Source organism: Podarcis liolepis (genome assembly GCF_965112155.1).
Source record: "Podarcis liolepis genome assembly, chromosome: 8".
NCBI classification, from domain to species: Eukaryota; Metazoa; Chordata; class Lepidosauria; order Squamata; family Lacertidae; genus Podarcis; species Podarcis liolepis.
The window spans coordinates 8,922,147-9,065,751 of record NC_139560.1 but is presented as its reverse complement, the minus strand read 5'-3'; the positions used below and the strand labels follow the sequence as shown (position 1 = coordinate 9,065,751).

At 43.5% G+C, this 143,605-nt stretch overlaps 5 protein-coding genes across 17 annotated transcripts in view; 2 read left to right on the top strand and 3 right to left on the bottom strand.

The window, feature by feature from the left end:
- Nucleotides 1–8,618, bottom strand: part of LOC310713088 (solute carrier family 2, facilitated glucose transporter member 5-like) — a 19,902-nt gene extending 11,284 nt beyond the window's left edge. The window contains exons 1-7 of one of the 6 annotated variants that reach the window (XM_083516829.1): nt 8,513–8,618; nt 7,650–7,729; nt 5,423–5,518; nt 2,455–2,606; nt 1,636–1,760; nt 148–300; nt 1–53 (exon numbers count right to left, since the gene is read on the bottom strand). The exon at nt 1–53 is cut by the window's left edge and continues 73 nt beyond it. In XM_083516829.1, the coding sequence (XP_083372955.1) occupies nt 1–53; nt 148–300; nt 1,636–1,760; nt 2,455–2,606; nt 5,423–5,518; nt 7,650–7,694 (624 nt within the window). In that variant the 5' untranslated portion in view covers nt 7,695–7,729; nt 8,513–8,618. Of the gene's footprint in view, nt 54–147; nt 301–1,635; nt 1,761–2,454; nt 2,607–5,422; nt 5,519–7,566; nt 7,836–8,323; nt 8,343–8,449 lie in introns of those variants that run through there. The other 5 variants (XM_083516828.1, XM_083516833.1, XM_083516830.1 and 2 more) reach the window with 5 other exon arrangements.
- Nucleotides 8,619–20,030: 11,412 nt separating this feature from the next.
- Nucleotides 20,031–41,559, bottom strand: LOC310713060 (solute carrier family 2, facilitated glucose transporter member 5-like). Of its 5 annotated transcripts, none has more exons than XM_083516758.1 (13): nt 41,115–41,559; nt 40,291–40,640; nt 38,532–38,627; nt 36,744–36,901; nt 35,041–35,165; nt 33,728–33,880; nt 33,508–33,633; nt 31,967–32,154; nt 28,285–28,395; nt 25,181–25,282; nt 22,929–23,004; nt 21,937–22,064; nt 20,031–20,290 (listed from the first exon to the last, which is right to left on the bottom strand). In XM_083516758.1, the coding sequence occupies exons 2-13, from the start codon at nt 40,603–40,605 to the stop codon at nt 20,117–20,119; spliced, it is 1,752 nt and encodes a 583-aa protein (XP_083372884.1). In that variant the 5' UTR covers nt 40,606–40,640; nt 41,115–41,559; the 3' UTR covers nt 20,031–20,116. The 5 variants fall into 5 exon arrangements, with proteins under 5 accessions (XP_083372884.1, XP_083372886.1, XP_083372888.1 ...); XM_083516760.1 differs by having other exon boundaries at nt 40,321–40,640; XM_083516762.1 differs by having other exon boundaries at nt 40,411–40,640.
- A 7,201-nt stretch (nt 41,560–48,760) lies between these two features.
- Nucleotides 48,761–74,409, bottom strand: LOC310713076 (solute carrier family 2, facilitated glucose transporter member 5-like). 2 transcript variants are annotated; one of them, XM_083516804.1, is made up of 14 exons: nt 74,197–74,409; nt 70,511–70,644; nt 66,448–66,613; nt 65,134–65,229; nt 64,442–64,584; nt 63,545–63,669; nt 61,693–61,845; nt 61,062–61,187; nt 58,534–58,721; nt 54,956–55,066; nt 53,275–53,376; nt 51,572–51,647; nt 49,233–49,360; nt 48,761–49,012 (listed from the first exon to the last, which is right to left on the bottom strand). In XM_083516804.1, the coding sequence occupies exons 3-14, from the start codon at nt 66,577–66,579 to the stop codon at nt 48,839–48,841; spliced, it is 1,554 nt and encodes a 517-aa protein (XP_083372930.1). In that variant the 5' UTR covers nt 66,580–66,613; nt 70,511–70,644; nt 74,197–74,409; the 3' UTR covers nt 48,761–48,838. The 2 variants fall into 2 exon arrangements, with proteins under 2 accessions (XP_083372930.1, XP_083372929.1); XM_083516803.1 differs by lacking the exons at nt 70,511–70,644; nt 74,197–74,409 and adding an exon at nt 69,285–69,432.
- On the top strand, nt 69,428–91,839 carry LOC310713055 (solute carrier family 2, facilitated glucose transporter member 5-like). 2 transcript variants are annotated; one of them, XM_083516747.1, is made up of 14 exons: nt 69,428–69,481; nt 74,397–74,530; nt 76,112–76,343; nt 78,658–78,753; nt 79,626–79,777; nt 80,679–80,803; nt 81,681–81,833; nt 81,922–82,047; nt 83,181–83,368; nt 86,399–86,509; nt 88,560–88,661; nt 89,177–89,252; nt 89,376–89,503; nt 91,613–91,839. In XM_083516747.1, the coding sequence occupies exons 1-14, from the start codon at nt 69,479–69,481 to the stop codon at nt 91,784–91,786; spliced, it is 1,800 nt and encodes a 599-aa protein (XP_083372873.1). In that variant the 5' UTR covers nt 69,428–69,478; the 3' UTR covers nt 91,787–91,839. The 2 variants fall into 2 exon arrangements, with proteins under 2 accessions (XP_083372873.1, XP_083372874.1); XM_083516748.1 differs by lacking the exon at nt 81,681–81,833.
- A 936-nt stretch (nt 91,840–92,775) lies between these two features.
- Nucleotides 92,776–116,615, top strand: LOC310713070 (solute carrier family 2, facilitated glucose transporter member 5-like). Of its 2 annotated transcripts, XM_083516790.1 has the most exons (14): nt 92,776–92,916; nt 96,676–96,797; nt 97,709–97,958; nt 100,105–100,200; nt 101,221–101,372; nt 103,386–103,510; nt 104,657–104,809; nt 104,902–105,027; nt 108,074–108,261; nt 110,908–111,018; nt 112,998–113,099; nt 113,614–113,689; nt 113,813–113,940; nt 116,373–116,615. In XM_083516790.1, the coding sequence occupies exons 3-14, from the start codon at nt 97,743–97,745 to the stop codon at nt 116,544–116,546; spliced, it is 1,647 nt and encodes a 548-aa protein (XP_083372916.1). In that variant the 5' UTR covers nt 92,776–92,916; nt 96,676–96,797; nt 97,709–97,742; the 3' UTR covers nt 116,547–116,615. The 2 variants fall into 2 exon arrangements, with proteins under 2 accessions (XP_083372916.1, XP_083372917.1); XM_083516791.1 differs by lacking the exon at nt 96,676–96,797 and having other exon boundaries at nt 92,785–92,916.
- Nucleotides 116,616–143,605: the final 26,990 nt, after the last annotated feature.

Here is a 143,605-nt window from a genome sequence, read left to right as displayed (position 1 = left end):
AAAACTCTGAAGTACTGGCATGATTACAGGAAAGGTTGCCAGAATTGGGTGACCTAAGCAAGGAGATAGTGTGGTGATAATGCGGGGGAGAACTGTGCTGGAACATTTTATATGCTGTAAGCCAAAATATTAATTCTTTTGAATTACCTCGTGGGGCCCCAAGAAGTTGCTGAAGAGCAAGTATCTCAAACAACAGATAACCGAGAGAAGAAAACAGATGGTGCATCATGGTTATGCCTCCCCTCAGGCTTTTAGGGGAAATCTCAAGAAGATACAGAGGGACAACACCGAAGATTATTCCTGGTTCGATGATAAATTAAAGCACAATTCACAATGAGTGTGTGGCATAATGTGCAGAAATGTATAAACAAGTGTATGATTTCAAGGGATACTTCACAATATGCACATGATGTGATGTGCAGAAATGCATAGGCATGTCTGCATGGCACAGCGAGTCACATTTTTGCTGCATAAGATGCACCTGACCATAAGACGCACCTATTTTTTAGAGGGGGAATGCAAGGGGAAAAAATTCTTTAAAGAGAGCACTGAGCAGAGCCTGTAGGCATCCCAGGCTCTGCTCGGCGCTTCCTTTCACGAGCCGCGTGGAGCGTGTGTGCGGCGCTTGCAAGCTTTTCCCCAAGGAGGGAGGAGGGCAGCCCATCACTGACGGGCTGCCCTTCTCCCTCCTCAGGGAAAAGCCCCCAAGAGCCACGCTGCACAGTGATCCCTCTCGTTGTTCTGGCTTCTGGGATAGCAGCGCAGACTGCATTCGCTGCATAAGACGCACACACATTTCCCCTTACTTTTTAGGAGAGAAAAGTGCATCTTATAGAGCGAAAAATACAGTAGGTAGATTCCTGTGATGTCATGATGTCCCCTGTGGGCTTCTGCAAAATGCCATTCTGTCCTTCACAACTTGTATGCATGGCCAGTGGGTCAAACTGCAAGGTGAGATGGCATTTGACACCATAGATATGAAGATTTTGCCCACTTGTAAGCAAAATTGAGCACAGAAAGTCAGGGTCCTGAATAAACACAGAAAGGTGTTCTCAGCTGCTGCCTCTCAACTTTGAAAATTTCTTTCCCATGCTCCTTGCCAAAGCCAGAGCATTTGACACCATAAATATGATGATACATTTAAGCCAGCTCCACTGAACACGCTCAGCGCAGTTGGCAGAAGGGCCAAAGGAAGAAGAAGACCAAAGACTGAAGATCATGGATGGAGCCCTGTCTCATTGGACTGGTTGCCAAAACCCTGAAATGGGTTCAACCTTCCTGCAGGAGGCTGGAACGGACATACAGTATGCCCAATGCCTGAGCCAAAGTTCCACCTACATCTGTAGCCAATAAAGTTGTGGCCATTTTTAAACTAGATCATTGTCTGAGTTCATCTTATCACTCCTTAATAAACAACTATATGACATCTAGAAGACATCTGAAGGCAGCCCTTTTTAGGGAAGTTTTTAATGACTGATGTTTTAATGTATTTTTAACCTTCTGTTGGAAGCCGCCCAGAGTGTCTGGGGAAACCCACCCAGATAGATTGGGTAGAAATAACCACCTTGCAACGGGCCTTCTTTTTCTTTTCTTTTTTTAAAAAAGCAAGATGTTGAATCCAGGACCCTGACTCACCTGAACATATTCCACTATAGAAGAAGGTGAAGAGGATGCCTCCATAGAATCTAAACTTGCGCGAAAAAAGCAATACCACAGAAGAGGTAATGCATAAAAAGTTAGTTATCACTAACGCACCTTTCCTGTAAAGACAGTAAAAGGAGATTGGGGGTGCGATACCAGGGAATGTAAAGTACAATCAAAAGACCAGACAATTGAGAAAAACTATGGAATTGTAATACAGTCAATAATGTTTGGGCAATAATTTCTTTTCGTTTTGCTAGTTTTGAAAACAGACAAAAAGTACCCAAGGCACTGAAGTTCCCACTGCCAAGCCTGGTAAAATTGCCCAGGAACCCTCCCCGCCCCCACCTACAGATTTCAGGAGACATTGCTCAAAGTTTATATATAACTGGAGGGTGTCTTCCCACCTTCTTAAAAACAAAGTTTCATTACCTGACTAATGGTCATCAAATAGGATTTGAGGCACCTCATTAGATCATACTCTTTCTTTCCCTGCCACATCCCTCTCTGAAATGGCTAGTAATAGGGGAAGGTGATCTGACATCACTTAATTTCCCTCCTGAGTTTCCCTTTACATGTGGTTGAATGTCCTGGGCACGGGGAATGAAACCAGCAATATTGATGACATTGTATCTTTTATTTGATGTTACGGGGGGGGGGGCATGTAGGTCAGCAGCACCACCACCACCATGACAATCATAGAATCATAGAATTGCAGAGTTTGAAGGGACCCCGAAGTCATCTAGTCCAACCCCCTGCAAAGCAGGAAAGCAGGACTAGTGTAGTTTACCTGTCACGTGTTTATTTTTATACCTGCCATATCTCTCCACCAACCAGCCAACAACAAGGGCCCCAGCAATGTTTCCAAAGAACATGAACGTCATTTCAGTTGCGACCAGGCTTATCTCAGAAATTTCGACCTGCACCTCAGTATATCCTGTTAAGTTAAAAAACTCCCGAATGTCCTGTGAGAGAAACACATAACGTTCAGGATTAGGACCCCTCTAACAGATTACGTGACAGGAAAAGCTAAGAGCACCAGAGCTGTAGGAAACCCTCAAGAGCACGGCCAGTCAGCCAAGCCCACATTCCCAGCACGTTCACACTCTTGTCTCAGCAACATCTATGCTGACTTAGTTCTGTCCACAGAATGGGAGATGGAAGAATCCCGAAGGACAAGCTCTAAGGGGAGCTAGTTTTATCTTGTATGTTTACAGGTATGCCCTGAGATCTACAAATGAAGGGAAGTATACTACTACTAATAATAATAATAATTATGATAATGGGGCGGGTGGGTGTGGGGGATTCCTTGGTCCTGAATGGGGTAACTGTGCCCCTAAAGGACCAGGTGTGTAGCCTGGGAGTCATTTTGGACTCACAGCTGTCCATGGAGGTGCAGGTTAATTCTGTGTCCATGGTGGCTGTCTACCAACTCCACCTGGTATGCACGCTAAGACCCTACCTGCCCGCGGACTGTCTCGCCAGAGTGGTTCGTGCTCTAGCTATCTCCCGCTTGGACTACTGCAATGCATTCTACGTGGGGCTACCTTTGAAGGTGACCCGGAAACTGCAATTAATCCAGAATGCAGCAGCTAGACTGGTAACTAGGAGTGGCCGCCGGGGCCACATAACACCGGACCTGAGAGATCTGCATTGGCTCCCAGTACGCTTCCGAGCACAAGTCAAAGTGTTGGTGCTGACCTTTAAAGCCCTAAATGGCCTTGGTCCTGAAGGAGAATCTGAAGGAGAATCTCCACCCCCATCGTACAGGCCAGACACTGAGATACAGGGCCGAGGGCCTTCTGGCGGTTCCCTCATTGCGAGAAGTGAGGTTACAGGGAACCAGCGGGCCTTCTCGGTAGTGGCGCCCACCCTGTGGAACACCCTCCCTTCAGATGTCAAGGAAATAAGCAGCTATCCTATCTTTAAAAGACATCTGAAGGCAGCCTTGTTCAGGGAAGTTTTTAATATTTAATGCTGTACTGTTTTTAACATTTGATTGGGAGCCGCCCAGAGTGGCTGGGGAAGCTCAGCCAGATGGGTGGGGTATAAATAATAAATTATTATTATTATTATTATTATTATTATTATTATTATTATGCTCTGCAGTCCTTGTTTGTTCATTTATTCAGAAACATCCTGCTCCTGATGCGGGTTGCATTCATAACTTGACCATAATGGTCCCTCAATTTTTTATACAGAATATTTTTTTTAAGGCTCAGACTAAAAATCGACGTAGCTTACAAATTATAGGTCGCCTACCACACAGGCGAATCCAGTGGTGGTGGTTTGAATTACAGTGGAGCAGTTGGAAGGGATATGGGGTGAAATGGAATGGAAGCCGTGCATTTTCACTGTGCATCCATGTACGTGAAGATTCGCATGCATGTGCAGCCGGGGCCAGATGAAACCCCCACCCTAGTCAGAGATTGAGGTCTTCTAGAGCAGGGGTCGGGACCTTTATCATCCCATAAGATGCATCCTGCAATAAGCAGCCTTTCAGGGGCCGCATTCTGGCAGTCAGATTTTATCATGCTTTGTGTTAAAGTTTCATTTGATTGCTCTAAGAGAAGAAGAAGAGGAGGAGGAGGAGGAGGAGGAGGAGGAGGAGGAGGAGGAGTAGTAGTAGTAGTAGTTTGGATTTGATATCCTGCCTTTCACTCCCCTTCAGGAGTCTCAAAGCGGCTAACATTCTCCTTTCCCTTCCTCCCCCACAACAAACACTCTGTGAGGTGAGTGGGGCTGAGAGACTTCAAAGAAGTGTGACTGGCCCAAGGTCACCCAGCAGCTGCATGTGGAAGAGCGGAGACGCGAACCCGGTTCCCCAGATTACGAGACTACCGCTCTTAACCACTACACCACACTGGCTCTCAGTGTGATTATCCATTCTAGCAAGCAAGGAGGTATTGCAACAGTTCCAGCCTGGCAAAAGGAAATGTGAGGCAGGACTGATGAGAGGATTCACCTAGTGACTTCCCAAGGGCCAGAGAGAAAGAGGTTTTGGTGGCATGAAGTTCCCATCTTGTTGAGCTCATATATACCCATGAAGCTTTAGAAAAGATCAATACCCACCCTCTCTCTGCAAAAACAAATTTATGGTCAAGTAACAGAGTAAACCCCTTCATGAATCACTGGCTTGTCATGGTGAAGGGGCTTGAATAACTCAGAGAAGCTATGAACTATGCTGTGCAGGGCCACCCAAGACGGACAGGTCATAGCCGAGAGTTTAGACTAAATGTGATCCACCTGGAGAAGGAACTGGCAATCCACTCCAGTATTTTGACAAGAAAGCTCCAAGGACATAAAAAAGGAGAAGCTTTGAGAAGAAAGTGAGAGTTTCCAAGGCATACTCTGGTTCATGGGGTCATGGAGAGTTGAACGACTATGACAACTAAACAACAACAAAAACAGAGTAAAAGTGTGCATAAAATGAATCCACTATTAAATGTAACAGTCAAAAAATGGATTATATTAAGGAGAAATTGCTTGCACAAATCTATACAGTAGTCAAAACGTAAGACAAAAAATGAGAAAGATTATTAGAAAAAATATTAAAGAGTTTTCTTTTCACACAAAAAATCAGCATCTCTCTGCAGAAAGGTGGGAGACTAAATCTAAGATTGGGAAAATGAGAAACTCTTGAAACTGAAACTGGAAGATCCTTTCACCCCGACCATCAAATTACCCTGGACAAAATGTGGCCCTCAACAGCGCAAAAAAAGCCCCCAGCCCTACTGTAAACCCTGTATTAAAAAGCCATCTCCACTGCATGCCACCTTACCATAGATGAAGAGAAGAGTACCCCCATACTGAAACCGTCATGATGTGATAGGAGGCAGGAAGCCAATGAAACCCAAATAAGCATCTTTGACAAGTCCTACAGAAAGGAGCAGCATATACTGTGAGGAGAATGTACAGGTCAAAATACATGTGGACAGCTTCTGACATAGAACAGGGGTCAGCAAACCTTTTCAGCAGGAGGCCGGTCCACTGTCCCTCAGACTTTGTGGGAGGCTGGACTATATTTTTTTGGGTGGGGGGGATGAACCAATTCCTATGCCCCACAAATAACCCAGAGATGCATTTTAAATGAAATCACACATTCTACTCATGTAAAAACACCAGGCAGGCCCCACAAATAACCCAGAGATGCATTTTAAATAAAAGGACACATTCTACTTGTGTAACAACACGCTGATTCCCGGACCATCCACGGTCCGGATTTAGAAGGCGATTGGGCCAGATCCGGCCCCTGGGCCTTAGTTTGCCTACCCATGATATAGAAGTTCTATAAGCTTGTGGGTGTACTTTCTGCGCCATTGGGTTTTCTCATTGTGTGGATCCCATGTTTCAGATGTCAACACTCCGTGTGGACAGCAGGAGCACAGGGATAGATGTAGCACTGGGGGAAGAGGCAGAGAGCTACTCCCTGATGCACCTGGGATTGTCCTACAACTATTTAACAACACATGAATAGGGCTAGTGTCTACCACACTGTTCCTCTGCATCCTGACACTGAGAGCACATTGTTTCTGGCATCTTTCTGGAAGCACCCAAGTCACAATTGGCATATTACTAGTTTATTTCTCATGTTTCTCCCCACTTGGACCATCAAGGTCCATTGCAACTCCCATCACGTCCCCAGGAAGCATGGATGTTCCTGGAAATATTCCTAAATACACTGTAAATACTGGAAATATGACATCCAGATTCCAAAAGGGACCACATTTAGTTGGAAATGAGAAGCCACATGTTCTTTGTCTCCACCCCATCTTACCCTACCCACTTGTTCAAATTTTTCAAATTTCTCAATTTGTCTTCTCTGTTTCTCGATCTGCAAAAATTGCTACCTGGAATCGATTTATATTCAATTAGCAACATTTTTTAAAGGGCTTCCCATGTTCACTCAAGCTCCAAAATACTGGGAAATTGAAACTGTTCAGGTTCACACCCTGAGCAGATGTGTGGTCTGTGCAATATGGATCTGGTATGGCGTCCTACCTTTTGGTTAGTTCAAGCTTCACCACTACCTTGGAGCTGGGTGACTTTGTACAACAGAGCCGATACAACAGAAGCTGCCAATACAACTCTGCTGCCAACCAAAACCATCCATAGAGATAGAGCTGAACGTGATCATCATCCAGTCCAACCCCCTGCTTGGGGGGTAAGATAGGCACAGGTGAAAGACTGGAATGAGGCAGATGTTTATTAAGGGAAAAGGCTTCTCTTTGTTGGCACTTTGCTGATCAAATTCTCTCCCCAGCTATCCCAGGACCCACTCTGATGTTTGCTCAGCATGCAGTAAATCCCCCCCCCCACACACACCCTGCCACAGCTGTTAGCTGTACATCTATTCTGCTGCTCTGTTGTTTATTGGTTATGACATTCCTACGAAATCGCTTAGCTCAGGATTTTGATTTTGTAAATTATAACTTACATAATGGAGGTTAACATGGAAACATATTAAATAACACATTGCATTACATTGCATGAATAAAATGATGATATGAATTGATTACTATTAATAGTAATACATAGGTATAATGCTATTATACCGTAATATACTGTCTTATCAGTTCTTTGTTATACTATATCAACATATTAAATAATCATAGAAATGTAATATATAAATTGCCTTGGATCCATGCATAGAGAAAGCACAATGAAAGCTGTTCATTGGTACTACAGTACTACAATATTCTAAGAACGACAAATTCTGAACCGAAGCTGGATGAGTTGAGGTTGGTTTAAATTGAATGAATGAGTGATTGAATGAATGAATGAATGCATTCTGGGGGTATGGTGAGGGCAGGACCAGAATGGGGAGACTTTGTATGGCTCTTAAGCCCATTCAGCTAACATCAAGTTATTGTTTGCACCCTTAGAACGACAAATTCTGCATCAAACCCAAAGTACTATGGGTACCTTTTGGAAGTCTGGAAAAGATTTATGCATCAACTTAGATTCCCCATAAACCTCATTGTTTGGACAAAGTCCTCCAAGCTCACCCGTCTCCTTAATGCTGCATTGACGAGCTTCTTATTTTTAATCATGTTTTCTTCTGTAGCAGTCAGAAAATAAGGCTCACCTGTTGGGGAACAAGATAGTGTTTCCGATTTGCTCCAAGCACTAGATTGATACAGCAGGAGTAATTATGACACGTGTTGGATGCATTAGGATAACTGATGGACCTTCCTTGCTCTGCCTGGTGAATGTGCTGGTAAAGCTTGTGACATTAGCTTAGAGGAAGTTGGACTATGGAAAATAATCAAGTAAATGCTTGGTTTTTACTTGATCTTTGATGGGGTTTCTTCTTCTTCACACTAGCTGCTTAAATTTTAACACTACTTTGCAATATTGTTTGCACTTCTAATTAAAAGCTAAAAGTTGCATTTCCTTTGGCTGAAGATCTTTTGATAAAGCTTATTGTTGCATAGTAGTTGAAGGCTCACAGGAGTACAGCCATGCAGATCCGAGTAGATTGAGCATTGCTGCCTGACTTTTTGAATTCTCCTTGGGGATACAGGGAAGGATCTGCCATGATGAATTAGTATTAATATTATTCATTTATTAAATTTGTATTTCACGACTTCATAGATTATCAGAGCACAACTGGCCATCACCATATCATTGGCAGCTAGATAATCATGGCAGGGAACCATGTTAGTCCTCTTGCACTGACCCTTTTAATATTTGCTGAAAATCCTGAAGGATCTAGTACAGGAGCTATTGAGCCCAGTGCCATTAATTGTATAAATAACCACAGAACTGGCTACAGATGGAATCTGTCTATAGGCAGCCTCCCCACCTGGCTGTGAGGAGTATTAAGCAGATTAGTGTTTGATGAGTAGGCAAGAGTTTACAAACTTACAGTAGCTTTCTCTTAATTGTGAGGAGAGAGGAACTGAGCCAAGTCTTCCTTTATATTGGAACAAAGCATTCAGAACTATGGCAGTGTGGTGAGAGCCAATCAGAGGATGGATGTCTGAAGGTTCCAGGAAGCTGTTGACAGTTGAGATGATGAAATATCTCTGCTTGCAGTGGAGAATGGTTTAGGGTTGCATTCTGACGATAAATTAATGTGGGTTATTTGGTGGGACAATAGGTCTAGAATACCAAATCTGGGAAATGATTGAGCTATGAATCTGGAAGTCCTCATCTGGCATGCATGATTGCATAGGTGGCCCTAGACAGACTACATCCTGTCTCCACCTCCAAGATGGATTTAATCATAGTGACCTACCTTCCAGAGTGGTACTGAGGACCGCAATATGATGTCCTGGAAGGGATGGTAAATTGCTTTTTTACAAATGCTACATCTCATGTAGCTTCCAATGTTTCACGTTTCATAATAGGGAGCTGTTTTTTGGGAACATGTCAGTTCTCATGCTGGATATCCATGTTCTAACCACTGCCTTTCCCTGCCAATCCTGTCCTTCTCAACTGGAGGCTCTTTTACCAGCTAGCATATTGTGCAACTCTATATTAGCCACTCCTCAATTGATAGGGCTGGCCCAATACGTTTTGACATCTGAAGTGAACCACAAAATCCACCACCTCTTCCCCAGCTAGGAAGAAGGGGTGGGTGAAGAACTACATCAGGAACAAGAGGACTATCTATCTATCTATCTATCTATCTATCTATCATCTATTGCGGTCCATAGACCCATAAAACAGTTTCAAAACAAGATACAGTTAAGACAACCAAACAACAGGCGAAAGAGACTGAGGTAGTGATATGTCTAGAGCATGATGGTCTCTGTTTCTTGCGACCTCTGAAAGAAACTTTGCCATGGTCACTGCAATATCATTTGACCTATCCTTCAGAAGGTATTTAATATGGGAGGCTTCAGATTCCCCCCACAAATTTGCTAGTAAGGGTTTGACCAGTTGATCCCTTGCTCGCTCATACTGCCCACAATGCAGTAGGATATGGTTTATGCAGTCAACATCATGAGAACATAAACAAAGCCTATTCTGATAGGGGATGCCGCTCAGTCTACCATTTAGAACTTCCAATGGAAATACATTTAATCTAGCTTTGGTAAATAAACGCTGATAGGTGGGTACGGACAAATTCCTAAGATATGAGGCCAACTGGAAGTCATGCCCTTATTGGATTCCAGCTGCAATCGGGCCACAGATTACATTGGATCTGGATCGCAGGTCGCTATGTGAGATGTCCCAAAGCTTTTGCCTCAGGGATACAAGGGTGGTGGCGTAGCCCAGTTGATACAAAAGGGATGGTGACAATCCAATTGAGGTGGCTTTTCTGGCCATAGTTTTCAGCCATGGACTGATAAACTAAGACAGGACTCAGCAAACTTTTTCAGCAGGGGGCTGGTCCACTGTTCGTCAGATCTTGGGGGGGGGGGGGACGACTATATTGGGTGTGTGTGAATGAATTTTTATGCCCCACAAATAACCCAGAGATGCATTTTAAATAAAAGGACACATTCTACTCATGTAAAAGCATACTGATTCCTGGACTATCCGCGGGCTGGACTTACAAGGCGATTCGGCCGGATCCGGCCCCCGGGTCTTAGTTTGCCTACCCATGAACTACGTAAGTGGAGGATAAAGATCGGCATCGGAAGCTGCTCCTCCGGTGGGTCATGCCACATGAGGAGGTTGCCTTACCTTGCCTGATGGGTGGAATGGCCCTGTCCATTGATATGGAAGGCAAGATTATGCTTTAAAAACAATTGGGGGAGGGGGGAGAATCATCTTAAAATATGTGCTATTTAACCTTTCAACTTTTGATGATTATATTTTTATAAACAAAACAATTTGCTACCAAGTGAGTGGAATGCAAGCCATAATCTAATTTTCATTACAACTCTCTATTCTCTGCAGCCATACTTCTGAATTAGAACATGTTCCTTTCCTAGGAATATTCTTTCCAATATATGCAACTTTCATAATAAATTTGTTGTAAATCAGCAATAGATAGATAGAGATAGAGATAGAGATAGAGATAGAGATAGAGATAGAGATAGAGATAGAGATAGAGATAGAGATAGAGATAGAGATAGAGATAGAGATAGAGATAGAGATAGAGATAGAGATAGAGATAGAGATAGAGATAGAGATATGGTACCCTTAGGTAAGAACACTGACAATTTGTGGACAAATGGGCCCAGAGTTTTTGTTTGTTTGTTGTGCTAGACACCTTTGAGATGAAATGGATTTGGCAGCTGATTTACAGACCTCCAGTCAGCAATGGCTGCACCCCTGTAGCTATTCTCTGGAATTCTGGCAAGATTCATTGCCATCAAAAGGGAAAAACTTGCTTGCAAATTTCTTCACCTGTTTTTTGTTTTTGTTTTTAAATGTTTCTACCTTGAAATCTAAATGTAAGGGTGTCCAAGACAAGAGTCGCTGGACCTATTGGTTTAAAACCAGTATATAATTGTTACCATGTCTGAATAGTTTGTTCACTTCTCTTAGAAAGCCATTTTTAGGAACTTCCAAATAGTAAAACAAAAACAAAAACAGAAAATGCAAGTGATCCCCAAACCATACTGGTTACCCTTGTGGGAAAATTGATGCAGGTATCTTTCTGAAATTTTGCTTTTAGAAGCAAAATTTAGTACCCTTAATAAACAAATTGTATATATGGTTTGTCCCTAGGTATTAGTTAAGTACATAATAGTTAAGAGCATAAAATAAGAAATTATAAGCCTCTGCATTAGATTTTTATTCACATTTCATACATTCATATAGATACCATTTTCCTGTAACACGGAAGCACAAAAAGTACATTGCAGTCAAAACCAAGTGCTGAGAGCACATTTTGTACTTTAAAAAGAGGGGCAGAAGATACCTGATGGAACATTTCATGGTTAGGAAAGTTGCAATGTACTGTTTCAAGGCTTCGTGATTGAATAAAATTAAAGAAAACAGGATGAAGTGTTGAAGATCTTTTTGTAAAAAAGCCACACCTGTTTTATAATCTTTTATCAGTCTAGGAATTAGAAATGTTATTAGCCAATTATACAACCTTTGCTTGCTACCATCCCTTGAATAATCAGTGCAAACCAGTGTGAATCCTGTGTTGCTGAAATTTGGACAGGGTATGGTCCTTCATCGATGGAGATATTTGCTTTTCTATTTAGCTTTTGCATTTGGAAGCCTATAAACTTTTGCTTTGCTATGATGGGGTGTGATCATTCTTTGTTTTCTTGTTTATGCAGCAATGTTCTTTTATTGCTATGGACAATGTCTGATGCAAATAAAGTTTCATTCATTCATTCATTCTGCTGCCATTAAATAAAAGATTGTACCGTGTGTGTGTGTGTGTTTGTGTGCGGCCACCATGATGAGCAGCAACAATGATGGGCAGTTAGTCCATTGTAAAAAAAGAGAAATGATTTACCTCAGTACAGTGGTGCCTCACGTTAAGTACTTAATTCGTTCCAGAGGTCCGTTCTTAACCTGAAACTGTTCTTAACCGGAAGCACCACTTTAGCTAATGGGGCCTCCTGCTGCCGCCGCGCCGCCGGAGCACGATTTCTGTTCTCATCCTGAAGCAAAGTTCTTAACCTGAAGCACTATTTCTGGGTTAGCGGAGTCTGTAACCGAAAGCGTATGTAACCTGAAGAGTATGTAACCCGAGGTACCACTGTACAGTTGGGATACCTCCTTTTCTGAAAGGCTCTACACCGTTGAGAAGGGACGCGAGTGGTGCTGTGGTCTAAACCACTGAGCCTCTTGGGCTTGCTGATCGGAAGGTCAGCGATTCGAATCCCCGTGACGGGGTGAGCTCCCGTTGCCCTGTACCAGCTCCTGCCAACTTAGCAGTTTGAAAACACAGCAGGGCAAGTCGATAAATAGGTACTGCTGTGGCAGGAAGGTAAACAGCGTTTCCATGCACTCTGGCACTCGTCACGGTCCTCCGTGCTCCAGTAGTGGTTTAGTCATGCTGGCCACATGACCCGGAAAACTGTCTGTGGACAAACACTGGCACCCTCGGCCTGAAAGGGAAAGGGAAACCTCATAGTCGACTTTGACTGGACTTCACCATCCAGGGGTCCTTTACCTTTTTTTACCTTACAACCTTGAGAACAGTTGATGTTTCCCTAAAAAAATTAAAACGTGTTTCTAAAAACTATAATTTCCTTGTCTGGTTACGTTATGTTATGTTATGTTATGTTATGTTATGTTACGTTATGTTATGTTATGTTATGTTACGTCACGTTATGTTATGTTATGTTATGTTATAGTGGACCTGTGGATTTCATTTTCCTGAATGATTGGCTGTGGAAGCCATTTTGAGAAGGTTGCTGTGGAGCTGAGGCAAAATCAACACAGACTACTTTTCTTTGGTGGCCGTGATTTTTTGTTGTTGTTTATGTAAATTGTATCATTGAGGTAGAATCCATATAAATGCATACATACATATATATCTGTAAAAACCATTAGGACAGAACAGTGTTATTTCTTGATGTTTGAGAATTCTCAGTGTAGTTTGCTACTGTACAAGACCTTCCCTGTGAGACCCTGTGAATTGTATTAGTCGTTTTGATGAATGATTTTTGATATTTTCTGATATTTCAAATGACTACGACTTTATTCATCATTTTGATTACTGTTATCATAAAAGGTCTGCCTTGGATTCGTATTGAGATCATTCTGTCATTTTTGAGATTGCATCCCAGTACAGCTTTCGCCACTCTTTTGTTGACTATGAGGGCCACTCCATTTCTTTTACGGGATTCTTGCCCACAGTAGTAGATATGATGTTCATCTGAACTGAATTCGCCCATTCCCATCCATTTTAGTTCACTGGTGCCCAGGATGTCAATATTTATACTTGCCATCTCATTTTTTACCAGATCCAGCTTACCAAGGTTCATGGTTCTTACATTCCAGGTTCCTAAGCAATGTTTTTCTTTACAGCATTGGACTTTCCTTTCACTTCCAGGCATATCCACAACTAAGCGACTGTCAGGGGTTCAGAGACAGAGACACAGGTGAGGGAGGAGACGGAGAGCGACGAGGAAGAATCCCAGGACAGTGAGGAAGAGGATGACAATGACTTGAGATCTTCCATGAGTCTCTCAAGTGAATCGGAGGATTCTCAGGAGGGGGCGCCCCTAGTCAGGACAAGGGGGGTCACAGGGGGGACCTGCCAGGAGCAGGGAAGCAGCAGGGAAACCCCGAGCGGGAGTGGGAGATCGGGGCCGGCTTCCCAGCAGGAACGAAGGGAAGAGAGGGGGGTTCCCAGTGTGACACACGGAGCGGAGCAGGAAAGAGACAGGGGAAGGAGATCTGGGGAGAACGTCCTGCCGGAAGAGGGGGAGAGTAGTACAGGGAGTAGTGTCAGTGTCAAAAGGAAGGTCAGGGGTAGCGAGCGAGCGCCAAGTTCAAATGTGGAGGCGCGCGGAAATGAAGAAAGCCCGGAGGAGGAGCCCAGCCCCAAAGCACGAAGGAGGGGGGAACAGGCATCTCAGGAATCCGCTTCGGGAGAGAGCAGGAGGGAAGGAACCCAGGGGGGCAGAAAGACCCTGCGGAAAAGGAAAGACAGGAAGAGGTGGTCTAGCACAAGCCTCTTAAGTTGGTGCAGGGGGGGGAGCGAGTCAGAGGGGACTTCAAACGTCTGACGTTAAAGACACGGGGCTGCACGCCTCGGTTGTGGAATCTATAATGAACTGCAATAAACATTCCTGTATATAAGAAGAGCTTGGCGTTGGTCCTTTGTGAGCTGAGACCTGAGGCAGCCCCTGACAGCGACCTTTTGGCTTTGGCCCAGCCGCTTCATCAGCTCTGAATCTACTTGTACTTGTCCTCCGCTCTTCCTCAGTAGCATGTTGGATGCCTTCCGACCTGAGGGGCTCATCTTCTAGCATCATAACTTTTATATGCCTGTTGTCTTTCTCCATGGAGTTTTCTTGGCAGGGATACTGGAGTGGCTTGCCAGTTCCTCCTCCAGGTGGATCACGTTTAGTCAAAACTCTCCACTATGACCTGTCTGTCTTGGGTGCCCTGCTAGGCTTAGTTCATAGCTTCTCTGAGTTATTCAAGCCCCTTCTCCATGACAAGGCAGTGATCCACGAAGGAGCTAAACCTTAGCGATATCATATAGACATTTCCAACAAAAAATAAAGACCCAAAACTACATCCCTGATAGTTTGATAAAATAATGATGTTACAGTCTCAGCCATAAGCAAAACAAAATGAAAATGAAAAACAACAGCAAGCCTCAGAAACTGCATTGATATCAGTAACAAGTATTGCACTAGTTCTCCAGGAGAGGCAAAAAAAAAAAGGTTCAGTTCAGTTGAATGTTAAAATCAAAACTAACTTTTTTCTCACTTAGGAAGCACATCTATTTAAATTAACCTAAGTTCATGTGCATAATTTAGAAACAGAAAAGGAAAAGAAATAAATGGTGTGTGGTAGCTACAGCCAGCTTTTCTATGGACTTTGGAGCTGTTACCTACCGTAGTACATATTATGGGTTGGATGGCAGGGAGAGGGAGAACAAGGTCAAAGTCATTCTCAACTCCAAATGCCATCAATCACAAACCTGCAGTTCCAGGGTCATGGTTAACAGAACAGTGAAAATGTTGCAGATCGCAAAGTCAGTGAGCAGAAGAAACCTGTGCCCTTTAGAATCAGCGATAAGCATCTAGAGAAAACAAAGATAAGGCTGGGAGATCTGATGAATTACTCACTGGCTGACTTATGTTTCTTCGTGGACAGCTAATGAAATTTATTTTTATAAATAAATAAATAAATAAATAAATAAATAATAAAAAGATTACCAAGCATGCAGATGAACAAATCTTGCTGAAGTGGTATCAGCTTGCTTTCACAATATGTAATTCCTTCTGATCGGATGTGGTGATGACAATGACAATGACGATGTGTCAGTATAAAGCAAGTATAAATGATGCATACTGGGGCAATTTCCCCATCTAATTTAATATAAAACTCAGAGCTTCCCAAACATGGTTCTCCAGCTGTTTTTGGACTACAATCTCCACCCCCATCGTTCAGGGCCTTCTGGTGGTTCCCTCATTGCGAGAAGTGAAGTTACAGGGAACCAGAGAGAGGGCCTTCTCGGTAGTGGTGCCCGCCCTGTGGAACACCCTCCCTTCAGATGTCAAGCAAATAAGCAGCTATCCTATCTTTAAAAGACATCTGAAGGCAGCCCTGTTTAGGGAAGTCTTTAATATTTAATGCTGTACTGTTTTTAACATTTGATTGGGAGCCGCGCAGAGTGGCTGGGGAAACTCGGACAGATGGGCGGGGTACAAATAAATTATTATTATTATTATTATTATTATTATTATTATTATTATTATTATATTATCTTCCCTGACCCCTGGTCCTGCTAGGTAGGGTTGGTGGGAGTTGTAGTCCAAAAACAGCTAGAGACCCAAGTTTGTACACTAACAGGGGCTGAACTCATCAGAGTCTGTAACTGACCATGGAAAAGCACTTGGGGCCATTGTGGACAGCTCAATGAAAATGCTGTCCCAACATGTGGCAGTTGTAGAAAAGGTGAATTCTCTCTGTTAGGGATTACCAGGAAGGGATTGACATTAAAACTGCCAATAATATCATAAGGCCATTAGACAAACCTGTGGAGCAAGCAAACTTGCAATACCATGTACAGACCTGGCCACCACAGCATGAAAACAATATTGTAGAGTCAGAAATGGTGCAGAAAAGGCCAGCCACAATGAAACAGCTGCCAAAGTAACTGCTCCAAAAGGAAACAGCTCAATACTGGAGCAGGGGATTAATTTGGAGAAAAGGCAAGTAAGGAACCAACCAACGGGAGAGTGAATTGACTTGGCAAAGTCATACACTTGACCTCTGCTCTGTTGCTATGGTAACCCCGTGCACCTGGCCTCTTATCTCAGAACATCCAGCTGTGTGAAGAGATGTGCTAACTAAAAAATGAGCCCAAGCACTGTGCAATTTAACCCAATGTTCACATTACACTGATGCTCCAAAGTTCTTCAAAAGATAACAGGCAGTGTTTTAAGCTGCCTCACTTTGTAAGGTCTTTGCATCTGGTTGTCTATGTTTCTTATATGTAACGTAATGGCTTGTGAGTTGTGCATTTTAAACCATCAATTTTTGGTACGACAAGGCAAAAATTCATAAAATGTTCAAAAACCATATTGTCAGAAGAGCAATATTTATGGTCTGGACAAAATATAAAGACTTATTAGAAGGTAAGACCCCGAGGTGGCTATCACCAGCAGAGGCCAAGGCCTGGAAAAAACCCAATATGGAGGTTGGTTGGCCGAAATATGGGGAAATTATAGAAAAAGTTGGAGAAAATTGGAGGCTGCAGAGTTATGAAAAACTAAAGAACAAGGTGCAAGATTGGTTTCATTATGCTCAAATACAAGAGGTTTTTAAGTTGGATAAAAAAACAGGTTTCCAGGTGGGAAAATCGAAACTAGAGACAGAATTGTTAGAACCAAAGACTAAGGTACTTTCGAGAATGTATAATTTGCTGCTTAAATGGAACACTCAGGATGAGACAGTCAAATCTGCTATGATAAAATGGGTTCAGGACATTGGGTACAACATCATGTTCGAGGACTGGGAAAGGTTATGGACCACTGGTATGAAATTCACGGCATGTAATGCCTTGAAAGAGAATATTATGAAAATGATATACAGGTGGTACATGACCCCAGTCAAGCTTGCTAAGATATATCATTTGTCTGATAATAAATGTTGGAAATGTAAGGAGGCTGAAGGGACATTCTTTCACCTCTGGTGGACCTGCCCAAAAGTGAAGGTCTTCTGGGAAATGATTTATAATGAGTTAAAAAAAGGTGTTTAAGTACACCTTTCCCAAGAAACCAGAGGCTTTTCTCCTGGGCATCATCGGCCAGAAGGTATTAAAGAAGGACAGAACTTTTTATATGTATGCAACAACAGCAGCAAGAATACTTATTGCAAAATACTGGAAGACACAAGATTTGCCCACACTGGAAGAGTGGCAGACACAATTGATGGACTATATGGAATTGGCTGAAATGACTGGCAGAATCCGAGATTTGGGAGAAGCAGCAATGGAAGAGGACTGGAAAAAATTCAAAGACTATTTACAAAAATACTATAAGTTATATGAATGTTAAAAATTTGCATGACTTGGAAATTCTAGCTTCAGCAATAGGATTCGGTGATATGGGAAATTAAGTTATAATTATGAAAGGACTAATGTTTAAAGTAATATTATATTTATTTGAAGGCAAAGTAATCAGACAATAAGTATTTTAAACATAAAATATAACCATTTGAAAGTACAAAGGAATGCAGGAAACAAGGTAATAATTTGCTGATATCTTTATTGTAAAGAATGCAGGGTGTGGGAGATGTGGGGAAGTCCGGTTGGTCATGAGAGAATATTTTGGAAAGATGGTTTTTTTTTCTTTTTTCTTCTTTTCTTTTCTTTTTACTGTTATTTCTTCATATATCTGACTTAACATTTGTATCTGAAAAAAGCAATAAAAATATTTTTTTAAAAAAATAAACCATCAATTTTTATTGCACTGTTTATTTGTTGTTTTAAATCGTACACTGTGTGTGTGTGGTTACATACTGGTCTATCTGCCCGATAACAAATGTTGGAAATGTAAAGAAACTGAAGGTACATTCTTTCACCTTTGATGGACGTGCCCAAGGATTAAGGCTTTCTGGGAGATGATCTATAGTGAATTGAAAAAAGTATTTAAATATACCTCCTTGAAGAAACCAGAGGCCTTTCTCCTGGGCATAGTCGGCCAATTGGTGGCAAAGAAGGATAGAACTTTTTTTATGTATGCCACAACAGCAGCAAGAATACTCATCGCAAAGTATTGTAAGACACAAGATTTACCCACTCTGGAAGAAAGGCAGATGAAGGTGATTGACTATATGGAACTGGCGGAAATGGCAGGGGGTTGGACTCGATGGCCCTTGTGGTCTCTTCCAACTCTATGATTCTATGATTCTATGATTCTATGACTGGCAGAATCCGAGACCAGGGAGAAGAGTTGGTGGAAGAAGATTGGAAGAAATTTAAAGACTATTTACAGAAATATTGTAAAATTAATGAATGTTAGAATGATGTTGGATATAAACTAAGTGCTTTTTTGCTGCAATATTACAAGGGAATATGAAAAATGGATTATTAATAGGTAAAGATTTAATGCTACAATATTTTAAGATTAAAGATTAGGATAAATAAAGAGGAGAAGGATTTGCTGAACCAACAAACTGAATTGGAATACAAAAAAGGGAGGCGTGAGGAGGTCCGGGAAACAAGTAAATGAAAGGTAAAGATACAGAAATATTGGATGTGTGTTTTTAAATGTTTTTGTCTTCTGTTGTTGTTGTTGTTTTGTTGTATTGTCTTTTGTTTTTGTTTTTGTTTTTGATGTATTGTAAGGTAATGTTTTGTTTTGTTTAACTTTTATTGTTTCTTTCTTTTTTCTGTAATCATTAAATCTCTAATAAATATCATTTAAAAAAAACATACTGGTCTATAAAAGATGGTCTTTTGAAGGAGAATGGTTTTTCAAAACTTAGGTGAAAGAGGAAAAGGTGGAGGAGACTTACTGCCAATGCAGTTGTAGAGCAATAAATAATGGTAAAGTAAAGGTAAAGGGACCCCTGACCATTAGGTCCAGTCGTGACCAACTCTGGGGTTGCCGTGCTCATCTCGGTTTATTGGCCGAGGGAGCCGGCATACAGCTTCTGGGTCATGTGGCCAGCATGACTAATCTACTTCTGGCGAACCAGAGCAGTACATGGAAACGCTGTTTACCTTCCTGCCGGAGCAGTACCTATTTATCTACTTGCACTTTGACGTGCTTTTGAACTGCTAGGTTGGCAGGAGCTGGGACCGAGCAATGGGAGCTCACCCCATCATGGGGATTCAAACTGCCGACCTTCTGATCAGCAAGTCCTAGGCTCTGTGGTTTAACCCACAGCACCACCAGTGTCCCATAAATAACGGTAGAGCTTATCAAACCCATCTGAACTATCTCCACTTTCAGCCCTGTCAACCAATAGAGTCTCTCCATATAATAGCAGCCTGAAATCAGACAAACATAGTAAAAATTATTAGACGAATTGAAGAACTGGCAGGGTTCTGAGCCCCTGAAGAGTCTGGTCAGTTCTCCTTCCACTTTTAAGTTCTGCACTTAATCTTGGATGTCAGCTGCTCTCCGTCTAGAAAATATTTACCTTTAGTTTCACCTCTATAATTGTCTAAACACTTTAAGCAGTGAGTCCTGCATCTCAGAACTGTCTTCTCATTTCCCCCACCACCTTGACTAAATTTTTCTTTAAATAAAGCACTGACTACCATCATCATTATTTATCAAAATGATTACAGTTTTAGACAGTGGAAGAATAACAGTAACAGCTCTTTGAATAATTTCATTTATTTAAAAAAGCTATTTAATATATACACAAACAACAAAATAAACTGCATAGGATTCTTCCTGAGTTTTTACTTGATGTTCCTCTTCTTGGTACGTTTCTTCCTGGGCTTCGGGATCAGCATGGATCTCCTGATCTGTACAAAGGCCTTCATTTTTGTTTCTGGTATAATCCTGAAGATAACGAAAAAGGTAGCTACAGAGACAGGCCAGAAGAGAAGGAAAATATAGGCTCCCATACTTGCCTAGAGATGGAACAAAAAAGGGGCAGTAGGAAGGAAGGAAGGAGAGAAACAGAATCTTGGTTATTTATTTGTCACACACACATATTCTTTTGGAGTTTACCCTTCAAGGAGCTCAAGACCAGACTTCCAGATATTTGCCACAAGTGGTGGCAGTGGTGCATTTTGGACCAGCTCCCCGCCCACCTAACCCAGGTTGACCTATCTCTATTTTGCTCTACGTTATTGTGCACATTCAGGGTTGGCTCCTTCCTGCTTGCTTGCTACGAGTCCACCGGCAATTCCACCCAAAGAAGCCAGCTATGGCTTTCTTGCCTTAGGAGGCACCATGGGCTCTGTCCAGGGCACTGAAAGAGCGCATGGAAGAGTTTGACTGTGTGGGTCAATAATGCAGGCAGAGATTACAGACAGGTCCTCCTCTGGAGAGGCATCTGCAGAGTTGTTCTCCTTAAATAAATAATTTTATTTATTATAAGGTCAATTCTGTATCCAGGGCAGCTGTCTACCAACTCCACCTGGTACGCAGGCTGAGACCCTACCTGCCCGCGGACTGTCTTGCCAGAGTGGTGCATGCTCTGGTTATCTCCCGCTTGGACTACTGCAATGCGCTATACGTGGGGCTACCTTTGAAGGTGACTCGGAAACTACAATTAATCCAGAATGCGGCAGCTAGACTGGTGACTGGGAGCAGCCGCCGAGACCACATAACACCGGTCTTGAAAGACCTATATTGGCTCCCAGTACGTTTCTGAGCACAATTCAAAGTGTTGGTGCTGACCTTTAAAGCCCTAAATGGCCTTGGTCCACTGTATCTGAAGGAGCGTCTCCACCCCCATCGTTCTGCCCGGACGCTGAGGTCCAGCGCCGAGGGCCTTCTGGCGGTTCCCTCATTGTGAGAAGCAAAGCTACAGGGAACCAGGCAGAGGGCCTTCTCGGTAGTGGCGCCCGCCCTGTGGAACGCCCTCCCACCAGATGTCAAAGCGATAAATAACTACCTGACATTTAGAAGACATCTTAAGGCAGCCCTGTTCAGGGAAGTTTTTAATCTGTGATATTTTACTGTATTTTTGGTTTCTATGGAAGCTGCCCAGAGTGGCTGGGGAAACCCAGCCAGATGGGCGGGGTACAAATAATAAATTATTATTATATTATTATATTATTTATACCCCACCTATCTGGGTTTCCCCAGCCACTCTGTGCCACTTCCAGCAGAATATATCTCTTTTCTCTTACTAAACAATTCGTGGCAGAGTGGAAGGTGCTGGTGTTCGCATGGATATTATTATTAATTCAATTTATATACCAGCCACCCAGAGTGGCTGGGGCAACCCATTCAGATGGGCAGGGGATGATGATGATGATCTCAGGATGGTGTACCCAGGGATGTTGGGAGGTGCAGTCCAGCAACATCTGGAAGGGCAGAGTTTCCCCATCACTGCACTGAACCTGATTGGAAAATATGCAGATTCCTGAGATGATTTAACATTCAACTTTAACAAAACACACTGGCTGGATTGGGGGAAGGGTAGAAATAATGGCAAATAAATAACTTCAAGGGTATGGCTTCATTTGTGGGTTTGGGGAAACAATAATGGTGCGATAAGGGGTTTACCGCACTTACGACCAAACGGAAATTCAAAACGACTCACCTCAATGTAAAAGAATATGAATTCTATAAGAAACCTACTGAGCCAATGCACAAATCCTGCAATCGCAAATGCTGAGGCCCGGGATGACTGAAGGAACAGCTCAACCACAATTACAGATGAAATAGAACCTTGGTAGACAGAAATGATTTAGGGCATTCAATACCACTTTTATTTTATTTTATTTGACTCACTAGATTATCTGCTGCATTCATATCTTTCATATCATCTAAAGAACACAATGCAAAGACCATAAATAAGCAAAACTGTCCTTCTAGCACAGCAAGCGCCATATCTGCATTTACAGCATTGTTAGTCACTTAGCACTTTTGTCTCCTGACCGAATGCTTTCCCTGGATTGCACAGGTTTTGAAACAACTTGTTCATGGAACTATGTATAACCTGCATTTTTCAGCTCTTGCAGTAATATTCAGTGTACAAAGCCTCCATGCATTCCTGAGCTTTGAACTTAAAAATATAAGTAACCTATGTTGGAAAACTGAAAGCGGAAATGTTTCTTGAAGAATGATACCCAAGTTCTAGTTTCCAGGAAAAAAACATTCAATGAGGCCTTTGGCTGATTAACATCCTATAGCCTTTTAAACATATGTTGTGCATATTATGTTTTTATCTTGGATTTTTATGTTGTGAACCACCTTGAGATCTATGGATGAAGGGTGGTGTAATAATAATAATAATAATGATGATGATGATGATGATGATGATGATAATTTTGGCCACCTCATGAGAAGAGAAGACTCCCTGGAAAAGACCCTGATGTTGGGAAAGATGGAGGGCACAAGGAGAAGGGGATGACAGAGGACAAGATGGTTGGATAGTGTTCTCGAAGCTACCAGCATGAGTTTGACCCAACTGCGGGAGGCAGTGGAAGACACGAGTGCCTGGTGTTCTCTGGTCCATGGGGTCACGAAGAGTCAGACACAACTAAACGACTAAACAACAACAAATAATAATAATATCATCTAAGCACTTACCTGATCCTATACCATGTCCAAAGATGAATATGTTTTCCAAAACTTTTCTTACATGCACCATTTGCGGGATAAATTTCTGTTGGAGAAAGCAGGTCATGTTTATTGTCCACAGCTGAGTTTAATGTGCATTTGAAATGTTTGTGTTCCAATTAAGGTAGGATTGTCCACCAGCTCATTTCCCATGAATTTCCTCCCTGAACATCTGGATTCCCTCCCCCCTCACCCACCAATTCAAGGTGAATCGAATAAGTTTTGAAAAATGCAGCTCCACTCAAGATAGTGGGCACATTGCCTCTCTTCCCCCCCCCCCCATGAGATGAAGCATCCATTCTGACTACTATCCTTTCCATGCACCTTGCACCATCATGGTGCCAGTTTTTCTTTGGGTAGTACCTATTTTTGAAAATCTCTGCAGCAGTATATTTTTGTCTTCTTATGTTTTAAAATGACAACAACAATTTCACTGCTAGTGAAATTTGCAGGTGTAGTCCTCATGGTGTCCTCCATATTTTGTTGGACCACAATTCGCAAAGCCAATTCCCCTCACAGGGAGTTGACTTTGCGAGCAGATCATGAGCCTGACCTATGAAGACAGGGCTTAGCTAGCTCCGTGTCACAGGGAGTTCCTGGCAGCGTCATTTCATATCGGCCAGTCCGATCGGCCAAGGAGGGCATGGCTTAGCCCATTTAAACAAGCCGCGGCCAGGCTCTTGCTCTCTTTTACCTTGCTCCCGCTTGTGCAGTTCTCCCTCCTTCCCTAAGGCTAGGTCCTTATCCTTTGACCTTGCTATGGACCTCAGTTGGTTGCCTGTTGAAGGGGCCTGGTAGGAATTTTTTCCACTTGGCAAATTGGCACCAGCCACTTGGCTTTTCGCCTACCTCATAGCAAATCCTCACAACTTTGTAAGATTTGGTGGTTAGGCATTGGAGTATTTGGTGGGAGGTGGCGGCCATCACCTACCCCTCCTATTTCAAGGGTATTCCATTGAAGGAATCTGGGGGGGGGGGAGGGTGTCCTCTGTCCGAAGCCCAGATGGGGGCCAGGGCCATAGCACGACCCCTATCGACCCCTATCGGTGACCCTGGGGGAATTCCTAGCTGATGTGCATCAATAGGGCTCCCCCTATTGGTGGTTAACTCTCAGGTTCCAATGCCTAAGCTAATACCACTCACATTCTGTAACCCATAAAGTTGTGGCCCTTTTCAGCCCATTAACCTAAATTCTGGTGTCAAGTGTCTTTATTCTACAATGGGGTAGGGTTCAGGACCTTGCCACGCAACATTCCTAACTATTGGCCATGCTTGATTGAGACTGATGGGAATAGGAATGCAGCAACATCTGAAGGATTGTCACACATACTACTTCCCACATACCCCCCCCCCCCACATTTTGGGAGGGCAATTTGGGACACATACAGACCTGCACCATTCTGCCACCTGCCACTGCCACCTGCTGCCCGCTTGCATACTGGCAGTGCCGGGGGGGGGGGACAGCCAGTGAAGGTGTGGAACCAAAAGAATGTGCAACCAAAGGATATGTCCCTTTTGATTTTGCACTCTTTGGGTCCCTGTTGGGTTAAATCCAAGAAGTGTGGCACCAGCTTCCATAAGTACATCAGCCATTCTGTTCTTTTGTCCCACACTCTGCTGGGAGTCAACTGACGCGCACCACAGTGTGGGACCAAAAAAACCTATGTCTTTGGGTCCCACGTTCTGGTGAAACTAGAGTATGGGGAGCTAAAATGAGACATCCAGGATTCAGATCAGAAGCCAAACAGGCTTCTGTCAATCTGGGATGTCTCATTCGAAATGGGACATTTGTGAGGTAAGCTTCCATATTTCCAGTTGCCACTGTTTGTTCCATAGAACTGTTGACCCATAGAATGAAGGAGGCCTCTCTTGCCTCTGAATCTAACATTTGTGTAACTTTCAGAGGAAACATCTGTCAATGGGAAACTATGTTCTTATTCATTCACTTAAAGACCTCGTACAAAATTCAGCTGAAGGTTAAAAATCCAATGCAACCTTTCTCTCAAGTCTCCTTTTACAGATGTACCAATCAGAAGTATGCCCATGCCTCCGTTCGTATGCCTTGTTTTTATTCTTCTTAAAGAAATGTCCTGTCACATCTACAGCCATCTTAAACATTGGCTTTGGAGCTTTTGCATGATACAGATTAAAGATGGAGGGGGGACAGGGCCAAACGACAAGCTATTTAATGATTCTCAGCTCGAAATCTACCAACTACAAACCAATAAATCCAGTGACATGGTTAGCATGATACAGGTCACGATGCAGATCCCAGAGCCAGTGAGAAGCAGAAACTTGTGCCCCTTAGAATCAGCCAGATACATCTAGAGAATATAGAGACAAGAAAGAGGGACCCTAGGCGTTACAACAGTACATTAAAACAGTGTTTCCCAAACTAGGGCCTCCAGTTGTTTTGGGACCACTGGTCCTGCTAGCTAGTGATGATGGGAGCTGTAGTCGAAAAACAGGCTTCATTCACTCTGGAGGGGCTCCTGTTCCATAAATTTTCATAATTTTGGTCAAAAGAGGAAAATTGGCATCTGATTTTTTTTTTTTTTGTTCCCTGTTATAGCAAATGGGTAATGGGAGAGCTTTGTTTTGGACAGTTTTGCCCAGAACCTGAATTACAGATCAAAGCAGAGAGAGCATAGGGCAAAACAGTAAACAATTGTTTTGGGTTTTTTTAAAGACAGAGTTACAAGGGACATCTTGGGGCTTATTCACACCCTTCATTGAGAAGGAATGCATATATGAATAGCAGATTTTGAAGCATGGCATACTGAATTTGTGTCTAGACAACCACAGTCGGGGGTCAAGGCTCTTAAATGAAAAAGGACCTGAAGCTAAGACTTACAATGCAATCCTCTACATATCCACTCAGAGATAAGCCCTTCTGATCCCAGGTAAGCATATGTAGCATGTTTGGCCAACAAAATACCTTTCATGTGTAGTGAGATTACAACTCCCATCGACCCTAGCTATCGGGGCCAATAGTAAGGAATGGTGTAAGTTGTCTTCAGGGCTTTTTTTGAGGCTGTACGTACCACCTCTTCACCCACCATCCTGCTGCCACCACTTCCCAATGTGAGACCCTTTTACAGTTATAATCATAGAATCACAGAATCTACGAGTTGGAAGGGACCCCGAGGTCATCCAGTCCAACCCCCTGCAATGCAGGAATCTCAGCTAAAGCATCCTTGGCAGGTGACCAGTCAACCTCTGCTTAAAAACCTCCAAGGAAGGAGAGTCCACAACCTCCTGAGGGAGACTGATCCACTATCAAACAGGAAAAAAATAATTGTTTGTCTAGTTGGAATCTCCTTTCCTGCAACTTTAAGCCATTGGTTTGAGTCCTACCTTCCAAAGTAGGTGGAAACAAGCTTGCGCCATCCTTCCAATACTTGAAGATAGCTATCATATCTCCCTTCAGTCTCCTCTTTTCCAGGCTATACATACCCAGCTCCTTCAACCGTTCCTCACAAGGCTTGGCTTCTAGACCCTTGACCATCCTAGTTGCCCTCCTCTGCACATGTTCCAGCTCGTCAACATCTTTCTTAAATTGTGATGCCTGGAACTGGACACAGTATTCCAGGTGTGGCCTGACTAAAGTTGAATAGTTGCCAAAATGCCTTTGAGGAAGGTGCCTGGCAATCGTAAGAAGGTCTCACCATAGCAGAGGCGCTTTGGCGCAACATTTTTATGATTGCCAGGTACGCTTTGATGATCGTAAAAGTGGTCGCGCCAAAGTGCCACTGTGGGAAGCGGTGAAGTAGGAGGACAAAGTGCCTCTGGGAGGCTGTGCCTGCCACTGCAGGAAGTGGTGACAGTGGCTGTGGCAGAAGCAGTCTCAGGCAAAGGGGGAGGGAGCAAGCAGGTGGGCATGCAAATGGCAGCCAGGTGGAGGTGGGGAGATAGGGGATATGGTGTGTACCGACACCTTTTTCATAGAAATAAATCACTTGTTGTATTCCAACAGCATCTAGAGAGCAGCTTGTTGGCTACTCCAGAGGTATAGGGATGTAGCCACATGGATACATCTGTATCACAGACTTAAACTGGTCTAATATTAATTCCCTTTTCCAGAGGACTTTTAGGAATCGTAGTTCTATGATAGTAAGATAGGGGTGATATATCAAAACCAAAAAAGGTTTTGACCTTTAAAGCCCTTCACAGCCTAGGACCCTTGTACCTACGGGACCGCCTCTCCCGGTATGCCCCATGGAGAGCCTCAAATAACAACACCCTAGTGGTCCCAGGCCCTAAGGAAGTTAGATTAGCTTCAACCAGACCCAGGGCCTTTTCAACACTGGCTCCAGCCTGGTGGAACACTCTGCCTCATGAGACCAGGGCCCTGCAGGATCTGATTTCTTTCCGCAGGGCCTTTAGGGCAGAGTTGTTCCACTTGGCCTTTGGCTTGGAGCCAATTTGATTCCCTCCCCCTCTTTCTTTTTCCTTTTTCCTTTCTCCTCCTGTGATGAGGCTGCATTTTAATATTTTAATGTTTCAATATTTTAATGTTGTATTTTAATCTTGTTTTTAAGTTGTATTCATTCAACTTGTTTTTATTATTGCTTGTTAGCCTCTCTGAGCCCGACCTTGGCTGGGGAGGGTGGGTTATAAATAAAAACTACTACTACTACTACTACTACTACTATTATTATTATTATTATTATTATTATTATTATTATTATTATTATATCTTCTCCATACAGTAGGCCATTTAGGCTAAAAAAGGCAATTCCCCTTAGAGTACATTGATGAAATAGTTAATGCAGCAGAATAAAGTACATAAAGACAGGAGCTCTTGCTTCTTCTAACACACGCACATGCAAAGTATTTTTTAAAAAACCCTTGTGACAGTTCCAAGTAAAGCATGGAGCCATGCAATCTGTTTAAATCTAAGGGCTTCTCTTAGAACTGGGGTGTCCAAACTTTTTTCAAAGAGGGCCAGATTTGATGAAGTGAAAATGCGTGAGTGACGACCAAAGGGCCAACCAAAGTTGTTGTTGACCTTTCTTTAGGATTGAAGTTGTTGAGCTTTTTTTAGGATTTTACCCCAGGAAATAAACTGCCACAGGGGCCAGATTAAACTTACCGGCGGGCCAGATTAGACCCCTGAAACAGACTTTGGACATGCCTGTCTTAGAAAGAATAGTTAGAAAACCCCATAAAACTACAATTCCCAGGTTTTTGGGAGAGTAGGATAGCTGCTGCACAGAAAATAATATGGCAGAAAAGATATAGAATGTTGCAGTGAGGATCAGTCTATTGAAGAAGAGTGATTTTCAAGACTTAGAAAGTGAGAGGAAAGGTAGAGGAGGCTTACCGATAATGCAATGGCACAGGAATAAACAGTGCTTCCGATTATCAAAAGTAGATGTATTTCTGCAATATCTGACTTTGTAGGCGAGATGATTCTCTCTTTATAATAGTATGCCTGAAATCAGACCATCACAATAAAAAGTGTTAGGTGAGGGGGAAGAAGCACATGATGGTGACCTGGGATTCTGAGAAATCCTAGAGTTCGTTTTCTGGTTATTTTGATTGCTGTTGTTCTTTTCTGGATGTCAACTGCTCTTAACCTAGAAGTCCTTTAATTTAGGTTCCTCTGTATAATTGACTCGACACTTTAAGTAGCAAGTCCTGTGCTTCAGAGTTGTTATCTTCCTCATATGCCTGCCATGCTTGACTTAATTTTAGTGACTGACAAAGATGGAAAATAATTCAACATCAAATCATAAAACTGTAGCGTTGGAAGGGACCAAAGAGAAGAGACTCATGACTTGGCTCTCCTCCTTTGCAAAATCTAAGTCTAAAGTGATGGTGTTAACTAGGTGTCTCCTGAACTGCATCATTGCCCAAAAAGCCGAGTAAAAGAAATATGTGACATAGAATCATAGAACTGTAGAGTTGGAAAGAATTTCCAGGGTCATGTAGCCCAACTGCCCGCAATGCAGGAGTCTCAACTAAAGCATTCATAACAGGTGGCCATCCAACCTCTGTTTAAAAACCTCCAAGGAAGAAGAGTCCACCATCTCCCAAGAGAGCCCATTCCACTGTCAACAGCTCTTACCATCAGAAACAACTCTTACTTGTCACTATTTTCCAGGATGATGAGGAACCATTGGTAAGCACTCTTTGGGATTAGTCTGTCAAGCAGCTACAAGTCCACCTAAAAGTGGCCTCATCCAGCCCACATTTTACCAGCTTCTCCACAAGAATATCAATAGGGACTCTGTCAAAAGCCATACTGAAATCAAGATTTACTACATCCCCAGCTTTCCACTGATCCACCAAGTTTGCAACTATCTCTGTATAAAGTATTGAGATTGTCCGGCATGCCTTCTTTTTTTTTTAGAAACCCATGCTGGGTCTTAGTCACCACAGCACCCCTTTCTAAGCATTCACACACTGGCCATTTAATTAAATGTTCTAGGGCCTTTCCTGGTATCAACCTCAAGCTGACTAGTCAGTAGTTACCTGTGTCTTATTTTTTCCCCTTTTTGAAGACGGGTACAACGTTTGTCCACCTGCAGTTTGCAAGGACCTAATCTGCTGTCCAAAAATTCTCAAAGATTGTTACATGGCATTGATGTACAGGGAACTGGAGCAATATTACTGGTTTCTGCTAATACACAGGAAGCAGAAGCAAGCAGCTGGAAAGAATTATTTGTAGATTCAGTTTTCTTTATACTAATTCACAGAGCATGGGAAAGAAAGATGAACTTGGGCTCTTAAAACAGGAGGGCAAATATGATATAATAGGCATTTATGAAACCTAATGGGATGAGACTCGTGGTTGGAATATAATAATTGAGGGGTATGAACTAATCAAACAGGAAGGAACGAGAAGTAGCATTATATGTAAAAGATATGTACACTTGTGAAGAAATCCAGGACTTGGAGCATGGAAGGCAGGTTGGGAGTATTTGGGTAAAAATACCAGAACCCAGGCATCACTCCACACATGCCCAAGGCTTCTGGACCCTCCTGACTGGCCCTTGGCCTGCGGCCCTGTCTCTTCATATTCACACAACTGGACGTGAAGCTTAATTGACCCCCTTCTGGCTGCACAAACCATGCCACCGCCCCCACCGCCCCTGGTGTTGGTGGCATGGCTACGCCAGACAGCAAAGGCCCACCCCTTGGAGCCCTGAGGTAAGCAGCTATTAGCATGAGTTATTTGTATGAGTAGCGGAAAACAAGCTTGCTCCACTTTAGATGTGACAGCCCTTTAGATATTTGAAGATAAAAGGGGGATTTTGATTAAACATGGATGCCATCTGTCATGGATTCTTTCTTTGAGATTGCAGTGTGTTGGACTAAATAACTCTGGAACCCTAACAACTCTACAGTTCTATTATTTTATTCTTAGGAAGACCTTTCTGATGGTAAGAGCTGTTTGACAGTGGAACAGTATTTCTGAAGGTGGTAGTTCCCTTCATTGGAACTTTTAAAGCAGGAATTGGGTAGTCATTTGTCAGGGACTCTTTAGCCATGACTCTTGCATTGCAGGGGGATGATGACCTTCAGAACCTCATCCAACTCCACAATTCCATAATTTTATAATTCTGTAACATAATCATGTTGATTTCCCCCTCTTCATGCTGAGAAAATGAATTGAAACAGGAAAATGCAAGACATGGTGATGTTGTGTCAAATAATGGACATATCAGTTCATTTCCCATCCATTTTAACTTCACGTGTGCTCATTAACAAATCTGTTCTGTACTATTTCTGCATTAATTTGGAAACCAGACATTTCTGCACAAATATTCCTTTTTCGATGCATATTTAAACACCTGGTACATTTTTCTGAGCTGAGAAACATATTGCAAAATTTCAACAAGTGCAGAACCTGAAAGATCATTGCATTCCAATCCATACGTTAATCTGATACGTGGGAATCATGTTATCTCACATTAGATGTCAGACCATTAACATTTCATAAACTTAAAGGAATCATTCCAATCTGTCTAACTGTGTGATGCCTCATTCTACATTACCCTGATGTCTTTAGTGTTCTGTACCTGTGAAATCTATAAACTTTTAGGCAGAGGCAGAGTTCCTCCACACCGGGTGCTGAGCTGAGGAGGGCGCTGCAGGACACTACAACTATGAAGTAGTGCATTCACAGAATGGAAAACAAGAGGCGGGTAGTGGTGGTGAATTTTGACCTTGCACAGGGCGCCACTGAAATCTGAAAGACCATAGTCTGCCTCTATCCTAGGCAATGCCATCTTCCCAGTAGATACACTGTCAGGTCATTCACAGAGCAGAGAAAGACAGTGACACACAGCTCAGCTCAGTTACAGTTAGTTTTTTAAAAAATTAAGGAAGCAGAACAGAGAACACATGGAGACTTCTGAGATTGCTACTGTCTAGTTGAAGCAGTTGCTCAGACTGGCTTGTACCTCCCACTTCACTCCCTATCCCTCTGTGTCAGGCCCCTCCCTCTGTTTTCAGTGAGCCCCAAGGGACCCTCTCTGTTTCTGCCTGGCTCTGTGCTCGGTAACATGCAATGGATGCATTGTTCTGGGATTAGGGGCACACAGGCTGTCAGCAGAAAATCTGTCAGGCTGGCTCTGCGATGAAACTCCTAAGTCTGATTCCTGTCTAAATCCTCTTCCTCTGCATTTTCCCTGGGGGGGGGGGGCTCTTGGTCAGGTGGTTTCCACCACTCCTCCTCATCCAGCCAGTCCCTGGCATGCACTAGGGTGAAGATGGAAACCTTGAGGCACCCTGTGTGTTGTCAGGATATATATCACTGGCCATGCTGTCTAGAGTTGATTGGAACTGGGATTCACCAACACCATAGATCTCCCCTTAAAGGTGGTTAGATAGTCTTGATCCCTGGAATAGAGTCTGGAAAACAGAGCAGGCCTCTGAGTGCATCAACATTCCCAGAAACAAGCAGTGACAATTGGTGCTTCTGAACCTTTTTGTGAAATACATTCTTATTTTACATGGTTGAAACTCCTAACAACTTGGGATATTGCTTTCCTTACCGCATTGAGGCCATCAAGCTGCTCTCCACCCATCAAGACGAAGATGCGGATGACATGCCATTTTAGGCTTGGGGTCATTATTAGCTTAAGTGAATCCATGTTCTTTTCGTCTTTCTCAATTATGTCCTCCAGCTGGAGCTCTTCGATCTCATCTTCCACGTCGCTAGTGTCTCGCAGCTTCTTCAGTACTGGGTGTGAACAGAGGCAGAGAGGATTAGACTTTGAAAGCGGTGACTTCTAAAATAAATAAATAAGCAGATTGATTGAAAGGAAGTTGGAAAGGGGAAGTCTGGAGGGTTTAATCTCTCTGGTATGCTTGGGAGTAATTCAGAACCATAAAGAAGCAATCTTGGGAATCTCTTAATAAAAATTTGTGGTATTTGAGGAAATTGTGTTGGGATACTTTCTGTATTTGTGATTGTTGCAACTGTTACACAACAGTTGCTATTATTTATACTTGCATAGATTTCCATCATGTGTGTAGTATTGTTTTGCTAATTTCATTGTTCCTAGAATTCCTCTTGTTTTTCATACTTCCATACATGCCACAAAGGATATTAGCTGCTTCCTTTTACATTACTGGAGACAATCAACAGCCCCCCCCAACCCCTGAACACATCCCCATGCAATTTTGAAAACTTGATTTAAAAAACAAGCAGACTATTTTTCTATTTCAGAGCCTAAACATAGTGCACTGAATCACACCAGGTAGATCATCATGTTTATAGCATCCATGACCGATGGCCATCCAGCCTCTGCTTAAAAACCTCCAAGGCAGGAGAGCCCACAACCTCTTGTGGGAGTCTGTTCCACTGCAGTACAGCTCTTGCTGTCAGAAAGTTTTTTCGAACGTTTAATTCGGAATCTCCTTTCTTGTAGCTTGAAGCCACATTCTTCCACTCATGATACTCAGCAACTTTTATTCAGAGGTATACTGACTCTGACACTATTGCCATCACTGCAAGTAGTCATTGAATGACCATTGACTCAGTCCAGTATACCTGAAGAAGCGTCTCCACCCTTATCGTTCTGCCCGGACACTGAGGTCCAGCGCCGAGGGCCTTCTGGCGGTTCCCTCGCTGCGAGAAGCCAAGTTACAGGGAACCCGGCAGAGGGCCTTCTCGGTAGTGGCACCCGCCCTATGGAACGCCCTCCCATCAGATGTCAAGGCAATAAACAATTAGTTTACTTTTAAAAGAGAACTGAAGGCAGCCCTGTTTAGGGAAGCTTTTAATGTTTGACAGACAGATGGTTGGGGTATACATAATAAATTATTATTATTATTATTATTATTATTATTATTATTATTATTATTATTATTCCCTAAATAATTGTGTGAAAGGAAAGTGCATTATATATCAGTTGTATGTGCATTGTTATGAAAGGCTGTTGATGACCCTCTATTAATGAGAGGATTATCAACATAAATGATCTGATAATCCTAGATTGAATTATGCAACAGGCCAAAGGTGCCTGAGGTCTCTTCAGCCTGAAGGGATATCACAGCTCTTTATGGTGCCCATACCTAGAGGTCCCAGTACCTTTTATTGCATTGTTTTCATCCTCCTTCTGAATGAAGAGATACCTAGGACTTTCAGGAAGTGAGGGCAGTAGAAAGACCTGAAGCAATGGCATGACCACAGAAATGCTTGTCAGAATTGGTAAACCTGTGAAAGAAAATAAGAGTGATTGATAATGTGAAAACACTGAGGTGGAACTTCTGAAAAGCTGTAAGTCAAAGGATGAATTTCTCTGAATTACCTTTTCGGGTCCCAATAATTTCTGGGAGAGAAAGTATCTGAGCCAACAGAACACCAAAAGAAGAAAACAGACTGTGCATCATCATTATGCGTCCCCTCAGGTGTGTAGGGGAGATTTCCCCAAGATATATGGAGACAACACAGAAGGTTATTCCTGGTTAGGTGATAAATCAAAATATAATTTACAATGAGCTTGTGATATGGTGTACAGAAACATATATAGAGAACTCTGTGTGGTACAGAAGGCCACAATGAGTCATGCAGTTAACTCCTTATTAATTTAAGAGGTCCCCCATAGACTTCTGCAAAATGCCATGCTGTCCTTCACAATTTGCATGAGAGGTCACTGGATCAAGCTACATGGAGAGATGATATTTGACATAGTTACAGAGCTGTTGCCCAGTTGCAGCTCCCCACCATTTCAGGCCCCATAAAGTTACAGAAAGAGGTGTTCTCAGTGACTACTTCTTAACTTTGGAGATTTCTCCCCATGGCTGGTTGCCAAAAGCCAGAGCGCTTGACGCCATAGACACCAAGATGTTGCCCAGTTGTAACTTAAACCAAACTGAGCCCCACAAAGGCTTGCAGAGAGGTCTTCTCAGCCGCTGCCTCTTAACTTAATAGATTTCTTCCCTAGCTGCTTGCCAAAGCCAGAGATTGTTCATCTTCCAGAACTGGAATTAAATATGTTCATTTAAACTAATTGTGATGGCTAGAGAAAAGTTAGAAGAGAAGTAGCCAATCTGACAAATGAGATTTTGACTACCATTCTCAACATCGTTTACTATTCCACCATGGGTGGGTGGAAAATATAAATCAACAATATTTGCCTCCCACTGGAGTAAATTAGTATAATTACCACATCCCAGATCTTTGGGATCTAATCTCTAATCTAATCCACCCCAAACATCGTTCTTCATGTCCTTGGAGACTAAGGGAGAGGGGAGTTTGTCACAGTAAGACAGGCAGACTCCCAGGATTCTTCTGCAGCCTCTTGCCTGCTCTCTGCTTCAGCATCTGAGTCTGAATTGCTCCTTGTCACAGGCTCTCCCTGCTCACTAAATCCTGTTGCCCCTACAGCATCCAACAACTCCTCCCACTCTTCTCCCTCTGACCTCTCCTCGGTGTCCCACCACCAATACCCGGTTTCTGAGACTTCCTCCTCTGGAGTTTCCCTTGGAGTTTCCCTGGCTGGTGCCCCCCCCCCCCCATCATCCATTCAGTCCCTGAAATCAGCTCAGATGAATCTTGTGCATTTCAGGATGATTTCTTTTTACAAAAAGGCAAGCCAATAAATTCAGGACTCCGACTTACCTGAACATAATCCAAAGCAGAAATCGATAAAGAGGCTGTATCCATAGGTTCTTATCAAGTGTGAGAGACCCAATAGTACAGAACAAATAATGTACAAAATGTTAGCTATCATCAAAGCACCTTTCCTGAAAAAAAAAAAGCGGGGTTGAGGGAGAAGATGCCAATGAATATAAGATGCTATCAAAAGAGGAAGAGGGGAGTTATGGTGCTTCCTACTTCAACTGTTTGGACTGAATTTGGGATGTCACATCGCTCATTCCATCTCTCAAATCGGGAGAACTCTACCGATATTTTGAGAGTAAATGACTGGGACACACGAAACATCTCCAGCATGGTTAAACAGGGTTTCCCTTCTTTTTGTATTGGACCTGGAACCATTAGAAACTACCCAAATATTAAAAGCATCATAATAAAAAGTAAGGAACATCTGGCTAACTTAAATGCTGATTAAAACATGGTCCTGATGCTAGCAGATGCTTTAGACACACCACCTTATTTACACCAGGAACTGAATGGACATAACAGGGCTAAAATAAATTAATCAAAATCAATTTTAAGGGTTTTCAACATCCCACCCAAGATTCAGATTCTAATTCCAATGATACTTATGTGTCCCACGTAGATATAAAAGCTTCCAATATTTGGAAGTTTGGGGAACCATGAGCCTAAAGAAACTATTTCTAGCGGGGCTCCTATAATCTCTGGACAGCTTTGTCCCACTGGTTAAAAATAATAATGATGAAAAGTGATTTTGAAAGGTTGTCTTCCTTTGATCTTGCCACACTGAGAAAAAATGTTTCTGTAAAAAAATATATATTGTCTGCCTAAGTTGTTACATTGCCTAAGTTGTAGCTTTTCCAAGTTCTTCCCGTAGATATATCACCCTAAATTTTGGCTGCTTGGCAAAAACTATTTGAAACATTTATATTTGAATCTAAAGAGGCTTGGGTGAAGATATTTTACCTACACAGAACAGTTTAAAAAGTGCTTGGATAAATAAAACTATATTGTGAAGCTAACCAGTCAAAAGCAGGCTATACCCCTAATATCGAGTAACACAGCAAAAGCCTAGAAACAAACTGAACAAATGCACAATACGGGAAATTCAATGGATGTTGTTCTTTTAGTGGGGATCTGGTTAAAGAATTTAGATTGGGTAACTACCCTAAAGGTGACTCTTCAGATATGCAAATCCAGGATGAAATGTTTACCCCTTCCGAAATCTCAGTTATCCAAATTGTGTGCGGTCCTTTTAATAATAAGAATACTTAAATATTGTTCTGTCTGTAGTGTTAGTGTAGTGAAAGATAAACCTACCAATGTGGTTTCAACAAATTTTGTGTCTGTAGGATTATAATGCATTTGGAGAGCATGTTCCCACCACCCTAAAACAAAGTTCATTTACCTAGCTAAAAGTGATCAGATAAGATTCCAGGACTCTGTCCCTCCCTGCCATACAACACTCCCTGAAATGTTTAGTGAAATATAAAAATTATCTGACATCATCCCCTTTGCCTTTCTCTGAAATCCCATTCCATTTGGTCGAATGCCTTGGGCAGGTGGAATGAAACTAACAGACGGCATTTTATCTTTTATTAGATGTTACTGGGGAATGTAGGTCAGCAGCAACCACCCATTCCCGCATCCCCTCAAAACTGCATGCTAGGAAATGCAGTTCACCATTTAAAGGGTTATATCGATACCTGCCAAATCTATCCATCAGCCAAGCAACAGGAAAGGACCCACAGATAGCTCCGAATGGAAATAAAGCCACAGGGATAGTGGCCAGGACCAGTTTATTAGAATCTACTCTATTTCCAAGCTCTTCCAATATAGTTGTGTTATACAAGTCATGCAGGAACTAGGAGAGAAGCACATAACATTCAACATTAGGACCTTTCTGCATAGTGTATGGCAGCAAAAGCTGAGAGGCTGAGACCTGGCTGAAACCCTGGAGAGTCATGACTAGTTAGTGTGAACACTGTTGAGGTAGATGTACCAATGGCCTGACTCACTATGAGGAAGCTTCCATCATCATCATCATCATCATCATCATCATCTTCATCAATAGCTGCCCATCTGACTGGGTTACCCCAGCCACTCTGGGCAGCATCCAACAAACTAAAGTAAACTAAGACATCAAACACTAAAAACTTCCTGATACATGCTGCCTTCAGATGTCTTCTAAAAGTTGTATAGTCCTTTATCTCCTTGTCATCTGATGGGAGGGCATTCCACAGGGAGGGCGCCTCTGCCAAGAAGGCCCTCTGCCTGGTTCCATGTAGCTTCACTTCTTGTAGTGAGGGAACTGCCAGAAGAACATCAGAGCTGAGTGATGGGGGTGGAGACGCTCCCTCAGGTATACACAGCCAAGGCCCCTGAAGGCTTTAAAGGTCAGCACCAACACTTTGAATTGTGCTTGGAAACATACTGGGAGCCAGTGTAGATTCTTTAAGACTTTTGTCCTATGTTTAAAAAACAAACAAAACAGCAAATTCTTGGCAGAGAGATGCAACCAATGCTGGATGGACAGTGGGAATGTCGGGATGAGGAATGACTCTGCCACATTCACAGTGAAAAAGCTAGTTTCTTGCACAAGGTGATCATCTGCGATGTCCCAGAAATCACAAAAGCTGTCCCCACCTTTATGTCATTCTGTCATTTATCAAACTTCTCAATAATTCAGGCATGTTTGGGGTACCTGCTTGTGAAGCAGCTTGCATTAGTAACATAACAACCCCCTTTTGCAAAACCTAAGAATTATTTTTTTAAATGCTAAGACTCAAAATGGGTGTAGTTTATGGATTATGGATCAGCTGCAACACAAACAAATTCAGTGGTGTTTATAACACAGCAAGATGGGTGGGGTATAAATGATAAAGTTGTTGTTGTTGTTGTTGTTGTTGTTACATTATGGTGGAGCAGTTAGAAAGGAAATGGGGTGAAGTGGAAGAGATGTTGTGCGTTCTCACTATTCATCCATGTGTGTGCATATTCACATGCCACATGCGTGCCCAGGAGGGTCACGACTGATATGGAAATTTTGATATTAGATTATTGCCTTAGATGTTCCATGTGTTTTTCCAATAGTAATTGCAGAAGTCTATATAGGATTATATATCAATGTGCCAATGAATAATTTGATTCTTGTGTTTCTGCATTTTTCAACTCTCATGCTACACTGTGTAAACACCAAATCATTGCATTCCATGCTTATCTGACCCTAAAAAGGCACAAATGACCAGCCTGGAAATTCATGAAGATTTTTAAACAGAAAATAAGCATCTTGCTACAGAAATGTGGGGGACCAAATTTAAGACTGGGGTGTGTGAGAAACCGAGAGAACCAAAACAGGCGGATCCTTCCATCCCTACTTCCAGTATGTGGCCCCCCCCTCAAATTACCCTAGGTGGAATGTGGCCCTCAACAGTGTAAAAGCCCTGTAATAACTGCTGCTTTAATAAGCCAGCTACACTGCAGCACCATCTTACCACAGTTGGAGAGTAGAGTAGCCACATGTTGTAACCATCACACTGTGATAGGAGGCAGGAAGCAACTGAGACCCAAATAAGAAACTTTGACGACTCCTGCAGGAAGGATAAGCAGGTACTGTGATGAAACTGCACAAGGTCAGATACATGAGAGCAGCTGCTCATGTGTAGATGTTAAACGAGATCATGAGTGAACTATCTGTGCAGTTCAGTTTCCTGACAGTGTATGTGCTTCTTTTCTGATGTCCATGCTCAGTGCATGGAAAGCAGGGTGACAGGGTGTCAAGGAGCTGTCAGGGAGCCAGGTCAACCACACGGCAGGCACACACACAGAAGACACACAGCAGAGTCCTCTGATTTGCCTTAATCCAGCAAAGACATAGCTGAAACTGACCACTAGCTCTGCCCATCCCCCTCTAACCTATCAGTCTGGATCCCTTCCAAGCACACAGAGGCTATGTAGAGAGGCTGAGCTCCTCCTCTGGGTCTGTCTGGCCTGTTGCTCAGCAATGTGCAGGACTTTCCTTGAGAGGAGTGTCAGAGTGGGAGGAGAGCCAGGACTGGGACCATCCTGCTGCTGTGGAGCAGGGTCAACCTCTGACTCCTCTATGTCCAAGTCTGCTCATACACTGTGACTTTCAGCCTCTCCCCCTGTCCTGGAAGGGCCTCCTTCTCCTGTCCTGACTCCCCTTTGATCGCTCAAACCTCCTGCTTCTAGCACCTCCCAGCTCATCCCTTCTGCAGACTGCTCTTCAGTGTCACACCACCAGGATCCAGGATCTAAGTTGTCTTCTTCTGTGCCCTCCCTGGAGGGTATCTTGGGTGGTTGGCTCCCACCACTTCCTCATCCCGCTAGTGGGCAGAGCACACTAGCCCTCCCTGCTGCAGCTGTGATGGATGTACTTCTAAATACTCCTGCCACACATTCCTTCTCCATCTTAATACGGAGAGCACATTGTTTCTGGTGCCTTGTTGGAAGTAAACCAAGTCATGATCAGCATATTAACAGTTAATTTCTAGTACCCATTTCATTCCACAACCAATCCAAGAGTCGGGAAACTGGAATCTTACAGTCCAACCAGGAGATTAAAACCCATCACAGGCACCAGCTGCAAGATATCACTGATTAGAAATGGATGGGTGCCATTAATAACTTCAGTACCAGCCTTGAAATGAGGGTTGTAAATTCCATGGGGCCCTGGAATTTCCCCCTGAACCAAGCTGCCATCTTACCAGTTTTGGCCCATCACTCTGAAACTACTCAAAGGGGGGGGGGGGAGGTTCAGTTTTGAACTTAATCCTCCCAAGAAATAAATTTATCCATCACAGGAATTTACTAAATCCGGACAACCACATTCCTGGAAATATTCATAAATACAATGCGAATAAGGGCAAGATTCAGATCTAAACTGGGCAACATTTAGGGAATAATGTTGTGCAGATGAAGCATGCGGCTGCCTAAATCTCGCAGATGGAGAATGTGCCTTTAAAACAGTATTTTGTGCTAGGGAACCAGGTCATGTAACTAAGTTTAACAGGCTTCAAACCCAGCTGGTATGCTAAATTATTTTATCAATTGTTTTTATTATACCAAACTAACATATTAATCATATAGATTTAGAACAACCCATAATATCTTTCCTTTCTACATTGGGACTACCCTAAGAATGCCTAATTCAAACCAAATGTATTATGAGTTGTTCTACCTATAAGAATCTGGGGGGGAAATTACACATCAGTTTGGATTGATAGGACTCACCTGTGTCTTGGTTGTTCCCTCGAAACTCACCCGGGTGTTGGCTGTTTCCTCTGAACTCACCAGGATGTTGGTTGTTTCATCTGAACTCACCCGGATGTTGGTTGTTTCCTCCGAACTCACCCGGGTGTTGGTTGTTTCCTCTGAACTCACCCGGATGTTGGTTGTTTCCTCCGAACTCACCCGGGTGTTGGTTGTTTCCTCTGAACTCACCCGGATGTTGGTTGTTTCATCTGAACTCACCCGGGTGTTGGTTGTTTCCTCCGAACTCACCCGGATGTTTGTTGTTTTATTGTCTACCTCTTCTTTCTCATCCATAGTTTCTTATTTAGGAGCCCAGAAAGAAGGCTCACCTGTCAAGAAGTAAGAGAGTTCTTTTCATTTGGACCTACCATCTGTTTCACAGCTACAGATCCATAAGTTTTGAGGCTCTTCCATTTAGTTAGTATGTCAAACAGTCATGCCTGGGATTTGATCCTACAGAGATCACCAGGATTGTAGGGGGACCGGAGGCACAGGGCATTGGAATTCAAGGATTTGTTTTCAGAGCAGGAGTGATTATGTCATCTGTTGGTGTGAGGCGGTAGCTAATTTGTGTGCTAGATTAGGCTAGCTAAAGTCCAAATATGGAAAATGATCAAGCAGAAGCTGGATACTTCCTTCCTTTTCTTTGATGGAATTCCATCTTCACCTTGGACTCCTAGATTGTGACACCATTTAAATAACCACTGAACTGGATAGATATGGAATCTAACTGTAGGCAGCCTCCTCATCTTATGCAGGACATGAATGGAGAGGATGAACAGGCAAAGAACACATGGACTTACTGTAGCTTTCTCTTACTGGCGAGGAATGGAGTACTGAGTCAAGCCTTCTTTTATTCTGAAGTAAAGCTCTCGGAACTCTGTGTTGTGAGAGCCAATCAGAGGAAGGAGGCCAGAAGGTTCCAGGAAGCTGTTGACAATTGGGTTCTGAGATCATCCCTGCTTACAAGGTCTGGTTTAGAATCGCATTGTCACAGCAATTTAATATGGGTTGCTTGCTGGTTGGAGCTAGAATAGCATTGTGGCGAGCTGACTGAATAGGGAAGTCCCCTGCACAGAATTTCCATAGTGTGACCACATTTTTTCGCAGCCTTACTTCTTCCTTCTGCAACGTGAGGTTAACAACATTGACCTTTCTTGCAGGGTCGTCATTTGGACTCCAATATAATTCCCAGGAAACATTTGAAAATGTTTTAGGCAAATGCTGTGTTTCATTTAGCTTCCAGCATTTCACCTTTCAAAATAGCTGTTTTTAGAATGCTTCAGTTGTCATGCCAGACAATGTTCCATATTCCATGTTTCATATTCCAGCCCCCATTTGTTGAAGGCTCTTGGAACCACTCGCATAGATTACAATGATTTACTCTACAATAGTTTCTCCTTCACTGATTTAAAAGCCAATATGGTTTGTGTGTGTTTAAAAAGAATAATTAATCTTTCAATTTTTGAATACATGAATATATCATTACAAACAAAACAATATCAAGAGTTTCCTGCCAGATTTTTTAAAAAAGTTATGTGCTTTAAATGTCCTGTAATTAGTAAAAGGCACTCCTGGCTACCGAGGGCATCTTCACCTCCAGTGACAGAGCTGGACCCAAGAACACCCAAAAGTTAAGTACCTGCTCCTCTAGGAAAACCTCAACCCCATCCAAGGCAGGCAACTTACTGTCTTTCTAGATCCCGGAACAACTCACCCACAGAGCTTCTGTCTTGCCAGACCCTATTTATCCATTCATCCAGACCACCACTGCACCCAGAGTACAGACCAGGGTCTTCCCAGTTATTCCCAATTCAGATGTTACTGAGAAAGTTGGGTATCATCAGTTTGCTGAAGACACCTTACTCCAAAACTCACAATGGCTTCATATAGATATTTGATAGCATCTGAGACAAAATAGTTCCCCACAGCACCCCATAGTTCAAGAAACAGAGGGCCAAGAAGTCATGCAACACTACCTTCTAGAATCACTGCAGAACATTGCTCCCTGATACCCACCCACCCCCTACGCAGTCCAGGAATATATAATGGTCAATGGTGTCAAAAACTGGTGAGAGATCAAGAAATAGAACAAGGGACACACTCCCCCTGTCCCACTCTCTGCAAAGGTCATCCACCAGGGCAACCAAGACAGACTTAATCCCATTCCCAGCTCTGAGCCCAGATTGGAATGGGTTTAAATAATGCTATGTAGGCCCATTTCCATTTAGGTTCAGACATGGGTTCAGGGCTGAATAGTCCTTGGTTGCCCTGATAAATGGCCTCTATCAGGAGATAGATGGGTGAGTGAAACATGTTGCTCTTTCTAGATCTTTCGTTGGCTTTGGATAACATTCACCTCAGGTGAATGAGAATTGGAGACACTGTTCCAATCCTACATTTGGGACCAAGTCCAGACAGTAGGATTGAGAAGTTGCCTTTCAGTCCTTTGGTGGCAAGGTTATCACCAATGCTATTTAATTTATATATGAAGCCGCTGGGAGCAGTCATTAGGAATTTGCAGGCAAGGTGCTGTCTGCATGCAGATGACACACAGCTCTGTTTCTCCATGACGGAATGAGGAGAGGCCGTGTAATACCTCGGGCAGTGCTTGGGTGCAGCAATGGGATGGATGAAGACGAACAAATTGAACTGGAATACTGGCAAGGCAGAGGCATTGTGGGTGAGTAGTTCTCATGTCTGAGAAATTGATCTGTTGCCTACCCTGGATGAGGTTGGACTCCCCCTGAAGGAGCAGTTTGACAGTCTGGGTGTGCTTCTGGATCCAGCTGTGTCCCTGGAGGCTCAGATAGCATTTGAGGATAGAAGGGCCTTTTATCAAGTGCAGTTGGTAGGTCAGCTGCAGGGGTTCCAACATGAATAAAATATTGCGTGGACAGGCGGAGCCCCCAGATCCCAAGCGCCCACCCCGTCATGTGGAATAAAGAGTCAAGACAATGTGCTATGGGGTTAAATTGGCCACAACTTTATTAAATTTCAAATGTGGGTAGACCTTGGCTCAAGCATTGGGCATTCTCCCTCCCCAGTCCCCAGCCGGGGACCTAGGGAGCACCAGGGTTATGCAGTGTGTGGGGGGGGGATGGGCCGGCTCTGGAGAACATATGTTCAAGCAGAGATAGCCGCCCCCGTTACGCCGCCACCGCAGGGGAGAGCAATGACGACCTTTCAGTGTACGGTCAAAGCCTCCCTTCAGAAACCCCTTTAACGGGGAACCCTGGTATCGCTGCTGCAAAGAGGAAGATTCCTCTAAAGGATTCCACCCAAGGCCTGATACCGCCAAAGTTGTGACGTTTTGCTACGGGAAAGGCGAAACCTGCCAATGCAGGGAAATTCCTTTCCGGCCCTTTAACAGCGACCTTGACGTAGCAGCGTCCGCATAGCTGTGAAGAAAAGTTAAACTACAAAACCTGTGAAGAAAAGTTAACCTGCAAAACAAGACATTAACTGAGGGTGGGTAGGGTGGGAGAAGCTCTGGAGCCAAGTGAGGATTCCCAGGTAAGATCGTCCCTCTATTGTGTGGGCAGGTAGTCCCTCCCCTACCTGGCCTGGTCTCCTTGGCAACGCTTCCCCCAGGCGGGATTGGACAGCTGACTGAGGTAGGCGGAGACCTCCTGGTATCCCACCTGAGGGAAGGCGAAGCCAAGCCTATGCTGATGGAGCCACTCCAAATCCAGGGGCTGCGCACATCCACGCAAAGGGCGCCCCCCATTTTTATGCGGGGAGCGGTCATTGGGGAAACCCAGGTAAGACCCACCCCACATAATCAATCACAAGATGTGGTGTGCACACACCATTTGAATGCCCATCAATTTGGGGGGGACTGGCCTCCTCAAATATTTTATTGGGGGAGCCAAAGGGACCTCAGCCACTAGGAGTTGGCACCTATAGCTAGCTATGACCATTCCTGAAGCAGAAAAGGTTGGCCACAGTAGTTCATATGTTGGTTACTTCCAGACTGGATTACTGCAATGTGGATTTATTTGAGACTTTATTTGACCACATCGAACATTTGGTGATGGGAATTAGACCTAGTCTGCTGTGCTCTTCCTTGTGCTCAGAGATCTGCATTGGTTGCTGATTTGCTACTGGGTGCTACTATTAGCATATAAAACCCGTAACAACTTGGGACCTGTTTATTTGTGAGACCACCTTACCCCATATATGCCCACTCAATATGTGGACAAATATAAAATGTGAAATGCCAATGGGTGTTTTAATCTCTTTTTAGTTTACTGCTGAGTTTTCTTTAAAAAAATTAATAGTTTAACTCTTTTTACTGATGCCGTTTTGCTTTATTCTATTTGTAAACTGCTTTGAGGCTTTATTTACTGTCAAGCAGTATATAAATGTCACAAAATAAACATAATAATAATAATAATAATAATAATAATAATAATAATAATAATAATTTATTATTTATACCCCGCCCATCTGGCTGGGTTTCCCCAGCCACTCTGGGCGGCTTCCAAAAGAATATTAAAATACTATGTTACATCAAACATTAAAAGCTTCCCTAAACAGGGCTGCCTTCAGATGTCTTCTAAAAGTCTGGTAGTTGTTGTTCTCTTTGACATCTGGTGGGAGGGCGTTCCACAGGGAGGGCGCCACTTAATATGAAATAAATGTATGATAATATCAACCAATTTCCTCTAGGAGTGTCTGCAGCTACGTCACCATGACCTCGTAAGTTTCATTGACATCCATCTGTCTCACAAGACAATGGAAGAGTACACCTTTTGGAGTGAAGTCCAACCACTGGAGAGTTACTGTGTCTGCTGTGGCTGTAGAGACTGATACAGGAGAGACACGTTTTATTGCACCTGGGGCAGAGGAAGGTGTACGTTTGTGCTGATGCAGGCGTACCATGGTGTTTTTTTCTTTCTGCGCTCCTCCCAGTGGTCACCTCTCCTCTGGTACTCTCACAAGTACTTGCCCATAAAATGGGATGCTGTAGTCATTAAGTGCCATCAGGTACAAGGTGGGCTTTTTGAGGAGTGGGTGCATTATCTCCTTTTTCAAGGTGTCTGCTGCCATCCCATCATGCAGAGACCTGTTCACCACACCACGAACCCACCCATTTTATGCCCCTCCTCCTGCTAGCATTACTCAGCAATGATGGACAAAGATCCCAAAAGCACATTAGTAAAGGTAAAGGGACCCCTGACCATTAGGTCCAGTCATGGCCGACTCTGGGGTTGCGGCGCTCATCTCACTTTATTGGCCGAGGGAGCTGGCGTACAGCATGGTCATGTCGCCAGCATGACTAAGCCACTTCTGGTGAACAAGAGAAATTCACAGAAACACCATTTACCTTCCTGCCGGAGCGGTACCTATTTATCAACTTGCACTTTGATGTGCTTTCGAACTGCTAGGTTGGCAGGAGCAGGGACCGAGCAAAGGGAGCTCTGTCAGCATCGCCCTTGAGCCAGTGCCACCAACAGGACTCATCCACTTCAGCCCCAACTGGGCTAGGTGAGCTGGTTAGCACTTCCAGAGACCACCTTCTGCACAGGAACAGGTCAAAGTGCTGTGGACTCACAGCTTAGAGTTGTGAGCACCGGATTCACTCTCACAAGAAGACAGTCGTTGCACAGCAGAGTATAGCAGAGTCTAGCAGAGTATATAAACAACTCGGAGAGCAGCTCTGTAGAATATCTTCTTTATTCTATCTACAACTATTATACAACTATATACAGAGCTAAATAGGTCTAAGCATAAATGAATGCTGAACCGCACTGACTGTCTGCAGCTGATCTTAGCAGCAACCTTATCTATACACACGATCTCTAACTAACACTCAGTCTCTCTCTCTCCGACACACTGACTGACTAACTCTTTGATGTGGTGCTGGCGCAGAATAAGTAGAGAGCAGAACACGCCTCCTCCTCTCTGGAGAATCAGCAGACTCCTCAGGAGATTTTTGGATATGGGAGGGGTGAAATCTCCCTGCCGGAGCGGTACCTATTTATCAACTTGCACTTTGATGTGCTTTCGAACTGCTAGGTTGGCAGGAGCAGGGACCGAGCAAAGGGAGCTCACCCCGTCATGGGGATTCGAACCGCCGACCTTCTGATTAGCAAGTCCTAGGCTCTGTGGTTTAACCCACAGCACCACCCACATCCCTAGTAAAAGCACATTATTGAGCACTTATTCACAAGCACCTTCTCAAAGTTTGAAGGGCTTTCACTCAGAAGATGGATTAAGCTTGTTTTCAGCTGTTTCAGACGGTAGAACCTTATCCAACGGATTCAAGTAACAAGAAAGGAGATTCCAACTAAACATTTAGGAAGAACTTTCTGACAGTAAGAAATATTTGACAGAGGAATGGACTAATTTGGAAGGTGGTGGGTTCTCCTTCATTGGAGGTTTTCAAGTAGATTTCAGATGCCCATCTGTCAGATAACTGTGATTCCTGCATTGCAGGGGACTAAGGCATGATGACCCTTCGGGTTGCTTCCAGTTCTAGGATCCCATGAAAGCCATAAGACTGCAAAACCTTAAACTGAACCCACAAAGCATGGCTTGATGGAGCATTGGAAGTCTCACTCTTGATGCATCTCTGTCATTACAGAAACAAATGGATTTGTCCTTAAGGTACCTAGGAGGTCTCTAAGGTATCCCAGGTTCCATCTGTCAAGATAGGTGTTTACAGCCAATGGACTGCCTTCATGAGCTGATTTCATGGAGACATGATAGAAGTAGCAATGTCACTGCTTTCACCGCCATGCAATGGGCACCATTATGGGCTCTAAACTTGTGTTGTTTCATCCCTGTAGCAATTGTTATGCTTCCTGCACCCACCCCAGCTGTTGTCTAGACTATTCCATGTAGGGTATACCAGTATACCAGGGAGTCAAATGCGCTCCACCATCCTTAAGGATTACACTCAGAAGCTATCATATCTATGGCCTTATGGTCACCATCCTATAGTGAGATGAGGGCCTAAGTTCTACCCACTGGAAAGATCATTAGATCTTCAGGGGTAGACAATCCTCATGAGTATGGGAAGGTCTGAGGGCTCCCTAACTGTTGCTGTTTCTTCTTCTTCTTCTTCTTCTTCTTCTTCTTCTTCTTCTTCTTCTTCTCCTCCTCCTCCTCCTCCTCCTCCTCCTCCTCCTCCTCCTCCTCCTCTTCCTCCTCCAAACTTTGTCCACTACCGTAATACCACAGAACCAACCCTCAATCCCTGATCACTGTCATGTAGGCTTGCCAAATACCCTCAGTAGGAATCCAACTAATGATCCAGTTTACTAGACATTTTCAATCAATATGTCCCTTTCATAGACACCTCTGCGATGATGATGGCATTCAAATTAAATTGAAAAGGAGGAAACAGGAGTTGTCTCTTACTGGTTTTCAAATGTAATTGAAGGTTCCTATGAGCAACTAGCTAGAAATGGGTCTCCCTGCCACAGCATGCATGGAAATCAATGAAATAAATCCTTCTGGGAATGACAGGTCTTAAAGACAGCATTAGCTTTCCAAGGGATTAATATGGGCATCGGGTCGTTTATGTACTGCTTCTGGAACTGGAGCTATTTCATTTGGCATACTGTGGGTGATCACCCCTTGGAGAAATATGGGAATGGGGGCATCCTACCCTAGAGGAGACTTCGGTGCTGTTAAAAGTAGCAGCTAGGTGCTGGAATGATAAACAGGCAATTTATCGCCCCAAGGTGGTGCTGTGGTGATGAACGAAGTGGTGATCATAGCCTATGTGATGGGCTGTCATTCAGGATGAATTACGGGCCTCTACAGTAAATTCAGGGTGGCGCTGTGGGTTAAACCGCAGAGCCTAGGACTTGCCAATCAGAAGGTAGGCGGTTCAAATCCCCACGACGGGGTGAGCTCCCATTGCTCGGGCCGTGCTCCTGCCAACCTAGCAGTTTGAAAGCACATCAAAGTGCAAGTAAATAAATAGGTACCGCTCCGGCGGGAAGGTAAACGGCGTTTGCATGCGCTGCTCTGGTTCGCCAGAAGTGGCTTAGTCATGCTGGCCACATGACCTGGAAGCTGTACACCGGCTCCCTCGGCCAATAAAGCAAGATGAGCGCAGCAACCCCAGAGTCGGCCACGACTGGACCTAATGGTCAGGGGTCCCTTTACCTTTACCTTTACCTTACAGTAACTTTACAGTAACTACATGTCTGTAGTAAATAAGTAAAGGCAACAAAGATGTAGCCTGTTCTGGAGTGGAATCTAATTTGGCCCAGCCAAAATACTGTTCACAAGACATTCACACACACAAAAAAATACTAAGACCTGGAAGGGGGGCAGCTGTTGAGGTATTTGTTTGTTGCCTTCCTGAAATTTGGACACTTTCATGGCACGGAAAAGCCTGAAAATGGTGTGGAGTGTTCAGACAAAAAGGAAAACTGCAACATCATCATTGTCATTATTCAGTTTAAGAGTAACCACAAGAAATCTCTTGGAATTTTTTTTTATTTCTTTTTTTTAAAACCCTATTTAATAAATGAACAAACTGCATATGCTGCTTAACAAGTTTCTACTTGGGCGATGGCATCTTGAAACGTACCCTCCTGGGATTCCGGGTGTTCACTTTCCCCCTGATTTCCACAAAGGTTCTGTTTCTGGTTTCTGGAATGAACTTGAATATATAAACAAAGATGGCGAAACCAAATGGACAGAAAAAGATTAAGCTATAGGGCCCAATATGTATCTAGAGATGGGGAAAATGGGGGCAGGGAAGGAGAGAAAGAGGCAGACATGAGTATAATGTAGAGCTCTATCTATCATCTATCTATCCATCCACCCATCCATAACACCCATATATCCTTCTTGGCTCCACCCAGCTCCCCTCATTATTTTTTGGGGGGGAATAATGGTTGTAAGGAGCAAAGTCTGCACTCCTCATCAAAATTACCTTCAAAATCACTCACCTCTATGTAAAGGAAAATCAGTCCTACGAGGAAGCTTAGGAGCCAATGCAAAAATTGTGCAATCACAATGGCTGAAGATCGTGATGACTGAAGGAAGAGCTCCACCACTAGCACAGATGGAAGTGGACCTTTGGTGGATAGAAAGGATTCCAGGAATTTAATACTCCCCCACCCTTGAAAATTGATCTTTCCTAGTTATTGTTTTACTTGATTCAGTTTATTACTGCTTCCAGTGAGACATCTCAGATCAATTTCACAGTAAAAACAGCCACAATAAAAACAACTAAAGACAATCCCGTAATTTCAAAACCAAGACAGGTGCAGATTAGGATGAAGATCTCCACTTAAAAGGCTTGGTGAAAAAGGAAGGTCTTCAAAAGGTGCCAAAAACACTACCAAGATATGGTGCCTTGCTGATGAGTGATGGGAGAGGATGTCAAAGGCAAGGTGGCACCACACTCAAGGTCAGATTCAGACATCATCATATGGAACAGACCTCCTGATGAGATGGTATTTGCAATAGGTCCCTGTGGCGTTTGCCCTCCTATGTGTGTGACAACATACTGGGTTCATAGGGAAAGAGTTAACTAATTGTAAAATGAGTAACCAATGGGAACCCAGGGGGCAGAGTTAGCTGTGTATAAGGGTTAAGCACAGAGGGTTTTTTAGAGAGTGAGTTAGAATTAGAGTTGTTGAAAAGACAGTCTGGAGTTAGGAGAAACAGAGAAGATAAGTCTGTGGGTTGGGTTGGGTTGGGCTAGTCTGGTGTGAGAGAGGGAGAGAATTTGTTAAGAGGAGTCAGTCAAACAGTTGAGATAATCAGTCAGAAGGTATTAGGAAGGTATAGACCAGTGAAGAAACTAAAGTTAAGATACTGACAGGTATATTATCTGAGAAACCATAAACTTGTTAATGTTTGTAAAATAAACTTGGGGTTTTTTTGTTCACTTTTAACAACTGACTGGACTCAGTGTTTTACCAGGGAGTAACTGGTTGGTGGCAGCAGTAAAGAGAGCACAGTGGTGGCACAGGAATCAATAGACCATTAAACGTCCAGCGACCCTGTGTGATTGCCATAGTCCCTAACTTCAGAGCACAGTCGTTAATGGGTATATAAGGAGTGAGATGATCTCTTAGGCATTCTTATCTCAAGCTGTATGGGACTTTGCACACCAGGACCAATACCTTGAACTTAGCTTTGTAGCTAAACAACAGCCATTGTAATCCCTTTAGTAGCAGTGTAACAGGGTAGTGAAAGACTGCACCAGTGACCAGTTGGGGCATTACTTATTGTGCTAGTTGTAGGTTCCAGCCCAACCTCATCGGTAAGCTGGGAAAGAAGGCATTGCAGTAATCCATCCTAGAGGTTTTCAGAAAATGGATGGCATGGCCCACAATATTTGGCAGGGTTCAAACTCAGTTTGCTGATCCTTATCCAGATCTCTACTGAGTCAAGGTGCCAGTGCAGGGTTTTGCAGACTTCTCCTGATACAGATGTTACAGAGAAATGGAAATTGGGTATCATTACTGCACTGATGACAGCTCTTCCCAAATCTGCTAATGACTATTCCCATAATGGCTTCATAGGGAAACAGCATGGAGGAAAATATGGTACCCTGCAGGATGTCAGAGCACAATTGGCAGGGGACCAAGAGGTAATCACCCAGGGCTCTGAAATAGGAGGAGTAGAACCACTGTAAAAGAATGTCTCCAATGCCCATCTCACCAAGTCACACCACCGTCAATAGTATCAAATGCTACCAAAATATCAAGTGAAAATAACCACATGCTCTTACTTTCCTCTGTGTCACTGCCTTGTCTTTACTTCTCTGGTATACCAAAGTGTAGAATGGCATCTTCTGCACTGGAGAGGGCAGGGTGGAGGGTACTATCTCCTCTGCCTGATGCCAGGTGCTGGCTCTCATGGCTAGCTCCAAGATGGATGGGTGTCCTATGAATCACAGCAACTCCTCCCTCTCCATCACCCCCCAACACCTGCAGCCTGTCTCATGCTACATCATGTATCTTGACAGGCACATCTGGATGTGATCAGGTTCTCCTAGCTCACCCACCCAGGTCTCAGCAACACATCTCACATGAACAACCTTCTCCACATTCAAGTTAGCTCTAACTCAGGTTGCCACAGCACACACAGCAGACAGGCAGCCTTGAATCTCTCTATGTGAGGAGTGCAACATTAATAGTAACTCCCTAGCCTTCTATGGTGAATTACCAACTCCCCATAGCTGTGTGTCTTTCTACCATGATCACTTACATTGATCACTTATTCATCTCTCCCCCATCATCTAAAGAGCTCAACGCATCATCTAAGCACTTACCTGGCCCAATGCCATGTGCAAAAAGGAATATGCAGATTAAGATTACGCTGAAATACCCCATATCTGAGATGACACTCTGTTGGAGAAAGTAGACTGTATTTCAGTTATGTACTTGTGATCTTGTCAGTTGCCCTTTATTTCATAAAATTTATATACTGCTTGATTGTTTTTTGATATACCTCAAGTGCATAAAAAGGTAAAAGGACCCCTGGACAGTTAAGTCCAGTCAAAGGCGACTATGGGGTGCAGCGCTCACCTCGCTTCAGGCCGAGGGAGCTGGTATTTATCCAGACAGCTTTCCAGGTCATGTGGCCAGCATGACATAGAATTATGCTGCAAGACTATAATTCACATAATCCCTAACTATTGATCATATTGGTTGGGGCTGCCGTGAGTTGGGTCCAAGAGCAAAACTCATTTTTCCATTTGCTATCCCTTATTCCTTGAAATTCTGGCCCACAGCATGCAGTGGGTAGTGCAAAACAGCAAGAACTGAGCCCCTGTGAAATCTGTCATCTTAGAATGCAGCATCCATGTACAGCGGTACCTCTGGTTACAAATGGAATCCGTTCCGGAGGTCCGTTCATAATCGGAAACCACCTGTGACATGAGGCGCACTTTCACTAATGGCGCCTCTCGCCACATGTGTCCCTCCGGTGCGCAATTTCCGCTTGCATCCTGGGGCAAAGTTCGCAACCAGGAGTGGCTACTAACGGGTTAGCAGAGCTTGTAACTCGGAGCATGCGCAACCAGAGGTATCACTGCAATGTTCACAGGGTGGAGACTATGCTCATTCTTATCCATTCATAGAAACATAGGAGGCTGAATTATACCTGCCAACATTTGAACTTGAGCCCCCATGACTGGAAGTTTTTAAGCAGAGTTGAGATGGTGAATTGTCATGGATGCTTTAGCTCAGATCCGTGCATTGCAGCGAGTTGGACTAGCTGGCCCTCGGGCTCCCTTCCGACTCTATAGTTCTATGATTCCACGATTTTACCTCCTTGCTCACTGCTAAACAACAGAGGTGTTGGAAGCACCAACCAACAGTACAGCCATTTCAAATCACCTCAGCTTTTATACATAATTTGGGGGAAAGGAAATGTTCTGATGTGTCTACTGTCAGCTTCCCCACTAGCTTTGGAGCTGTTGCCGTATTTTTCGCCCTATAGGATGCACCGTCCCATAAGGTGCACCTAGTTTTTTTGGGGGGAAATAAAGGGGGGGGAAATCCCCCCCCAGGCACAGGGCTGGGGCGGGGGAAGCCCGAGCTTCCCCCAACCCCAGCCCCAGAACAGGCAACTCTCCGCAAGCCGTGGGAGCCCAGCGCCGGGCTCCCGCGCCTTGCGGATATCTGCGCGAAGCCTGGGCGCACTGAGCTCAGCGCACCCAGCCTTCAGCATGCAGGTAACTCTTCACAAGCCGCGGGAGCCCAGCGCAGGGCTCCCACGCCTTGCGGAGAGCAGCGCGAAGTCTGGAGAGCGAGGGGGGACGGTGCGCACTGACCCCTCTTGCTCTCCAGGCTTCAGCGAATGCCTGCATTCGCCCCATAGGACGCACACACATTTCCCCTTCATTTTTGGAGGGGGAAAAGTGCGTCCTATGGGGCGGAAAATACGGTACATAGTGTGTGTTATAGGGGAAGTGGGCTAGAGGAAAGCCCATTTAGCGATTCTCAGCTCTAAATGCCACCAGTTACAAACCTGCAGTTCCATGACCACAGTTAACAGGACACAGATGAAACCGCTCACCCCAAAGCCAATGAGAAGCGAAAACCTGCGCCCCTTATAATCAGTAATAAAAATCTAAAGAATATAAAGACAAAGATAAAATTACTAAGCATATAGAGGAATAAGACATGCTGAAGATGTATCAATTTGGCTTCTCTAAAGGTACGTCCTGCTATACTAGCATTTTAGAGTTTCTTCTTATTTTTTTTAGTGAATGTCTTCCAGTAGCACCTTAGAGACCAACTAAATTTGTTATTGGTATGAGCTTTCGTGTGCATGCACACTTTTTCAGATACACTGAAACAGAAGTCACCAGACCCTTCTATATAGTGAGAGGGTGGGGAAGGGTATTACTTAGAAGCGTGGTGGGAATGGGTGATTGGCTGATAGGTGTGGTAAACCTGTTGAAGACTGTTAATGACTGCAATTGGTCTTACAGGATAAAGCAGGGGGTGAGATGGCTAAAAATAGCTTTATCTTGTATAATGAGATAAGAATCCAATGTCTCTATTCAGACCAGGTCTCTCCATGGTTTGAAGTTTGGTAATAAGTTACAATTCAGCAACTTCCCTTTCCAGTCTATTTCTGAAATTCTTTTGTAATAAGACAGCTACTTTGAGATCTTGTATAGAATGTCCTGGGAGATTGAAATGTTCTACTGGTTTCTCTGTCTTGTGATTCCTGATTCGACTACGGCAGACCAACATGGCTACCTACCTGTGATTAGTGAATGTTTGTGCAAGAAAGTTATGAATTGCAAGGGCCAGTCTGGATGATATTCTGTGCTCATTCCAAACCTATGATTCTATGATGGGGGAAGGGGAGCGGAATCAGAATTACAGATCAAAATGTAGAGAGCACGTGGCAACACAGAAACATATTGGGATATTTTTTAAAAAAACACACATACATGAGTGTCAAGGATCTTAAATAAGGAGTTGAATGAAAGCCTGCAAATACCTACTCAAAGAAATCAGAACTTAACAGTAAAGTAAGTGTACAGAGATGGTTTAGCTTCCAGATGTTGGACTACAACTCTTATCAGCCTCAGTCAGAATGTTCAGTTATTGGAAATGATGGGAGTTATAATCTAACAAATTCAGGAGAGCACCATGTTAACTATCCTGGGTGTATAGATTGCAGTCTTTTGGACATAGCTATACAAGAGTCCTAAACTGGTGTAGCACTGATTTCCTTTTTCATATTTGGAAAGTATAAATTCTGTGGTAGTAGGACAGAAATAAGGCACATTTTCCTTAGAAAACAAAAGGCACAAAGGTAAGAGTCCTTGCTCTCACCAACTCAAATTTTATTTAAACAAAAAATTCAAATTCTAAACTAATTTGAAAATTGATTTTTTAAAAAAACCCCTTCGGACAGCTTCCAAGAAGCCAGGTAGTATATGCTAATACGTAGGACTGCTCTTCAAAATAATACTCAGACAACTCATGTAAAACTATAATTCTTGTGGGGCACCTAAATTGGCACAAAATAGTTATAAAATGTTGCATGCATTTCCAAGATCTAGAAGACTTAGTTGGTCTTTAAGGTGCTACTGGAAGGAATTTTTTATTTTGACTATGGCAGACCAACACGGCTACCTATCTACTACAAGATCTAGAAGGTTAGTGAGAAAGAGGTAGAAGATGCTTACCCCAAATACCACTGAGATACATAAAAAAGTGGTGGCTGCTATTGTCGCAAATCGGGATGGATATTTCCCCATAGTTACATTTCTGAGGTTTCTCTCTGCATAAGAGTATGCCTGAAAAGAAGATGCATACCATTACAAGTCTTATCTGAATGGAAGAAAAAGAATGTTGACAAAGATACATAACCGACCCAATTCTGCAGGACTTTCTTTGTATTTTGCACTGAACCTTGGATATCAGCTGCCCCTAATCTAGCATGATCTCTATAATTGTCTCGACTCTTTAAGTAACATATCCTATGCTTCACAGCTGCAATTTTCCTGGCATCCCCCTCCATTTCCAAATTTTCCTCAGTCTGCTGGACATGTAATCTTGGCATGAAAATTCACATCTCCCTACAGCTTTTCTACACACTAGAGCAGAGCTTTCCAAACTTTCCATGTTGGTGACACACTTTTTAGCCATGCGGCTTTTTGTGACACACCAATTTCAGTTTCACTAGCAAACTGGTGGGTTGCCTGTTCCCTTTCCAGCCCCAGGAGGAGTGTGGGGCACATTGGCGCAACGCACCTACACACTGCAGCCGAAACACTAATGCATCGTGACACACAGTTTGGAAAGCTCTGCATTAGAGGATCCAAGTTGGAAATGAAGAGAGCTATTCCCTAGAAACAGGCCCTTCTAAGGTAAGGGAGAGTTGACTTGGATCTCTTCCTTGCAAAATCAGGTCCTACTGAGATTTGCCACCAGGTATACGTCTGATCAAAATTGCTGCAGAAGTTCTAATGTATGTACTTTGGCATGTGATTGATCAAACAATTTCATGTAGCTGGATTATTTTGTGGAATGCAGTTCTTGCTTTTCTCTGATAATTGAGAAAGTTTTTTGGGGGGAATCATCTCCTTCAATGTTGTTGTTGTTTAGTCGTTTAGTCGTGTCCGACTCTTCGTGACCCCATGGACCAGAGCACGCCAGGCACTTCTGTCCTCCACTGCCTCCCGCAGTTTGATCAAGCTCATGCTAGTAGCTTCAAGAACACCATCCAACCATCTCATTCTCTGTCGTCCCCTTCTCCTTGTGCCCTCCATCTTTCCCAACATCAGGGTCTTTTCCAGGGAGTCTTCTCTTCTCATGAGGTGGCCAAAGTATTGGAGCCTCAGCTTCACGATCTGTCCTTCCAGTGAGCACTCAGGGCTGATTTCCTTCAGAATGGAGAGGTTTGATCTTCTTGCAGTCCATGGGACTCTCAAGAGTCTCCTCCAGCACCATAATTCAAAAGCATCAATTCTTCGGCGATCAGCCTTCTTTATGGTCCAGCTCTCACTTCCATACATCACTACTGGGAAAACCATGGCTTTTACTATACGGACCTTTGTTGGCAAGGTGATGTCTCTGCTTTTTAAGATGTTGTCTAGGTTTGCCATCGCCTTTCTCCCAAGGAGCAGGCGTCTTTTAATTTCGTGACTGCTGTCACCATCTGCACTGATCATGGAGCCCAAGAAAGTAAAATCTCTCACTGCCTCCATTTCTTCCCCATCTATTTGCCAGGAGGTGATGGGCCCAGTGGCCATGATCTTCGTTTTTTTGATGTTGAGCTTCAGACCATATTTTGCGCTCTCCTCTTTCACCCTCATTAAAAGGTTCTTTAATTCCTCTTCACTTTCTGCCATCAAGGTTGTGTCATCTGCATATCTGAGGTTGTTGATATTTCTTCCGGCAATCTTAATTCCGGCTTGGGATTCATCCAGCCCAGCCTTTCGCATGATGAATTCTGCATATAAGTTAAATAAGCAGGGAGACAATATACAGCCTTGCCGTACTCCTTTCCCAATTTGGAACCAATCAGTTGTTCCATATCCAGTTCTAACTGTAGCTTCTTGTCCCACATAGAGATTTCGCAGGAGACAGATGAGGTGATCAGGCACTCCCATTTCTTTAAGAACTTGCCATAGTTTGCTGTGGTCAACACAGTCAAAGGCTTTTGCATAGTCAATGAAGCAGAAGTAGATGTCTTTCTGGAACTCTCTAGCTTTCTCCATAATCCAGCGCATGTTTGCAATTTGGTCTCTGGTTCCTCTGCCTCTTCTAAATCCAGCTTGCACTTCTGGGAGTTCTCGGTCCACATACTGCTTGAGCCTTCCTTGTAGAATTTTAAGCATAACCTTGCTAGCATGTGAAATGAGTGAAATTGTGCGGTAGTTGGAGCATTCTTTGGCACTGCCTTTCTTTGGGATTGGAATGTAGACTGATCTTCTCCAATCCTCTGGCCACTGCTGAGTTTTCCAAACTCTCCTTCAATGGAATAGCATAAATATCCCTTTCTTGGAGCATCTTCCCCAATTCCATTTGAGAGCATGCATGCAACCTTTTGCATGTGTCCAAGCCTTGCTGATTCAGGTAATTATTATTTAATAAGGGTATTTCAGCTCTGCATCAGTATTACAGGTTGGTAACGTTAGCTTGTAGTATGTAATGTTCTTATGCTATATATAACTATATATAACATATATAACATATATAACATATATATATATATATATATATATATATATATATATATACATATATATATATATATAACATATATAACATATATATATATAACTATATATAACATTTTTAACCTTCTCTTATTTGTATCTGCAAGCTGCCTTGAGTTTCATAAGGGAAAAAAGCAGGGTATAAATGGACACCCCCAACAAAAAATTGTTGCACCATCCAACAGATTAGCACCACCACTTGGCTTGGATTTTTGAATTATTGAAAAGTTAACGAGAATACAATTCACATTTAAGAAACAATGTCAGTCAATAACCCTGCATGACTCGCCATTCAGGATTACCCCAATGACTTCAGTGCTCTGTACTTCTGGAACCTTTAAAGGTAAAGGTTAAGGGACCCCTGACCATTAGGTCCAGTCGTGACCGACTCTGGGGTTGCGGCACTCATCTTGCTTTATTGGCCGAGGGAGCCGGTGTACGGTGTGGCCAGCATGACTAAGTCGCTTCTGGCGAACCAGAGCAGTGCACAGAAATGCCGTTTACCTTCCTGCCAGAGTGGTACCTATTTATCTACTTGCACTTTGACGTGCTTTCGAACTGCTAGGTTGGCAGGAGCAGGGACCGAGCAACGGGAGCTCACCCCGTTGTGGGGATTCGAACCGCCAACCTTCTGATCGGCAAGTCCTAGGCTCTGTGGTTTAACCCACAGCGTCCCTCTGGAACCTTTACCCCTCAGCAATGCCATCTTTCCTGTAGAGCAAGACCATTTACTTGGGCAGCAGTGGGAAATCTGCAGCCCACCATGTGTTTTTGGACAAGAACTCCCATTATCCCTGACCACTGGCCATATTGGCTTCGCCAATGAGAGCTGGAGTCCCAACAATACCCACAAGCCTACAGTTTCCCTCTCCTTGTGTTACAGAGTTTGATATTTCTAACACTTGGAGAAGCATCTGAAAAACAGAACAGGGGCAAAGAATGCGGCCATCCATAGAGACAAACAGTGGTAGCTCGTATGACAGCCTCTAAATTGTATGTACAACAGGGGCCTTCATTTTGCCTAGCTCAACCTTGCTTACCACAGTGATGCCATCGAACTGTTGTCCAACCATCAAGACAATTATGGCAATGACTTGCCTTCGCAGTTTTTTGGCATATAGCAGTTTAAGAGGTTTCATGTTCTTTTCTGACTTTTCAACAACGTCCTCCTGATGGAGCTCTTCAATCTCATCCTCCACATAATTTCTGTTCCTTAGTTTCTTCAGTGCTATGTTAAGAATAGAGGCAGAGAGGATCAGACTTCAATAGAGGTACTTTCTAAAAGAAGAAGAAAAAAGGAAGAGGCTGGTAACAAAGGAAAAGTTGGATGAAGGAAGTCAAGAGGGTGAAATCTTTCCAGAATGCTTGGGAGCCATTGAATGCCATAAATACAGAAGTCAGAATGCTCACTGCAGAGCAGTAAATATACCTCCAAGGTCAAGTGGATGCCTCTGTCGTGAATGAATACAATAAAGGAAGCATTTCAAGGTAAAAGAAAAAGGGGGGGAGTTTGTTTTGGAAAATAGAACTCATGTCCAAATAAGAAAAACAAAGCAGAGCAGAAGCTTTAGCAAAAGAAAGGCAGGGAGGCATAAACAGAATCTGAGGAGCATATTACTAAAAAAATTAAGAATGATAGAAAATTATGGGGGGAAAGAGGTCATCACTCCAAGGGACAGGAAATATATCCCTTAGAAGTGGTCCATTCCTTCATGAACTGATATGTTTTTTGCTGAATAAACACATTCATAATCCAAATACAATTAAATTGTTAGGCAACAAAGATAGCTAATGATTTGCCCACCCAGTGCAAAGGCTGCAGAAGACAGCATCTGGAATGCCTGGTAGACAGTGCTGAGGAGGGGCATTGGTCATAGTGCATGTTATCATCAAATATATTATTTCCTTTACTTGGAAACATGGGATTTGTGGCTCAACATGAGGGAGGCTTGACTGCTCTGGAGTCCTTGCTCTCTTGCTAGGTCAACAAAAATGATGAAATCTCTAGTTACCTTGAGGATTTGTCATTGTGGCCAAAAAGTTTTGGATTCCTTCATGTCTGAGTAGTGGAAATCCTCATACAAAACTTAAAACCCAGGCTAATACTGCCTTGATGACTATGTGGGTATAAAGTGCCTTTATAAAGTCCTACAAATTCCAAAGCATTCGGGCCATCACTCTAAAGGCCCCATTTCTTGCAGAAATTTTATCTTGCTCTCCATGTTGTTGGAATGTGAAAAGGAGCCAGATTTGAAAAGTGCTACATTCATTTATATTAACATAACAACATAAGTAAATCCATGATTGATCACTCCAAATGCTTATCATTATGGTTCTCTTAACACCTGTTCATAGAAGACTGGAAAGAAACATTAAATGTAAAATTATCAAGCATGTAGAAGAACAAGTTCTGCTGAAGCAGAAGCAACACGGTTTCTGCAAGGGTAAGTCCTGTCTCACCTTTTAGAGTTGTTTTACAATGTCAGCAAGCTTACAGAGATGATCATTCGGCACTGTGAACTTTTGAAGAGTTTTTGGCAAAGCACCACACCTAAGAATCCTGAATAAGCATCACAGGTGTGAGATAGAGAGGAGAGGTCCTCTTCTGGACCAGAAACTGGTTAAGAAACAGTAGCAGAAAGTAAGGATCAATGGACTCCCAATGGACAGATGTAGAAAGTGAAGTTCCCCCACTTGTTCGGCACCCAGTGCAGCAGAACCAGTTGTACTGCCCTAAATATATGATGGCCACACATATCACTGTGAGAAGGAAGAAGGAAGAAAAGTGCAATGGGGGCAGGCAAAGGATCTCAATATGATCCTTTTACATGGTTTTGTATGTTCTGCGGTATTTTATGCATTGTGATTTGCTCTTTATTGATTTATCGATTGATAATTCTTCATTGTGGTCTAAACGGTTTAATTATTATTTGTTGATGTTTAATTTTACTGATTACTATTAGATTCTGATGGATTGTTGAACACTGCTTTGTTTGATATAAGTTGTTTATTTTAAAGTTATTATGACTTTTAATATTGGATCAGATTGTTACTATTAATGTTTGATGTTTTATTGTGTTTTTATTTGTGTTAGAAGTTGCCCAGAGTAGCTTAGGCAACCCAGCCAAATGGGTGGGGTATAAATACTACTACTACTACTACTACTACTACTACTACTACTACAACAACAACAACATGGCTGGCTCCAGAGAGACTGTCCTTCTTTCCACCACCCTGGCCCAATTCTACATTTTATACCATTTATTTGCTTCGGTGTTTAAACACTGGAAACTGCCTTGAGTGCCCTGACAGAAAGGTACTAAGTATATAAATGCAATAAATAAATTTATGTATACAACAAATGAACATTTACATAACATGTTTTTCATACTTCTCATATGTAGTTCTTCTGAAATGGATGTTAGTTGGCTCTTATGACTGACCGCGTAGGAATAACAAGGATGCTAGAATGGCGAGACCTTATGTGACAAGCCAATAGTGGGTGACATTGCACAGCTATGTAGGGTGCTCACACTTAGAGGTCCCAGTGCAATTCAACATATCATACCTTTCCTTGAGCTCTCTTCATCCCTCTTCTGAATGAGTAGGTACCGAGGGCTTTCAGGTAAGAAGGGCAGTAGAGGCAACTGAAGAAATGGCATAACACCAAAAAGTTTTATCAGAGTTGGGAAGCCTGTGGAAGAAGATAGTATGAAGATAAGGTGAAGAAACAGCAGTGCTCCATCTGATGCTATCTACCATATGTTTGAGAAAGGGGCTTGTTGGTTGGTTGGTCATTCTGTTCTCTGTGGGTTTGGATGCCTTTCAAGACATAATCAGCAAACTCAGCATGAGGGTTTCAAAGTTGGGGGACCTTAGTCAACATGTGGATGCCAGATGTCATTTTGAATCAAGATGGCAGGCCAAAAAGTCTTTCCTCATTTTGGGGAAATTAATGTTGCAGTACCGGCACCTTTTCCTCCCACATGTTAAAAGTGTGGCACTTATTGTAACAACATCATGGTGAGTACCAGAAACTTACTTACTTACTCACTTAATTATTTTAAAAGCAAGCACATCCAAAAACCATTGTGGTTTTTAAATGGATAGTGTTATCTACAAAACTGGTTTCCACAAAATCCTGGGCAACACTCCCCTCCGCTATACTATAAGGCAAATAATTAATGTCACTGAATTACCTTTTCCCGTCCCCAAGACTTCTTGAAGACAAAGTATCTGAGCCACAAGGAAACCAAACAAATAAAACACTTGGTACATCATGATAATGCCTCCCCTCAGGCTTCTAGGGGAGATCTCACCAAGATAGAGAGGGCAAACACAGAAGCATATTCCTGGTTAGATAGAAATTCAAATGGTAATACACAACATGCATGTGGCATGATTTATTTATTAAGGCTTGTATTAAACAAATTACTATGCAAATCATCCAATAAGCACAATGTGCACAACTGAACATTGTCCAATTCTCCCCCCCCCCATGTTGTTGTCAACATGCAGAGGGCCAAGAGGCCAGCGGGCAAGGCCCAGCTCAGATGTCTCCTTCCATCAGCCCGTGCTCCGATGTAAATCAGTGACCCGGGCTTCAAAGCCAGGGCATGCTATCAGCAGAGAGAACTGTACACACAGAATAGGTGTGAGGCTTGTGCAAGCATACTACAACTACAGATTTATTAATCATAAATCAGGACAAAGAAACATGTCATCTCTCTCTCTCATGTCATCTCAGAGAGAATGGGAAAAGCAAAAGCTATACACAACGGAAGTTTCCAGCATACTGTGCTGGAATGTAAACAGACATGTGGCATGCAACAGTTCCACATGTCTGCTCCTTAAGGTGGAATAGAAATGTCAACAGATGCCCCGGAAAATATTTTCCTATAGTTTTTTTTCAATCCTCCAGAATAGATTTGGGAATGCTGTGTGTTGCACATAGTGGGAGGAAATTGGGGAAGGTCCCTTTGTACCCATGGGAGCGACTCTTGGAAGGAATTAAAGGGCAAAAAGGGATACTTGGAATAGTGGTAATCATCTCTTCATTGAGAAGGCATCAACTTCTTATCTTTGGTTTCAGCTAGGACTTGCTCCAGGGCAACATCTCCGAAAGGTTTAGTGCCTACAAAGGTCATAGAGGTTAAACCTGTACACAAGGAAGCATCCACCTCCCTGTCAGTTAGCCAGAGGTGTCTCCTTGTGACCATTCCAGCAGCCATTGCATGAGAGGAGGACTGGGCAGAGTCCACAGGTGAGTCAGAGATGAATGCAAGGACATGGGAAGGTTTTAGAAGTGGTTTCTGGATTCTGTCAGGGTCCTGAGTTGGATAGCCTAGAACATCTTCAATTGAAAATAGTACTGCCTTGGAAAAAACAGAGGTGGAGACTGAGGCTCTAATAGCTAATGTAGAAGCTTCATGTACACATTGGAGAGCAGAGTCAGATTGACACTGATTGGCATCTTTCATTGTATATTCCCATATCTGGAAAGTGGGGCAATCAATCGAAGAGGGCAGATACGGGTTGCTCAGCGATTGAAGGCGTAAGCACCTGAGTACCCTTGTCAAACTCTGTGGCAAAATCTGGTGAAGTTGCCTCCTTAACCTGCTGTAGCCAAGTTGAGAGCATATTGCTGTAAAAGGACTTGCTGAGAAGGAGAGAAATTATCATAGTGGGCTAAATGAATGGGATGTAAAAGGAATTGTTGCTGAGGAGAAACCAACTGGGGCACTGAAGCAGCAAACCAGGAGGGGGGCACGGTGGCCAGAAATAACTGTGCATGTGTAGGGGGCTGTCTAATGGATCCCACAGCAGTGGTACAGGCAGTCATAGACTCCTGGGAAAACTGCTTCATGAAAGAATCTCTCTCACCCACAACAGCACAGAGGGTGCAAGGACCTATTCTCCTGCTCTTTTTCAGGTGCCAAATTTCAGTGTTCCTGATCTAATCAGCTTAATGGCACAAATTGCAGGCTGACTTCTGACCAGGTGTCCTTAGTTTTTTTTTAAAAAAATATAAGGCACTAGATCCTGACTCACCTGTGCTTATTCCAGAGCAGAGACGTGAAAAGATGATGTATCCGTGATTATGTATTGAAAGTGACAATATCATCACAACAGCAAATATAATTGCTGAAAGGTTAGTTATGAAGAGTGCAACTTTCCTGAAAAGATATGAAATGGAGCAGTGAGGTAGGGAATATATCGTACCATCTAAAGAGCAAAGGAGGGGAGGTACTATGGAACTGCAAGGGAGTCCTCAGGGTTGTTGTTGTTGTTTTGGTTTTGGGTTTTTTGGGGGACAATTGCTTTTGGTTGTCATAGTTTGCAGAAGGGAGAAAGAACTACATGAGGCACCAAAACTCCTACTACCAAATCAGATATCTCAAAGATTGCAGGACACACTGAATTTCCACAAGGGCTAGAAAACTAATATTTGTCACTATGCTAGGCAAGTTTTGTTAGTTGGGGAAACTGGTGGGAGAGTTTGGGATCTTCTTAATGGAGGCATGTGCTCTACTACTGACCTGAAAAAATCTTTAGGTGCCTGCCCTAGGTACATAATTGAATGAAACCACATTGAAAGGATGATCTTGAATTCAGAAGGAATGTACCCACCTTCTAAAAACAAAGCTTCATTAGCTACCATTAGGTCTCCAGGGCCCTAACTAGATCCTATTGTGTTTCTGACTGCTACATATCCCTCCATGAAATGTCTAACAATTGTTAAATGTCATCTGACAAATACGTGTGCATTTTTCTATCTCTGAAATCCCACCCTATTGCTTGAATGAACAAGAGGAATGATAATGTTATTGTAGCTTTATAAGATGTTATAAAGGGGTTTAGAGGGGCTGTAGTCAGCAACATTCTCCCATCACCACACCCTGCCATACTAGGACATGTAGATCACAAGTCTCAAGTTTATCTCTATACCTGCCAAATCTATCTAACAACCAACCAGCAGGAATGGTTGCAAAGGAGGCTCCGAGTGGAAACATAGTCACGGTGATAGACAGAAGGGTAATCTGAAAATCTGCTTCTTCAGGTCTTGTTATGTTATAGAAGCTAGGCAGGAGCTAGGACATAAGCACATAATGATTAGAACCTCACCACAGATCGCATGGCAAAAAACCTGGAGAGCTTGGGACTTAGCTGAAATCCAGGAGGGCCATGGCCAGTCAGTGCATACAATGAGCTACATGGCCTATCTCCAACAATAATAACAATAATAGTTTTATTATTTATACCCTGCCTATCTGGTTTCCCCAGTAACTCTGAGCAGCGTCCAGCACATATAAAAACATAATAAAAAGTCAAACATTAAAAACTTCCTGATACAGGGTGACTTTAGATGTATTTTAAAAGTTGTGTAGTTCTTTATTTCCTTGACATCTGACTGGTGGGTGTTCCACAGGGAAGGTGCCACTGCCGAGAAGGCCCTTTGCCTGGCTCCCTGCAGCTTCACTTCTTGCAATGAGGGAACCACCAGAAGGACCTTGGAACTGTCTGGGCTGAACGATGGGAGTGGAGATGCTCCTTCTAGTATATTGGACTGAGACCCTTGCTTTTTGAAGGGCCAAAAGCCTTTGCTTTTTGAAGCCATCTTTGCTGTAGTGCCATCTTACCCCAACAGTGTTGTAGAGTACCCACAGATTGTAGCCATGCTGCACAGGTATGAGACAGGAAGCAACCGTTACCAGAATCAGCACCATGGACATCTCCTACAGGAAGGAGCAGCAAATACTGGGATGAGACTGCACATTGTTAATTAAGTACACTTACCACTAATAAGATCCTAAATGGAAAGACAGAATAAATATATAGGTCTGACACCTGGACATTGCTTCATAAATGCATTCTTTTTGTACCAAGTGTTAGCTGAGTTCTCTGGGTGGTTTCCAACCTCATTAAAATTCAAACTACGACAAAATTAGAAACAAAGAAAAATATTAAATCTAAACAACACAAATAGCCACAATGTAGACACCGCCTGGAGACTTTCTCTAGGGAGAACATTTCATGAAGGGGGCTCCACCTTTTAAAAAGCCCTTTCTCTCATCACTTGCCTCTGAAAGGGCCAGTTAGTATAGCAAGGAGCAGGTGGGTACCTATGGGAGTGGGAGAAGGCAGTATTATATACCAAACCTTTTCCTTTCCTTTTAATGGACGAGTTCTATTTCACCACAATGCTAAACTGAGTCCTGCTTATTTTCAATTATCAGTAGTCCTTTATTGCTAGGCACCACACGCTTAATAGATATGTTACCTATGCAATACAGATATCCGATGGTATCCTTCATTGTGATTAATTCAAGCTACACCCCTATCTTGAAGATCTATGACTTTCTATGACAGAGAAGTCGACCTAATGTCCAGAGGTGCCTATTCTTTGGAATAGATATATGGAGTCCATGCGGCTGAAGCTACCATTCTACATTAAAAATGCTCAACTGGTAATCAAAAGCACCTACATAGAAGGATAGAATTGGAAGGGATCTTGAAGATAATCTTGTCCAACCCCCCATCAGTGTTCAACTGTCATAGGCATATGACTGCATGAGGCAGGTGTGTTGAACTGTAGCTGGCTGAACTCATGCTGAAGTAAGTCCTCAAAAATGGTATTCTGGGGGTGGGGGAGGTGGAATCAGAATGGATTTGGGTTTGATCTTAAGCATGTTAAGCTTGGTCATGTGAGCTGGGAACACAGCATAGAACACTATTTTAAAGTTTTGTTTTACCTCTGCCAGGCTTAAGCAGAGCAGCACTAGCCCCACTGATTAATGGAGTCTGGTTCTGATGTAAATTTATGCTCGCTTAACTTAAATCAACTTGCTCATTGTGCATAGGATTGCTCCTTTAGTGACTGATGGATCAGTTGTATCCTTTTTATTCATGGTTTTTAGGGAGTGGATTGGACAAAGCACTCCACTCTCACTCACCCGTTTTTTGGTTGCTGCGTTGACTACATTCTTCTTGCTATTCCTGGCTTCTTGAAAAGTGGATTGGGCAAAACTCTCTGAGTTCACCTCTCTCTCCATTTCTGCACCGGCTTTCTCATCTCCTTGGTTCATGCTTTCTTGTGTAAGAGTCAGAAAACACACTTACCTGTTGGGGAATAAGAAAGTTACCCTATTGGACTTACCCTATTTCCCAGCACCTAGCTCCAGAGTGATAACTTGAAGTTCTTCCTTTGAGCCCAAATCATTAAAAGCAACAAAACAACAACAACCTAACCTAACCTAAGGGTCATCACCTGTGGTGTAATGGAGGAGGAGGACAGGGGATTGCAGCTCTGGGACTTCTTCAGAGCAGAAGTGGTTGTGTCATCTGGCAAATGCACCAGGATAACTGATGAAACCTCCTTGCTTTGTCAAGTGAATGAGGTGAAGTTTGTGATCTTAGAGAAAATCGGTATATAGAAAATAATAATGGGGAAAATTATGGAAAACTGACTTAAAATTTACAGATTGTTCCCTATTGAAGGAGAATGACATGAAGATGGTGTACAGACGGTACACAACACCAGTGCAGTTAGGGAAAATGGACAAAACTAGTTCAAATATATGTTGGAAGTGTAAGGAAAAGGAGGGGACATTTTATCATATGTGGTGGGGTTGTAAGGTAATTATTATTATTATTATTTTGAAATGATATACAATGAATTGAAGAAAATGTTCCATTTAACTTTTGTTAAAAAACCTGAAGCATTTTTATTAGGGATTGTAGGGAAAGATCTGCCAAAAAAGCTGAAAACATCTTCATGTATGCGACAATGGCTGCAAAAGTTTTAATAGCACAAGGATGGAAGACTGAAGAAACCCCAACTAAAGAATCATGGCAAGAAAAAATGATGGATTATGCAGAACTGGCAAAACTGACATACAAGGATAACTGTGACTTTAAAGATGAATGGGAACGCTTTACAAAGTATTTGAAGACACAACAAAGCGAACTGGACTCCTTGGCTGGCTTTGAATAAACATTCACAAACTTTTTATTGATAATAATCAGCTAAATAGTTTGAGGATCTATACAACTGTGTAACATGCAGAAAACAGCATTTTTAGAGAAATCAAAGACTGGAACTGAGGAAAGTTGGGGGTGGGGGTGGGTGGGTTCTGTGGGGGAGGGAGGGGAGGGAGGAAAAATGGGGGGGGAATAAGGGTGATATGTCTGGATAATATGTTTTGTTTTAATTTTGAATAAAAAGTTATTTAAAAAAGAAACAATCAAGTGGATGCAGAGTACTTTGATAAGTTTCGTCATCAGATAGCACTCTACATTTTAACACTTCTTTGCAAGCTTGTTTACATTTATAATGAAAAACTAAAATTTGCACTTTTTGTGGTTGAATGTATTTTGAATGAGCTCAGTGAGTTGTAGAAGCTGAATATCCATTGGAGTGCTATCACGCAGCTCTTAATAAATTGAGTACTGCTAGCTGCATTTTTGGAGTCTCCTTGGGGACATGTGTATGGATCTGCCATGATGAGCATCTGCGCTTCAAAATTTACCACTATACTGGTCATCATCAAATCACTTGTATTGACCATGGGAGAGAACTTCTTTAGTCCTTGAACATTTGGCTCCTTCAACATATACAGTTGTACCTTGGAAGTTGAACAGAAGTCCGTTCAACTTCCAAAACATTTCTTTGAAAACCAAGGTACGACTGTATTGACATGATCTCAGACAGAAGCTGGAGAAAGTACAAGAGCTGCCCATGTCATTGATTGTATAAACAACAAGATACAATGGAATCTCTCTATGGGCAGTCTCCCCACCCAATGCAGAGTATTCACCATGGAAGGATTAAAGGACAAACAAGCAAGAATCCACAAATGTGCATGCACAAGCATCACCAACCCACGTTGCCTGCTATGTGCAGAAAGCAAGACAACTACTTCCTTGGGTCAAATAAGGCCACAGCTTTATTGATTATTGACGTAAGAGGTTTGGCATGGGAATTGGATATAACCATTTTCATCCAGCCTACCTGCTGGATGTGTTGATTATTGGAGTCAACCCTAAAGTAGTGATGTCCTATGACTCATATCAAGTAGGAACATCCCCGTTGGATCACCATGTTGAGGATTGCCTCACCTGGGTGTCTGTATAGAAGCAGTTCTTCCTGGTTCCATTTATCAGGATACCCCTTACCCTTTGCAGGGACAGGCAGAAGATACAGCCTCCCATCAACCATGACTAAGGCTTACCCAATGCTTAAACCACTAAAGTTTTGATGATTGCTATGAGGTAGGTAAAACCCACTAGACAAGGCTAATTGGTCCAAGGGGAGATTCCTGTCCAGCCCTAAATATGGTGGTCAACAATGTCCACAACAAGGTCAAATGCACCACAATAACGACAACAACATAAAGTGTGTGTGTGAGTGAGTGAGAGATCCGACAAGGAAACTGTGTGCAGGAGCAAGGGTAGGCCATCTTAAATACTGGACAAGTGAACCCAAGTGAAACCTGCTGGCCTCAGTTGGTCCCAGGAAGAGTCCACCCCCCAGGCCTGCCTGCAATAGGCCAATTCAGCAGGCACACCTAGAATCTGACCTCCTAGCTAGCATGGAGGACCAACTGGCTCCTCAATGGCCATGAGATGCCCACATGTAGACACTCCATGCTGGATCACACCAGGCAGGGTTCTGCAGGCCCGCAAGGCCACCATACCAATGGTTGGGTTAGTGGAATTAGGTGCACAAATGTTGCGACCCCCCTGCTGCCCAATATGTGGAGAAGAAACAGACAAAACAAATAGTTCTTACCACAGTGGTCCCAGACTGGTGAGGAGGGAGGAACAGAGTCAATTCCTATTTTAATTTATTTTTTTTAAGCACTCAGAACTCTATTGGTGTTGCGAGAGCCAATCAGGGGGATGGATGTCAGAAGGTTCCAATAAGCTGTTGACAGTTGGGAGCTGAGATGACCCAAGCTTTCTCCTGACAAAGGAGACTGCTCTATGGTTGTATTCTAACAATAATTTAACTTGGAACAGTTGCTGGGGTGATAGAACTAGAATTCTGTTTCCTGCTGAATCAGAAAAAAAGTCAGTTGTTGTTGTTTTGTAGGCACTAATAGGATGGTTCTGTTCAGATCTTCTGGCTTCTGGTGTTATGATTCTAATGGTTGTAGATAAAATGGTATTACTGGTTTATTTTGGGCTGTTCTGTATTAACGTAGCTCTTCCCCAGGCCTATAGGACCCCCCATTACTGTTGTGATTCAACTTACATGTCCCTGCCTTCTCTAAGTGGTAGGCCGAGTCCATCATTATCTGGAGGGAAGAACATTCATAGTCACCCCCCCCCAAAAAAAAAGCTGTGGAGCTGTGGTTTACCCCACAGGTCTAATTTCCAGCACCCTTAAGAAACCACAGTTCCCCAGATTCTTTGGGCTCTTTTGGAGGAAAATGGATCATTTTCTCTCCTCACACTAAGAAGAAGAAGAGTTTGGATTTGATATCCCACTTTATCACTATCCGAAGGAGTCTCAAAGCGGCTAACATTCTCCTTTCCCTTCCTCCCCCACAACAAACACTCTGTGAGGTGAGTGGGGCTGAGAGACTTCAGAGAAGTGTGACTAGCCCAAGGTCACCCAGCAGCTGCATGTGGAGGAGCGGGGAATTGAACCCGGCTCCCCAGATTACGAGTCTATCGCACTTAACCACTACACCACACTGGCTCCCACTAGGGATTTATGCATATGCTTCAGTCCGAACCACTATTCTTTCACACTTTCACCTGACATTTCCTGTTATTCTGCTACTGGTTTACTTTACTCAGTTCTGTGTTCTGCTTTATCATCTACCGATGCAGAAACATTCATTTATCTTTCACGTAGCACAATATAGGCACACGTATCCACCATCAGATATTGTCAACAGGAAGGGAACATTTGGGTGAAATTCTCGTAGAGATGTTCCTACAGTTTCCTTACCTTTGAAATGGCTAAATACATTTGCAAGTGCTCTTTCATTCTACAAAATATCTCACCAGTGGTTTGCACCATGTAGCCTTCCCAGTTTGCCCATGCTTGAATTAACTCCCAGGGGAAGACATCATGAGGTAACTGCCACGTTGTCTTCTCACATCAGAAAGCTTGGGTTGAACAGCAACAATAAGGTATGCTAAAAAAGAAAGAAAAGAAAACCAAACACCCACAAAAATTCTGGATAAATGCTTACCGTATTTTTCGTCCCATAGGACGCTCCGTCCCATAGGACGCACCTAGGTTTTTTAGGGGGAAATAAAGGAAAAAAAAATTCCCTTTATTTTCCCCCCAAAAGCAGGCCGGGGAAACAGAAGCAGGTTGAGGAACAGTGGGATGGCGGCGCTGCGCCTCCCTGCTGTCCCCCGAGCTTGTGGGGCTGGCCGATGTCTGCCCCGCGCGAGGGGCGCTCTGCATCAGGGTGCCCCCCCTGTGGGGCGGCAGGCTGCTATCCACAGCGTGGGGAGCCCTGTGGGGAACTCCTGCAAGGCTCCCCATGCTGCGGATGTCTGCCTGGCGCGGGGGGCGCTCTGCTTCAGGGCGCCCCTCGCACTGGGCAGCAGGCTGCTATCCGCAGCCTAGACATCCCTGCCGGACCTCCCGTAGGGCTGCCTAGGCTGCGGATGTCTTCCTGAAGCCTGGAGAGCGAGAGGGGTCGGTGCGCACCGACCCCTCTCGCTCTCCAAGCTTCAGCAAAAGCCTGCATTCGCCCCATAGGATGCACCCAGATTTCCCCTTCATTTTTGGAGGGGAAAAAGTGCGTCCTATATGGCGAAAAATATGGTAAGTGCCATGAGAATGGAAGAAAAAATAACACTCTGGAGAAATTGGAGGACATCTTTCAAAACATAAGGCATGGCATGGGTTCCCTTTGTGGCCCCCAAAAATGTGATAGTGCAATTAAAAGGAACTTATAGGAGCCAATTGCTTTAAGAAACTGCTAAGAAACTGCTGAGAAAGCTTCTCACTTTGCAAGCAGCCCCCCCCCCATAAAAGAGAGAAGTGAAAATACACGCAGGTCCACAGCATACACAATACAAAGCGCAATAGATGCACAATAGCTTTTGCTACAAAATGTATCTAAGTTATGCTTGTGCACAGTAGATGCTGAGCTACGAATATGCTTATGTTAGAAGCACAGGCACACTAAAATGAAATGTAACTAAATAAGCTCTGGCTAACAACAGCTTGTATGCTTTTTTTTGAATGAGGTAATCGGGTGGCGCTGTGGGTTAAACCACAGAACCTAGGACTTGCTGATCAGAAGGTCGGCGGTTCGAATCCTCACAATGGGGTGAGCTCCCATTGCTCAGTCCCTGCTCCTGCCACCTAGCAGTTCGAAAGCACGTCAAAGTGCAAGTAGATAAATAGGTACCACTCCGGCAGGAAGGTAAACGGCATTTCCGTGTGCTGCTCTGGGTCGCCAGAAGCGGCTTAGTCATGCTGGCCACATGACCCAGAAGCTGTACACTGGCTCCCTCAGCCAGTAAAGCGAGATGAGCGCCGCAACCCCAGAGTTGGCCACGACTGGACCTAATGGTCAGGGGTCCCTTTACCTTTACCTAATGAGAAAGCATATGATTGGAGAAAATTGTGATGTTTTGTGGCAAAAGCTTATAAATAACCCCCATCCCTGACCTCTGAGTGGGGGTTCCAGCCTGTGTGGAGTGATCCCACTGAAACACTTTACTACAGTAAATAAACTTTCTGGATTCTCTCTTCAACCTGACTCATGAGTAGTTAATGGGACTAGTGAGACAGCAGATTTGCACTGCAACACCTTCTTTTCCTCTCATAACACCCACCAACAATTCCTAAGAAATCGCTGGCTGTTGAAGCATTGTAATTAAAGAATTTTAAGTGGACTGGTGACCTTTTCCTTCAAAATTATAGGGAGGGTTTCATATGCCAGCTTCACCATTTCCTTCATTTAGTGCAGGTATTTTAGTTTCAGTATAAACAGGACTCCGTTTTCACACCTACACACACACACACACACACACACACACACACACCACTTTTAATTGTTCTACGAGACATGGAGGGAAAGAAAGAAGAAAACTAGGACATTCCAGGGTCAAACGAAAAACTGGGATGACTTCTGTAATTCTGGGACTGTCCCTGTAAAATTGGGACATGGAGGGTATGGATCTCTTCCATGCTACCTAAGTCCCAAAGCTTATCAGTGCTGACTACTTGAGGAGATTCTTGGTGCAATGAATAACTGGAAGTTCAGAACATAGAATGAGCAGGAAGTTCTTTCCCCTTTGAATTTATAAATTTCTAGTTGCTGGCCCCATAAATCCCCAGCTCTCCCAATCTACCAGATCTATCATTTTGTTACTTATCCCTGGTAAATCATTCTCCCTGTCAGAAATGATTTCTTAGATGTGTGTTGGTGTCACCATTCTTTCAGGTTTAACTGCTTCCAAAGCGTATCTAGAAGTCAGACATGGAAGTCCCCCATGAGCATGGCTGTACAGAGATACACATGAACACTGAAACATTGTGCCATGCACATGCAGCCATTCGCACATACCACAACTGCTGAAATGTTGAGAACATTTTAAAACCATTGATGGACTCTAGCTAAACCATATAGGTAAAGGTAAATGGACCCCGAACATTAGGTCCAGTCGTGACCGACTCTGGGGTTGCGGTGCTCATCTCGCTTTATTGGCTGAGGGAGCCGGCGTACAGCTTCTGGGTCATGTGGCCAGCATGACTAAGCCGCTTCTGGCGAACTAGAGCAGTGCACAGAAATGCCATTTACCTTCCCGCCGGAGCGGTACCTATTTATCTACTTGCACTTTGATGTGCTTTAGAACTGCTAGGTTGGCAGGAGCAGGGACTGAGCAACAGGAGCTCACCCCGCCACGACCTTCTGATCTACAAGTCCTAGGCTCTGTGGTTTAACCCACAGCGCCACCCGCGTCCCCCTAGTTAAACCTAGCTAAACCTGCGTCCCCCTAGCTAAACCATATATTGCCCTCGAAATACTGAAAGGAATACAAAATGAGGGGGAAATCACAGCTCAGGACATAATATGCATACAGGAACTGGTGTTGTTATCATTGTTCTCTGTTGTTAATGAGAATTTGAAGCATAAGGACTTGATCAAAATATTATAAGAAGAATTAAGGTGGGCATTTCTAAATACTGGGATGATACAAAAGGGGATGAATCAAAAAAGGGTGGATTGAGGGATCCAATGATGGATCGAAAGAGCTTGACAAATAACTTTTATTTAGTGGAGTAACATGGGCACAAGCATAGAGAACAAAACACAAAAGATGACTTAGAAAAGTCAGGTGTATTTGTGCCAATATGGCTTCCATTTATTGAATAAGCAAATACTGATACTTCTCTGCCCAGATCCCCTTCTTCTCAATCAAAATGCAGGAATAATGCCTTGCAATAGGCAATCCTATCAATACAGATTTTCAATTAGTATTTCAAAGAAATCCATCCCAGCATAAGAACTGAACTATTCTCAAAAGAGCTCCATAGTTTTAAATGTGAAATGTTCAATGGTCCATGAGATATAGTATTTGAATACAGCACTTCCAGGTGTGTTCCTGAGATTATACTGCGAGTCTAACGATGACACTGGAAGATCAGTCATTATTATCCCCATGAAGGAGTTAAGGCAGGGGTCAGGGTGGGAAGGCTGAGTGAACATTAAGGCCACCTAGTATTATTCAGGTATAGCTCGATGAGATCTGAATGGGTGCCTTCCTTATCCATCACTCACTCATTTTGCCACTATGCTATTCTTGCTTTGTCACACCAGTAATTAATCCACATTAAATGATAGTGAGAGTACGATTCTAAACCAGTCTCCTTTGTACACAGTGATTATGCATAATCTTGGTTCTCAACTGTCAACAGTTTCTTCTAGAACCTTCCAACATCCTCCCCCAATTGGCTCCCGCAGCACTGCTAAGAGTTCCATTTGGCTTATTTCAAAAGAATTTAGGGTGTGGCTCAATTATTCTTCAACTCACTGGTAATAGAAAACAACAGTAAGTTTGAGTGTTTGTTGCCTGCTCGCTCTCAAATATTTCTATCAAACCTCCCCTGCAGAGGTTGGGGTGACTACCACCAGATTTCACTCTACCCATTTCTGTGGGTCTTTATATTTTGAAGCCTGTCCCAAGAGGTCTGGATGTAGGATATGACCAGACTGTGTGTATGTCAGCGACTGGGCAGAGGAGGAATGGTGGAGACCGCCTCCTCGTCCTGACCATTTCAGGTAGGAGGAACAGGAAGACAGTATAGATTTACAACAGGGGTTTGAGGGAGGTCGCAGCTCAGAGGCAGATGAGGGGGAAAGCTGTGAAATCATAGGAGAGCTGGAACAACACCCAACTGGCACATTGTCATTAGAAAGCATTCCAGACCCTCCATCTCCCAGAACCTGGCGAGCCTTAAAAGTAGGAGAGCAAAGAGCTCAAAGACAGAGATCATGTAGCAGCACCTGTAGAAGTGACGAATGAGGAAGTGGGATAGAGGGGTTCAACGCCATTAACCAAGATGCTGGTTTTTACAGCCTCTCTCTGTAAAGATTGAAATAAAAAAGGACGGTAAGAAACTTTTCCTTGTCTTTATGCTTTGCTGGGCCACCAGCCTTGAGCTGCGGACAGCATCCTGACAATGTAGCTTCATTATACATGGGGGAGAGGTTTTGGGTGGAAGCTATTTAAACCTACCCTTCCCACTTTCTGAACACTTTGCATTCTGGAGCATTTATTGGTATTCCCCTCCCTCCACCCCCAGTAGGCAGAAGAATGTGTCTGCCATGAATTGAGCATGGTTTCTATGTCCCCCCCCCCCTTTTTCATTTCTGCTTGGTATTTTGGATTTGCCATTTGCTAATTTGGGGTTTTCTAGGATATTTAAGATTTCTAGGATGGCATACCCTCCAACTTCTTAGGTCCCAAAATAGATTCCAGCTGTTAAGGAGGGTGCCATCCCATTTGGTGAGATGTTCAACTCTTTGAGAATACATATCCAAGATATGAAGAAAATTATGTAGAGGGGAGAATGCATAAAGGCCTTTCTTCACCCAGGCCTTTGGCTAATTAAAGAATCTACGGACGTAATCAAGAACACTGCCAATAGCAGAACATGAACTCTCTACAGCTTCGGGCTTTGTTGAAATGTTCAAATAATCAAGGACCAAAGCAATTCATTCCCACAATATTTCAACTAACAAAAGATGTGGTGGTGGCCACTGGGGTAGTGGCAAATCAGTGTGGGAGACCCCCATAACCACCCTCCTAGGCATGTCCAAAAATGTAGGCTTCTCCACTTCCCTTCCACTATACCATTGAGAGAGGGGGGTCTTGGGATTAGGAAGCTCATGGAGGAGACCAGGTCTATCAGTGACTGCTAGCCTTAATGCATAAATGGAAAAACTTTAGAGCAGGGAAATTTTGCAAGACACAAACAAAAACAGAGCCAGTCTTACACTTCCATGCCTTGATTGTAACCTTTGTGCAGATATCTCTCAGGCTGCTGCTGGAATTGCAATGCTGTACTTCTTAAGTAAGTTGAAATAGTTACTTATGTTCTGTCAACAGCACTCTCTTATTCTCTGACAGGTCAGCCATTTTCCCCGACTCTCAAAAAGAAACCATGAAGAAAAAGCAGGAGGCATCCAAAGCGTCAAGAAAGCCCAAAACACCCAGAGCACACAAAGCACACAAAACACACAAAGCACCCAATGAACCCAGTGCACCCAGTGAACCTAGTGAACCCAATGAATCCAAAGAACCCAGTGAACTCAGTGAACTCAGTGCACCCATTGCACCCATTGCACCAACCAGTCGTGAGGTGAGCTTGAAGAATCTGTGGAATCCACTGAGTTTATAAAAACTGAAAACCCATGTTGCTATGTAATTGTTTCCCAAGGTTCAGACAGGGATGTAAACCAATTGTACGATATAGCATACAGTACTTTGGGTGGCGTTCAGGCTTCTGGAGCAATCCAAAACCAAGCAGAATAGCAGTAGGGCAAGATGAAGCTGCCTAGTTCCTCCATCAATGCTGGCTGGATCAGAAGGCTGGGGGAAGGAAAAAGCCTGCTCTGCGTTACCCCACCCTCAGGGCCGGGTTTAGGTTCAGTGAGGCCCTAAGCTACTGAAGGTAATGGGGCCCTTTATATGTCCAGCTGTCCTTTGTCAACAACAAACTGCGACTGTTTTTTGTGTTGAATATATGCTATATGGTAATTTATGGACCTAATAGGTATCTAAAGCCATTTGCACATAACAAAATATGTATTTTATCCAAGTAATTGTTGAACTGAAATACAATTAAGCAGAAATATAATTATAATATTTATATATAGTATTATAGTAGTAAGTGAGGGTAATAGGGAACTGTACTAGGTAAAGGTAAAGGTACCCCTGCCCGTACGGGCCAGTCGTGACCGACTCTGGGGTTGCGCGCCCACCTCGCTTAAGAGGCCAGGGGCCAGCGCTGTCCGAAGACATTTTCGGGTCACGTGGCCAGCGTGACAAAGCTGCTCTGGCGAGCCTGCACCAGCGCAGCACACGGAAACGCCATTTACCTTCCCGCTATAAAGCGGTACCTATTTATCTACTTGCACTTAAGGGTGCTTTCAAACTGCTAGGTGGGCAGGAGCTGGGACTGAAAGACGGGAGCTCACCCCGCCGCGGGGATTCGAACCGCCGACCATACGATCGGCAAGTCCTAGGCGCTGAGGTTTTACCCACAGCGCCACCCGCGTCCCTAGGGATCTGTACTAGTAAATAATAATATAGGCCTACTAAATAATAAAGATGAATATTTTTCTAAAGTAATTTTATAATGGGATCAAAATAAATAAATAACGTATTACATGAAATCAATCAGTAGGCATAAGACTCATACCCTTAGTCTATGCTGCCAGATCATCAGTCTACAAGCACTCTTTAATATTAGATAACAGGTACAACAGCTTGATGTACATTCAACTGTGCTGCACTGCAGTCTGCAGCTGCATACTACCTGTTGCCATGCGACCAGTCCCTGCAGAATGTAGGCACCCTATACATAGACATGAGCAAACTGGTGATATTTTAGGGAGCAGGCTAGCAGGCGGGGCTTATTACTTACATCATAGGAGCTTACACAACACAAAACACTGTTGCTGTATGTCGGTTTTGTTTTATTTGTCCCCCCCCCTTATATTTTGGAAATGTACATCCAGTTGTTTTTCCCTTTACATTTTTTTTTTTGGGGGGGGGACAAAAGAGTGGGGCCCTAAGCTATAGCTTGTTTAGCTTATACATAAATCTGGCACTGCCCACCCTGGAGATAACTTGGCATTTGGGCATAGATGAGGCCAGATGCCATGAAGCGACAGCAGTAGGGCCAGCATGAGATTCAGTGGTTGCTGAACTATCTCATCCCCTTCTCACCTACACTCAGCAAGGATCCCACCAATTTTGCTTCCACCTGGAACAGTGAATGGAACGGAAAGCTGTGCAGCAGCAGGGCAAGGCTTCCAGAGATTCATTCTGGGGTATGGGGGTGGAGGGAGATGTGAGCTCCATCTGTTTCTCCACCATGGAGGACCTTGCAAGGTTGGGCTGTAGCCTTCCTCATGCTTAGAGTAATCCGATGGGTAGACTGCAAGTATAACCAAACTTTGATTCAGTTTACTATATTTAAAAGATCCTTGAGAGATAAAGGTGGTCTCTAAATGTAATAAACACAAATAAATAAAATAAAATAAAATAAAATAAAATAAAATAAAATAAAATAAAATAAATAAAATAATAAAATAAAATAAAATAAAATAAAATAAAATAAAATAAAATAAAATAAAATAAAATAAAATAAAATAAAATAAAATAAAATAAAATAAAATAGAAGATAATAACCATCATGACTAGCAGGAGATGGTGTGGCAATGATGATCATGTTCAGCTGGAGTAGCCAAAGTATACAAATGTTGCCATTATAAAATAATGTCTTAATGTTTCACTCTATCTTTCAGTCTACAAATGTTTTAGTGATAACTGTAGTTAATCAATTGTTACTTAATATAAGTATTCTGCCCTGTACATTCTCATCACGTTTCTTCTTCTTCTTCTTCTTCTTCTTCTTCTTCTTCTTCTTCTTCTTCTTCTTTCTGCAGGATGTCCCAATGAGGCTTATTTGGATTTCAATGGCTGCCTGCTTAATTAGTGTACAATATGGATACAATATGTGGTTACTCTACACCCCTTTTGTGGTAAGATAGCCCTGTGTTTCACGTGGCTTCTTAAAGCAGGGGTTATTGTTGACCTGGGAGACCTTTTCTCTGTTGAGCATCACATTTCTTTTGGGATACATTGACAGGGAACATAGGCTGGCACAGGTGTAGCCAGATCCCAAAGTAGGTAGGACACTGCTGCAAATCTCTCTCTCTCTCTCTCTCTCTCTCTCTCTCTCACACACACACACACACACACACACACACACACAGAGAGAGAGAGAGAGAGAGAGAGACTCATACAAGCTTCCTTCTTAAGTTTTCCAAAAAGAAAAGAGAGGGGATAGTCATAGTCAATTTCCCAATGTATCCTGTTTTAAAAGCCAGTATATGACAAGCTACTGCTCAGTAAATAAAAGTAGAATATAGAAGGCAAAAAGGAGAGTGCTCCTTTCTCTTTGAGTCTAGATATTTAAAAAAGGGACATATTTTCCTATTTTCACTTGTGAAAGTGTGGACAAAACTTTTGTGATATTTCCTAGCAGGGGTGTCAACTTGAATACAATACGGTGTGGCAGGTAAGTCCCACCCCACATAATTGATCACAAGATGCAGTGCACACATACTGTTTGAATGGCAATGGCTATTAACTTGCGGAGGGGGTTCTGACCACCTAAAATAGTCTATGGGAGGAGGGAAAGGGACCTCAGCTCCGAGGAGTTGGCCCCATGCCTCCCAGTTCTTAATGTGAGTGGGAGAGACATGCACATACTTTCTCTGGGCATCCCAGAATTGCCTGCAGATCCTTGGCCATCATTCAGTTGGTCCCAGGCTCTCGCATTCTGCTGCCACACAATGTCATGCCACATGAGCAGTCCTAATCTCAAGCATTTATTGTGCTTCTCCCTCAGCTCCTACATGACTTGTTCAACATAACAACCTTTGAAGAGATGGAAGATCCCGGTTCTCAGATGTATATTGTGGCTATCACCATTGCTTTATTTCCACTTGGAGCCATTTTTGGGACCATTCCTATTGGTTTTCTGGCCAATAGATTTGGCAGGTATTGAGATGAATTTGTGACTGCTGAACGACAAGGAGAGGGAGTGGCAGGGAGAGACACAGTGAGATCCATTTAGGTCCATGGAATCATACCTGAAAACCTTTTGTTATCTGATAAAGCTTTGTTTGAAGGTGGTCAGAACATGCCTACCAATTGCAAGATAATCCCACCAATGCTGTTTTGATCAAACATGCACCAGCAAATTTTCTAATATACAGCTGTGGAAGAACCCAGAAGTTAGTGGTAGAACACATGTTTACATTCAGAAGATCCCATTTTCTCTCATCATCATCCCTCAATTAAGAGATTTTATCTACCACAGCAGAAGGTTTCTAGCTCTAGTGGAAATATATGAGCAATGCCTCCTGATATTTATTAAGATAAAGAAAGTGTGTGAGTAATTTCACAGTGCTTGGGTATAGAAGTTTCAGGGCCTTCCATGGGTCCTTGTTTCCTCCCATTACAAGCAAACCCGAGGGCCTTCTGGCAGTTCCCTCATTGCGAGAAGCAAAGCTACAGGGAACTAGGCAGAGGGCCTTCTTGGTAGTGGTGCCCGCCCTGTGGAACGCCCTCCCATCAGATGTCAAAGCTATAAATAACTACCTGACATTCAGAAGACATCTTAAGGAAGCCCTGTTCAGGGAAGTTTTTAATCTGTGATATTTTAGTGTATTTTTGGTTTCTATGGAAGCCGCCCAGAGTGGCTGGGGGAACCCAGCCAGATGGGCGGGGTACAAATAATAAATTATTATTATTATTATTATTATTATTATTATTATTATTATTATTATTAGATTAGGAAATTCCTCTAATCCTATAGCTCCTCTCCCCCTTTTGCTGCTTTGATGGTATCATATATTGGCATCTTCCCACCTCACTGCCCCTTTCACTGTCTTTTCAGGAGGGGAGCTATGAAGATAACGACCTTTTTGAGTCTGATCCCTCCTGTCCTATTGGCTGTTGGTGATACCGTAGATATCCATGAATTCACAATTGCTGTACGTTTCTACACCGGGATATGCACAGGTGAGTCAAGGTCCCAGGTTTAGTAGTTTGGCATAGAATTCATGTTGTTAGTTTGAGCCGAGCAGAGACACTGAGCAATAGTTTGTTTCCACAACAGAGGGAGGGTGGGCTGCTAAAGAACCAAGTAAAGCAGCGTCAGTGTGTCTCATTTTCACAAACATCTCCCTAATTGACTTTGGAAACCAGTGTTGTGGCTCAGATAGGCCACCAAGGATGAAAAAGCTGATAGAGGTGGCCTTGAAACTCTATAGGACTGTGAGTTGGAAAATGGATTTTTGTAAAATACGAAAAGAGGAATCACTGTGCAGAATTATTATTATTTAAATATAAGTATGGGATGTCCCAAGGCCTTGGGTTAATTGGTATACTAATTATTGTATCAACAAATACACCACCATGGAGGTTGTTTGACCATAGTTTCCATCCATCGCAGCCAATAGCTATTCCATGGCAACTCGACAGAGAATTGTACATGAATTGTAGTCCACTACTATCAGTTTGGCTTGTCCTGCTACCTTAATAGTGGCCAACACTATTAGTTTGAATTAAATGATTTAATGCCATTTCTCAGAGATATACAGGCTCTGGGCAAGTTCCAACAAAAGAACATTCCCAAGTTGAGAGGCAGCTACTGAGAGCACCAGTCCGTACGCCCTTGTGGGGGCCGGGTTTGGTTCAGAGCTACAAGTGGATGGTGTTGCCATATCTATGGTGTGAGATGTGAAATGTCGGTGACATTTTGCAAAATTCTACAAAAGAACAGCTTGGCAACATGAGATATGACTTGCACGGCCTACTGGAGCCTCAGGGTTGTTCATACATTTTGCACATATCACATGTTCATTGTGATTTGTCTGCTTATTTATCAACTAAATAGGACTAATCTCTGTTGTTGTTCCTCTGTATCTTGGAGAGATCGCCCCTGGAAGCGTGAGGGCAGCTATCGTCATGATGCCCCAGCTATTTTATGCTTTGGGCATCCTTGCGGCTCAGCTAATTGTTTTTGAAGAATTATTTAAGATGCGAGAAGGTAATTAAGAGAAATTAATCCTTTGGCTTATACAAGACCAGACGCATGGCCGCAGTTTCTCCACATTGTCGTCTATCTTCTTGCACAGGTTACGTGATTGTGATGGGCATTTCTGGGGTAATGCCAATTTTTCAGATCATACTACTACGCTTCTTTCCTGAAAGTCCGAGGTATCTGCTCATTCAGAGGAAGAATGCAGAGAGTGCAAGGGAAGGTACGATACTCTGAACTGTATTGAGATTTCTAGTTGTGAGCATCATACATAGCCATGAGAACGCATCTGGCTGAAGAGACATCACCCACCATTGGCCAGAATAATGACCTCTCCCCATTCTAGCATTTTGAAATAATTGCTTATATTCCCATGTTATTAATTTAGAACCAACCACATCCATTTCATTACAATGTGCACACATATGAAATATTAGTGTAAATGATTATACACATGTTTATGGCCACTGGGCTTCCAATGGCTCCTAGTAATGACGGTGATACGTTACCTCTATTATTAGAGGCCGTTGTTTTGTTTTAGTTTTTATAGTCTTGCTGTTCAGCAGGTGGTGGATGTTTGGAAAATATACAATAAAGCTGCAATGAGACAACTAATTCATAAAATGTATCTAAAACACCAATAGAAATATTTAAGTAGGAACTGAGTAAAATACTGCTTCAATCAGCAATGTCACTGCCCACCCCCAACCCCACCTCAAAAGAAGTCTGGACAAGGAAATGGTGTCTGCATGACATACATAGCCATGAGAACCCATCAGGCTGAAGAGTTTTTTTTTTTCCCAAGTTGATGGAGTTGCAAACAGATTTTTTTCTGGAAGCAGTTGACATGGAAATGAATGCTAGCCTTCTGCTAGATATCCAGAAGAGACCTTTAAGTTGTGGGAAGGGTCACATAAATTGTGGAAATTATCAGGTAAATAAATGCCAGGAAGTGAAATAAAGAACTGTTTGAATGCAGCTGAACATTCACAATGATTGCTGACTCCTCCCCACTACTGCCTACTGGGTTCCCCCACTCTCCAAGTTTTAGTTTCATTTGTATGTGACTTCCATTTTCTGAAAAAAGTCCCTTTTTTTTTTGCTTTGAACAGCTTCCTTAACTCCGTTCATTCACCACAGTGACATCCCCTTGGCCCTGTTAGATATTATTACCAATCAGAGTTGTATATTCTAGCTGAACATTTATGCTGACCATTTTAAATAACTTCCAGACATTCTAAAGAGATTTGACCCTCTAGACTTCCCCTTTCCCACTTCCTTCTTAACAATATCCTCATTCTTCTGAGACTCTTATTCTACTGAATCCTAATCCTTTCTGCCTCTGTTCCCATGCAGAACTGAAGGTGCTGAGAGGCAAGGATGATGTGGAGAATGAAATGAACGAACTCTGTCAGGAGGACGTCTTTGAGAAAGCAGAAAAGAACATGACTGTTGCTAAACTGCTATCATCCCCAAACCTGAGAACGCAGGTCATCACCATAGTTGTCTTGACAGGTGGTGCACAGCTTGACGGCATTGGTGCGGTAAGCAAAGCATTGCCCCCCTTAAAAAAGAAGTTTGGAGGTGGAGCCAGATAATTGAGGCCTCATTGGGTTTAAAGGCTGTGGCATCAATTATCACTGCTTGTCTTTAGACACAGCCAAAGTATTTCTACTCAGGGAGCTACTCTGTGGGTTTTGTTGGGAGTTCAGTGCCCATCAGTCACAGCTAGGAGCTGCTGTCCAATAGCACCTGGAGAACCACAAGTTCTCCATCCATGCACAAGTTATAGTCAGACTCTACGGGAAATATGGCATTGCCTGGGAAAAAGATTGACACTGGGCTTAGACTTGCCAATCAGAAGGTTGGCGGTTTGAATCCCTGTGACGGGGTGAGCTCCCGTTGCTCGGTCCCAGCTCCTGTCAACCTAGCAGTTCCAGAGCATGCCCCAAAGTGCAAGTAGATTAATAGGTACCGCTCTGGCGGGAAGGGAAACGGCATTTCCGTGTGCTTCTCTGGTCTTGGTGTTTCCATTGCACCAGTAGTGATGCTGGCCAAATGACCCGGAAAAACTATCTGTGGACAAACACCGGCTCCCTCAGCCTGTAAAGTGAGATGAGCACCGGAACCCCAGAGTCGTCTGCAACTGGACTTAACTGTCAGAGGTCCTTTACCTTTACCTTCTTCTGAAATGTTGAATGCACTACATTATTTGTGTGCCAAGACCCCATGGCCTTGCAGTTCCTTAAGGGTGGTTAATCAGACAAGACAACAGTATATGGTTTTATGGGATCAAATAGGCCACAACTTTTACTGGTTACAGATGTGAGTGGTTTGACATAGGCATTGGGTGAAACCAAACTATATTATATTATATCATGCCAGCCCAACTGCTGGGAGTGTTTCTAAGGAGAAACCACCATTAGGGGAAGACCTATGACCTACATCAAACAGGGGTATCTCCCCCCCCCCCGAGTGTGGAGGAGTAGGAGTGGTGTGGCCCTAGACCTCATCTGGGCTTCAGACAGAAGCCACTCCACCTCGGCTTACCCAGAGTTCTCCTTAGCATTTACAGTTGGGGCTGAGACAAGCTTCAACCCTTACAAGCATCAACCATTCACTGTAAGCAGTAACTGAGCTCTAAGTAGACCAAGAGCTGTATATGCCAACTTTCTATGATTGGGATGTTGGAAAACTTTCCCCCTTTGGGAGAGGCTGGTCCCTCTCCCAGGCTCCCGGGGTTTGTTTGCCGGTGATCTACCCTGACTGACATCCCTGTAGTCCAGGGAGATCTTGATAGGCGACATCTCCCTGCGTAGAAGATGCACACCCCCTTCTTCCTTGCATACCATCAGGAGAAAGAAGATAGTCAGAAAGTCTATTACATCTCATTTATTTCTGACTGTACAAAAGAATAAAAAAAATGTCCGTTCTCTCAGACTCCACCAAGCAACAGACTGAGACTTTACACAAGCAACAGGAAGGTCTCATATTACACTGAAAACAAATCCCTATGAATCCGTGTGAACTGCCGTGTACATCCTGTCCCACGGTCAGACACATCATGTGATGTAAACATCCAGCTGCTTGTTTGCAGCTGCGTAGTACTCATATTCCAATATCCTCCCCCATATGAATCGACTTTAGCTGCGAAAAAGCTTTATCCAGAGAAGAAAACAAACAGTTGCCAACTATTGCATCGTGGACTGGGGCTCAGAGCTACTGTGTAGATGCCCATGTTTTGGTGCCTTCTGCAGTAGTGATGTATGGAAGTGAGAGCTGGACCATAAAGAAGGCTGATCACCAAAGAATTGATGCTTTTGAATTATGGTGTTGGAGGAGACTCTTGAGAGTCCCATGGACTGCAAGAAGATCAAACCTATCCATTCTGAAGGAAATCAGTCCTGAGTGCTCACTGGAAGGACAGATCCTGAAGCTGAGGCTCCAATACTTTGGCCACCTCATGAGAAGAGAAGACTCCCTGGAAAAGACCCTGATGTTGGGAAAGATGGAGGGCACAAGGAGAAGGGGACGACAGAGGACAAGATGGTTGGACAGTGTTCTCGAAGCTACCAGCATGAGTTTGACTAAACTGCGGGAGTCAGTGGAAGACAGGAGTGCATGGCGTGCTCTGGTCCATGAGGTCACGAAGAGTCAGACACGACTAAATGAATAAACAACAACAAAGTCCAGCATCTTGTTCCCCACATTCGCCAACCAGATGCCTAAGGAAATCTTAAACAGGATTCTTCGGTTCCTCAATATCTTGAGTCACCACCAGTTGCTCCTTCATTTCATATTAGACTATTATTTAGATATAATCTGGATGTCTGACAGTTGACAGTTAAGTCCAGTCGCGAACGAATATAGGGTTGTGGTGCTCATCTCACTTTACTGGCCAAGGGAGCCGGAGTTTGTCTGCATACAGCTGTCAGGTCATGTGAGCAGCATGACTAAGCCACTTATGGTGAAACCAGAGCAGCACTCAGAAACATTGTTTACCTGCCCACCGGAGCGGTACCTATTTATCTACTTGCACTTTGACATGCTTTCGAACTGCTAGGTTGGCAGGAGCTGAGACCAAACAACGGGAGCTCACCCCGTTGTGGGAATTCGAGCCACCAACCTTCTGATTGGCAAGCCCTAGACTCTATGATTTAGACCACAGCGCCACCCGCGTCCCTTACCATATATATACCACTGGTATATTTCTTTGGTTTTAACTTGATTGTATTATGGATTTTAATATGGTGGTAAGCTGTTCAAAGGCCCAAGTTAATGGTTGGTATGCTGATAATTTAATAATATGCTGGATCAGGCTGGTGGCCTAGCAGAGAGCCAGTGTGGTGTAGTGGTTAAGAGTGATAGACTCGTAATCTGGGGAACCGGGTTCGCGTCTCCGCTCCTCCACCTGCAGCTGCTGGGTGACCTTGGTCTAGTCACACTTCTCTGAAGTCTCTCAGCCCCACTCACCTCACAGAGTGTTTGTTGTGGGGGAGGAAGGGAAAGGAAAGGAAAGGAGTAGGGAAAGGTTGACCAAGACTAGACTATTGATTATTTTTTTCTGATTTCAGGTGTACTATTTTGTAGATATAATCTGGATGTCTGCAGGGGGGCAAGAAAAAATGCTCCGGTACCTTCGTATAGTATTAATTATTGCTGGCTTAATCGCACTCTTGATCACGGTAAGCCTTTTCCACTTCTTTGTCTCTTTCCTTTTGAATCTTAAAACTCACTGTTCTTCAAAGGAAATAAATTTAAGTTTCACAGTCTCCCCCCGTCCACAACAGCCCCATGAAAAATAAACATTTTTTTTAATTATAGTATTATGAGCGTTCTCTGAGCATTCTTTGTCAGAGAGCCATAGTTATTAACACACAGTACCTGTATTCTAGTATGCATTGGAAGTTATCCAAAGGGGTAAAAAAATCAGCTTGAACATTCTGTTTTTGCATCAAAAATAATTTTGCTTATTTGTTTCTTTCATTTTGGAGGATACATTCCTATTCACTAAGTGAAACACTTGTTTTCATTCCATTAGTGAATTTATGTGGAGGGGTAATAAGATAAAAAGTATCCAAACAACTGAATTTCAAATCTAGACTAACTGTAAGGAGAAGCCGCTACTGCAGAAGAACCAAAGTTCTCAAAATGCCCTTAAGAAAGTCCAATTAAATTTAAATTGTCTGTGGTAAAGATATACCCTATAAGCTGCAATTCTATACAACAGGGGAAACCAATCTGTTGTTCTTCAGATACTGTGACTTTTTGAACAACTGAACTTTATTACTTAATTTATTTATTACTGACTTACTGAACTTTCTCTACACCTTTTCCTCATCCAGCTGGCTGGAGCTGATGGGAGTCCTTAAGATTTAGGGAGTACCATGTTGGCTAAATGTGCAAACTCAAAGGCACACCATGCTTCAATAGCTGTTGTTTATATGTGGATTCCTCCATAGTGAAGGGTATCTTCATTCAGATATGACCGAGAACTATCATTCCTTAGGGACACACATTTTTAGCAGAATGCTTGTATCATCAGTCAACATCACACATGGCAGCAGCACAGTTTGATATCATTTACTACCACTACAAACTGCAAACAATAAACAACATTATACAGTATTACTTCAACACAAAAACACAACTATCCTGTCTTAGATGCCTACAGAAAACTTTTTATTATTATTTCAGAAAGTCTGCTTTATTTGAAAATTTTGCTGATTTTATCTGTGCTCTGTTGATCATTATTTTATATTTTTAATGTACACCATTTAGATATTTTAATTTTGATTAAGAATAATAATGTAAATTAAATTAAATTAAATTAAATACTACAGTGATTTCACTTGTGCACTTGATGAGAATTGCTCATAAAAAACGTTCTCCAAGGCAGGATTGTCCTGAGAAGTGTAGGAATAAAATACAACTGGTCCTTTTAAGTACTTGGGGTTTTCCTCTCTTCCCTTTGTCTACTTTAGTTTTGCCCCTCGCTCCTGGTTTTGTGGTCTGTTTCTACCAGAGTCCAAACCACACTGCATAACACCACTGGCTTTTAAAATTTTATTAGCATTTTTATCCCACCCTTCTTCCAAGGAGCATGGGGCATTCTCATTTTATACTCCAAAGAATCACGTCTAACACTACTTACTACACACCTCATCTGCTCTCATAATAGGGACATTGAAAGATTCTTGTTGGAGACTCTAGAAGAGAAAAAGGCCCATCTAGTCCACAATCCTGTTCTCAGAGGGTGTGAAGTTATGTTGAAAAATATCCCCCAAATGCATAATTAGGTTACACAGTGGTACGTCCGGTTACAGACGCTTCAGGTAACAGACGTGTCAGGTTACACACTCCGGTAACCCAGAAATAGTACCTCGGGTTAAGAACTTTGCTTCAGGATGACAACAGAAATTGCGCGGCGGCAGCGGGAGGCCCCATTAGCTAAAGCGGTACCTCAGGTTAAGAACGGACCTCCAGAACGAATTAAGTTTTTAACCAGAGGTACCACTGTACAGCATTAGCTTGCTTACACTGACACTATCAATGAACTCTTAAGAGGTTAGTCAGGACTTGCCTTTGGAGAAGCCACACTGATATATTCATCCATATGCTTCCTAATATTAGCTTTAATAATGCTTTCTACCAGTTTTACAGGAGACAATATAAGCTAACTTATGTTGCATTGTACTTTCCTGTATCTCCTTTCCTCCTCTTTATATTCTCTAGATGTATCTCGCTGATTCTAAGGGACATAGGTATCTGCTTCTGATTGGCTTTGCGATGTGCAGCATCGTCTGTGTTCTGTTAACCTTGGCCCTGGAACTGGAGGTTTGTAATTGAGAGTTGAGAATCACCAAATGGGCTGTCATTTAGCCCCGTTCTTGCTCCCCCTATACTCCATGCTATGTAATAGCAATAAAGTTAATGTGGAAGTTGGCTGTATATGCTGATGGGTACATCTGTAGAAGGAGACTTGAGAGAAAAGTTCTTTTGGTTTATACAATTCATTTGGATTTTGTGCAAAGGCTTGAAGGGAATGGCTGAGAATGGAGATAGTCTCCCATCTGTGAAAGTCATATGGATGTTGCAAGACAACTCAGAGAGACGGAGATCTTGGTGTTCTGTCTCACCTGCTGTTTTCAATTGGCCAGCAATTCTAGCCAAAGTGGTTGCTGTCCCATTGATGTTAAGAGTCCAACTCCCATCAGGCCCAACTAACATGGAAAGTGGTGAGGGATGATGTGAACTGTAGTCTAGCAACATTGACTACCCCGGCACTAGATAAGGGGCACCTGTCAATATTACATGTACATAACTGAAATGCAACCTACTTTCTCTAACAGGACACCATCGACGAGTTGGCGTATGTCAGCCTATTTTTAGTGCAAGTATTTATCATAGCACACTCCATTGGACCAGGTAATTGCTCACATTATGTTCTGATCCCCTTAAGTGATCTGCAAGATATTAATTGGATAGAGGAATATTTGAGTTCTATGGTGAAACAGTGATCCATGTCATGAACCCTTTCTTTCCACCAAGGTCCACTTCCAAATGTAATTGTGGTGGCAATGTTCCTTCAGTCGTCACGGGCCTCAGCCTTTGTGATTGCGGGATTTGTGCAGTGGTTCACACACCTTCTTATGATGATGGTGTTTCTTCAAATTGTGGTGAGTGATATTGATAGTCAGCTTGATGCAGGGAGCAAGGTTTGCGTCTGTGAGCTACACCCATCTCTGTTCCTCACCATTATCCACCCACCCAGCCCTCGGGTAAAACCCAAGATATGAAGCCATAACCTCAAATGGATGGATTTGTCAGCATTCTTGTCTTGTGCTTTGTTCAATGTGAATGTTAAGGCATCTTGAAGATGTGCATATTTTCTAATAAGTTCAAACAATCTGAACAATATTCAAATGCCCAGTTGGTCATGAAAACCACTGCTTAGCCTTGAGCAAATTGCTCTTGCTTTCAGGAAAGGAGCCATAGTTTTGTGTGCAGAAAGTCCCAGACCTGATCTCTGGTATCTCCTGGAAAAGACCTCTGTCTAAGGACCTGCTGCCAGGCAGTGTACTGAACTGGTCGGACAAATTGTCTGACTCCGTACAAAGCAGTTTCATGTGTTCATCTTTGTCTGCTGCCAGGTGGTCTGGGCCTTAACCAGGAACTGCTTTAGCCAAAGGGTCAGAGCTACTGTAGACTGTATGTGCTCAAGCCCACTACAGATATAGAAGGGAATAAGGAGTATGTAACTTCAGCTTCTGTCAGTGGCATAGCGTGGGTTGCTGGTGCCCAGGACGGGGCAAGTGTTGCAACTCCCTGAACTGGGCATTGGTCAGTCTCTTTGCTGGCCAGTATCTAATCAAGGGATCTAATCAATCACTCCTTGCAAAGTAGTCCCAACCTGGGAGTAGAGATAAGGCAGAGAAATGCAAAGCCAAGAGCACCGCTGTGTTGCCTTGCCCTCCTGTCCTTGGAAAAAGGTGTTCTGGGCAACAAACATGGCTCCATAATTGCTTTCCCCCCTTCCTCTTCCTCCCTCCCTCCTTGGTGGGCTCACTAAAACCGCCCTTCCTCTCTCCTTCTCGGTCAGCCCAGGGGTGGGGCATGTGGGGGTATCCCTTCACCAGCCGTGAGGAGAAGAAGACGCTGCTGTCGCCGTGCCCCATAACCCCAGCCTGGGTGTGGCTTGACTCCCCGCAGCTCCCGCCTTGAGGTGGGAGCCTGTTGTGGCAGCGCCTGGTTGCTCTCCTTCAGAAATTTGTCTGCAGGACCATGCACCACCTGCCCCCACACTATGCTACTGGCTGCTGGGATTGGTAGAATGTGTGAAGCCTCTGAGTTTACTACTCTACATAAGAAATCTTCCAGCCTACTGCACACATCTCAATCCTCTACTTCCAGTAGTTGAGTGGGTTGCAGGATACACACTTCTTATATCATCAAACCTTGTGCTTGTGTACCCTAAGCTCAAAAGAACAGCTGCTGTTGGAGGAAGTAGCAATATACAGTCATCACTTGGTTTCCCCACTCTCTAGCAGTAGTGAGGCAAGCAAGCTGACCCCTGCTGCTACGACCCATCTTACCTGTAGAAGGGCTCTTTTTGTAGAGCATGAAGAAGTAGCCAGCAGTTCACCACTGAAAACTCCTCTGGTCAAAGCTAAAGGGTTTGGGGATGGCTGTTTGTTAAATGTAGTGGAGAAGACCATCCTTGAGGAGGTACTCACTCTTAGGTATAGGTGAGATGATCACATTTAGCAGTGGTCCTGATAGGTCCTCCAAGCAAGACAGGAGCAGCATTTTGGACGGTGGCATGGGCGGGGGCTCGTGACCCCCCCCCCTGCAATATCCTCCAGCTTATCCTATGCCAGAAACTCAGGCTGAGGATAGAGAATCAGAAGGAGCCTCAATGAAGTGTCAGCAGAGCACCGTGTAGAACACGTGGTTCCCAACCTTTTTTTTGGCCGTGCCCCACCTAAGCATCTCTAAAATCCTGATGCTCCCCCCCCTTGACATATTACTCTTATTATTCTAAAAGTGCACTCATATTCACATGTTAAAATAGTTAATATCTATTCACTGTTAATAATTCATTCTAAAATTGCCCCCCCCTAAAATTCAAATTGCCTCCCTGTCGGGTGTGTGCCCCACGATGGGAACTACGAATCTAGAAGCACTTTGAGCTCCTGGGTGGGGGGAGGGTCCCAGAATGATATGTGTGTGAAATATGGATGAATACAATTCTCTATTATGCTCAAGTCTATCCTTTTCATCTCCAGGTAAAAATCGGGACCTACAGCTTCCTTATGTTCTTGCCTTTCTGTGGAGGCCTGTTTTTTTTCCTCTTCAAGAATTTCCCAGAAACCAAGAATAGGACCTTTGTGGATATTAGAAGAATCATAGCACTCCAGAAGTTTAGGAAGACCAAATTTAAGAAACCGACAGAAAAGTAGAAACTTGGGAAGCAACCAATGCAGTTTATTTATTAAATTGTGTTTAATAATGATTCAAGAGAGCCCTTCTTGCTATCCTTTACTTGTCTTAGCCCAGTTGACATACTTATAATAGCAGTTTCCCTCCTGGTTTGAAGGCACAGCCTTTATTTTAATGTTAACCCCCCCCCCCCGCATATTCAGGCTATTCTGTGAATGTAGTTAGATTTCCACAAAGCAGAAGATCTAAACCTCACTAGCTACCACCCTTCCAGGTCTTAGTAGCTGTTTGTGAACATTGTGAGAACAATATTTTGGGTGGTCTGAAGCACATACAGCTCTGGGACAGACTTCAGCTCAGTGCCTGCAATTGCAGCTTGGGAATTTGAAAGAGGCTTTGCAAGTCTGATTGGAAAACCTGTGAGGAGAGAGAGGGAGATGCTTAACTCATACTGAAGAAGCCTTAAATCAGAGATGAGGAAACAAGTGACCTTCTAGATATTATTAGACTGAAGGTCCATCATCCCGAGCCAGAAGGCCAGTGGTCATATATGATGGGACTTGGGGTCCAAAAGGCTCCCCAATCTTGGCTTAACTCAGGCTGCCCACATATACCAGGGGTGTACATCCACTTTGAATGAAGTCTCAATCTGGAGCTAAAGCAGCCTGCTTTGGGCATATTCAGACTGCTTCTAAAGTGAAGCCACTCTCTTCCTAAGCAGTCTAAAGCAAATCAGCCTGATTCCAAAACTTCAGAGCTCTGAAGAGCAGTTAGAAGCAATTGTTGTTTCACCTCTGGCAGCAAAATATTTTGAGACGGTCCTGCCTGCTGTCATTGCTGAAAAGCCTTCCCTTTACTCTTGCATTGAAACAGAAACAGTCATTTTGCCACTATGCTATTCTTGCTTTCTCACACCAGTAATTAATCCACATTAAATGATTGTGAGAGTACGATTCTAAACCAGTCTCCTTTGTACACAGTGATTATGCATCATCTTGGTTCTCAACTGTCAACAGTTTCTTCTAGAACCTTCCAACTTCCTCCCCCAATTGGCTCCTGCAACACTGCTAAGAGTTCCATTTGGCTTATTTCAAAAGAATTTAGGGTGTGGCTCAATTATTCTTCAACTTGCCGGTAATAGAAAACGACTGTAAGTTTGAGTGCTTTTTGCCTGCTCACCCTCAAATATTTCTATCAAAACTCCCCTATAGAGGTTGGGGTGGCCACCTCCTCATCCTGACCCTTCCAGGGAGGAAGAAGAGGAAGACAGTATAGATTTACAACAGGGGTTTGAGGGAGGTCGCAGCTCAGAGGTAGATGAGGGGGAAAGCTGTGAAATCATAGGAGAGCTGGAATACCACCCAGCTGACACGTCTTTAGAAAGCATCCCAGACCCTCCATCTCCCAGAACCTGGCGAGCCTTAAAAGTAGGAGAGCAAAGAGCTCAAAGACACAGGGCACGTAGCAGCACCTTTAGAGGAGATGATGAGAATGACAAATGAGGAAGTGGTAGGGGGGTGGAGATTCATTCGGGACAACGCCATTATCCAAGAAGCTGGGTTCTATAGCCTCTCTCTGTGAAGATTGAAATAAAAAAGGACGGTAAGAAATGTTTCCTTGTCTTTATAATTTCCTGGGCAACCAGCCGGGAACTGTGGACAGCATCCTGACAGTGTAGCTTCATTATCTCTGAGGGAGAGGCTTTGGGTGGAAGCTATTTAAACCTACCCTGCCCACTTTCTGAACACTTTGCATTCTGGAGCATTTATTGGTGTTTCCTGTTTTTGTCCCCCTCCCCCCAGCAGACAGAGGAGTGTGTCTGCCGTGGATTCAGCATGGTTTCTATGTCCCCCCCCTTTCATTTCCGCTTGGTATTTTGTTTTTGTTTTTAAATGATATTTATTGAGAATTTAAAATTACGGAGAGAAAAAAGGAAAAGGAAAAAAGATAGACAAAAAAAAAGGAATTAAACAATACAAGTCAATAAAAAGAAAAAAGAAAAAAACACACAATACATCAAAAACAAAAACAAAAGCAAACAAAAAATTTAAAAACAAATCCAATATTCCCAAATCTTTATCTTTTGTTAACTTGTTTCATCGACCTCCTCACACCTTTTTTTTGTATTTTAGTTATTAATTATCTCAGCAAATCCTTTCCATCTTTCACTATATTCTGTCATTAAATTACCTTAAATTATTTTAACCTTATCTTACCATAAAAAGCCCTAAAGCTTAAAACTTAAAACTTATTTATACATAATTCCTTTTAGCATTTCTACTAAAGCCAAATAGTTTCATTCCAACATTTTTCCTAACACTCATTAATTTTACAATAATTCTCTAAATGAATTTTTAAACTTTCTTCCAATCTTCATCCATCGTCTCTTCTTCCTGGTCTTGGGTTTTATCAGTCCTTTCTATTGTTGGGAATCTGCCAGGGAGATATTGTCCTTCATGGCCCCAAGCCAGCTGCCGGACGTCCATCGATCTCCCGTAGACAGGCAGATCCAGCAGTTAGCGACACGAAGCCTTTCTGGAAATAGATTGCCACATTCCAGGCTTGTGCACAATGTTTATCAGCAGCAAACGCAGCGAGAAAGCTTGCACCGCAGAAGAGCATATTTTACAGACTTTATTTAGCGTTGAATAGAACAAAAGAAAAACATGACTGTTCTTTGTCAGCGTCTCTGGCCGACTGAGAAAACGAAAGGAACATCAGAACATAAACATCCTGTGAACAGGACATGCGCAGACTCTGTAACTCTCAAAGCCTGCTCCCTTTTAAGGTGGAACGGAAATATCCTAACATCTATCCCTTCCATCTAGTCCATCAACCTGGTGACCTTCTATCCGAGGCTCTTAAGTCTTTTCCATGTCCCTTCTGCAGGCCTTCTTCATGTTTATACCTGCACTTTACTTTGTCTTCTGCTGATCTTATTCTTAATTTCCTTCCTTTCTCACTGAGGGGTAGATCTCGGGGAGACTCCAACTTGACAATATCTTTATCCCTTCTCGACAGGTCAGCCCATTCTCCATAGTCAGCACTGAAATCCAAAAGATATTTGAAGGCATGTTTCAAAGTCCCTCCAAGGTTAAGGGCCCCCACAACTCCAAATTCCTCCTGGCCCAAAACCAGATCCCAAAAGTCAAAACATCCCTGCATAGGGGGATCTATCCAACTTCCCACCTCCAAACCAAACAGTACTCCATCTCTCCAAATCTGACTTTCTCCAGGTTCAGTCATCAGAAACAACAACTTATGTTCCTGCAAGGCCGCGGCTCTCTCCATTTCTATTACTTGAGGTTCAGCAACAACCTCCTGCTTTATCTTCTGCACAACTTGCCCTGTCAAAGCAAATTCCTGGGTTGGTTCCTAAGTGGTTTCTATATAGGCATTCACTGTTTGTCCAAAATTGCTAACTGCAACAGTCATCAAATCCATCTTCTCATGTAGCTGTTCCAGTAAAGCGCTTGTCTTGCAAAAAGCAAGCACTAAGGCTTCTTCTGGGCACATTCTTGTTCAAGGTCAATGTCTGGTTCTCAAGATCTTTAATCTCTACAGCTGTAGAATTCCCCAGATCGACTCCAGCAACAGTTTCACAAGCTCCCTCTAGAGGAAACAATTTCTGTTTGTATTCGTCTTTTTAAAAGCAGATCCAGCAACAAAATTCCTTTCGTTTTTCAGATATTTTGTTCCTTTTAAATGCAAAAGGAAACATTGCAATCAATATGTTTCTCTTTTTTAACTATCTGTCAAAAAACGTTTTATTCACAGTCAATGAACTTCCCCAAAGCGTTTGTCTCTGACACCCCGTTCCCAGGTTCAAGACGGTGGAAATTTATCTTTCTTTACTCTCTCTCCTGCAGGTTTAAACAATCTAAGATTTCCCACCTCTTCTCCTGCTTCCAAGGGAGGTTTGGTAGTTTTAACTGATGGAGATTTAGTCCTTTACAGACGACTTTCCAGACTTTAGCTTGCAGTGTCTTTGCTTCAATCTATTTACAAAAGCGGAAGGTGGACTTCCTGTTTAGACCTTCCCGCTTCGGTGCCAAATTAAGATGTTTCATAGTCCAATTTTTCGTTCTACTCACGGGTAGTTGTTTAAAGTCCAATTGTCCACAGGAAAAAGTCAGCGCTCTCCGGCAACAGCAATGCGGCTTCACTCCGTGAAAAGAGCAGTTGATTCGAAGCACCGCGCCACTCACCCCATGTCGCTCCGGATCCCTGAAACCGGGTTTCCCCGCGAGTAGGGGAGGTGCAAAAGGTGCCAGCCGAATCCCACATCCATAGGCTTCTTCCGCCTGTGGTTTCTGGTGGGTCTCCGCCTCGCCGTGGCGGTCCAGACCCTAATTCCCATGAAGCGGATTCCTCCCGATCAGAGGAAATCTGCCACATTTCCGCTTGGTATTTTGGACTTGCCATTTGTTAATTTGGGGTTTTCTATGATATTTAAAATTTCTAGGATGGCATACCCTCCAACATGCTGGGTCCCAAAACTTGGGCGTGACTAGTTTGAGATCTTGGAGCCCCAAAGACATGTTTTTTTCAGGGTCGTACTCTGGCAGCACAACATGGCAGCCAGAAACCCATGTTTTGGGGCACTGCACGAGATCACGGCCCCATTTTTATTGGAGTGAGATCCCAGCGCCAAAAATGGCTGCACAAAAAAATGGGATGTGCTGGTGGGACGAGTGTGGAAAGACTAGTGTAGTCCCAGAAGTCATGGGGAAAACATGAAAAGCAGCTGACACACAGAGAGAGATGAAGAAGGACCACAGAATGTTTGGAGTCTTTGCATAGCCTCAGTAATGAAAAAGGCAGCTAGTGGAAAAACCTCAAGCTAAGAGGTCTGGGATTAATAGTGCAAAGCACCAGCTACAAGTTGAATCTTGACTTGATGTTTCAGTTCATTCAGCTGCAGCTGAACCAATAAGGTTGCCCTAGATGCAGCTGTTTCTGATGTGATACTGGTGGATACGGCACTGGAGACCCAACAGGACCTCACTGTGGCTGTGAACCCTAGTCCAGGTGAGTACACAACCTAAGCAACTACATAGTAGTGACCTGGTTGACCGCCATCACCCTGCCCAGAAGTGGGGAACAGTCAGTATAGGTCTTATGCAATACCACAAGGATTCTCCAGGTGATGAGTGGGAAATAAGAAACAATAGAGCTCCCTTTAGAGGCTACTTGTAAGTAGGTTTGGAGGAATGCCACAGGTCTGGCTGCCACGTGAACTGAGGTAGAAGACAATTCATCTGACCTTGATCCTTCAGCAGCTATTAAGGAGGGTGTCATCCCATTTGGTGAGATGTTCACTTTTTTGAGAATACATATCCAAGCTAAGAAGAAAATGATGTAGAGGGGAGAATGTATAAAGGTCTTTCTTCACCCAGGCCTTTGGCTAATTAAACAATCTACTGATGTAATCAAGAACACTGGCAATAGCAGCACATGAACTCTCTACAGCTTCGGGCTTTGTTTAAATGTTCAAATAATCAGTGTTCAAGGACCAAAGCAATTCCTTCCCATAATATTTCAACTAACAAAAGATGTGGTGATGGCCACTGGGGTAGTGGCAAATCAGTGTAGGAGACCCCCATAACCACCCTCCTAGGCATGGCCAAAAATATAGGCTTCTTCATTGTCCTAAATTTCCCTTCCACTGTACCACTGGTGGTAACCCTTAGATTAGAGGACCTTTTGAGAGAGGAGGTGGGGATTAAGGAGCTCATGGAGGAGGCCCGGTCTTTCCGTGACTGCTAGCCCTAATGCATAAATGGAACAACTTCAGAGGCTGTAGAGAAGGGACATGTTGCAAGACACAAAATAAAGCAAAAACACAGGCAGTCACACTTTCATGCCTTGATTGTAACCTGCTGGTCTGATCCTCTTCTGTACTTATGTTCTGTCAACAGCATTCTCTTATTCTCTAACAGGCCAGCCATTTCCCCCGACTCTCAAAAAGAAACCATGAAGAAAACGGAGGTGGCATCCAAAGCACCCAGAACACCGAAAGCATCTGCTGCACCCGCTGCACCCGGTTCACCCAGGAAACCCAGTGCACCCAGTAAACCCAGTAAACCAAGTAAACCAAGTGCACCCAGTGAACCCAGTGAACCCAGTGAACCCAGTGAACTCAGTACACCCATTGCACCCATTGCACCCATTGCAGCAACCAGTCATGAGGTGAGCTTGAAGAATCTGTAGAATCCACTGAGTTTATAAAAACTGAAAACCCATGTTGTAATGTAATTGTTTCCCAAGGTTCAGACAGGGATGTAAACCAGTTGTACGATGTAGCATGCAGTACTTTAGGTGGCATTCAGACTTCCGGAGCAATCCAAACCCAAGCAGAGTAGCAGTAGGGCAAGATGAAGCTGCCTAGTTCCTCCATCATTGCTGGCTGGATCAGAAGGCTGGGGGAAGGAAAAAGCCTGCTCTGTATTACCCCACCCTGGAGAGAACCTGGCATTTGGGCATAGATCAGGCCAGATGCCATCAAGCGACAGCAGTAGGGCCAGCATGGGATTCAGCGGATGCTGAACTATCTCATCCCCTCCTCACCAATACTAAGCAAGGATCCCATCAATTTTGCTTCCACCTGACCACAGTGAATGGAACGGAAAGCTGTGCAGCAGCAGGGCGAGGCTTCCAGAGAGCCATTATGGGGTGTGGGGGTGGAGGGAGATGTGAGCTCCACCTGTTTCTCCACCACGGAGGACCATGGAGGGTTGGGTTGCAGGCTTACTCATGCTTAGAGTAATCCGATGGGTAGACTGCAAGTATAACCAAACCTGGATTCAATTTACTATATTTAAAAGTTTATGACCATCTGCAAATATCAAGGATGGACAGCAGATCATATGCCTCAATGACACATAATTGGTGCTTTCTTTTGTCCTTTTTTCATTTTTTGTTTTGTTTTGTTTAATAAGGAACTTGTCAGGGGAATGCCCTTCCCACAGAGAGTCCCCTTTCAGGCAGCAAGTTAATATCTCTGTATTCTTCCGGGCTCTTGAATTTAAAATCAAACAAGCCTGTCTATTTGAACTACAGTCAATTCCCTATCATGGTTTTAGGGTGCAGTTAAGTTGACTTAAAGTTGTTCGGTTTGCTCTGACTTTTGGATGCTTTACCTTGCATTTGTGCTGTTTACCACTGGTAAGCACTTTTTACCTTAAAGGTAAAGGTAACCCTGACCATTAAGTCCAGTCACAGACGACTCTGGGGTTGCGATGCTCATCTCGCTTTACTGGCCGAGAGAGCCGGCGTACAGCTTCCGGGTCATGTGGCCAGCATGACTAAGCCGTTTCTGGCGAAACCAGAGTAGCACACAGAAACACTGTTTACCTTCCCTCCAGAGCGGTACCTATTTATCTACTTGCACTTTGACATGCTTTCGAACTGCTAGGTTGGCAGGAGCTGGGACCAAATAACAGGAGTTCACCCCATTTCGGGGATTCGAACCACCGACCTTCTGATCTGCAAGCCCTAGGCTCTGTGGTTTAGACCACAGCACCACCCGTGTCCCTTGCCATATATATATACCACTGGTATATTCCTTTGTTTTTAACTTGGTTGTATTATGGATTTTAATATGGTGGTAAGCCATTCAAAGGCCCAAGTTAATGGTTGTTATGCTGATAATAAGAATCTGCTGGATCAGGCCAGTGGCCTACCTGGACCAGCATCCCATTCTCACTGAACCAACCAGATTCTGATGAGAAGCCCCCAAGCAAGACCTGAGTGCAACACTCTCCCCTCCTATGGTTTCCAGAAACTGGTATTCTCTGAATCCAAAAGTGTAGAGCCATTGTAGCATAATGGTTAGAGTGTTGGGGTAGCACCCTAGGAGAGGAGGGTTCAAATCCCCACTCCGCCTTGACCTAGGGCCAGCCACCATCTCTTAGGCCAACCTACCTCACAGGGTTGTCGTGAGGATTTAATGAAGAGGAGAACCATGCAGCACTACTTTAAGATCCTTGGGAGATAAAGGTGGTCTCTAAATGTACTAAACACAAATAAGTAAATAAAATAAAATAGTAGATAATAACCATCATGACTAGCAGGAGATGGTGTGGCAATGATGATTATGTTCAGCTGGAGTAGCCAAAGTATGCAAATGTTGCCATTATAAAATAATGTCTTAATGTTTCACTCTATCTTTCAGTCTACAAACGTTTTAGTGATAACTGTAGTTAATCAAGAATTGTTTAATATAAGTATTCTGCCCTGTACATTCTCATTATGTTTCTTCTTCTTCTTCTTCTTCTTCTTCTTCTTCTTCTTCTTCTTCTTCTTCTTCTTCTTCTTCTTCTTCTTCTTCCTGCAGGATGTCCCAATGAGGCTTATTTGGATTTCAATGGCTGCCTGCTTAATTACTGTACAATATGGATACAATATGTGGTTACTCTACACCCCTTTTGTGGTAAGATAGCCCTGTGTAGCACGTGGTTTCTTAAAGCAGGGGTTATTTTAGACCTGGGAAACCTTTTCTCTGTTGAGCACCACATTCTTTTTGGGATAAATTGATGGGGATCATAGGCTGGCACTGGTGTAGCCAGATCCCAAACCAGGTAGGACACTGCTGCAAATCTCTCTCTCTCTCTCTCTCCCTCTCCCTCTCCCTCTCTCTCTCTCTCTCTCTCTCTCTCTCTCTCACACACACACACAGAGAGAGAGAGAGACTCATAGCAATTTCCTTCTTAAGTTTATCAAAAAGAAAGAAGAGAGGATAGTTATAGTCAATTTCCTAATGCATCCTGCTTTAGAAGTCAGTATATGGCAAGTTACTGCTGAGTAAACAAATGTAGAGTGCTCCTTGCTCTTTTGAGTCTAGATATTTAAAAACACAAATATTTGCCTATTTTCACTGGTGAAAGTGTGGACAAAACTTTTCTGACATACAATATGGTGTGGCAGGTAAGTCCCACCCCACATAATTGATCACAAGATGCAGTGCACACACACTGTTTGAATGGCAATGCCTATTAACTTGGGGAGCGGGTGCTGGCCCACCCACTTAGATAGTCTATGGGAGGAGGGAAAGGGACCTCAGCCCCGAGGAGTTGGACCCTATGCCTCCTAGCTCTCAATGTGAGTGGGAGAGACATGCACACACTTTCTCTGGGCATCCCAGAATTGCCTGCAGATCCTTGGCCATCATTCAGTTGGTCCCAGGCTCTCGCATTCTGCTGCCACACAATGTCATGCCACATGAGCAGTCCTAATCTCAAGCATTTATTGTGCTTCTCCCTCAGCTCCTGCATGACTTGTTCAACATAACAACCTTTGAAGAGATGCACACACTTTCTCTGGGCATCCCAGAATTGCCTGCAGATCCTTGGCCATCATTCAGTTGGTCCCAGGCTCTCACGTTCTGCTGCCACATGATCTCATGCCACATGAGCAGTCCTAATCTCAAGCATTTATTGTGCTTCTCCCTCAGCTCCTGCATGACTTGTTCAACATAACAACCTTTGAAGAGATGGAAGATCCAGGTTCTCAGATGTACATTGTGGCTATCACCCTTGCTTTATTTCCACTTGGAGCCATTTTTGGGTCCATTCCTGTTGGTTATCTGGCCAATAGATTTGGCAGGTATCGGGATAAATTTGTAACTGGTGAATGACATGCCCTAGGATGGTGGGGAAGGGGAACAGATAGGTGCTGCTGATCTGCATGCCCCCAGTAACAGCTAATCAAATATGCAATATCATCACTTTAGCTGGATGGGATGTTAGGAAAGGAAAAAGACACATCAGGAAGGTGTGTGTGGCACGGAGAGACACAGTGAGATCCATTTAGGTCCATGGAATCATACGTGAAAACCTCTGTCAGCTGTCAATTGCAAGATAATCCCACCAATGCAGTTTTGATCAATTTGGTTCTTAAGACATCATCTAACATACACCAGCAGATTTTCTAATATACAGCTGTGGAAGAAGCCAGACGTTAGTGGTAGAACACATGTTTACATCCAGAAGATCCTATCTTCTGTCATCAGCACCCCTTCATTAAGAGATCTTATATAGCATGGCATCAGGTTGCTAGCTCTGGTGGAAATGTGTGAGCAATGCCTCCTGAAATTTATTAAGGTAAAGAAAGTGTGTGAGTAATTTCACAGTGCTTGGGAGTAGAGGTTTCAAGGCCTTCTGTAGGTCTTTGTTTCCGCACATTACTAGCAAACCCAAGCTCCAACTACTGCACAATCACACAATTGCGCTCATTTCACATGCTAGCAAGGTTATGCTTAAAATTCTACAAGGCAGGCTTAAGCAGTATGTGGACCGAGAACTCCCAGAAGTGCAAGCTGGATTTCGAAGGGGCAGAGAAACCAGAGACCAAACTGCCAACATGTGCTGGATTATGGAGAAAGCTAGAGAGTTCCAGAAAAACATCTACTTCTACTTCATTGACTATGCAAAGGCCTTTGACTGTGTCGACCACAGCAAAGTATGGCAAGTTCTTAAAGAAATGGGAGTGCCTGATCACCTCATCTGTCTCCTGAGAAATCTCTCTGTGGGATAAGAAGCTAGAGTTAGAACTGGATATGAAAAAACTGATTGGTTTAAAATTGGGAAAGGAGTAAGACAAGGCTGTATATTGTCTCCCTGTTTATTTAACTTATATGCCGAATTCATCATGTGGAAGGCTGGGCTGGATGAATCCCAATTAAGATTGTTGGAAGAAATATCAACAACCTCAGATATGCAGATGACACAACTTTGATGGCAGAAAATGAGGAGGAATTAAAGAACCATTTAATGAGGGTGAAAGAGGAGAGCGCAAAATATGGTCTGAAGCTCAACATTAAAAAAACCTAAGATAATTTGGTCGCATCACCTTCTGGCAAATACAGTAGAAGGGGAAGAAATGGAGACAGTGAGAGATTTTACTTTCTTGGGCTCTGATCACTGCAGATGGTGACAGCAGTCACGAAATAAAAAGACACCTGCTTTTTGGGAGAAAAGCAATGATAAACCTAGACAGCATCTTAAAAAGCAGAGACATCACCTTGCCAACAAATGTCCGTTTAGTTAAAACTATGGTTTTCTCAGTAGTGATGTATGGAAGTGAGAGCTGGACCATAAAGAAGGCTGATCGCCGAAGAATTGATGCTTTTGAATTATGGTGTTGGGGGAGACTCTTGAGAGTCCCATAGACTGCAAGAAGATGAAACCTATCCATTCTTAAGGAAATCAGCCCTGAGTGCTCACTGGAAGGACAGATCCTGAAGCTGAGGCTCCAAGACTTTGGCCACCTCATGAGAAGAGAAGACCCTTGGAAAAGACCCTGATGTTGGGAAAGATGGAGGGCACAAGGAGAAGGGGATGACAGAGGGCGAGATGTTTGGACAGTGTTCTCGAAGCTTTCAATATGAGTTTGACCAAACTGTGGGAGGCAGTGGAAGACAGGAGTGCCTGGCGTGCTTTGGTCCATGGGGTCACAAAGAGTGGGACACAACTAAACAACACTAGCAAACCAGAACAAATTATAAAAGGGTTAGGAGATTCCTGTATATCTATAGCTCCTCCCCCCCCCTTTGCTGCTTTGATGGTATCATATATTGACATCTTCCCACCTCACTGACCCCTTTCATTGTCTTTTCAGGAAAGGTGCTGTGAAGATAGCTACCTTTTTGAGTCTGATCCCTCCTGTCCTATTGGCTGTTGGTGATAAAGTAAATGTCTATGAATTCACAATTGCTGTACGTTTCTACACTGGGATATGCACAGGTGAGTCAAGGTCCCAGGTTTAGTAGTTTGGCATAGAATTCATCTTGTTAGTCTGTGCTGAGCAGAGACACTGAGCAATAGTTCGTTTCCACAACAGAGGGAGGGTGGGCTGCCAAAGAACCAAGTAAAGCAGCATCAGTGTGTCTCATTTCCACACACATCTCCCTAATTGACTTTGGAAACCAGTGTTGTGGCTCAGATAGGTCACCAAGGATGGAGAAACTGGTAGAGGTGGCATTGAAACTCTATAGGACTGTAAGTTGGAAAATGGATTTTTGTGAAATATGAAAAGAGGAATCGCTGTGCAGAATTATTATTATTTAAATATAAAGTATGTTTTATCCCAAGGCCTTGGGTTAATTAGCATACTAATTATTGTACCAAAGAGCATACCACCATGGGTGTTGTTTGACCATAGTTTCCATCTGTCCCAGCCAATAGCTATTCCATGACTAATAGTTAGAGATTACATGAATTGTAGTCCACTACCATCAGATCCTGAAGCTGAGACTCCAATACTTTGGCCTCCTCATGAGCAGAGAAGACTCCCTGGAAAAGACCCTGATGTTGGGAAAGATGGAGGGCACAAGGAGAAGGGGACGACAGAGGACAAGATGGTTGGATAGTGTTCTTGAAGCTACCAGCATGAGTTTGACCAAACTGCGGGAGGCAGTGGAAGACAGGAGTGCCTGGCGTGCTCTGGTCCATGGGGTCACGAAGAGTCGGACACGACTAAACAACAACAAACCATCAGTTTGGCTAGTTTTACCAACAGTATTACCATAGTTTGAATTAAATGATTTAATGTCATTTCTCAGAGATATACGGGCTCTGGGCAGGTTCCAACAAAAGAACATTCCCAAGTTGAAAGGCAGCTACTGAGAACACCTGTCCGTACTCCCTTGTGGGGGCTGGTTTGGTTCAGAGCTACAACTGGGTGGTGTTACCATATCTATGGTGTGTGATGTCATGGCTCCATATAGTTCCACTCAGCGGTCGGTGACATTTTGCAAAATTCTACAAAAGAACACCTTAGAGACATGAGATATTACTTGCACATCCTACTGGAGCCTCAGGACTGTTCACGCATTTTTGTACATGTCGCATGCTCAATGTGATTTATCTGTTTATTTATCAACTAAATAGGACTAATCTCCGTTGTTGTTCCTCTGTATCTTGGAGAGATCGCCCCTGGAAGCGTGAGGGGAGCTATCGTCATGATGTCCCAGCTATTTTATTCTTTAGGCCTCTTTATGGGTCAGCTAATTGTTGCTAAAGACAACTTTAAAATGCGAGGAGGTAATTAAGATAAATTAATCCTTTTGCTTATACGAGACCAGACTCATGGCCACAGTTTCTCCACATTGTTGTCACTCTATCTTCCTGCACAGGTTACGTGATTGTGATGGGCATTTCTGGGGTCATGCCAATTTTTCAGATCATACTACTACCCTTCTTTCCTGAAAGTCCGAGGTATCTGTTCATTCAGAGGAAGAATGCAGAGAGTGCAAGGGAAGGTACAATACTCTGAACTGTATTGAGATTTCTAGTTGTGAGCATCATACATAGCCATGAGAATGCATCTGGCTGAAGAGACATCACCCACCATTGGCCAGAATAATGACCTCTCCCCATTCTAGCATTTTGAAATAATTGCTTATATTCCCATGTTATTAATTTAGAACCAACCACATCCATTTCATTACAATGTGCACACATATGAAATATTAGTGTAAATGGTTATACACATGTTTATGGCCACTGGGCTTCCAATGGCTCCAAGTAATGATGGCGATACATTACCTCTACTCTTAGAGGCTGTTGTTTTGTTTTAGTTTTTATAGTCCTGCCGTTCACCAGGTGGCTGATGTTTGGAAAACATACATTAAAGCTGCAATGAAACAACTAATTCATAAAATGTATCTAAAACACCAATAAAAATATTTAAGTAGGAACTGAGTAAAATACCGCTTCAATCAGCAATGTTACTGCCCACCCCCAGCCCCACTGCAAAAAAAAGTCTGGACAAGGAAATGGTGTCTGCATGATGGGCAGGCTTGGTATATACTGAACAATTAGCCTGAAAACATACAAAAGATGCTAGCATAAAACAGTTTCATGTGATATTTTCTGAGGAACTCATACACAGTCCCCCAGTGGAAGTGGTAGATAACTTTATAGGCAATTTTCCTGCAATGCAGTTTCATAGAATTGTAAAATTGGAAGTGAGCATGAGAATCATCTAGTCCAACCACCTGCAGTGCAGGCATATTTTGCCCAGTATGGAACTCGAACCCACAACTTTAGTATTAAGTACTTTACTGACTGAGTGGTGACTGAGAGAAGAAAGCAATGCATAAACAATTTAATTGGTTTCAGGCTGTTTCCAATACTTGCCCTACTCAGAGTAAGCCCATTGAAATTAATGGGCATGTCTGATGTAGTCTTAGTTTGAGTAGAACTTCGTTGGATACAACCCCATATAATTTGTGCTATGGCTGCATTCAGATATGAGGATTATTGCATTAGTTTTCCTGGTTATAAAGCTAGCACTTCTATCATAGAATTGCAGAGCCTGCATAGCTCAGTTGTTTAGAGTTTGGTGCTGATAAGGCCAAGGTTGCAGGTTCAAGCCCTGCATGGGATGGCTGTGTAGTCTTGCATTGCCGGGGGTTGGACTAGATGATCCTTAAGGTCCCTTCCAGCTCTGCAATTCTATGATTCTATACTTTGCAGGACTGGCGTAGCCACAACCCCACACCTCCAAAGTGAGTGTATTAATGATAAGATGGATGAAATCCTGAGGGTCTTTTAGCCCCTATTTATAGCACAGCTTTTTTACTGCATTATCTGCAGCAACATTATGGAACTGCGACATTTTGATTTATATACTGCTATGCCAAACTAATTTTCATTCACACCACTGGGTTGTTAGCAGACATTGCAACATGGGTCAATTAGATTGCAGTAATCATTTACAGTTTCTGGAGTTCAGGGGCTTTATTCATGTATGAGCTATTTACCCAGATGAATGGAGATAAGAGAGAGAAAACAGCAGACATCTTGTCTGGAAAGAAGAGCAAGAACAACTCTGCTTTTAGGAGTGGAGTTAAATTAGTCAAAGATACATCCAAACAAGTGATGACCAGATTGCTTTTGTGCCTTTGTGTAGTTTAAACTAGCACATCCATGAACTACAAACTCAAAAGGAAATATACAGTGGTACCTTGTGTTACGTACTGTCCCCCTTAGGAATGCTTCGGGTTATGCACTCCGCTAACCCAGAAGTAGATGCCCCTTGTTGCGAACTTTGCCCTGGGATGTGAGTGGAAGTTCTGCTTCAGTGGCGCAGCAGCAGTGGGAGGTTCCATTAGCAAAAGTACGCCTCATTTTACGAGCAGTTTCCGCTTACGAATGGACCTCCAGAACGGATTAAGTACGTAACATGAGGTACCACTGTATTTGCTTTTCTCTAATATGGGTATAGGGACACGGGTGGTGCTGTGGGTTAAACCACAGAGCCTAGGGCTTGCCAATCAGAAGGTCGGCAGTTCGAATCCCCGTGATGGGGTGAGCTCCCGTTGCTCAGTCCCTGCTCCTGCCAACCTAGCAGTTCGAAAGCATGTCAAACTGCAAGTAGATAAATAGGTACCACTCTGGCAGGAAGGTAAACAGCATTTCCGTGTGCTGCTCTGGTTCGCCAGAAGCGGCTTAGTCATTCTGGCCACGTGCCCGGAAGCTATACGCCGGCTCCCTCGGCCAATAAAGTGAGATGAGCGCCGCAACCCCAGAGTCGTCTGTGACTGGACCTAATGGTCAGGGGTCCTTTTACCCTTTAATATGGGTATGGCGTGACACAACACCAGTTGTTGTTGGACATGTCGCCACTCTTTAAGTGCATGCATGCTTCTGTTCCCCTATTATTCACCCATGAAAGTGGCAGGGAAGAACTGTACGCCAAAATAGTACCCCAAATTTTTTCACGGTGTGAGAATTATAGTGCAAACCTCCTTCATTTTTTTAAGTTAATGGAGTTGCAAACAGATTTTTTTCTGGAAGCAGTTGACATGGAAATGAATGCTAGCCTTCTGCTAGATATCCAGAAGAGACCTTTAAGTTGTGGGAAGGGTCACATAAATTGTGGAAATTATCAGGTAAATAAATGCCAGGAAGTGAAATAAAGCACTGTTTGAATGCAGCTGAACATTCACAATGATTGCTGACTCCTCCCCACTACTGTTCCCCCACTCTCTAAGTTTTAGTTTCATTTGTATGTGACTTCCATTTTTTGAAGAAAAGTCCTTTTTTGCTTTGAATAGCTTCCTTAACTCCATTCATTCACCACAGTGGCATCCCCTTGGCCCTGTTAGATATTATTACCAATCACTGTTGTATATTCTAGCTGAACATCTATACTGACCATTTTAAATAATTCCCAGACATTCTAAAGAGATTTGACCCTCTGGACTTCCCCTTTCCCACTTCCTTCTTAACAATATCCTCATTCTTCTGAGACTCTTATTCTGCTGAATCCTAATCCTTTCTGCCTCTGTTCCCATGCAGAACTGAAGGTGCTGAGAGGCAAGGATGATGTGGAGAATGAAATGAACGAACTCCGTCAGGAGGAGCTCTTTGAGAAAGCAGAAAAGAACATGACTGCTGCTAAACTGCTATCATCCCCAAACCTGAGAACGCAGGTCATCACCATAGTTGTCTTGACAGGTGGTGCACAGCTTGACGGCATTGGTGCGGTAAGCAAAGCATTGCCCCCCCTTTAAAAAAAAAGTTTGGAGATGGAGCCAGATAATTGAAGACTCATTGGGTTTAAAGGCTGTGGCATCAATTATCACTGCTTGTCTTTAGACACAGCCAAAGTATTTCTACTCAGGGAGCTACTCTGTGGGTTTTGTTGGGAGTTCAGTGCCCATCAGTCATAGCTAGGAGCTGCTGTCCAATAGCACCTGGAGAACCACAAGTTCTCTATCCATGCAGAAGTTATAGTCAGACTCTACGGGAAATATGGCATTGCCTGGGAAAAAGATTGACACTGGGCTTGGACTTGCCAATCAGAAGGTTGGCGGTTTGAATCCCCGTGACGGGGTGAGCTCCCATTGCTCGGTCCCAGCTCCTGTCAACCTAGCAGTTCCAGAGCATGCCCCAAAGTGCAAGTAGATTAATAGGTACCGCTCTGGTGGGAAGGGAAACGGCATTTCCGTGCGCTTCTCTGGTCTTGGTGTTTCCATTGCACCAGTAGTGATGCTGGCCAAATGACCCGGAAGAACTATCTGTGGACAAACACCGGCTCCCTCAGCCTGTAAAGTGAGATGAGCACCGGAACCCCAGAGTCGTCTGCAACTGGACTTAACTTTCACAGGTCCTTTACCTTTACCTTCTTCTGAAATGTTGAATGCACTACATTATTTATGTGCCAAGACCCTTGCAGTTCCTTAAGGGTGGTTAATCAGACAAGACAAGAGTTTATGGTTTTATGGGATGAAATAGGCCACAACTTTTATCGGTTACAGATGTGAGTGGTTTGGCATAGGCATTGGGTAAAGCCAAACTGTATCAGATTATATCATGCCAGCCCGCCTGCTGGGAGTGCACCTAAGGAGAAACGACCTATGACCTACATCAAATAGGGGTACCCCCCCCAGGATTCCCCATTTGAGGAGTGGTATGACCCTATTCCCTGTCTGGGCTTCAAACAGGATGCCTTTAACCAATGAAGAGCAGGCAGAGGCTACAACTTCCCCTCCAGCCAAGACCTAGGTTTACACAAAGGTCTCCTTAGCATTTACTGAGAAACGGTTAAACCCTTAAAGGCATCTACCATTCAGTGTAAGCAGTTGCTGTTGTTTAGTCGTTTAGTCGTGTCCGACTCTTCATGACCCCATGGACCAGAGCACGCCAGGCACTTCCATTGCCTCCCACAGTTTGGTCAAACTCATGTTCTTAGCTTTGAGAACACTGTCCCACCATCTCATCAGCTGTTGTCCCCTTCTCCTTGTGCCCTCCCCCTTTCCGAGCATCAGGGTCTTTTCCAGGGAGTCTTCTCTTCTCATGAGGTGGCCAAAGTATTGGAGTCTCAGCTTCAGGATCTGTCCTTCCAGTGAGCACTCAGGGCTGATTTCCTTAAGAATGGATAGGTTTGATCTTCTTGCAGTCCATGGGACTCTCAAGATTCTCCTCCAGCACCAGAATTCAAAAGCATCCATTCTTCGGCGATCAGCCTTCTTTATGGTCCAGCTCTGTGCTAAATAGACCAAGAGCTCTATATGAAAATTTTCTATGATTGGGAAGCATGCAAATTCTATTTACTTATTTATTAAATTTCTATACCGCTTTATATTTTTAATAAAAACTTCAAAGCGGTGTACAGCATATTAAATCAATAAAACTGTAGCCGGGCGATGTTCTTCCGACCTCACGAGGAACCTCTTTTATAGGGCTGGGTGAGTGTGGGCCTCGCCCCCTAGGCCAGGTGGAAAGGGCCTTGCAGGGAGCGGCCTCCACACCTCACAGTCAGGCGATGTTCCTCCGGCCTCATGAGGAGCCTCTTTAATAGGGCTGACCATCCAACCTCTGCTTAAAAACCTCCAAGGATTCATTCCATTGTCAAACAGCTCTTACTCAGTTACTGATGCCCGCCCTGTGGAACGCTCTCCTATCAGATGTCAAGGAAATAAACAACTATCTGACTTTTAGAAGACATCTGATGGCACTCCTGTTTAGGAAGAAGTTTGATGTTTTATTCTGTTTTCAATCTGTTGGGACCTGCCCAGAGGGGCTGGGGAAACCCAGCCAGATGAGCAGGATATAAACAATAAATTGTTGTTGTTGTCAGAAAGTTCTTCCTGATATTTACAGTAATTGGAATCTCCTTTCTTGTAACTAGAAGCCATTGCTTCGAGTCCTACCCCTCCCCCCTTGAGAAGGAGAAAAGAAGCTTGTTCCACGTGACAGCCCATGAGATACTTGAAGATGGCTATCATATCTTCTTTCAATCTAATCTTATTCTGGCTAAACATATCCAACCCTTTCAACCATTCATAAGGCTTGGTTTCCAGACTCTTGATCATCTTGGTCGCCCTCCTCTGCACACGTTCCAGCTTGTAATATCCTTATTAAATTGTGATTCCCAAAACTGGACACATTACTCCAGAGACGCAGCTAGATTGGTAAAGAAATATCATTTTGTATGCGTTGTATATGCATTATAACACGGTGAGACCAGATGGCACTGTGGAGTTCCGTTTTTGCCAACGTGATTTCTCATATAATGTTCACCACGTGATTTCCTGAAACGCTTCTTTGATGTGTCTGGATCCAGCCCAGGTGTGGTCTGACCAAGGTTGACCAAGATTAGAATATTGATTATTCTTTTCTGATTTCAGGTGCACTATTATGTAGATATAATCTGCATGGCTGCAGGGGCAGATGAGAAGATGTTGCGGTGGCTTCGTATGGTCACAATTATTATTGGCTTAATTTCACTCATGATCGCGGTAAGCCTTTTCCACTTCTATGTCTCTTTCCTTCTGAATCTTGAAACTCACTGTTCTTCAAAGGAAAGAAATTTCAGTGTCACAGTCTCCCCACCCCCACAACACAGCCCCATGAAAAATAAACATTTTTTTAATGATAGCATTATGAGAGTTCTCTGACCATTCTTTGTAAGAGAACCATAGTTATTTACACACAGTACCTGTATTCTAGTTTGTATTGGAAGTCATCTAAAGGGGTAGAAAAATCAGCTTGAACATTTGTTTGATTGTTTGTTTGTTTTTGCATCAAAAATAATTATAAGATAAAAAGTATCCAGGCAATTCAATTTCAAATCTAGACTAACTGTAAGGAGAAGCCCCTACTGCTGAAGAACCACAGTTGTTAAAATTCCCTTTAAAAAGTCCAGTTAAATTTAAATTGTCTGTGGTAAAGAAATACCCTATAAGCTGCAATTCTATACAACAGGGGAAACCAATCTGTTGTTCTTCAGATACTGCAACTTTTGAACAACTGAACCTTATTACTTTATTTCTTTATTACTGACTTACTGAACCTTCTCTACACCTTTTCCTCATCCAGCTGGCTGGAGCTGGTGGGAGTCCTTAAGATTTAGGGAGTACCATGTTGGCTAAATGTGCAAACTCAAAGGCACACCATGCTTCAATAGCTGTTGTTTATATGTGGATTCCTCCATAATGAAGGGTATCTTCATTCAGATATGACCGAGAACTATCATTCCTTAGGGACACATATTTTAGCAGAATGCTGGTATCATCAGTCAACATCACACATGGCAGCAGCACAGTTTGAAATCATTTACTACCACTACAAACTATAAACAACATTATACAGCATTACTTTAGCAGGAAAACACAGCTATCCTGTGTTAGATGGCTACAGAATTTTTTTTATTATTATTTCAGAAAGTCTACTTGCTTTGAAAATTTTGCTGACTTTATCTGTGATCTATTGATCATTATTTTACACAGTCATACCTTGGGTTACAGACGCTTCAGGTTGCATTTTTTCGGGTTGCGGACCGGAACGGGTTTCAGCGGCCGCACATGTGCAGAAGCGCCGAATTGCAACCCACGCATGTGCAGACGCGCCACTGTGGGTTGCGGACACTGCGTGTTGTGAACGTGCATCCCGCGCGGATCACGTTTGCAATCCGAGCGTCCACTGTATTTTTAATGTACACCATTTAGATATTTTAATTTTGATTAAGAAGCTTACGGTATATGTTATACAAAATAATGTAAATTCAATTCAATTCAATTCTACAGTGTTTTCACTTGTGCACTTTATGAGAATTGCTCAAAAAACATTTCCCAAGGCAGGATTGTCCTGAGAAGTGTAGGCAAAAAATATAACTGGTCCTTTTATGTACTTGGGGTTTTCCTCTGTTCCTTTTGTCTACTATAGTTTTGCCCCTCCCCCCTGGTTTTGTGGTCAGTTTCTACCAGAGTCCAACCCACACCGCATAACACCACTGGCTTTTAAAATTTTATTAGCATTTTTATCCCACCCTTCTTCCAAGGAGCATGGGGCATTCTCATTTTATACTCCAAAGAACTGAGTCTAACACTACTTACTACACACTTCATTTGCTCTCATAATGGTCTCTCTCACACTTCATAGGAACATTGAAAGAGTCTTGTTGGAGACTCTAGATGAGCTAAAGACCCATCTAGTCCAGAATCCTGTCCTCACAGGGTGTGATGTTGGAAAATATCCCCCAAATGCATAATTTGGTTATACTGTGTTAGCTTGCTTACACTGACACTATCAATGAACTCTTAAAAGGTTAGTTAGTCTGGACTTGCCTTTGGAGAAGCCACACTGATATGTTCATCCATATGCTTCCTAATATTAGCTTTAATAATGCTTTCTACCAGTTTTACAGGAACCAATATAAGCTAATTTATGTTGCATTGTACTTTCCTGTATCTCCTTTCCTCCTCTTTATATTCTCTAGATGTATCTCGCTGATTCTAAGGGACATAGGTATCTGCTTCTGATTGGCTTTTTGATGTGTAGCATCGTCTGTGTTCTGTTAACCATGGCCCTGGAAATGCAGGTTTGTAATTGAGAGCTGAGAATCACCAAATGGGCTATCATTTAGCCCCGTTCTCACTCCCCCTATAATCCATGCTATGTAATAGCAACAAAGTTAATGTGGAAGTTGGCTGTATATGCTGATGGGTACATCTGTAGAAGGAGAACTGAGCAAAAAGTTCTTTCGGTTTATACAATTCATTTGGATTTTGTGCAAAGGCTTGAAGGGAATGGCTGAGAATGGACATAGTCTCCCATCTGTGAAAGTCATATGGATGTTGCAAGACAACTCAGAGAGACTGAGATCTTGGTGTTCTGCCTCACCTTCTGTATTCAATTGGCCAGCAATTCTAGCCAAAGTGGTTGCCGCCCCATTGATGTTAGAGTCCAACTCCCATCAGCCCCAACTAACATGGAAAGTGGTGAGGGATGATGTGAACTGTAGTCTAGTAACATTGACAACCTCAGCACTAGATAAGGGGCATCTGTTAATATCACATGTACATAACTGAAATGCAACCTACTTTCACTAACAGGTCACCATCGACGAGATGGCGTATGTCAACATACTTTTAGTCCAAGTATTTGTCATAGCACACTCCGTTGGACCAGGTAATTGCTCACATTATGTTCTTATCTCCTTAAATGATCTGCAAGATATTAATTGGATAGAGGAATATTTGAGTTCTATGGTGAAACGTTGATCCATGTCATGAACCCTTTCTTTCCACCAAGGTCCACTTCCAAATGTAATTGTGGTGTCAATGTTCCTTCAGTCGTCACGGGCCTCAGCCTTTGTGATTTCAGGATTTGTGCAGTGGTTCACACACTTTCTTATGATGATGGTGTTCCTTCAAATTGTGGTGAGTGATATTGATAGTCAGCTTGATGCAAGCTGCAAAGTTTGCGTCAATGAGTTTCATCCATCTCTATACCTCACCATTATCCACCCATCCAGCCCTCAAGTAAAACCCAAGATATGAAGCCATAACCTCAGATGGTTGGATTTGTCAGCATTCTTGTCTTGTGCTTTGTTCAATGTGAATGTTAAGGCATCTTGAAGATGTGCATATTTTCTAATAAGTTCAAACAATCTGAACAATATTCAAATGCCCAGTTGGCCATGAAAACCACTTCTTAACCTTGAGCAAGTTGCTCTTGCTTCCAGGGAAGGAGCCATAGCTTTGTGTGCAGAATGTCCCATACCTGATCTCTGGTATCTCCTGGAAAAGACCTCTGTCTAAGGACCTGCTGCCAGGCAGTGTACTGAACTGGTTGGACAAATTGTCTGACTCTGTACAAAGCAGTTTCAGGTGTTCATCCTTCACTCCTTGGTGGGTGCACCAAAACCACACTTTTCTTCTTGGTCAGCCTAGGGGTGGGGCATGTGGAGACATCCCTTCACCAGCCATGAGGAGAAGGAGGCGCTGCTGCTGTCCCCCCAGAAACCCCAGCCTGAGTGCGGCTTGCCTCCCCGCAGCTGCAGCCTCGATGAGGGAGCCTGTTGTGGCAGCGCCTGGTTGCTCTCCCTCATAAATTTATGCCCAGGCCCATAACCCTGTGCCCCCCACACTATGCCACCAGCTGCTGTGATGGGTAGAATGTGTGAAGCCTTTATTACTCTGCATAAGAAAGCTTCCAGGTTACTGCACACATCTCAATCTTCTACTTCCAGTGGTTGAATGGGTTTAAGGATACTCACTTCTTATATCATCAAACCTTGTGCTCATGTACCCTAAGCTCAAAATAATAACAATAGTAATAATAATAATAATAATAATAATAATAATAATAATAATAATAATAATAGATTTATACCCCACCCATCTGGCTCGGTTTCCACAGCCACTCTGGGCGGCTTCCAACAAAATATTTAATATCCTTCAGATATTAAAAGCTTCCCTAAACAGGGCTGCCTTTAGATGTCTCCTAAAAGTCTGGTAGTTGCTTTTTCCTTTGACATCTGGTGGGAGGGTGTTCCACAGGGCGGGTGCCACTACCAAGAAGGCTCTCTGCCTGATTCCCTGTAACTTCACCTCTCGTAGTGAGGGACCCGCCAGATGGACCTCAGTGCCGGACCTCAGTGTCCAGGCAGAATGATGGAGGTGGAGACGCTCCTTCAGGAATACTGGACTGAGGCCATTTAGGGCTTTAAAGGTCAGCACCAACACTTTGAATTGTGCTCAGAAACGTACTGGGAGCCAATGTAGGTCTTTCAAGACTGGTGTTATGTGGTCTTGGTGGCCGCTCCCAGTCACCGGTATAGCTGCCGCATTCTGGATTAGTGGTAGTTTCTTGGTCACCTTCAAAGGTAGCCCCATGTAAGCGCATTGCAGTAGTCCAAGCGGGAGATAACCAGAGCATGCACCTTTCTGGTGAGACAGTCTGCGGGCAGATAGAGGCTCAGCTGGTAAACCGCTGCCCTGGACACAGAACTCATCTGCACCTCCACGGACAACTGCGAGTCCAAAATGACTCCCAAGCTGCTCATCTGGTCCTTCAGGGGCACAGTTACCCCATTCAGGACCAGGGAGTTCTCCACACCTGCCCGCCTCTTGTCCCCCCAAAACAGTACTTCTGTCTTGTCAGGATTCAACCTCAATCTGTTAGAACAGCTGCCGTTGGAGGAAGTAGCAATATACAGACATCACTTGGTTTCCCACTCTGTGAGTTGTCCAGCTCTAGCAGTAGTGAGACAAGCAAGCTGACCCCTGCTGCTATGACCCATCTTACCTGTAGAAGGGCTCTTTTTGTAGAGCATGAAGAAGTAGCCAGCAGTTCACCACTGAACACTCCTCTGGTCAAAGCTAAAGGGTTTGGGGATGGCTGTTTGTTGAATGTAGTGGAGAAGAACATCTCCAAGGAGGTGCTCAATCTCAGGTATAGGTGATAGCTCCTCCAAGCAAGAAACTCTATGCCAGAAACTCAGATTGAGGACAAAGAATCAGAAGGAACATGGTCTAGAACATGTGGTTCCCAACCTTTTTATTTTTACCATGCCCCACCCAAGTATCTCTAAAATCCTGATGCTCCCCTGACCCTGTGATAAATTAACCTGCAATAGTTAATAACTATTCACTGTTAATAACTCATTCTTGAATTGCCCACCTTAAAAATAAAATTGCCACCCTGTGGGGCATTGTGCCCCACGTTTGGAACCATGAGTCTAGAAGAACTGTGAGTTCTGGGGGTGGGGGCAGGATCCCAGAATGATATGTGTGTGAAATATGGATGAATACAATTCTGTATTATGCTATTATGCTATTATGCTCAAGTCTGTCCTTTTCATCTCTAGACAAAAATCGGGACCTACAGCTTCCTTATGTTCTTGCCTTTCTGTGGAGGCCTGTTTATTTATATCTTCAAGAATTTCCCAGAAACCAAGAATAGGACCTTTGTGGATATTAGAAGAATCATAGCACTCCAGAAACTTAGGAAGACCAAACTTAAGAAACCGACAGAAAAGTAGAAACTTGGGAAGCAACCAATGTAGTTTATTTATTAAATTATTTTTTAAATAATAACAATAATAATTCAAGAGAGCCCTTCTTTTTATCCTTCACTTGTCTTAGCCCAGTTGACATATTTATAATAGCAGTTTCCCATCTAGTTTGAAGACACAGCCTTTATTTTATATTTTTATTTTCCCTCCTCCCCATATTCAGGCTATTCTGTGAACATAGGTAGATTTCAGCAAAGCAGCAGATCTAACTCTCACTAGCTACCACCCTTCAAGATCTTAGAAGCTGTTTGTGAACATTGTGTAAACAATATTATGGCTGGTCTGAAGCACATACAGCTCTGGGACAGACTGCAGCTCAGTGCCTGCAATTGCAGCTTGGGAATTTGAAAGAGGCTTTGTAAGTCTGATTGGAAACCTGTGAGGAGAGAGAGGGAGATGCTTAACTCATACTGAAGAAGCCTTAAATCAGACATGAGGAAACAAGTGACCCTCTAGATGTTATTAGACTGAAGGTCCATCATCCCGAGCCAGCAAGGTCAATGGTCATGTATGATGGTACTTGGGGTCCAACAAGGCTCCCCAATATTGGCTTAGCTCAGGCTTCCCACATATACTAGGTGTGTACATCCACTTTGAATGAAGTCTCAATCTTGAGCTAAATCAGCCTGCTTTGGGCATATTCAGACTGCTTCTAAAGTGAAGCCGCTCTCTTCCTAAGCATTCTGAAGCAAATCAGCCTGATTTCAAAGCTTTCATCCTGCTTCAGAGCTCTGAAGAGCAGTTAGAAGCAATTGTTTCACCTCTGGCAGCAAAATATTTTGAGACGGTCCTGCCTGCTGTCATTGCTGAAAAGCCTGCCCTTTACTCTTGCATTGAAACAGAATCTGCTGTTTCTTCTTCAGAGATGAAGAGTTCCCATTCCATTGCGGGGAAGAAATTAAGCACTAGAAAATGTAACATTTCAGAAGAACCCTTGATCAGGCAGAAAACCTCTCCCCATATTTGCAAGAACTGTGCCTTTTTCCAATAATTTTTGCCAGGAGGAACGCACTAATGAGTGTCAGGTGCTGTTCAGAATGCTGGGAATGATTTGTTGGAAATCACATTAAATCCCAACATCCGTCTGCAGCTGAGATCTGCAATGTCCTCGTTCCAATCCCGAGCAGATGGAGAAATGTAAACACTTGCCGCTTTCCCATAGATTTGCACATTTGCGTCCAAAATGTCTACCTGTATCTCCTACATTGTCCTTGCATTCAGGCGAAGTTGTAGTGAGAAGAGCGAGAGGCTATCTGGCAAAGAATATCAAGCTGATTCAGGATGCAGAAATATATCCAAAAGCTGATATTTATCTTCCTCCAGGTTGCAACCTGTTTCAAAATCACACATAGCATCTTTCTCTCTCTCTTTGATTCTGGTTTTCAAAAATCTATTTCACCCATTCCCCCACTCCCCCAAATGGAGAACTTAAAACCTATTAATGTTCAAGGGCTGTTTTGATGACACTCAGTGCAAGCAGCAGTGTTACATATTCAGATCTGACTTCTCCACATTATTTTGGGCTCCTGTAATTATACCCCAATATCAGCCAGAATTGACTGTTTCTAAATCTTAACAACACTGAATATCATTAACTGATCAATCGGACATGCCAAGTTTTGGGATAATGCTGAAAACCAGAACATTATGAACTGTGTGCTGTCTGCATCTGTCTTGTTAGTAAGGGAATTGGTGCAATTTAATGCAATGTCTCTTAAACCAGTGGAGGGTGGTCCATTGGGCAAGTGAGGCACTGTCCTGCCAAGTTCAGTTTTGCAAGCAAGCCCCCCATTGGCCTACCTCTCTACTTACTAACAGTATATGGATGGCACTGCTTATCTGCCTCCTCCTCCTTAGTCCTAGCACCGTTTTTGTAGAACTCAACAAGGAAGCAAATGGAGACAAGAGCAGAATTGCTTCTAACTTCACTAGCCATTTGCTCCGGCTCCAGTTATTTGGTCTTGGCCTCCCTGCCTTCCTCCCTACCAGTTCTAATGAGCACCGGCCACCACTGTTCCAAACTTTTAAAAAACCAAACCAAAAGCCAACACACCTCATTCTGTTCTGATTGAATGGTTTTACACCAGAAAGGGCTTGCTCTTTAATATGCAGAATAAAGTTAGCAAGCCTCAGCGAAAACCATCCTAAGTGTTTCCAAAGGAGTCACTATGATAGTCAGTGTGTTGTGGTGTGAAGTGATGTGATTTGTGTCATACGCGTGGAGGAAAAACTTAAAACACGTAGTAGCAGAGTTTCCAAAAATAGTCCAGAGGCAATATTTCATCCAGCAGAGCTTTACATGTGCTGAAGGCAAATGAGCATAATAGTCATCAAATCCAGAACATTCAGGATTGGCACAGTCCACAATTCAAGAAGGACACTGACAAACTGGAACGTGTCCAGAGGAGGGCAACCAAAATGGTCAAAGGCCTGGAAACGATGCCTTATGAGGAACGGCTAAGGGAGCTGGGCATGTTTAGCCTGGAGAAGAGGAGGTTAAGGGGTGATATGATAGCCATGTTCAAATATATAAAAGGATGTCACATAGAGGAGGGAGAAAGGTTGTTTTCTGCTGCTCCAGAGAAGCGGACACGGAGCAATGGATCCAAACTACAAGAAAGAAGATTCCACCTAAACATTAGGAAGAACTTCCTGACAGTAAGAGCTGTTGGACAGTGGAATTTGCTGCCAAGGAGTGTGGTGGAGTCTCCTCCTTTGGAGGTCTTTAAGCAGAGGCTTGACAACCATATGTCAGGAGTGCTCTGGTGGTGTTTCCTGCTTGGCAGGGGGTTGGACTCAATGGCCCTTGTGGTCTCTTCCAACTCTATGATTCTATGATAAAAAATCCAGTTGCAGCACTTACAAAACTTATAAATTTATAACAAGACTAAAATTTAACACTAAGCATACTATGTACAGAACACCACACCAGAAGGAAGAGAGATAGAAAGAGAAAGTGAAACCCAGACTCCTTCTGGCCTATATTTATAGTCAGCGCAGTCTTTAGCATATGTGCTGCTGGGGTGCACAGATCCGCCCAGCTGCCCCAAATTTAGTTTAGCCCCCAAATTAACATTTATTATGATGTAAGAGTTAATTTTGTGTGCATGGCGCCTCTGAGTCTGACAAGCACCACCGTTGTGAATGACAAGCACCGCTGCTGGTGCGGCGCATCTTTGGTAAATGAGTGCACAAAGTCGAAAGTCCTTTAGTGAAACAGTTGGTATACATTTCGCTAATACCTAGGTATATATGTATTTTGTTTTCCTAGCTTGATCAAAATTATTTATTATTTCATAACAGGTAGATAGTTAAGAGCTTAGGCAGCTTCAGTGGCAGGCACCTGGCACCCCCCAGAATTCAGCACCCGGGTGCCCCACACCCCTTTCATCCCTGGGTAAAGACAGCCTTGTTTATAGTCAGCATGACTTTAATTGGATATGAGAACTCCTTCAAACCAGCTTCCCAGAAGGTATAACCCAAACAATCATGACCCTTCTGCCTGCTTCTCTCACACAGAGAAGCTGCTAGTAGTTTCTAGAATCCTCTTGTATTAACCAGAATAAGAAAGATCTCCACACACCAGATCAATACTTTCTGCACTAAGAAATGAAAACTGACATTTTTGGAGTAAGAACATTACACTGGACTAGGACTTGGGTGTCCCAGGTTCTGTTGACTCTGTAACTTGGAAATCCTGGGCAGGATACCAGAAGAGCCGGTGCAATTCCAAGCACAGCATGTTGGATGGACACTGGGAGACTGAGGTTTAAATGCCGTTTCACCCAGTGGCTCTGACCATAGATGGAAGTAAAAGCAGATGGAGTTGGGGGACACACAGGATCTCTGCTTCCAGATCCAACATGTCAAGATCCACATAAATGTGGGAGAACCTCCAAACCATTCTTATTTTCAGTTATGGGGAGTTTGCCCCCCTACAGATTCATTCTGGATTGAACTCTGTGGTAGTCTGAATTGAATCTGAATGCGAACTCTCCTTGGTTCCGTGGGGAAAACACCATTCACTGCCTCTGTTGTTTGTGAGGTGGACCTTTGCTCAGTGGGAGAGCATGTGCCTTACATGCCGAGGTCCTGGATTTGATCTCCGGTTATAAAAGGACTGAGTAGGTGGTGATAAGAAAGTCCTTTGACGGAGACCCTGAAGAGCTGTTGCTGCTGCCAGGGAACATGGGAAGATGGACAGAATTGTCAGACCTGATACAAGGCAGTTTGCTACATGTACACAAGTAGTGGGGGTTATAGCTGGAAATTCTAAGGACCATAATTCTACTTCTGAAATGTATGGTGTACTGTGTACACATTTGACTGGACTCTTGTCTTATGATGCTCTTTTGGTCAAATGTCACCTCAGAGCCCTAAAACACCTACCCTGCATCCTCTATCATAGGACCCTCACTTTCCCTTTCAAAAAAAAGAAGGCCCATTTGTGGGTGTAGTTCAGAGTGCTTGAAACTGTTCCCTAGAGACAAACCACCACTTCAGAAGAGCTAATAGAGGAAAGATCAGGCCTCAAGGAAGTGTTGAAATCAGTTACTGTTAACACCCTTCAGATTAGAATCCTTATGCAACACAGGGGGATTGTGTGTGGGCTTTTTCTTTGCAAAATGTCTCTGGGTTGTTTCTTCTAACGTCTGTCCTTGTGGGTGGCTTCCTTTGGGACAGTTTGTTCTTTGTCGTTCTCTCCCCGCCCCCCTTCTCCCAAGCAAGTACCCTGCCAGCCAAACAGGGAGAGTTTGAATGACTTCATTGTGGCAGCGCTCCAGGGACAGAAGAAGCTACACATGTTTGCGCTGCATACTTAATGAACCCATCCAATTTTTGTTTTACAATTTTTATTTGAGGGCTGGGATGGGATGAGACAAAATTGCCTCATTTTCAATACCTTTGTAACCTCAGAGGGGAACAGGTTACGAGCTGTGTGTTGTATTGCACACTAATAGACACACATGGTCATGACTAACTTAGTTCCCTTAATTTTAGTGGGTCTATTTTAGTGGAACTAGCATAGAATGTAACCCTACTCTGGTGTCTCCTTTCATCTTTTATGGTTGCCTTAAAGATGTAGGTAGGGCTCCCTTATCTTGGTGCCATGTTGACCTCCAGCAGGTTAAGCCTTGGACATTACTCATCTTCTTTTCACCTAATTAAGGTGGCAACCTAGTTCAGAGGAGGTGCCTAGGAACAGCCCAGACAACTGCTATGTGGGAACTCAAAGTGATGCCTTGAGAGATGTGGGCTCTCCTCTCCATCTGAAGCTTTGTGAGCCCTCTGAAGCTTTGTGAGGGCTGCAGCCCACTCCCAGTTCTCCTTGTTGGCAGAGGGGAGACCACTGATCCCACTTCCCTTGGAAGGGGAAGACAGATCCTTCCATTGTTCCTGCTGTAACTACAGCTTCCCAGTAGCTTCTCCTCACCTTCTTCTTTGCCTCATTTCCATTTCCTTTCCTCCACCATCACCCCTGTCAATAGCGCTGTCCAGGATGCTAAGGGGTCCATGGCCACCCCTGGCACTCTTCTGCTTCTGCCCACTGTTCCTGCTTCCTGTTTACATCAGTCGTTCTCAACCATGTGTTCCCAGATGTTGTTGAACTACAACTCCCATCATCCCTGACCACTGGTTCTCCTAACTAGGGATGGTGGGATGTAGTCCAACTGTGGGATGTGATACATAAGTAGTAGTCAAGTACAACATTCCTTGTTTTCCTAGAGTGGATATGCGGGGGAATGTTTGGTCCAGCCAGTCACAAACTTCCTGTTTCCTCCTGGCTGGGACATACTTCCAGGCAACACAAAAGGACAAGGTGCGCTGCACACTCTCTCTTTTTGACTTCCTTTGTCGTTGGAGCAGCTCTTTAGCAAGAGGTGCTCTGTTGGCTTCTAGCCAACAGAGGACACTAGCATTATCTCCATAAGGGATAGATCCACATGTATATACTTTGTAACTAAGTCTGCCTTCAGGGATCCAACTGTGAACTGAATGTGTGAGTAAACCTATTTTATATATTTTATACATTTTACACAAGATTGTCATGTGTTTATTCTTTTAAAATGGATAAAAGGGAACTTGCCAGGAATATACAATTACCAAGAATTACCAAAGGAGGGGGTCAGGCTGTGCCTTGGCCAAAGGCCTGGTGGAACCGCTCTGTCTTGCAGGCCCTGCAGAAAGATGTCAAGTCCCGCAGGGCCCTAGTCTCTTGTGACAGAGCGTTCCACCAGATTGGAGCCACAGCCAACAAAGCCCTGGCTCTGGTTGAGGCCAGCCTAACCTCTCTGTGGCCTGGGACCTCCAAGGTGTTTTTGTTTGAAGACCGTAAGGTCCTCCATGGGACATACCAGGAGAGGCGGTCCCATAGGTACGAGGGTGCTAGGCCGTATAGGGCTTTAAAGGTTAAAACCAGCACCTTAAACCTGATCCTGTACTCCACCGGGAGCCAGTGCATGATATCCTGCTGGCGTTGACAGCATCATCCAGTGGGTCCAACAGTGTCATCCGGAGAGGATTGAGCTGGGAGGGCTTGGACTGAAACTATTGTGCAATTACTAAATAAATCTAAGAGTGATAAACCTGCCAGCTTGCCGTGTCTTAGTATGAGAGAGACATTGTAAATCCTGACACTAAGTATATTTTTGGTTGCCCCTTATTATCGCTTTTTACACAAGATTTGAAGTATGCTCGTGAATGCCAGTTTCTAGGAATCACAAGTGGGGAGAGTAAAAAAATTCCTTCCAGTAGCACCTTAAAGACCAACTAAGTTAGTTCTTGGTATGAGCTTTCGTGTGCATGCACACTTCTTCAGATACACTGAAACAGAAGTTGCCAGATCCTTCTATATAGTGAGAAGGTGGGGAGGGGTATTACTCAGAAGGGTGGTGGGAATGGGAGATTCTGAATTGCAACTCATTACCAAACTTAAAACCATGGAGAAACCTGGTCTGAACAAAGACATTGGATTCTTATCTCATTATACATGACTAAGCCATTTTTCACCTTCTCATCCCTTGCCTTTTCCTGTAAGACCTATTGCAGTCGTTAAGAGTCGTCAACAGGCTCATCTCAGCTATCTGCCAATCTCCCATTCCCACCACCCTTCTGAGTAATACCCCTCCCCACCTTCTCACTATATAGAAGGATCTGGCAACTTCTGTTTCAGTGTATCTGAAGAAGTGTGCATGCACACGAAAGCTCATACCAAGAACTAACTTAGTTGGTCTTTAAGGTGCTACTGGAAGGAACTTTTTTATTTTGACTATGGCAGACCAACACGGCTACCTATCTGTAAGTGGGGAGAGTGTTGTTGTTGTGCTCAGGTCCTGCTTTCAGGCTTCCCATAGGACTCTGGTTGGCCACTGCGAGGACAGGATACTGCACTCGATGGGCCATTCTCCTGATCCAGCAGGTTTTTTACAAAGATATTTAAATATAACACAAAATCAAGCAATGCACAATAGTGATGAAGAAAGATGCTGTAAACATCCCTCAGTGCATTTGTGTGCCTTTCCACATTTACTTTGACGGTGGGACAGTGGAGTTGATTCATAAACAGCCAGCTGGGCCAAATACAGTGGTACCTCGGGTTACAGACACTTCAGGTTACAGACTCCGCTAACCCAGAAATAGTACCTCGGGTTAAGAACTTTGCTTCAGGATGAGAACAGAAATCGTGCTCTGGCAGTGCAGTGCCAGTGGGAGGCCCCATTAGCTAAAGTGGTACCTCAGGTTAAGAACAGTTTCAGGTTAAGAACGGACCTCCAGAACAAATTAAGTTCTTAACTAGAGGTACCACTGTATTGAAGCTGAGGCTCCAAGACTTTGGCCATCTCATGAGAAGAGAAGACTTCCTGGAAAAGACCCTGAGGTTGGGAAAGATGGAGGGCACAAGGAGAAGGGGACGACAGAGGACGAGATGGTTGGACAGTGTTCTCAAAGCTACCAGCATGAGTTTGACCAAACTGCAGGAGGCAGTGAAGACAGGAATGCCTGGCATGCTCTGGTCCATGGGATAACGAAAAGTCAGACACGACTAAACGACTAAAGAACAACAACCACTGTATTAGGCCAAATCATAGCAGAGACATACGTTGCCTTATAGCTTGGAAGAAATCCATTGTGATTGGGGGAAGAGCAGAGCTGGCCTCCCATGAAGGAGGGTGAAGCAACGGGCTCAGGTGGCACAAGTAATAAAGGCAGCACTCCCCCTGCCCACCCCACTGCTTCCGCCACCAAGAGGAAGTGTGTGGTGTTACCGTTCATCTTCCTTGCCCCAGATGGAGAAGCGAAGTGAGCGACAACACATAGAGGAGTGCCCCAGCTCCCACCGAGTTTGGTGAGAACTGGGACATGGTGGCAATGGGACATGGCAAGTAGGGCCAGGAGATGGCAATTCCCATTTTGCCTCAGGTGGCAAAACTGGGTAGGCCGCCCCTGGGGAACAGAAACTAACAATAGCCTTTTTAAATTTTATTTGTACTGGAATTGTGGAGTAGACAAGGAGGAATAATGCCGCAGGAGCTCAGTCTTGGGCCCTTTCCTTCCTAGTCAAAGCCATACCATGCCAAACAAAATAGCATACTTCCTCTGCGTTCCCATCTCATTTTGAGAGACGCCAACATGGAGGAAGACCTTTAGCAGGTTCTGCTTCTGTTTTGGGAGACGAGGTGAGTTATGTAATAGCACCACGTTCCCACCCACCCTCTTTTACACTCTCCTGTTATGCAAACATGTAGCTTGACAAACATACATAATGTGTTACCTAACACATCATCAACCATGAGCTATTTTGTCCATTTTATTTTAAAGCACCAGCAACAAAGTTTCAGGAATTGAGAGGGGAGGGAAAACAAATTGAAGGCTGTCATGGGTTTCAGAATTACTATTTTTTAAACAATAAAAATGTTTTGCCAAGAGCTGAAAGGTATTCCTCAAAGATCTTTTTCGCAGACTTGTCAAAGTTGTTTGACAAATTTGTGGCTAAGCAGGACTTTGAGGAGAAGAAGAATTCACTAGAAAGGTGGACTTGCTGCTATTATTATTGGAGCAGCACAATGTCTATTCTCACAGTATCATAAGAGAGCAAGCTCTGTCCCTTCTGGCAATCCCCACTTTCCCTTTTCTGAGACCTCCACAAATCGGTCAGCTAAGTTCTAATGCAAGGGGATTTCTCCACTCATGGATGATAGTGGTTCTGCATTGTTTGGGGAGAATTCACAAGTTTGTTTAATAGCATTTATATTCCATTTGATTGCTATAAAAAAACCCAAAAACCCTCCAGCTATAAAGTTGAGGCTTCAGAACTTCACCCTCCAACTCATGGATGGGCTGAAGAAGGGAGAAGAGGTTGAGCCAGAGGGGACATGTCCTGGCATTGCACCCCTACTCTTCTTGGTGTGATTATCATCACAGGTAAACACAGAATGCCCCCAAAGGATTTAGGTGTCCTTAACATAGGATGGCAGCATATGGGAAGGCAGAAATGTTGACATTCAAAAAGGCTTCTTTAGGAGACAGGTTTTCTAGAGTTCTCATATTTTCCCCTTAAGAAAGCAGAGCTGGATTTTTGCTTCTTTGCAACTTCATTGCATTGCACTACCTTCCTCGCCAGGTATTCGTGCTTGCCTGGCTTCCAGGCATTCAGCCCCGCTTGCTTAGGACCACGTCCCCATTAAGTCTGGCATTTCCCTGCCGCTTCAATCAGATTGAATAAAGCGTCTCTTAGCCACTGCTTGAACTTCTGATATTTGCATCCCACTGTGTTCAAAGCAAGCTCGGCGTTGCGCAGTTTTCAGCAGCGTCCTGTTTAGAGGTAGCCCTGTGGGAAAGTACAAAGGATGGAATCAAGTGTTCTATTTATAGAGCACGCCTGGCTTTTAATGGGCAGCCTTGCTTCCTTTAGTGGGCAGGCTCGCAATCACACAGCATTCCAAAAGGCACACACAACTAAAGCTTAGATACTTATTGCAGAGAGCAAATGATGAATGTGTACGGGGAGCTGTGCCCACCTTTATTGTTCGGGTCAGCGGATAAACAACAATCCTTCAAATTATCGAATTTGGCCATTTTATTTTCAGCAGCATGAGAGATGCCGGCACAACCTAGCGGTCATTCTCCAGGCCAAGGAGCCATGATTTCAACAGCACAAATCAACACTGGCTCTACAAAGCAGGGTGCAAGTCAGTTGCAGGGGATGGCTCTGTCCAAGGACAAGTAAAGATAGTCCGGACTCAAAGAGAACAACATAGAATCAGAATCAGAACTGTAGAGTTGGAAGGGACCCTATTCTAGTCCAATCCCCCGCAGGGCAGGAATATGCAGCTATCCCATTTGTTGTTGTTGTTGTTTAGTCATTTAGTCGTGTCCGACTCTTCGTGACCCCATGGACCAGAGCACACCAGGCACTCCTGTCTTCCACTGCCTCCTGCAGTTTGGTCAAACTCATGCACACTGATACTGCTTTACTTGGTTCTTTGGCAGCCCACCCTCCCTCTGTTGTGGAAACAAACTATTGCTTAGTGCCTCTGCTCAGCTCAGACTAACAAGAATTCTACGCCAAACTAGGAAACCTGGGACCTTGACTCACCTGTGCATATCCCAGTGTAGAAACGTACAGCAATTGTGAATTCATAGACATTTACTTTATCACCAACAGCCAATAGGACAGGAGGGATCAGACTCAAAAAGGTCGTTATCTTCACAGCACCTCTCCTGAAAAGACAGTGAAAGGGGGCAGCGAGGTGGGAAGATGTCAATATATGATACCATCAAAGCAGCAAAGGGGAGAGAGGAGCTATAGGAATACAGGAATCTCCTAATCCTTTTATAGATAATTTGTTCTGGGTATGCTAGTGTTGTTTAGTCGTGTCCCACTCTTTGTGACCCCATGGACCAGAGCACGCCAGGCACTCCTGTCTTCCACCGCCTCCCGCAGTTTCGTCAAACTCATGTTGGTAGCTTCAAGAACATTGTCCAAACATCTCGCCCTCTGTCATTCCCTTCTCCTTGTGTCCTCCAACTTTCCCTACCCTGAAGAGTAGGACAAGACTAAACGACTAAACAACAACAACAAATAAGCCGTCACAATTGGTCACAATTAGTAGGATACAAATAATTGATTTAAAACTGAACAACAACAACCATTAAAAAATGCAAAAAATCACTCTTGAATAAGTTAAGCGCTCCATGTCTCACACTCCCCCTCATAATACATGTCTTGGTGCCTAGCTCTCAACTTATTTTAGCCAAGGCAAATTTTGCAACCCGTGCAGTAATAAATACATTATTGCCAGCCAGCAAAATAGAGATTTGCTCAAGGGGAGTTCGGTTGGAAAGAGCGCAAAGGATGTAATTGAGGAATTTTTGTCTAGAGGATGTATATAAAAAGGGCATCGTAACAAATAGTGTTGAATGTCCTCCAAGTCTCTTGACTCACAGTTGCAGTCTTTGGTACACAGGGGGTGTCCAACCTTTCTCCATACAGAATTTTCTCCATCGCCTTGATCGTTTTTGATTGTTCTTTTCCAAACCTTTTGCAACTGCGAAATATCCTTTTGGAAGTGAAGTGAGGAAACCTTATATGCTTCTTTTCACCCCTGCATGGTGCCAGTTGTGGGGCAGGAAAGGACATAGCTGGTACCAGTTGCACTAAGATGTTCCCCATTGGGAAATCCCTAGTTCAGCTGATGGGACTCTCTGTCTCTCTCAGTGCTAAAGCCACTTCCGCCCTGCAAAGGAGGTGGCGTTGCGGGCTTCACGTCCCCACCATGCGCGCAGCAGCTGGAACCCAGCCACCGTGCGATTGGGGGAATCCCCGGCCACATCACCCTGGCCAGCCAATCGGCTGGCTCTGGGGGCATGGCCTCCCTATTTAACGGAGACACGGCCAGGGAGCTCCCTCTTTTGTCGCCTCCAGCTGCTCCTGTTTCCCACCCTCCCGCCCTTTAAGGGTTTCGTTCCTTGACCTTGCTATGGGCCTTGGTTGGTCGCCGTTGAGGGGCCTGGTAGGAATTTTTCCACTTGGCCAATTGGCACCAGCCACTTGGTTTTTGCCTACCTCATAGCAAATCGTCACAACTTTCTGGGTATTGGCGGTTAGGTATTGGTATTGTTATTGTTATGTAGATGGAAGAGGGGAGGAAGCACCATCACCTGCCCTGCATATTGAAGGGTAGTCTGATAAAGGATTCTGGGGGGCGTGGCCCTGTCCAAAGCCTATGGAGGTGAGGGCCTAAGGCACGCCCCCAAGCGGTGACCTGGAGGAGTTCCTAGTTGATGTGCATCAGCAGGACTCCCCCTACTGGTAGTTAACCCATCCCGGATTTCAAGCGAACGGGCTGAAGCCAGATATAGTCGGTTAGGACCAATGACTAAGCCAGGGGTCTGCAACCTTTAAGACAAAAAGAGCCACTTGGACCCGTTTCCAAAGAAAAAAAAACCTGGGAGCCGCAAAACTCGTCACTATAAAAATAAGTTTTTTGTCACTTTTTTATTATTTCTTTGTTTGACCCCTCAGAATTACTCCTCCTCATAGAAATAAACGTTAAATTAACAAGTTACCTTTTTTTGTGTGTGTGTTCTTCACTCCCCTTCAAAACAGTGACCAGCGTACATGTCCCCTTTCAATGCAGTGACCAGCGTACATGCCCCCTTTCAATGCAGTGACCAGCGTACATGCCCCTTACAATGCAGTGACCAGTGTACATGCCCCTTACAATATAGCGGGCGGGCGGGCGGGAAGGTGACATCGGGACGGTGCGTGACTAACGCACGCACCGCCCCCGTGCGACGTCACAGCCAGTACAGCGCCCGCCACAGTAGGGAGTGTTGGGGCACACAATGCGCCTCCTCCCCTCGCTAGTATCCGCCCCGGAGCCGCGGCAAAGGTGTAAAAGAGCCACATGCGGCTCCGGAGCCGCGGGTTGCTGACCCCTGGACTAAGCCAATACCACTCATCACCTGTAACCAATAAAGTTGTGGCCTTATTTGGCCCATTAACCTCAATGTGTCTTTATTTCCACTGGTGGGGGGACTCACCATGCAATTAGCTGACAGGCCCTGAGAGTGAGCCGACCTGAAGATGCACATTCATTGCTTATCAGCTGATGGGTGCTGGCAGCCGTCAAAAGACCTCATTCAAAGTGATGGTCACCTGACTGATGCCGGGAGCAAGTCCTCTTGCATCCATCTCCTGACATCAGGTGACTGGAAGGTTGGGAGCCTTGCCCACTTCTCAGACTTGACCTGTGGTGTGTGTGTGTGTGTGTGTGTGTGTGTGAGAGAGAGAGAGAGAGAGAGAGGGGGGGGGGATCTGGCCCACTGGCCAGATTCATTTCCCAACCAGTTCTCCTACATAAACTCCCTGTTTGTGGCATGTGTCATGAACAGGGAGTTTATGAAGTCTGAATCGAAAAGGATCATATGGAATTAATGCAAATTGCTCCTTGCCACAATCACAGTTTCAAGGACAAAATACTTGTTCCTTGACACTCGGAGCAGAGGTGGCTCTTAGCACATTATAACAGAGCGATTTTTGAGTGTGCAGAATATCTCCTTTCCACATTGCTCTGATCAATGCTCTGGGTAAGCACGGTGGCACCAGGAATGCGAAGGCTCCTTTGATTTCAGCCTTACTGGCATTAATTTAATTACTGGTCTAATCTCCTTAAGCCCTCGGAGCATGAGAACATTTGGCACTCTAAGCCAAGGAGAATGCTTGAGAGACTGCTTTTTGTCACTTTCAGAAAGGGAGAAGAGGTGACTGTCTATGGCTCCCATTTCGGCTAATTAGTTTAAGGGAAAGGTTGTCTTCAAAAACGCTTTATGTTAGAAGACTTTTAATTTAAGAAAGGTATCGTATCCATTTTAGAGGGAGATGCTGTCCTGGCTCCACAGCCCTGTAGTTAACAAGGACTCAACCAATGACACAACTACACATATATGCCAAAACTTGCAGTGGGTATGCACTCTTAGTTTATAATCTTTTAAATAGATTCACCCATATTTTCTGGCTGAGGAAGCAGCCCTGCCCCACTCTCCGCCTCAAACTCAGAAAACCTATTCCCACAACCATTTCCAGTGTACGCTGACTCTATCCATTGCCATGCTACATCCATGAGCAACAAAAGGCTTCAGTCTTCACTGTGCTTCTAACTCTAAGGCTATCTAAAACATGACCTAACTCAGGCTTCCTCAACCTCGGCCCTCCAGATGTTTTGAGATTACAATTCCCACCATCCCTGACCACTGGTCATGCTAGCTAGGGATAATGGGAGTTGTAGGCCAAAAACATCTGGAGGGCTGAGGTTGAGGAAGCCTGACCAGCTCCTTGATAAAGGTAAAGGGACCCCTGACCATTAGGTCCAGCCGTGGACGACTCTGGGGTTGTGGTGCACATCTCGCTTTACTGGCCGAGGGATCCGGCGTACAGCTTCCGGGTCATGTGACCAGCATGACTAAGCCGCTTTTGGTGAACCAGAGCAGCACACGGAATGCCGTTTACCTTCCCACCAGAGCAGTACCTATTTATCTACTTGCACTTTGACGTGCTTTCAAACTGCTAGGTAGCCAGGATACCATGCTGTAAATTAGTTTCAAAACACACCATTTCCCAGGTGTTATTTATCACCCCAAACAGCAGATTTCCACTCCCCTACCTTACGCCCATGTAGGCACACCTGAACAAGTGAAGATCAAGCTCAATGCATGTAATAAAATGGGCTGTAGCCCACCAAACATATATGCCCTTAAGCTGTCACATGATGAACACAGCTACTTTCTGAAAATTCTCCAAAGCAGCAGAAGTTTCTTTTCTATGCATCCTGAGAAATGCAATGGTCTTTTTCTTGTTGTTGCTGTTTATGTAAGGTAAGTTGTCTGTAGACGGCAATGAAATACAAAGGAGAAGAAAAAGAACCAGAGGCAGGAATGAATATTTTTAAACAGAAGAATATGCTTGTGTTCAGTGAAACCATTTATTAAACCATGGCCTCTAGCATTTGGTCTGTTTGCGTCTGCTCTTTCTTTAGTCCTTTTATGTATTCATTCATTCATAGGCTTCCACACTTTGCATTAAATAATATGTTTGTAATGAGTACACACACACACACACACACACACCCCAGGACCCATGTGTTGTTAGTATTTTGTCTTCTGTCTTAAAATTCCCATTGCCTGTTTAAAATTTCCTATAGGTCATTCTGGGAATAAAATCTTTCTTTCTTTCTTCCTTCCTTCCTTCTTCCTTCCTTCCTTCCTTCCTTCCTTCCTTCCTTCCTTCCTTCCTTTTTTTCTTTTTCTTTCCATTTTGCCCTCCCCTACTTTAAGCAGACCCTCCAAAGTGTCCCTATTTTCCAGGGATATCCCTGATTTAGATAAGCCATCCTGGTTTCTGGTTGGAAATGTCCCATTTTTCCTTAGGATGTCTCTATTTTCATTGGAGAAATGTTGGAAGGTTATCTGACCCCCAAGCCATCTGAAGGCAATCCTGTATAGGGAAGTTGTTTTTTATAAAAAGGTTTAATCTTTTATTATGTTTTTACATATGTTGGAAGCTGCCCAAAGTACTTGGGGCAGCCCAGTAAGATGTGTGGGATATGAATAGTAAAATTATCATTATGGAATGGGGCGCCCCTATTTTCATCAGAGAAATGTTGGAGGATATTTTGGCCACCTCGTGAGAAGACTCCCTGGAGAAGACCCTGATGTTGGGAAAAATTGAGGGCACAAGGAGAAGGGGACGACAGAGGACGAGATGGTTGGACAGTGTTCTCGAAGCTACCAACATGAGTCTGACCAAACTGTGGGAGGCAGTGTGAAGACAGGAGTGCCTGGCATGCTCTGATCCATGGGGCCAAGAAGAGTCGGACACACACTCGTGGAGGCAGCTCCATTTGGGGGGATGGGGTACTGCACCTCCAGCATCAGTTTCCCCTCAGCCAGCCAGCCCAACTGCCTACAACCAGTTGAAGGAATGGCCATGGCTGCCACCTCCATAGTTTCAGTGTCACCCTTGTAGAACTCACCAGGGAGGAGGGTGGATAGCAAAGCAGAATTCATTGACTCTACCAATCATTGTCTCTTGGCCCCACCTAAACCTAGCTTGCCATTGGCCAGCCTGTCTTCCACCCAACCAATCACAATGGGCACTAGCCACCACTGTCACACACCCAGATTGTGGCACAGCACTTGGGGATGGGTTCAGGAGTGTACAATGTGCAAGCTTCAAATGGCTTTCATTAGCCCTAGGGATCCATCTCCCTGTTCAAACATTTGTGTGACTACACACACACACACTTTTAAATGCATATTTTACCCTAAAATGTGCACACATAAATAAATCAAAACTCAACCCCACTAAATAAAAGTAAAAACAAAACAAAACACTGTGTTTTGGAATGTTATTTGGACTTTGAAAAATGTGTCACACAAATATGGAGAAGTCCAAAACCTGAAGGCTAAGTATGTGTTGGTCTGTATATTAGTGTACACATCCATTAGATGTGGATTAGGTCAGGTAAGTGCAGTCCAAATGAGATTCAGCCCAATTTCATGGAAATCACAGCACTATCATCTCAAGTTCTGGGCTGATACTGGTGTAGAGTCCTTAAGCTGTGCCAAAACCTGTCCTCCAATCTTTTATGTTCTCTTCCCCTGAGAAAGAGTCTTCTATTTCTTCTGCCTCATTTTCAAGGCATTTTAGAGATTACTTAGAATTCTAGTGAGTGTGGGGGTTTGGACTTACCTTGTCATTGTGAGTTGGCCGGGGCTGGTGTGTGTATTTTTCATTCTAGTAAATATTCCTCCAGGACTTTGCAGCCTCTCTCGCTGCACAAACTTCCTGATCCATGAAAACTCCATAGGAGGAGTTGCCCCATGATGTCTTTCTTTGGGACTTTGGGAGACACCCAGGAAGGCTGCAGAGTGCAGAAAACCAGTGAGTTGGCTTATAGATAGAAATAAAGGGCACTCACAAATGACCCTTGTCAAAAACAAAGTATGTATGACAAAGCCCCTCCATCTTACCCATGAGAATTCCCTTTCCCTTTGATTATCCTTAAATGAAATTTAAGGATTAATTGATTGGGAATGGTAAGAAGGGAGAAACAAAAACAAAGGAGAAATTTTTGACATAGCTCTGGTAGAAACTCTCCACTTCTTGGATATGAAACAGAAGATCCCAATGAGAAAATGGAAATGGTACACCCATGCTTGTGGGATTTATTTATTTTGTGGTTGCCTCCACCTAAACGTAATTTATGCAAGTGTTATTTATTAAATAACTGGTGCCTGAGTGCCACGTTGCCCTAATTCAGCAACTAAACACACTGACACATGTGTTCATCTGTGCTGTTCTTCATCCTCCTTTATCCCCGAGAGCTTGTGCATATGAGACATTTCTGGGTAAATAGAGCTCAGGGAGAGTTCACTTGACTTTTTATGGTTTAATTTATTAGAACGTGATCCCAGCATAATTTGGACAAGAAAGGTCATTTCTCCACCTTGTATCCATTAACGAAGTACTACAGAACTCGAGAGGCGCATAATTATGCAATTCTGTGAGAGGTTTATGAAATTTCATTAGGGAGGTATTTTACCAACCTTGACGGCTTTGGCTGTTAAAAATATATATATTTATTTTAAAATGTGCAGTTCACCTCCTTAAGATACCAAAGGAGGTGTTGAGTGTGGAGGGAGAAAGTACCCCTCAGTCTGGACACCACCTTAATGACAAATTGAAAATGACGAGAACATTTTGGAAATAACTTATCAGGTAGGCTGGGTGAGATGAAATATGCAAATATTTTAAGACCTGCAAAATGTATAATGCATAAAAGAATCAGGCTCACCAAAGAGCTTGGGCGAGCTGAGCATGCAAATGATTTATTACATCTTCCAAGCTGCTTCTTCTATTTTATTTTCTTTCCTTTTTTTTGCTGTGGCCATTGGAAATATGTTGAATGATCAGTTTTGACAACCTGCTGAACTGCACACCTCACTTTTTAGAGATGGCCCTTGTGGAGGACAGGTTTATTCCAGGATATATGACATTATTTTCTATCAGCTGGAAACTGGGGCCAAGTCAGACTTCCTTTTTCCTTTCTGAACATCATCAAGATACAAAACCTCCTGTGCTGAGGTAATTTATATGTTTTTACATAGCGGAAGAGAGGCTAAACCTCTGTTTAAACATGGCAGGTGTTCAGAGACAGGAAATGCTAAGCATCTAACTTCCTGAGCCACCTCCATCTTGGTTGGAGACCCAGTCTTTGACATCATGACTGAACCTAATCAAAGCTGGGTGGTTTGGATGTATATTTGCCCTAATGTGGTAACCATAATGGATTTGTCAGATTGATCATCACATAATATAGTTTTAGGAGCAGGTGGCGCTGTGGTCTAAACCACTGAGTCCCTTGGGCTTGCCGATTGGAAGGTCAGTGGTTCGAATCTACCCAACGGGGTGAGCTCCCGTTGCTCTGTCCCAGCTTCTGTCAACCTAGCAGTTTGAAAGCATAGCAGTGCTGGTAGATAAATAGGTACCGCTGCGGCGGGAAGGTAAACAGTATTTCCATGTGCTCTGGCGCTCATCACAGTGTCCCATTGTACCAGAAGAGGTTTAGTCATGCTGGCCACATGATCGAGAAAGCCCCTCGGCCTGAAGCGAGATGAGCACCACACCCCATAGTCACATTTGACTGGACTTAACTGTCCAGGGGTCCTTTACCTTTACCTTACCTTTTTTTTTACTTTTTAATATGGCTTTAGTACAATGATTGCCAGTAGGATGAGCCTCTTGACCAATATGAGGCATAGCTAAAAGGGATAGTTGTTCTTCTAATCTACTTCCTGCCAGTGTATTTCAGGCACCTAATGCTGAAAGGCTGACTTTGTTGAGGAAAAGGAAGGCATTAGGAAACATATGGATAGTTCAGACTTTGTGTAATGAGGATAACTGAGGGCAGTTTACTTATTCTCTAGAAGGCCTTAGTTACAGATAGGTAGCCGTGTTGGTCTGCCATAGTCAAAATAAAGAAGTTCCTTCCAGTAGCACCTTAAAGACCAACTAAGTTAGTTCTTGGTATGAGCTTCCGTGTGCATGCACACTTCTTCAGATACCTTCAGATACCTTCAGGTATCTGAAGAAGTGTGCATGCACACGAAAGCTCATACCAAGAACTAACTTAGTTGGTCTTTAAGGTGCTACTGGAAGGAACTTCTTTATTTTGTCTAGAAGGCCTTGTCATTGAATCAGTGTTGGCTCATTTATTTATTTATTTTGCCGCACTATACAGTGGTACCTCTGCCTAAGAACTTAATTCGTTCTGGAGGTCCGTTCTTAACCTGAAACTGTTCTTAATCTGAGGTACCAATTTAGCTAATGGGGCCTCCTGCTGCCGTGCGATTTCTGTTCTCATCCTGAAGCAAAGTTCTTAACACGAGGTACTATTTCTGGGTTAGCAGAGTCTGTAACCTGAAGCATCTGTAACCTGAAGCATCCGTAACCCGAGGTACCACTATACCCTGGGGTGTCAGGGCAGTCGGTTCACAGAATAAAATCAAGACATAACCACAAAATACATAATAAAAATAAAAACAACATCCCAATAGCCCCCCCCCACAAGAAACCCCCACAAAAAACCAAAGGCCTGGTTAAAAAGGAACATTTTTGCCTGGCGCCTAAAGGTGTATAATGAAGTGCCAGGTGAACTACCTTGGGGAGAGCATTCCACAGACAGGAAGCCACTGCAGAGAAGGCCCTGTTCTTGTTTTGCCACCCTCCGAACCTCTTGAGGAGGAGGCACATGAAGAAGGGCCTCAGAAGATGATCTCGGTGTCCAGGTAGGTTCATATAGAAAGAGGCGGTCCTTGGGGTATTGCAGTCCTGAGCCTTTTAAGGCTTTATAGGTCAAAACCAGCACTTTGAATTGGATCCGGAAACTAATTGGTACCCAACGCAGTCAGACCAGGATTGGTGTAAAATGCTCAAAAGAGCAAGGGGAAGGGTTGGTGGGGATGCTTGCTTTATGGCTGAACAGGATCTTGCACCCTTTGCCAGATTTATTTGGGAGGTCTTGGACAGACATTCCCTACACCTTTGGACCTATGAAGTCTAGAAGGCCATTTAAGGCAACTAAAACAGGACAGGGCTAGCCCAACCATAAATTGGATTAGACAACTGCCTCAGGTTGCAGATCCTGAGAGAGGGCAGTGGAATCGGTCTCCAGCTTCCTACTGAACCTCTTCCTCCAGCTCTTCTGTGGCCTGTTCTGGGTCCCCTAATATGACCTGCTACTGACGTACTATTGTAGCACCCTGCTTGTGGTTAACGCTTAGCTGGAATGAAATATTCAACGCAGCAATAGAGAAATAAAAATAAAAATTTATTTGTCAGACAAATAAATGATAGGCACAGTGGTATATGGTTACCAAAGCTCTGCCTCCCTCCAGCCCTGATGGCCAGCACTTATATTTCCTCAGCCCAGCCCCCTTGCTCCTCCTTTGGCTGCCTCTGTCCAATCAGCCTGGTTGAAATTCCTATTGGCTGTTTGCTAGAACCAATCATAAAAGATACACCCATTTCCTATTACCTTTTATGGGAGACAAAAAGCTATATTTCCTTCTATCCATAAATGGCAGACAAGTAGCCATATATCTTACATTTGCCTCGACAAGGCACCTTAATTACCAGATCACCTTTTGCCCCTGTTGCCCCTGCATTCCAAAACAAATGGCTAAAACAAATGGCTCATGGTATTAAATTCTATCTAACAGAGATCTTGGGTTCACATTCTCACACACCATCAATGAAATAAGAATCTAACATAAGAATCTAACATTTCTTACTTTCTAAATTCTTTGCATAATTACATTAAGTCAACAAATCTCATACATAATATAGATAGCTTTTTAGAAGAAAAGGCCTTTGCAAAGTAAAAAAGGAACTCAGTAAAAACAGCTTCAAAAGAAGCCTCTTCAGTTTACACCCCTCTTTCCCAGCCAGCTGCTTTTCCCATTAGCTCTTCCCAAAATTTATTGCCCTTTAACTCTCTCAGTATGCCTTAAACCTTAGGAAAATATGGCTAGAGTCTGATGGGAGGCACATGGTATTATTTTCTGTTAAACAATAAATCTTACTATTTACCAACTCTTAATTAGTGTTTTTGCAGCTTGATTGTATTCTGTAATATGTAGGGTCAGTGTAACATTTGCTCCCAGCCTGTAATTTCCTTTTACAACTTTGAGAAACTTGTCTCCTGCTACTGCTATAAATCAGGGGGGCCCTTGTACAGGAGAGCAGGAAGATAAACAACTGCCAAAGTACTTAGCCAGCTGGTTTCTGCCTGGCATGAAACATACAAACATTTGCAAATATATCTTTAAGCTCATTTTAAAATACAGGCCTTGATCAGATGCCTCACTATAGAAGATGAAAGTTAAGCCACAGGAGGCCTAATGAGACCAAGAGTGGTCAGCTTTGGCCTACAGGCTGTTGGTTGCCGAACATGCCTTGAAATATCACCCATAAATATTATCTGCAGGAGATAAAATCAGTGGTCCATGACAGGCATGTTGAAAATACACAACACAAGGAAAAGTAATTCACAAGCTATAATAGTCAGTAAAAGCAACTATATGTAAAGCAATATCAGGGTAGCAGTAACATTGCAAGGATTCAATTTAAACAGTGTCAAGTGTTATGAAAAGTGAATTTGTTTACCACAGAATAGGCTGGCTGTCCATCCAACACACCCATGTCATATCCCCAACCAAAGCACGTTTAAACCAGGAGAAAATAATAAGAAAGCTACTTACAAATCCATATATACATGTCAACATTTATTCTGTAGACATCCAAAAGATGTTTGATCCAAATAAAGTTATCTTTCCTCCCCCCCCCATATTTAATAGAGCTTTTCTGATGAATTCTGACATGCTTATTTCCTGCTTCTCTCGCTCAACTTAAAGATGTCCCTATAAATGTCTGATTCAGACACCTTCTTTGCTACAATGATGCTAAAAATTATTCATTCGCTGATTTTTTGTGGTATTTCATTTTGTTGTTGTTTAAAAAATTGCTTTTTAATGTGCATTTCATTCTGCATTTTATGAGAGCTAGTAAAAGATTTTTTTAAAAAAACCTCCAAGGTGGGGGGGGGGGGACTTGCAATGAAGCCCAACCTCTTAGAATATTTATAGCTATTTATGAGGCACTACTAAGTAAACACAGCAAAGGCCATAGAGATGAGCTGGAGAATTAGTGCATGGCTTATTATTAACTTCCTTCCAGGGATTAGCTGACCTCCTCCACCTCATTCTCCTACCTGCATGTAATATGGAAGATCTAGCTAACCACAAGTGCAACAGGACAGGTGTCTGTCCATCGACCCATCACTCAGCTGCATTAATCGCTCATTTACTAAGCAAGATAGTTTTATGGATCAAAATCAACATTGCTTTTGAAAGCAGGTGGCAGAGCAGAGGTGCAACATGATATCATAAGAAACTAATTCTTCCACCTAGTAATGAGCTGTTCTTTCATTTATCAGCTGGATGAGAAGCAGGGTGATGAAACACAGTTCAGCATCCTGCCTCATTGCAATTTTTAATTAAAAGGGAAGGGGGAAGAAAACCCTCCTCTTGCCATCTGAGGAAAAGCGAACGTGTGCAATGTCAACCACTGCACAGATCTACAATTCCATGCAAATTCTGACTAAGCCTCTTAAAGAACAGGAACAAAACCTAACGTGGCCTTGTTTCATCTTTTCTAGAGGAGAAGAGAATAAACAAGCTTGTCTGGCTCCATCTGCTAATGGATGTCGGATTGCCAGTACACAAAGGAAAGCATTTTATCCTCTTGCATACAGTCTGCCATATTTTCTGGCACTACAAAACAGACAAGTATACAGTCATTTCTTCTATATCCCTAGAAGGAGGTTTCACATGGGGATTTAGTTCTGCGCTGAACTTCCTTGACTTTGCTTTGACCTCTCATGCTCCCTCCAACTCCAGGAGATCACACACACACACAGAATGGATGTTTGCAATTAAATATTGACCACAGCTCATGGCAGAGCACTTCATTTGCATGCAGAGGAAGAGGAGAAGAGTTTGGATTTGATATCCTACTTTATCACTACCTGAAGGAGTCTCAAAGCAGCTAACATTCTCCTTTCCCTTCCTCCCCCACAACAAATACTCTGTGAGGTGAGTGGGGCTGAGAGGCTTCAGAGAAGTGTGACTAGCCCCAGGTCACCCAGCAGCTGCATGTGGAGGAGCGGAGACGTCAACCCAGTTCACCAGATTACGAGTCTACCACTCTTAACCACTACACCACACTGGCTCTGCATAAGGTCTCAGGTTCAATCTCAAGGATCAAGTGGTAGTTAGTGCCCTTCAGAACTGGTGGGTCGGAAGGTAGAGAGCCCAACAGTAAGCCAACTAATTCTGGCTTTGATCCCCACCCTATTCCCTTCTGGGTTCTACAAGGGGTTCTATGACTGGGCTGGGTTGGCCACACCCACCGTTGATCACACTTGCTGCTGGCATACGGCTCCCAAAGGCTTTCCAATGGTGAATGCGGCCCTTGCTTTCATTTGGGGCTGGAAAGCACCATGAGGCAAAGTTTCCAGGGGGGTGAGAAAGACAACAAAAGGTGTCTTTTCTACCCCCAATTCCACCCCCTTTCAGAAACCTCCCCACCATACTGGCACACCTCATAGATAGATCAGAAGAATTTTATTTGCATCAGCTACTGACCATAGCAAAAAATAAAATTAAATGTACTGAACATAGAGGTAGAAACTTAACTATACAAAATACATTTTGGAGGTTTACATCAATAATCAAATAACAGATTTATTCTAACTGCCCCCACTAAAAACCTTGCAGTTTTTGCAGTATTATTATATAACCTCATAGGTATATAATAATGATCTTAAAGAGCAAGACACTACCCTTATTTCATGCAAGCTGTAGCCCTAGACAGGACCATGCATGTAAGGGGTCGGAGATAACCTGCAAAATCCCCCTGTGCATGCATCACTTGACAGAACATGTGATGCTTTCTCTGGGGAGTACAGAATCTCTTTAACTTGTTTTGAAAGAAAGGAACTGTTTAGCCTAAGCACAATCCAACCACCACTTAGTTGAATTCACAAGGTAAATTCAACCACAGCAGGATGAGTCCGGCTGACACCTCTGCCCTGGTTTATGAGTTTGTCTCTGAGTCTCCCTAACATTCAGAGTTTAAATAAATGTAAGTTGATGGGGATGAAGGACACCCTGGAGGCTTCTGGCTGGGTACAACTCGGGAAGATGCTATTTTGAAAGGGAAATGAAGGAACACAGGACGCGAATTGCCTAAGAGAAAACAGAGAATAAATTCAGGAATCCTGAGCACGGTACCTACTAAATCTAGAGAGGCAGTTTAAAGGAATCTAAATAATTAAATGTGGGGCCTAGTCAGCAGAATTTTGGGGGCATCAGAGGGCAGCTCAGAAGGCAGGGAAAAACACACTTTTGTTTTTGTTTCTTTAGGTCTAACATCTACCAAGACTTCTCCTGGCCTATCTCATGCATCCTTGCACCTGTCCATTTAAACTCGTTTGGTATACATAGACCTAGTTACAGCACAGAAATACTTGTGGCAGCTCCAATTAGAAGGAATGTTTGGAGACGTGGGGAATTGCTGGGTTAGAAATGATTCTGTTTTGAGTTCAAGAGCTTGCAAGAGAGGTAAACAATTTTAGAAAGGTTTCTATATCCAAAGCAAGAGAAAGAACAGGCAAGTGGTAGATCCTCTGCATGGAGAAGATGGAGAAATGATATCAGGTGACAAAGAAAAGATAGAACTACTCAACATTGCCTCTGACTTCACCCAAAAGAATAACTGATGCCTGGTCTGGTGATAACAGAATAAATGGTGTCAGGAGGGAGCTGCAGCCCAAGATAGGAAAGCAGGCAGTAAAGGAACACCTAGCTACTTTAAATGAATTCTGATCTCCAGGGCTTGATGAACAGCATCAAAAGGTACTAAAGGAGCTTGTGGATGTAATTGCCTGTAATGATTCTTGTATTTGAGGAAGTTGGGATTCCACACATGAGAAATAGATTAGGGGAGTTTCTCAAAGTACTTTTTCCTGTCTTTGACTACTAAGGAGGACAACCCATTCCCTGCTCCCAAGTTTATTTGACCTTGCTGAACTAGCCCATGTGTCTGTAACTTTCAGGCTTGAAGACCATATAACACCGGTCCTGAAAGATCTTCATTGGCTCCCAGTACGTTTCTGAGCACAATTCAAATTGTTGGTGCTGACCTTTAAAGCCCTAAAGATCCTTGGACCTGTATACCTGAAGAAGCGTCTCCACCCCCATCATTCAGCCCGGACACTGAGATCCAGTGCCAAGGACATTCTGGCAGCTCCCTCGCTGCGAGAAGCCAAGTTACAGGCAACCAGGCAGAGGGCCTTCTCGGTGGTGGTGCCTGCTCTGTGGAACGCCCTCCCACCAGATGTCAAAGAGAAAAACTGCTACCAGACTTTTGGAAGACATTTGAAGGCAGGCCTGTTTACGGAAGTTTTTAATGTCTGATGCTGTATTGTTTTTAATATTTGGTGGAAGCCACCCAGAGTGGCTGGGGAAACCCAGCCAGATGGGTGGGGTATAAATAATAATTTTTTAAAAATTATTATTATTATTATTATTATTATTATTATTATTATTATTATTATTATTGCAGAGTGCTCTATCTGGGGCTGCTCCTGGGTGACTGAGAAGGTTTGACTGGTGCAGAGTGCCACTGAAGATGGCACCATAGAGGAAGGGCTGTGGCCCAGTAGCAGCACATCTGCTTTCCATGCAGAAAGGTCTAATCTCTGGCATCTCCAGGTAGGGCTAGGAGAGGCCCCAGGGGAGCCACTGCCAGTGAAGACAGACATAGAGGGGTCATCGTCTGACTCAGTGTCAGGCAGCTTCCCATACAAGGTACGAAATGCTGGAAGACAACAAGAAGCGTTGCTGCGTTTCTTCTGACAGGCATTAGAAAGTACCTGGTTACATTAGTTATCAGTCTTTTTCTGGTCCTAGCTGAAGTTGCTATGCTTTAAAAAAACCTTTAAATCCTTGCACAGTCTGGGACCCTCATACTTTAAGGACTCTCTCCCGATATGATCCCATTCAGCAATACTTTCCTCTGTTTTCTTTTAAATTTTTATTTCAAAACAAAACAAAAAAAAAAAACAAATATCAAATTCAAAATCCATATTCATTTTCTAACATAAGCCCATTACATAGATTACCTAAATTAAAATATATCTAATTGCTCTAGGCTTCCCTTTGCTATATGTAAATACAACACAATTAACAAATTATATTATAAATGATATTATAGGTTTCCATATACCCCCCACTCCCTTTCACCCATGTGTGATCTCAATATTTTACTTCTTCCATCTTGTGGTGTTGTTTTCTCTGTTTCCCCCCCTCTGTTTTCTTTGTATATTACAGTAAAGCAACAGAAGGAGTATGCTCCCCTTAATTCCCATCCCTACCAAACAAAATTCCATGCTACAGATTACAATTAACTCCCAACAATTAATAAACGAGAGTATGAGATGATTAACTGTTAAAGGTAAAAGATAAAGGACCCCTGGATGGTTAAGCCCAGTCAAAGGCGACTATGGGATTGCAGCACTCATCTCGTTTTCAGGCCGAGGGAGGCAGCGTTTGTCCAGAGACAGCTTTCCAGGTCATGTGGCCAGCATGACTAAACAGCTTCTGGTGCAACGGGACACTGTGATGGAAGCCAGAGTGCACGCAATCATCGTATACCTTCCCGCCATAGTGGTACCTATTTATCTACTTGCACTGATGTGCTTTCGAACTGCTAGGTTGACAGAAGTTGGGACCGAGCAATGGGAGCTCACCCCATCGTGGGGATTCGAACCTCTGACCTTCTGATCATCAAGCCCAAGAGGCTCAGTGGTTTAGACCACAGCGCCACCTGCATCCCTATA

Coding starts and splice junctions, on each gene's coding strand:
- LOC310713060 (XM_083516758.1), bottom strand. CDS start 40,605: ATGGATGAGAAAGAAGAGGTAGACAATAAAACAACAAACATCCGGGTG. Junction 28,396..31,966: donor AGCTTGATGGCCTCAATGCG/GTAAGGAAAGCA, acceptor GTCTGATTTCAG/GCATACTATTATAAAGAGAG. Junction 22,065..22,928: donor TGGACATGGTATAGGATCAG/GTAAGTGCTTAG, acceptor CTGTCTACCAAG/GTTCTATTTCATCTGTAATT.
- LOC310713076 (XM_083516804.1), bottom strand. CDS start 66,579: ATGAACCAAGGAGATGAGAAAGCCGGTGCAGAAATGGAGAGAGAGGTG. Junction 63,670..64,441: donor TTGTTAGATAGATTTGGCAG/GTATAGAGATAA, acceptor ATATCTTTTCAG/GAAAGTTGCACTCTTCATAA. Junction 51,648..53,274: donor CTGTGGTCATGGAACTGCAG/GTTTGTAACTGG, acceptor TTTCTCCAACAG/AGTGTCATCTCAGATATGGG.
- LOC310713055 (XM_083516747.1), top strand. Junction 74,531..76,111: donor ACTGGTAATAGAAAACAACA/GTAAGTTTGAGT, acceptor ATTCTCTGACAG/GTCAGCCATTTTCCCCGACT. Junction 81,834..81,921: donor ATTATTTAAGATGCGAGAAG/GTAATTAAGAGA, acceptor CTTCTTGCACAG/GTTACGTGATTGTGATGGGC.
- LOC310713070 (XM_083516790.1), top strand. CDS start 97,743: ATGAAGAAAACGGAGGTGGCATCCAAAGCACCCAGAACACCGAAAGCA. Junction 111,019..112,997: donor TAATTTCACTCATGATCGCG/GTAAGCCTTTTC, acceptor TATATTCTCTAG/ATGTATCTCGCTGATTCTAA. Junction 113,941..116,372: donor TGGTGTTCCTTCAAATTGTG/GTGAGTGATATT, acceptor TTTCATCTCTAG/ACAAAAATCGGGACCTACAG.